General features: G+C 40.2%; 6 protein-coding genes and 2 long non-coding RNA genes across 24 annotated transcripts; 3 read left to right on the top strand and 5 right to left on the bottom strand.

Annotated features, from left to right (window-relative positions):
* Nucleotides 1-7,944: 7,944 nt before the first annotated feature.
* LOC309701673 (uncharacterized protein) lies at nucleotides 7,945-14,465 on the bottom strand. Its single transcript, XM_082525821.1, has 4 exons — nucleotides 14,312-14,465; nucleotides 13,915-14,074; nucleotides 8,115-8,181; nucleotides 7,945-8,031 (listed from the first exon to the last, which is right to left on the bottom strand). Exons 1-4 carry the CDS (start codon nucleotides 14,456-14,458, stop codon nucleotides 8,007-8,009), a joined length of 399 nt encoding a protein of 132 aa, XP_082381947.1. The 5' UTR covers nucleotides 14,459-14,465; the 3' UTR covers nucleotides 7,945-8,006.
* A 3,010-nt stretch (nucleotides 14,466-17,475) lies between these two features.
* LOC309702001 (tripartite motif-containing protein 16-like) lies at nucleotides 17,476-22,175 on the bottom strand. Its single transcript, XM_082526373.1, has 2 exons — nucleotides 22,124-22,175; nucleotides 17,476-20,434 (listed from the first exon to the last, which is right to left on the bottom strand). The coding sequence occupies exon 2, from the start codon at nucleotides 20,399-20,401 to the stop codon at nucleotides 18,725-18,727; it is 1,677 nt and encodes a 558-aa protein (XP_082382499.1). The 5' UTR covers nucleotides 20,402-20,434; nucleotides 22,124-22,175; the 3' UTR covers nucleotides 17,476-18,724.
* A 2,042-nt stretch (nucleotides 22,176-24,217) lies between these two features.
* LOC309703765 (tripartite motif-containing protein 16-like) lies at nucleotides 24,218-26,715 on the bottom strand. Its single transcript, XM_082528658.1, has one exon. The coding sequence runs from the start codon at nucleotides 26,646-26,648 to the stop codon at nucleotides 24,987-24,989; it is 1,662 nt and encodes a 553-aa protein (XP_082384784.1). The 5' UTR covers nucleotides 26,649-26,715; the 3' UTR covers nucleotides 24,218-24,986.
* A 1,582-nt stretch (nucleotides 26,716-28,297) lies between these two features.
* On the top strand, nucleotides 28,298-59,440 carry phka1a (phosphorylase kinase, alpha 1a (muscle)). 17 transcript variants are annotated; one of them, XM_082525917.1, is made up of 36 exons: nucleotides 28,298-28,608; nucleotides 33,793-33,951; nucleotides 34,095-34,142; nucleotides 34,628-34,796; nucleotides 36,559-36,641; nucleotides 36,728-36,808; nucleotides 39,303-39,401; nucleotides 39,482-39,628; nucleotides 40,133-40,186; nucleotides 41,797-41,919; nucleotides 42,018-42,113; nucleotides 43,043-43,150; nucleotides 43,262-43,340; nucleotides 43,543-43,677; nucleotides 44,411-44,520; nucleotides 45,453-45,597; nucleotides 45,777-45,855; nucleotides 46,112-46,281; nucleotides 48,562-48,723; nucleotides 48,811-48,905; nucleotides 48,995-49,140; nucleotides 50,009-50,162; nucleotides 50,639-50,797; nucleotides 50,878-51,007; nucleotides 51,684-51,785; nucleotides 52,240-52,355; nucleotides 52,580-52,615; nucleotides 52,836-52,871; nucleotides 53,893-53,928; nucleotides 54,056-54,091; nucleotides 54,601-54,630; nucleotides 55,268-55,306; nucleotides 55,532-55,693; nucleotides 55,946-55,999; nucleotides 57,220-57,420; nucleotides 57,502-59,440. In XM_082525917.1, the coding sequence occupies exons 1-36, from the start codon at nucleotides 28,531-28,533 to the stop codon at nucleotides 57,673-57,675; spliced, it is 3,831 nt and encodes a 1,276-aa protein (XP_082382043.1). In that variant the 5' UTR covers nucleotides 28,298-28,530; the 3' UTR covers nucleotides 57,676-59,440. The 17 variants fall into 17 exon arrangements, with proteins under 17 accessions (XP_082382043.1, XP_082382050.1, XP_082382035.1 ...); XM_082525924.1 differs by lacking the exon at nucleotides 54,601-54,630 and having other exon boundaries at nucleotides 46,112-46,179; XM_082525909.1 differs by lacking the exon at nucleotides 54,601-54,630.
* A 3,738-nt stretch (nucleotides 59,441-63,178) lies between these two features.
* leap2 (liver-expressed antimicrobial peptide 2) lies at nucleotides 63,179-66,284 on the bottom strand. Its single transcript, XM_082525993.1, has 3 exons — nucleotides 65,904-66,284; nucleotides 65,007-65,194; nucleotides 63,179-64,730 (listed from the first exon to the last, which is right to left on the bottom strand). The coding sequence occupies exons 1-3, from the start codon at nucleotides 65,979-65,981 to the stop codon at nucleotides 64,676-64,678; spliced, it is 321 nt and encodes a 106-aa protein (XP_082382119.1). The 5' UTR covers nucleotides 65,982-66,284; the 3' UTR covers nucleotides 63,179-64,675.
* An 11,063-nt stretch (nucleotides 66,285-77,347) lies between these two features.
* bmp15 (bone morphogenetic protein 15) lies at nucleotides 77,348-81,996 on the bottom strand. The gene is made up of 2 exons (XM_082526004.1): nucleotides 80,327-81,996; nucleotides 77,348-79,180 (listed from the first exon to the last, which is right to left on the bottom strand). The coding sequence occupies exons 1-2, from the start codon at nucleotides 80,676-80,678 to the stop codon at nucleotides 78,177-78,179; spliced, it is 1,356 nt and encodes a 451-aa protein (XP_082382130.1). The 5' UTR covers nucleotides 80,679-81,996; the 3' UTR covers nucleotides 77,348-78,176.
* Nucleotides 81,997-82,908: 912 nt separating this feature from the next.
* Nucleotides 82,909-85,929, top strand: LOC309701785. The gene is made up of 3 exons (XR_014275246.1): nucleotides 82,909-83,634; nucleotides 83,803-83,858; nucleotides 84,230-85,929. It is a non-coding gene; the product is annotated as an uncharacterized lncRNA (long non-coding RNA).
* Nucleotides 85,930-108,612: 22,683 nt separating this feature from the next.
* Nucleotides 108,613-111,543, top strand: LOC309703335. The gene is made up of 2 exons (XR_014275858.1): nucleotides 108,613-108,879; nucleotides 111,407-111,543. It is a non-coding gene; the product is annotated as an uncharacterized lncRNA (long non-coding RNA).
* Nucleotides 111,544-116,468: the final 4,925 nt, after the last annotated feature.

Genomic DNA, 116,468 nt, shown 5'->3' with positions numbered 1-116,468 from the left:
TTTCCAAACTCATTTAGAGGAAATGTAAGCAGCACACACTGGGACCACCTATGCTCACGCTGACTCTTTTTAAATCATTGTTTTCAAACAAGAAATTGATTCAACTGTCATATTTTAAAAAGTATTTAATCCTTTGTGTGTCAGGGTTAGGCTTCTTTTATTACTGGGAGATTCCGGGATAAGTCGCATCATTCAGTTCAATTTAATTTTATTAACACGGCGCATAAATCATAACAACAGCCGCCTCAGAGCACTACAAGATCCTACAATAATACAAAGAAAACAGAAAACCCCAACAATCATATGACTCCCTATGAGCAAAGTTCTTTGGGGAAGTGGGAAACAAAAACTCCCTTTTAACAGGAAGAAACCTCCAGAAGAACAAGGCTCAGGGACGGCGGCCATCTGCCATGACTGATTTGGGGTTAGGAGAGTCATACGGGACAAAAGACATGCTGTGGAAGAGATTGATAATAACAATTAAAACATTGTGAGTGAAAAAAAAGGTAACTGACGGGAAAACTCATTCATCATGGGCATAATGGCCTAGATAGTAAACTACTGCTGTATGTGTAGCATGTCTGGGTTGACACTTGGGCTGCCACAATGTCTGCGTTGTGCTGTGCAGGGTCAATGAAGAAATGAGCAGGTCCTCTAACATACTGATAAGCCGTCTGCTGTTACAACAAATTTCATCAAGTTTCAGAAATGCAGAGAAATACTTAAAAAACAAACTTAATTCGATTCAGTTTTATTTATATAGCGCCAAATCACAACAGTTCCCTCAAGGAGCTTTGTATTGTAAGACAAAGACCCTATAATAATATAAGGAAAACAAAGAAAACCCCAATAATCATATTAACCCACTCCCACCCCATGAGCAAGGGCCCTTATAACTAAGGGAGGATTCAGGGTCACCTGATCCAACTATTTGCTTTAGCAAAAAGGAAAGTTTTAATCCTAATTTTAAAAGTAGAGATAGTGTCTGTCTCCTGAATCCAAACTGGAAGCTGGTTCCACAGAAGAGGGGCCTGAAAACTGAAAAAATACTCTAGGAACAACAAGTAGGCCTGCAGTGGGAGGTATAATGCCTCCCACAAGCTGACCCCCCCACCAGACAGTAACTTCAGTGTGTTAAATGAAAGCATGCTTAAATGTGATGAGAGACAAGTGTCAGTAACTGACTGTTCCCTTTTTTTGTAAAGTAAATTATAGGGACATGCCATCTCCTGCCAAAATAAAACCGAACAGGCTACGAAACTGCAATCGGTCCCAAGACCTGGTAAATGGGCTGGTTCTTATGAAGGGTGGGTCTACTCTACTGGAGCAGTCAAACCGCTTTATACAGATTGCCTCATTCACACAAGCACTTTTTCCCTTGTCTTGCCTAGGAATACTTTGGCATGCAGACTGGAGCAGCTAGGGATTGAATCACCAACCTTCCAATTAGTAGATTACCTGCTTTACTTCCTGAGCTGTGTAATCCAGACCCTGGAAGGGAGTAGGAAAATTTCTTCATGAACCAAACTTATTTGATCAGTGTGCTACATCTAAACTAACATGTGGACACGGACACCAATGTTATTTGTTCACTTCATTTCTTTTTTTGCTGATCCGAAAATTGATCCGATCCAAACCGTGAGAATTTTGATCCGTGGCACCACTACCAGACAGTAAAGCTAGTTCTCAGCTACGAGCCCGACATGGAACACGACATATTAGCCAGAGGCTACTACGGCTCGGAGCCGCAGAGCTGGCCGAGGTAACAAGAGAATACAAATAAAAAGAAAACAATTTTCGCTAGCAGTCAAAAACTAATGTGTACTCTCACGTCTGCATTTTTATTTCCTAAATACAAATGAAATTATAGCAAAAGTGGTGCTACATGTCTGGCCAGAAAGAGCGGACCAATGTGTTTATATGGTAGTTCAATGCAAGGCTTCAGTTAGTTAAGAGTGAGAAAAAATTGCGTTCACGTTTGCAGTTTTGTGTTGTTATGCAATATTTGAAATTTTAAAAAACAAACAAAACACAACATTTTAGGAAATATTAGTGGGTGTTTTCTGGTTTGTTTTTTTGTACTACTTGAACACTAAAGTGTCCCTCCAATGTGGCCTGCGGCTCATTTGAGTTTGAGACCCCTGGTGTCAAATCCCAGTGAATACAGCATGCAACATTAATAAAAGTTAATATTTCAAGCAGGCATATATATTTGAGTCAACAATAAGAAAGTTGTACGCAGTATTTTTCTGTAGGTATTCAGCGAAATAATTCAAACCATCATAGAGCAGATATGTACATTTCTACTGTGAGCGTAACTTCCACGGTACCCCTGTTAGGCAGTGTGGAAAAAAACTGGCCTGTGGCTGAACCTGGTTACTGACCCCTGCAATGTGTGCTCTGCAGTTCCTTTATCTTCCCTAACCAACTTTTCACGTTTACTCAAAGCACTTCCCAAACTTTACAGGATGGTTAATTTGTCACAAACATACCAAAAACCCTGCAAGCAGCTGGCAACCTTTTAAACAGTTCAAGACTTACAATCATTTGTACCTTTTTTGTGTGTAGAATGAGCTTTGGTTAATCTCAGTCATCGCCCACATGGTCTCTTGGTAATATGGTGATATAATTGTTTTAGTGTCCTGCCATAAACTCAAATCTCTCTGTCTTTATTGTTGGGGAATACAGATTAAACCTTGTCATAAAATAGTTGCTGATTGTGTTTTGAATGAATGAATGCATACACACATTCATGCTGCTATTGAGCCATGTGACTGCAGAGGTGTTGTTTTTCTCACCGCAGCATACAGCTCCATAATCATTGACCCTTCACCCCATTAAACTCTGTTTTAAAAAGATAGGTGTCAACAAGAAAACAAGCGTCTGTTTCCTCATTCCTGAAGCTTTTGTTGCAGATGAGAGGTTTTCAAAGGATGACAAGCGCTTTTTTCAAACTGAGGTGTCCGCCCCAACAACACAAAGTCCAACTGTCAAAACAAACCAAAGTCCACTTTGGTCATAAGGTTTGGTCAGCTGAGTTTTGATCCACTGGTTTACGTTTTGTAAGTCAATTAGCTAACGAAGATGAATTCTTTTGAATGGCACTGACTCATTATGAATCAAATTAGGGAAAAAGAATATTGTTTATATGTCTGACAAAGCCTTTTAGGATACCAAGATGACAACAATTACTTTTGTAATAAAAGATCACTTTTGTAGCAGAAGTGTAGCTAGAAGGGTATCTGGGGTGCTACTGCCCTTCCTGAAATTAGTTTTCATTCGTTAATTCCCAAAATTGTCATATCAGTGCAACCAAGGATGGAGCCAATATTTTCTGTGAAACTATAAAACAATATGCACTCAAATCTTTTGTGATTATTGTGCAAAATATACTTTTTAAATGTTTTTAAAAGTGGACATAGTGTGCCTCACAGTGGTTTGGTCCAATACCTTCTACTTTATTTTGCAAAAGTGAAACGTAATGGATGTGTAAAACATTTTTTTTAAACTAGAAGTAAGTAATTAAGTAAGCAAAGAGCTTTACAAATCTGTTAGACCACCACCAGGTGTAAGGATTAGGCCACAGCTGCCCTAAATTAACTGTATTGGTAATTTTCCAAAAGTTAAACAATGCTAAAATATGATTTCTAAATGTAAGGTTTTATTTTAAAAATACCAAAGAAACAACATCCCCCCACATACCAGTCTCTTAACCCTCTAGGACCTGGTATCCACATATGTGGACATCACATTTTAGTTTGTCTAGACCACAATACAACGTTTTGCCCAATTAGGCCAAATAGCAAAGAAAAATTAAAAATACATGCCATAAAAAAAAAGGGTCTCAGGAGGTAAAAGTAAATTCAGTTTGTCTTAAAGTTTGTCTTCAGTGAGTCTTAAATTTAAATTTTATTTTGTGTTTTTATGACAGGTGGTCTAATTAATTTGTTAGACGGTGTAAGTAAAATGTTTAGTTCTATAGCACCTTTTAAATAAATAACACAAAGTGCTTCAGAACAAAGATACTAGAACATGAAGACGAAATGTTCTACAGAAGCCATTTTTAAAGGTTTTTAGCTACTTTTTCAAATTGACCACCAAGTCCATTGATATAAGGCTGTTGCAATACTGTCTCCTTTAGTTATTTTATTCATTTATTTATTTTTACCTTGTATGATACACAGCCAGAAGGCCCTGAATAAAGTGTATTTGATCATAAGACTGCATTATTTTTCTCAGCTTCGTTACCTTGAGGCTGAATCTATTCTTGTTGCCACTGTATTGTTAAAGGGCAGCTGCGCCTCCTGATTTATATGTAAGAAGACAGGTTTGCCCAGTGTTGAACTCATTATGAATTGTTAAATTTATTATCTTACAGTCATTTTTTATGAAAAAAAAAATGTTAAAGGTGCAATATGTTGAGTACTTCATTCTAGAAGAGGTTTACCTTTTCTCCCAATTCTAGGTGGTGATGCTCATGCTTTTTTTTATGTTCTTATATTTCTGTAATAATTGGACATTGGATCAACGAGCCTTTGCATCCACCACTGCCTGATAAACATGTAGCAGAGGTCCTACAAGATCTTGCTTTGCTGCATGGGCCTGGCTTTAAATCCTCTGGGAAATCCTAAGTGGTTTGCCGGGAATGCAGCAAATGTGGCAGTGCTAGGCTAAAAACAAACAATATCCTGCTCACTCTTCTGTTAATCTTCTTCTCCACTGATGCCTTACAAAAGCCGAAGCTATTGTTGCCTGTCTGTACTTCAACATCATTAGTGAAAGGTCAAAATGACTGACCATGAGAGACGTGAGACCGTCTCTGGAAGGCTCTGATTCTTCTATTGAAGTTGGACTTGAAGTGGATTGGACTTGAGAGTTTTATTTCTTGAACATCTGTAAATTGTATTCAACAGATATTAACTGAAATGGAACTAGGGCAAGAGCATAGTCTCATGTAACACACACTCGTGTTACATTTGTACCACAAGGTAACCAAGTAAGTTATTACAAAGATATTCCTATTTACAACGATGGGCTAGGGAAAGGTAGAAATGAGAGTATTTAAAAAGAAGTATCAAAAGTTAACCCTGTATTCCTGAGAATTCTTTTAGAATGTTTCGAATTCACAAGAGCTATTTTAGGATTTTTGAGAGTTCTATTAGAATGTTCCAGATTCCTGAGAATCCTTTTAGGATGTTCCAAATTCCTCCAAATAATTCTCAATGACACATTGCAACACCAAGTTTTATTATAGTCACACATTGCAATAGAGTTTTCTGGGTAATTGACCAAGTCTGGTGGCATTACCTCCAAAGCTTATAGAAGTTTCTGCTAACAGCAGCTACATTGTCAGGAACAGCACCTACCAACAGATATCCTCAACAGCTCACCTCACTATCATAACCGAGCAATATTATTGTCAAATGTTGATGTTATTCACCTACAAAAACTCCTGGCTGTCCGTTGCTGTCATGGGGTGCGGAGGGTTAAATAGCAGCGCACATCTGAAAACAGCTTAACATACTCATGGTCCCTTTGTGGTTAAAGGCTAATTACATAAAGCACTTTTATACTGTTAATAAAATCCTGATCTCACATTAAGTACCTTAGAAGGGTTTTTAATAACTTTCAAAAGTGTCATTAGTTTGTTGTTGACTTCACAGTGACGGTTGCAGTAAAGACGCGCAAAATGTGTTCGTATTTCTCATCCCTGTCTTTAAAACACAGTAAACAAGTAACATTGCATTATCTTGAACAGTGATCTCAGTTTTATCTCTTAAAAATAAATCAATAGTTAGAAAATTTCTGTCTTGAACTGAGTCTGAGAAATTTGTCGATGAATCATACCACAAAGATTAGATTATTGTAATGCTCGGTTTGCTGGATTATCAAAGTCATCACAACACCAGCTCTGAAATTTGACTGTATCACCTCAGTACCGAAGGCACTTCACTGGATCTCAGGTCAACACCTTTAACATCCTTCTATTAGTTTATAGAACCTATCAGGGCATCGGCGGCAGGTCTTTCAGTTACTGTGGTCCCCTTCTTTGGAACAATTACATCTGTACATACACTCACTATAGTGTATGGGTGTGTGTACTTTGTCTTTGACGTGTAATTTTGCTGTTTTTACTGCCTTAAGGCATCGTAAACCTACAGTTTTTTATGGTTTTATTTTCTGTGTTAAGGACATCGAATTTGCCGTCTAAGTCTAATTGTCATTACCATTCAGTAGCATCGAAAGCACACTGTGTCAAGTTCAAACAGTTCATTGGGTGCACTTGATAGCGATTTCCAGCGATAAACTCCAACTGACTGACATCATGTAATAAGAAGAGAAAAGAAGTCAATAGTCTGTCTGCTGTTATTTCATAACTTGATGGGTGCATCCAGTTTGGCGGGTTATAAATAGGCATCTAATGTTAATATTCAGCAGTTAAAGTGCTTAAATGCAATGCCCCAAGCCTCTTGGATGAAATTAAAACTGTCATAGAGTCACCTACGAGTCGAACTGTTACTGACCCTTGCTTGCCTCTCAAAGATTTCAGCTAGATGGTGATAGCCTCTGGGTCTGTTTATGTTATTTAAAGACATGCTGCCAAAACGGTCTGAATTGCACTTTGGCAAAATAATGACTTAAGTGTCAAATTGTGCTGGGAATTTCCCCCTAAACTTGTTTTCTGCACCCTGTTGAAGTGCCGAGGTTCAGCCTAAGGGTGCACAATACTGATCAGCGGCAATCAGTTAATCTAATATGATTATGTCTGACTAACAACCTTCAAGAAACTGCAGGCTTTTGTGGCCACGAAGGTCAGGAGGCAGTCAAACTCAAAGGACTTCTATGAAGTTATTAGTTTAAAATGCTACATTTGATTCCTACACATATAATCAGAGATCAGTTACATTAGTTTAAAAAAAATAAAACTGTATGGCTCGGACTTCAATATGTTTTGTACAGCTCCCCTCTGATTGCACTAAGATTGTTAAATTAGTAAGTTTTTGTGGCGACATTTAACTACGTCAGCTGAGTGTTTTGGGATATCGAGCCTTTCTCATAAATGTGGTCATTTTAGGCATTTTAGACACTGTGAACAACTTACAGTAAACTCTGCTTTTTTTAATACTCCAAATATGTAATACGTAAAATTAAAAATGCCCGAACAGCTGTGCTGGAGCTCAGGATATACACTTATGGCCACTTTATTAGGGAGAAGCAATTCAATGCATTTAGGCATGTAAATATGGTTGAGATGACCTGCCAGAGGTCAAACTGAGCATCGGAATTGGGATGAAAGGTGATTTAAGTCAATGTGGCATGGTTGTTGGAGCCAGACAGGCTGGTCTGAGTATTTCAAAAAATGCTGATCTGCTTGGATTTTCCCACACAATCAACTCTGAGGTTTACCAAGGAGAAACTATCCAGTGAGCACCACTTCTCTGGGTGAAAATACCTTGCTGATACCAGCGTTGTTTTGAAAACTAGTTAATGCATTTACTATTTTTATTGTTATTTATTTATGACTACTGTAATACACAGACACTCTCTGTGGGCTTGTAATGATGCAGTGAGTTTTCTTCTTCACTCACTATGTGTTTATATAGCTCATCATCAGGCATGTGGAGGAGTGCGGGGTGCGGAAGGGGTTTGGGCATCTTGGGCATTTTTTGCTGCCTTGGATGAGTGACAAAACGTTTCTCCCACTGAAAACGCTACGACCAGATGAACCTTTTGGGGTATATAGGCACATAGGACAGTCTGTTAAAAACAGCTTATCTTTTTTGAACCCATGAGGTCGTTGTGGCATTTATGGATCAGTGTTGGTGCTGAAATGGGGAGAAGGTTTGATGTTCAGACTTTGTTTTTGTGGGGAAATTTTTACAAGGAATTACCTTAAGGGGGACTCATCACCCTGAAACATGCAGATGTATGCAGCAGGTTTGGGTTTAGACCGTCTTACAGCCTGCTTTACGTGGCCTTATATCTCAAGATGCAGGAAGGTTCCATTAGCTTGTATTATGGGTGCTCTTCCTACAGGAGAATAGCAAAGAAAGTGAACTGCAATTAGCTATCCATACATACATACATACATCGATACATACATTTTCTTATACCTGGTCAAAGCTGGATTGTGGTGGCAGCCATTCTTTCCAGTTCCTCCTGTGGGATCCCAAGGCCCTCCTAAGCCAGATGAGATGAAAGTTGGTTCTGGATCTACCTCGGTGTTCCCTGAAAACCTCAAAAGGAAGACACCAGTTTGCAATACCAAGGGTCAAAATGCCCAGGCCCCTCTTTTTGCCTTACATCCAGCCCACCCCAGTGCCTGCTCCTATGGGCGATGGGCCCACAAAGTGGCAGATGTTATTTTTCTGGCTTATTTCAAGCTGCATGTGTCAAGGCACAGCCACCAGACTTTTGCTGATGAGCTCCCTTCTTAGGACTGATTTACCTTAGTCCCCTTGCCCCCTAGCAGGGACTATTGTTTGGTAGGGTGCTGTACTACAGTACATCCAAAAAGTGTTGAACCTGCCACTGAAATACAATTTACGACTTTATTAACTCACTTATAATGCAAACTCACGTGCAACCATAGCTGTTCTCCTCTTGTAGCGGTCTACTAAAAGCACCACTGCAGGAGTACGTGACTGTTAAAAAACCACTTTTGTTCATCATTAAATTGCAGAAGATAAGCTGCAAGATAAGTAGGTAAAACTCCTTTGACACATGCTGACTATATTGAGCAGCTGCATCAAAGCTGCTCAATATGGCTATGACAGTTAAGTTGCCTAATTCACAAGGGGCATAAAGCCCTTCACGTCATTCGGCGAGAATGTGAGAAAAGGTTCAGGAGTTGATGGAGCGGGTTTAGCTGTTACACCATGAAACTGTGACATTTAGGTGATGGGACGCTTCCTACTGCAGCCTGTAATTCTACACAAGCCCTGGATGTTTGGGGAGGAACGGCCACTAATTCCCCGCTGACTGACAACGCCTCCACAGTGAGGCCTGGAGGAGCAGAGAGGTATGATGTGTGTATGTGGATGATGAGAGTCAGGCCAGTGGACCAAGCAGGGGGTATTTCAACACCAGCATGTGACCCGCTAAGGTTTCATCACAGATGGACGACGCTTTGGGCTCACTGGGGATGTAGACGGGTGCTAAAGTTTCAAAACAACCCAGTGTGTGTGTGCGTTTCAGTGCATATGCACCTATGAGAATGATATAGAGCAAAGTTTTGGAGTTCACTTGAGCCCGACTGGATCCTATGTCTCATGTACACGGCTTTAAAGCTATTAGAGAAGCTATTAGCATCAGTCAGTTTACCAAAAGCCCTTGGAATCCCAACTGCTAACCCCTCACACAAGTGACGCAAGTACACTCAAACACACACACAGATACTTTCTCTAATGAGAGACGATGCGTCAGAGCTTCATTTAAATGCACCTCATTTCTGTGTCACTTGGCGAGACCTCGGTGGGATGCCTGACCTCGTTGACGCTCAACAACAGCATTCATCTTTAAAGGTGGCTCCATCGACAGCCTCGGCTTTCCCTCCTCTTCATGTCCTCAAATGTTTCCTATTTAGGCAGCAGTAAGAAGGCTTTCCAGGTATCCATGTAATTACAAAGGATATTATCTTACCACGTGCAGTTCTCAGGAATTTCACTAATGGCTCCACTTGCAAACATCAGCGTTGCCATCTTTTATGAATGAACTTAGTCGCTGCCTGAGAAACTGACATTTTGGTTTTCAGTCTTGAAGCTAATCTAATATTTTGCTTCTGCACATGAGCTCAGTGTTAGAAGAGTCTGGCCTTTCTCACATGATGCATTCATACTACTAGATATACTCGATACTTGGTGGTTTAGGCGAGAGAGCTGCATGGGTAGAACATGACGTCCACTCACTAGCTGTGAATTCAGCAAATTGTTCGCTGGTACTTTTCTTACATGATCTCAGTCACAAGGACTTCGGACCATGGAGCTGACGGGTTAAAGAGCTGAGTCAGACTATTCTCAATCTATGAAACAAATGTTTTCTGATTTTTTTTTTTTAAGAAGAAGAGGATGATATCAAGACTTTTTTCTCTATTTCTATAACAAAACTACAATAAACAGGCTATAAAACAAAACCTATACACAACATAAGATAGAGAAAAGCAAAGGAATATGGAAACTCAGCCAACAGGGATCACCTGAATACAGGATTTCAATAATTTCAGCAAAATTCAAACAGGCTTGCATGCAAAGTAATAATAAATAACAACGACGCTGACAGCCTCATACACCAAAGAGACGAATAACAAAACCTAAACATAAAACATTCTTACGATACAGAAGAAACAGCAGCCAGTGAAACCTCAAAACACAGGGCCCATGACAGGAAGACCTGGGACCAACAATCTTGAACACACGCACACACACGCACGCACACACACGCACACACACGCACACACACGCACACGTATTTAGCGTATGTATCTTTTAAGCTAGTCTTCTTTTCTCAGCAGTAGCTGAAAGGCTTCCTTTGTGTAGCATGTCTAGAGGAAATCTGTAAATTGTAGTTGGAAAAAAAACACAACCTCACTCACACTTTCTCAAAACGGGCACTTCTCTGTTACAATTCGATCGTATTAACAGCTTGTTTTGTTCTTTGTTTTGTCAGCTGTTACCATTCACACTAATCACAAAACATCAGACGTGCTGCACTTTTACCCGGAGTGTGGATTTAGTTCACTGAAGTAATTAATACAGGACATTAAACCTGAATTCGTGGTTGTTAAGATTGTTGTTAAGATCGTCACATTCTGTGAATATAAACTGTGAGCTTACATTGATGTAATGTGTAAATCCTGTAGGTGAGCACGTTTAGCTGCTGCACTTGTCCTGAGAGAAGCGCTGTCTGAGCAGAGCTTCAGCCTCCTGCTTTAAGGCCACTTTGGCAGGACACCTCAGCCTTTGAGAGCAGGGAACTTTTAATCGGTTTTTTGGTAATGGGATGGCCTCTCAAAGCACCAGGGAGTCTCCCAGCTACCACCAGGCGTTTGACACAGCAGTGCTTTGTCTTTGATTGTGCGTCCCAAACCTGCCTTTGTAAAAAGATAAAAAGATCAGTGTGCGTTTCCGAGAAGCAGCAGTGGCTCTAAAAGGCTTAGGGAGCTGAGACACACAGATCACCTCAACTCACCTCCGATCCTCTCTCGTTCTATAGCTCAGCCAGAGAGAATCAGGAAGTAGATTAGTCATGACAGCTTAAAGCCTAAAATGGCTTATGAAAACAAAACAATAGCTGGAGTTACCGCTTGGAAAAAAAAGAAGAGAAGAAGAAACCCTCTGAGTTATTTATCAGCTTAATTTACATATAGTAATATTCTGTTTGCACAGATATAAGTCAGAGAATTATTTAATGTGTTTTCTCTTTGAGTGCACACCTGTAAATCTGCATTATTATCACAGAAACTGCTTAATGATGTGAGTACTTGAAGTAATGTGTTGGTGGGATTTTATCATATTTATCTATTCATGTGTTTTGTCTTTCAAGACATGTCTGATTCAGTTAATACAGCTTAATGCACATGACTGAAACACATTGCATTTAATATACATATATGAATCATCATACTCAGGTTTCAGAGCCCATCACAGCACAGAAACAGCTTATTTTTCTTATGGCCTCTGACAGTGGACTCATCTCTGTGCTTGTCCTGCTAGACCTCAGTGCAGCATTCGATACTGTCGACCATAATATCCTATAAGAGCGATCAGAGCATGCTGTAGGCATCACAGGTACTGCGCTGCAGTGGTTTGTATCATATCTATCTAACAGACTACAATTTGTTCATGTAAATGGAGAGTCTTGTTCACACACTAATTCAAGGTCTTAAATAATCAGGCCCCATCTTATCTTAATGACCTTGTAGTACCATATCACCCTATTAGAGCGCTTCGCTCTCGCTCTGCAGGCCTACTTGTTGTTCCTAGAGTATTTAAAAGTAGAATGGGAGGGAAAGCCTTCAGTTTTCAGGCCCCTCTTCTGTGGAACCAGCTTCCAGTTTGGATTCAGGAGACAGACACTATCTCTACTTTCAAGATTAAAACTTTCCTTTTTGCTAAAGCATATAGTTAGGGCTGGACCAGGTGACCCTGAATCCTCCCTTAGTTATGCTGCAATAGGTGTAGGCTGCCGGGGGATTCCCATGATGCCTTGGGTGTTTTTTCTTCAGTCGCCTTTCTCACTCACTATGTCCTAATACAGCTCTCTGCTTTTATTATTATTATTAATCTCTGGCTCTCTTTCACAGCATGTCTTTTATCCTTCCTCCCCCAACCCCCAACCGGTGTTGGTAGATGGCTGCCCCTCCCTGAGCCTGGTTCTGCTGGAGGTTTCTTTTCTTCCTGTTAAAAGAGAGTTTTTCTTACCCACTTTTGTTTTTTAATGTTTTTTATGTATGTCTCTGCATTTCTGAAACTTGACGAGATTTGTTTTAACAGCAGACACCTTGTGTGTAGGTTAGAGGACCTGCTCATTTCTTCATTGACATTACACAGCATAACGCAGACATTGTGGCAGCCGAGGTGCACATACAGCAGTAGTTTACACAAGTCTGTCTGTAAGTTAATGCTGCCATCTGCTGCTCATATATGGAAACTCTTACGTTTCAGCTGCCACATACTGTACCTTGACTTAACACTATTAACATTAATTCATTTTTGAAACGGCCACTCACCAAACACTATAACAGTGATTTTGACAGTCCAGTGGAATTTGAATAGGAAATAACTGTAGGCAGAGGCCACACTTAGCAATGTTTATTTTCTGAGTTAGGGCAAACTGTAATATGACAAATGGATTATTTTACATAGTCGAGTGGCAGCTGAAGTCATGTTATTATGGAGGTATTCCACCCAAGACAACTGGGAACTCCAGAAAGAGGGGTTAGTTAGAGCAGCTTCAAGATCCTGGTTAAACCTGTTTGATCATTAGATTACAGATGGAAGCCTGAGTCAAGGTTTACTTCAGCTCCTAAAGCTGAGCAGAGCGCATCAGAAAAAGAGTCCTTTGACATAGACTATATTATTTTGAAGACCATGGAGACAAAACACCTGTACTACCACTGCTTCTTCTACTGCTTCAGAGGCATTGGAAATTTTTTTCCTTGGTTAATTATGTGGCCTGACCTACAGAACCCATCTATGATGGTGTGAACGACTTTTTACGCTGGAATGGACAGTAACAAGAGTTATATGTGAGAATAGTTCATTAGGAACCAACAAGGGCTGGAGGAGTTCTGCGAGGGGTCGGAGCTGCTGTTGCTTCTGGCGCAGAATAAACAGACTGCGATATATTCCTTTGCATCTTTGCCTGAGAAGACAAACAACCTAAAGCTGACCCAGCTACCAAGTATACATTGCAAATTTGCGCTAACCGTCACTCTATAGCCAGCTTTGCTTTGTATTCAGGGATTTTCAAAGTGACCTACACAAACTATAGCAACTAGCTGTAAAGGAAATATAATTTCTCTGTGTTGTCCACTATTTAAGAACAGTGATTAACAGCACATTCTTCTTTTGTGGCTTCTGTAAAACTCTTTAACGGATTCTGGCAGAATCATTCATTGTATGCATCAATATATTGTAGTATGAGGAGGAGAATTTCCAGGTCTGTGCAGTAATGCTTCCATCTGCAGGTCACATCCAGAAGCTCTTAGGATCAGCTGGGAGTTAAGATCAGCTCTCAGCTCTCAAATCCACACATAGATTAAGCGTATTCCCACATCTAAAAGAAACTACTGTGTCAAAACACTTTTTAGTCTAAGGCTAGGCCAAACAGAGTCCTAAACTTCAAAGTGAAATTAGGCGAGATCTTGTATTTCTCTAAATGTCAGAGTCACTTTTTCCTTTACTTTAAAATTACCATGATATGAGTAGATTTTGGGTGGCATGGTAGTTGGCACTGCTGCCTCACAGCAAGAAGGTCTTGAGCTCAATTCCACTATCAGGCCCGGGTCTTTCTGTATGGAATTTGCATGTTCTCCCGGAGTTTGTGGAGTCTCTCGGGGTACTCTGGCTTCCTCCTGCAGTCCAAGGACATGAAGTTGGTGGGGATTGGTTAACCTGGCAACCTGTACAGGGTGTACCCTGCCACTCACCCTAAGACATCTGTGACAGACGTCAGATATATATATTATATATAGATATATATATAATATATATATAGATATATTGCCGACATGTGGCCAACAGTAATGTTTTAATGTTCTTCATTATTAAACATTCGCACATAAATAAGTGACGTCATATTCAGTACTTACTTTTGACAGGTCACTCTTCGGCCACTCCTTTCTGCCATATTTTGCAGCAAAATTATCCACACCCACCGCACTATGAATTGTGGGATATATGGGACCACGAAGCGTGCACCGGACCATGCTTGATATTTGGGGAAATCGAAGGCGCATTTGGAGTATGCATCGAATTGGGACAGCCGTCGTCGCGTGGTGGTGACGTAATCGCACTCAAAATGCGTACTTCAAACGTGCGGTCTCTTAATTGGGACACAGCCATAATGTCAGAGAACAGTGGTTGGCAACTCCAGGCCTCAAGGGCCAGTGTCCTGCAGGTTTTATATATCACCCTGGGTCAGCACACCTGAATCAAATGATTAGTTCATTACCAGGCCTCTGGAGAACTTCAAGACATGTTGAGGAGGTAATATAGCCATTTGAATCAGCTGTGTTGGATCAAGGACACATCTAAGGCTACGTTCACACTGCAGGTGAAAGCGCATGAAATACGATTTTTTTTTTTTACCCTATTTGACCCATATCCGATCATGGTATGGCAGTGCCCTCGAGGCCTGGAGTTGCTCACCCCTGCTATCCGGTCATTAAGTCTGACGTCACTAGCCGTGTCTGGCCCTAAACTCCGCTGCAGGTCCATATATCAAACGATCACTATGGCATTACTGAGAGTTGAAAAACTGTCTAAAGTCTTTCATCTTTAATAAAATGATCAGCGTTCTGCTCTACCAGGTGTAACAATTGAGTTTAGCATCCAGGCATCCATGAAAACGGAATTTATGACATTTAACGGAGTTAGAAGTTAGCAGGAAGTTAGCTCGCTAGCTTCTATCTAAATACAATATAGCATGTCCTGACTGCGGGGTTTTGGAAACAAATTAAAACGTACAGCTCTGTTATCACTTCCAACATAAATGAAGACAGAAAACTAAACAGCAGTGACGTTTGTAGGGTTACTGAAGTTGGGCTAGCTGGTATATAATGATGTGCTACGTGACCGCTAGCGACACAGCTATGTTAGCATAATATAAACAAGCTAACTTTTTTTCCACTCGATAAAAGTTAACGTGAGTGTTCTCGGTGGTCAGGAACAAATGTAATCGCATGGCAGGATGCTGTAAAAGGACCAAACTTCAGCCAGGAGAACAACTGAGATAATCCATCCACAATACGAGGTTAGTCATTCATATACTGCTGCATGGGCTGGGCTGTAGTTACAGCCTAAGGTTTTAAAAACTGAGCTTAAATAAATGATTAGCGGTAATAAAAGCCGAGGGAGGTCAACAGTGATCACTGACTGTTTTAGGAGCTTTTTGAGATCAAATAGAAGAAAATACAAAACATTAAACATGTTAACAACACAAAAGCCATATTAAACGCAGACTACTTTAGGCCTGGAAGTAGGATTCGTCGCGTCATCACTGAACAACCGGATAGAAGGACAGGACACCTGCCCTGGGATCCACATATACTCCTATGCAGCAGATTTAACAGACACACTGCTGTTTGTAGATTACAGCTCAGCATTCAATACCATCGTTCCCTCGAAGCTGGACAGGAAACTGCAGGATCTAGGACTGAGCAGCTCCCTCTGCAGCTGGATCCTTAGCTTCCTGTCTGACAGACGCCAAGTGGTCAGACTGGGCAGCATCACCTCATCCCCCGTCACACTGAACACTGGTGCTCCACAGGGGTGTGTACTGAGCCCTCTCCTATACTCACTCTACACCTACGACTGCACGGCCACTAACAACTCCAACATCATTGTGAAGTTTGCGGACGACACTACAGTGGTGGGTCTTATCACCAATGGTGATGAGACGGCTTACAGGGAGGAGGTCAGCGCCCTGACCCACTGGTGTCAAGACAACCATCTCACCCTCAACATCGCAAAGACAAAGGAGTTGATAGTGGACTTCCGGAGGTGCAGAGAAGTACACACCCCCATCACCATCAACGGCGCTGCTGTGGAGAGAGTGAGCAGCTTCCACTTCCTTGGCGTACACCTGGCTGAGGATCTTACGTGGTCAGTACACACAAACAAAACAGTGAAGAAGGCGCAGCAGCGCCTCTTCTTTCTCAGGAGATTGAAAAGATTTGGCATGAGCCCCCGCATCCTCAGGACCTTCTATCGCTGTGCCATTGAGAGCATCCTCACTGGATGCATCACCACCTGGTACGGCAACAGCACCGCCTACAACTGCAAAGCTCTACAGAGAGTAGTGCGGTGCTCTGAACGGATAATTGGAGGTGAGCTTCCCTCCCTCCAAGACATCTACAGGAAGCGCTGCCTGAGGAAAGCGGGGAGGATCATCAAGGACTCCAGTCACCCCAGCCATAAACTGTTCAGACTACTTCCATCAGGAAGGAGGTTCTGCAGCATCCGGTCCCGTACCAGCAGACTGAGAGACAGCTTCTTCCATCAGGCCATCAGACTGCTGAACACGTCATAGACACCTCAGCTTCACTACTGGAACTTCAACATTATGCACTCCATACTGTACAGTAACGCCACTGTTTTGCACATGTCTCAACTCTGTATATTTTTATATATTTTATTTATTGTTTACTCTATTTAATTTGTAAAATATGTATACACACACACACACACACACACGCAGAAAAACATATTTAGTATACACATCCAGAAATGCATATACTGTATGCATATATATATATTGTACATATATTTATTAGTTTCAAATTTAGCCATTCTTGTATTTTGCTTGTTTACATTATTGTATTTTGCACAACTCTGTTGCTTGTGAAGCTTGCACACAAGAATTTCAATCACATGTGCTGTACCAATGTACCTGCACATGTGATGTGACAATAAAAGTGATTTGATTTGATTTGATTTAGTACTGTGTGTAAAATGCCATCAAAAAGTCAATTAAGTTTTCTTTCTCACCTGTCTTTCTATCTCCTTTCACTTTTTAAAGGTTGCCATGTTAGAAAAAATATCTTGCCCTGCCATGCTGTTTATTGATGTGGCAAATGAATGGTTTATGAAAATATATCTAAATCTGTCATCAGTAATCAGTAATGATCATGTCTCACCTCTAGTCTTCTCTGTCTTAATTTCAGGTTTTCACCATGTGTTGTAGATGGTTCAGGAGGTTAACTTAACCAAGCAGTCTACTTTCGGGTACTGTTTAGAATACCAGAATTGGGAGGATGGTGTAGGTTTAAGTTTATTAGACTGATACTGTGAAATGCACTTCACACACGCACAGTTCTTTGTCGCCAGAGCGCAGACATAACGGCCCGTTATTAACGGGCTGGGGAAACGTGGAATAAAACACGAGGGGAAACAAGGCACAGGAACTCAGATCTATATGACTACAGATACACAGAGGGAGACACAGGAGCAAAGACACAGGAAATCTAACAACCAAAAAATAAACATAAAAACCTAGTGATTCAGACTAAACTTTAAAGTAACAAGGTGGACTCAAACCATAATACAAAAGGACAAAACACAAGAAACTGAAACCGCTGGGTCATAAGACCCAGGATCATGACACATGTCATATCTGTGGTCATCACAAGTGTTACAAACACAATAACGAATCAATAAAATGTGGCATGTCCTGATTTAATACATGGATGGCCTGACTGAGGGTAGAAGCTCCTCTTCAGCCTCTCTGTTCTTGCCCAGATGGTGGGGAACCTTCTGCAGATGGTGTAGAAACTGGACCGGTTTATTGCTGGGGTGGAAAGGGTCCTTTAGTATCTGAGCTGCTCTGGTCCTGCATCTTTTGGTGTAAATGTCCGGTAGGGAGGGGAGAGCAGCCCTGCAGCAGCGTTCTGCTGTACAGATCACTCTCTGAAGAGCTTTTTTGTCCTAGACACAGCTGTTCCCAAACCAGGATGCGACGTTCTGTGTGAGGATGCTCTCTACAGTGCCTGTATAGAAAGTCCTGAGGATCACTGGAGAGACCCTGAACTTCCTCAGTTGTCATAGGTGGTATAAGCACTGCCACAAATTCCTTTTTAACATTCAATAATTATTGTTAAACATGATTTTTTTCTAAGAATGTACAACTGATTTTATATTATTATGGGTGTACTGAACGCATCATTACAGTTTTCTTAAAATGCTTAAAAAGTGAAAGGAAGAAGTAAAAAATGATTGAGAAAAGAAATGATTGAGAAAGTTCATGAATGATTCATACAGTGCGACAGAAAACCTCACAGTATAAACCGTACAAAACTAATCTCACATTTTGATTAATGATACATGTGCAAACACTGGCATTCATTATGACTGATGCTACTGATTTCTAGTTCCTGTGCACAAAGAAATCTATCAGATTTTAATCAATATTTCATGTTTCCCCGTGACACTTGGCTTAAGATGATGGCATTTGATCAGTGAGTAAAGGAAAGAACAAGATGGGTTCACAAACCAATGAAGACGGTCTACTTTATCTCATTAAATGTAGCAGTGTTGTCAGCCCAAAAACTCTTCCAAATCCACAGTCCAGCATAGAGCGGCTTAGTGAATGTGGTCTGGACTCTGTGGAGGAGGGCCATGGTGTCAGAGACGCTGTAGAAAGAAAGAACACCTGCTCTGGGATCCACGTACACTCCTACTTTGGAGGACAGAGGGCCTGAGAGGGGAGTTGTGATTTTATTGTATCTGAATTTGTAGCAGTCACCGTAACACTCTAATGCCCAGGATTTATTGTTACTTCCAAAATCACTTTGATCCAGTTTATTTTTATTCTTGTACGTCACGGCTACTGAAAGGCCTTTCCCTTTCATCTCCACTTCCCAGTAACAAGGTCCAATCAGACTCTCCTTACTCAGGACCTGCTGGTAGTTGGAAAACCTGTCCCTTTTTTTATATCCAGGATAGATATTTGGATTATGAGCACTGTCTGATACGGTTCTGTTCTGATTAGACAGGAAGAGATTTTTGTGGACTGTATCTGGGTCGATCGTCAGTTGACATGAATGTTTTAAAAAGTCATCTCTGGTCTTAGGTTCAATTTGTGGCAATAAAACATCCACTGATCTCACTGTCAGAGTGATCTTCCTCCATTCCTCACTTAGAAATGCTTTGAGATTTTCTCTGGCTTCTAACATTGCTGTTTGCAGATCCTCAAAGTACTTAACTTGACACATTTTAAAGCTTGGTGAATCTGTATATTCACTGAGTTTTGACATCATGGAGTAACTTAGTAGAAATTCGGTGTGGTCCTCTGTGCCTGAAAGCTGCTTCAGCTCCTCTTCTTTCCTCCTCAGCTCAGTGATCTCCTGCTCCAGATTATTCTGAAGCTCCATGACTCGACTCTCTTCAGTTTCCTGCTGGGATTTGATCTGCTGCTTTAGATTTGAGCCTTTTTCTTTAATGTAACTCAACAGCTCATCGATGATGGCATCACTGTCTTCAATTGTTTTATCAGCAGACAGTTTGATCCCCTCCATCTCTTTCTCAAGCACTTCACCTTCCTCCATTCTGGTCTGAATTTTCTTCTGGACTTCCTGCAGATTCATCTTAAGGTCTTTCTCTTTGTCTGCCCTTTCAACTTCAACTGGAACTGTTACATGGCGTTTATGTTTGTCCAGGCAGCAGACATAACAGATACACTGCTGATCAGTAATGCAGAACATCTTCATCACCTCATTATGAGTTGAACAGATGTTCCCTTTCAGCCTGTTCGATGGTTTGACCAGCTTGTGTTTGTCAAAGGCAGAGGAGTCATAGTGAGGCTGGAGGTGTTGCTCACAGTAAGAAACCAAACATACCAGACAGGACTTCACTGCTTTCAGCTTCTCTTCAGTGCAGACATCACAGGAAACATCTTCAGGTCCAGCATAGCAGAGATCAGCTGAAGCAGCTTGGTGTCCAGATATCTTCAAGTCCTCTACTAACTCTGCTAACATGCTGTTTTTCTCCAGCTCAGGCCTCGATATGAAACTCTTTGTGCACTGAGGACAGCTGTAGGCTCCTTTTGGATCCTCATTATTCCATTGTCCTTTAATACAGCTCATACAGTAGTTGTGTCCACAGGGAATAGTCACCGGCTCCTTCAGTAGATCCCGACAGACTGAACAGTGGAATTTTACTGACTTGCTTCCTTGTTGTGCCATTCTGTGTGATGAGGTGAATGCCAAATAGTTTCACTGTGAAAAGAAGACGGATGTATCAGGTCATTCCAGAAAGGCATACGTCACACTCTTAATTATCCACCCACTATCTTCTGGTTATTCAAAGTTGGTCCACAGTGACATCAGGCTATTCCAGGTTTTCGGGTCCAACTGAGGGATCTCAAAGTATTCTCAGACCACACAAGACATATAATCTCTGCAGCAGGTTCTGGCTCTACTCCAGAAAGCCCTCAAAACCATACAGCATACTTTGCAAGTTTGAACAAACTGCCTTCCCACAGGTCTGCTTCATATTCTGGGATATGCAGAGTAAGCTACACAAACTACAGCAACTAGCTGTAAAATGAATATAAACTCTCATTGTTATTCACACATTAAAAACAGAACAGCTCATTTTTTGTTGCTCCTGCTAAACTCATTAACTGATTCAAACCAGAGTGTGAAAACACTGCCAGTCATTGAGAAAACCGAGAAAAACTCTTTACCTGATTCACTTTATATTTTGCAGGTGTTTTGTTGGGCACCTCAGTAAAAGCGCAGCACCAATTTTAGAATGAACAATTCTCATATTATTCTTATATTTTTTTCCTTAGTGTGAATACTACCCGCTCCATTCTCTATGGGGGCTGAGGTCACATGAATATTAAAAAAACAGAAAATTATGGGTTTGGTACATCACCCTGAGCTACGCCTAGTGAGACCCCCAACTCTCTGTGAATGGTACTCATGGCCATTGATCAGTGGTTGTTGATCAATGGTCATGAGAATTTGCATAATTATGATTAAGGAACTGAGCTCCCAGCCCATTGTTCCTATAGTGGGCTGGTTTCAGTCATTATGCAAATGTACTGTTTATAAGATTTGGGGAAACCTGCAGTCAGCTGAGACTGAAGAAGTCACTTGGATGAGTGACGAAACGTTTCTCCCACAAAACGCTACGTCCAGATGAACAGAATCAACTTTTGGAGGTTTACTTTCCTGGATGATTGAGAATGCATCAAGATATTTGATTTCATGCAGAAATTAAAGCAGAGTGAAGTGATGAGTGATGGACTGCTTGTTGTAATTAAAAACAAAACAAAACACACATTTCAAAGTAAAAAAGTAGTAGCTCTTCATGGGTCTCTGATGCCAATATTTATCAAGTTAAACATAATTAAAACATTAAAAGCTTTGCATTGTCACATGATGGCCTGTGGTGGAATAAAATCAATAATTTTCAGTCCACATAAAAAGAAGAGACCATTTTTTTCAGTTTGTATAATAAATAAATGTCTCAACCTTAATGTTTCTTCTAAGTGGTGTTTTACACATTTGCCACATAAGCAGGAAGTCAGGAAGGACACCAGTGTAAAAATCAGTTAAATGAAAAATGTGGACCGACCTGTTGTGGCCACTCCTGTGACAAAGGGAGCACGCAGAAGAAGCTATCATAGATCATCTACTTGTTGCATTGACAGAAGAATCATTGAGTGTCCAAAACATTGATTTATTTATGACCGGTTACAACTTTCATTATTATCATTATGTAATAATATCATATATTATTACAAATATTTAGAAGAAACAAAAATGCTTAATAAGTGCTGTTAATCAAGTATTGCTGGCTGTTTGTCTCTGAAACAAAGGTTAGATCTGTACATTGGACCTGTGGATTAAACTTGTTTGAAATAAATAAACAACTACATAGAAGTATTTACTTACCAGAAATCATGCGTCCTGCTTTCTTCACAGGTCAGATGGGACTGACTGTGTCTGACAAATACATTCCTCGAGACTCCTCCTTTGAGACGCAGGAGTTGCCAGATTGGGCCCAGTGAAGGAAATGAACTTTAAACGCTGTTGTGTATGAGCAACAAGTATGGTACTGCATATGCAGCATTTAAACAGATTCAATACCAAAATTACACAAATAAACATTACAAACCTGAATTTACACTAAACTGATTTCTTTTGTTTCTCATATTCAGAGTAGTTGGATATTTATGTCTTGATTCAGCAACCTGTCAAACTTAGTGGTTGATTTTTATTTTGTATGGCCAGGCTGAGAGGGCGGGCAACTGTCTTATTGGTGAGCCCATCAGAGGTGTCTAGAACATGTAACATTAAACTATTAACCAGCGTTAGTCACCTGTTGTTATCGGTATAGGGTCAGAATAAATGGCCAAATATGGTGAAACCTGCTAATGTGCCATTTTAGAGATCAATCATATTCTTACAACTGTTGTCAGGGTACCTGTGCCTGCCCGGCCAGCCCAGTGTGGCTACAAATGTTTTTGTTATTGCTTTGTCTTTTCTTTCTCTCTCTCTCTCTCGCTCTGCCTGGGTGGAGCTGAGCTCCCGCCCTTGGGCCATGCACCTGCAGCTGATCACCTGTGATTCTGAATTTCTTTGCTGGCTCTTCTTAAGGCAGGGGGGCTGAGCTACTCGTCGCTGGAATATTGAGTAACTTTAGTTAGTAATACCCGACTCTGCAGAATTCAGTCGTTTCTCATGCTCGCTTCGGAGTAACCCTCGTTTCTGTGAGTAGTCCATGACCATGGACTACTGAGTGTGATTATGTGGAGGAGGAGCGGAGCGAGTGTGAAGGCTTTGTGTTTTCCAGACCCTGTGGACCCTCAAAACCCTGGTGTGTCCCCCCCCCCCCCCCCCCCCTCCCCCCGTGCATATAGTGCACCCGGTGTGGATAAATAAAGAACTGTTTAAATCCCATCTCTCAGTCTGTGCCTCAGTCCGCTCCATCCCCATGACAGCTGTCCTCTTTTTCAAAACAGTAACGTAATCAGTTTGGTTGTCTCACATTTAAATGGCCATCTTTTACTTAATTATATCCTCCACAAAGGATATCACCTAGCTGGTTATCTACGACTTCATCTCCCAGGGCTGCTTTTTGTCTAAAGCTGAGCAGGAGGCTTTACAGACGTGTGCAGGAGCACTCTGTCAGAGAGTTTCTCTTTCTTTTACTGGGAATACCATGAGACCGAATGTATGTTCTACTCTTAAATCTGCTTCAGAGGCTGTGAGACGCTTTTCTACGGCAATGAGGTGGTATGACTAACAGAATGACTGCTTTTGGAGTGAGCCAGGCCAGTAAGAACAGTCATATGCAACCAGGACCTACAGGAAGTGGTAAAGCCTGGAGAAAACCCACAGTCTGCTTTGAGCTGCTCTTGCTTCTGAAACAGATTAAACAAGCTCCAACATGCTAATTTGCATCTTTACCTGAGGAAGGACACGAGACATGTAGTTTACAAAGCAAATACTCTGACTTACCATGAGGTGGCAGCGCGGGCCCAATGGATCACCCACAAGCACACAATAAAGGACACAAAACATCTTATGAGGCTAAGTGGACTATATCTTTGGTTTTCCACATCAGACTTCTGAAAGTTCAGATGTGTAGCAAGATGGTTTTGGTTCATCCTCAGGGGAGAACTGCTGAGAAACCCCATTTGGTTTAGTGCTGTGAGAACCAAAGCGATAGATTATGGAGAAAACAAAGACCGTCTTGCTGTCCGGGAATTTAATTCCTTTGGGGGGGCTGAACACAGAAGTTCCTGGGTCTATTGCTTAAGACTGAAAAAAGGAAAACATGATACTTTCTAGGAAGAACTCTACATGCATCACATTGGGGTGATGAACTGTCTTTATTATTTTGTACTGCTTGACACTTCTGTTTGAATTCAAATCATCTGAATGTTAATGGGAATTATAAAGCCTGTCTTGTCGTATATATTTCAACAGTTTCAAAACCTAAGCTGGTATTTTGATGAAAAAAATGACATATAATCAGCTGTTTAAAAGGATACTTTAAAAGTACATTAAAAAAAAAACTAACTCAACATTTGTATTCAGTTTTTGTGTGGATAGAGAAAATCCTGCATTATACTCCAAGATGCTCACTATACGAAATCTACTGAATTATATAAATATTCAAGGTGTGAAAAGTTGTTGGAATAAAACTAAACTCATCTTTATTAGACAACTATGTCATATAGGTCATCACAAATGTTACAAACATGATAACGGGTCAATAACAGTGAACAAATTCAAAACTAATGACATCATGTAACAGCTGGACTGATACAATAAATACTGCAGACACTATTAAAAATAGTCAGCCTGTTTAACCTACTGCCCTCACTAGTTCATTTTTAACAATCAATAATTATTGTTAAACATTATTTTTTAAGAATGTACAACTGATTTTATATTATTATGGGTGTACTGAACGCATCATTACAGTTATTTTCTTAAAATGCAAAAGATGTAAAAGGAAGAAAAATGATTGAGAAAGTTCATGAATGATTCATACAGTGAGACAGAAAACCTCACAGCAACAGTATAAACCGTACAAAATAATTCTCACATTTTGATTAATGATACATGTGCAGACACTGGCACTCATCATACCTAGCTGCTACTGAGTTCATGTTCCTGCACAAAGAAATCTATCAGATTTTAATCAATATTTCATGTTTCCCCGTGACACCTGGCTTAAGATGATGGCATTTGATCAGTGAGTAAAGGAAAGAACAAGATGGGTTCACAAACCAATGAAGACGGTCTATTTTATCTCATTAAATGTAGCAGTGTTGTCAGCCCAAAAACTCTTCCAAATCCACAGTCCAGCATAGAGCGGCTTAGTGAATGTGGTCTGGACTCTGTGGAGGAGGGCCATGGTGTCAGAGACGCTGTAGAAAGAAAGAACACCTGCTCTGGGATCCACGTACACTCCTACTTTGGAGGACAGAGGGCCTGAGATGGAAGTTGTGATTTTATTGTGTCTGAATTTGTAGCAGTCACCGTAACACTCTAATGCCCAGGAATTATTATTGCTTCCAAATTCACTTTGATCCAGGTTATTTTTATTCTTGTATGTCACAGCAACTGAAAGACCTTTCCCTTTCATCTCCACCTCCCAGTAACAAGGTCCAATCAGACTCTCCTTACTCAGGACCTGCTGCTGGTTGGAAAACCTGTCCTTTCTTTGAAAAGAAAAGTCATTAGTTGGATGTTGAACAGTGTTTGACACAGATTTGTTCTGATTAGACAGAAATATTTTAGGGTGCACTGTATCTGAATCCATTGTCAGTTGGTACGAATGTTTTAAAAACTCATCTCTGGTCTTAGGCTTGCTTTGTGGCAATAAAACATCCACTGATCTCACTGTCAGAGTGATCTTCCTCCATTCTTCAGCGAGAAAAGCTTTGATTTTATCTCTGACTTCTAACACTGCTGTTTGCAGATCCTCAAAGTACTTAACTGGACACATTTTGAAGCTTGGTGAGTCTGTATAATCGTTGAGTTTGAAAGGCAGGGAGTAGCTGAGTAGAAACTCTGTGTTGTCCTCTGTGTGTAAAAGCTGCTTCAGCTCCTCGTCCATCTTCTTCAGCTCAGTGATCTCCTGCCCCAGCTTCTTCTGAAGCATTACAACTCGACTCTCTTCCTCTTTCTGCTGGAGTTGTATCTGCTGCTTTAGACTTTTTCCCTTTTCTTTAATGTAACTCACCAGCTCATTGATGATGGTCTCACTGTCCTTCATTGCTTCATCAGACGACACTTTAATCCCCTCTACCTCTTTATCAAGCACTTTCACTTCCTCCTGTCTTCTCTGAATCCTCTGCTGGATTTTTTGCAGAATCAGCTTGAGATCTTTCTGCCTGTGTTTCCTTTCTTCTTCAACTTGAACCGTGTTATGGTGATTATGTTCATTCACACAGCAGACATAACAGATACACTTTTGATCAGTACGGCAGAACATCTTCATCACCTCATTATGAGTTGAACAGATGTTCCCTTTCAGCCAGTTGGATGGTTTGACCAGCTTGTGTTTGTCAAAGGCAGAGGAGTCATAGTGAGGCTGGAGGTGTTGCTCACAGTAAGAAACCAAACATACCAGACAGGACTTCACTGCTTTCAGCTTCTTTTCAGTGCAGACATCACAGGAAACATCTTCAGGTCCAGCATAGCAGAGATCAGCTGAAGCAGGTCGGATTGCAGGTGTCTTCAAGTCCTCTACTAACTCTGCTAACATAGTGTTTTTCACCAGCTCAGGCCTCGGTGCAAAGACTTTTCTGCACTGAGGACAGCTGTAGGCTCCTTTTGGTTCCTCTTTATCCCAGTGTCTTTTAATGCAGCTCATACAGTAGTTGTGTCCACAGGGAATAGTCACCGGCTTCTTCAGTAGATCCAGACAGACTGAACAGCAGAGTTTTTCCTGATCCATTGTCTGTCCTGTGTGAATGTCCCGTGTGAATCTTTGTATGTGAAGGTTAATGTCAACCAGTTTTACTGTGGAGGGAAAAGTGGTGTGTATCGGATTACACTCTGTTTCAGGAAATCACGAGGGAAGTCACACTTGACAGTAGGGTGTTTCAGTAGACAAATGTCATTCAGTGGAATTATTTCACAGTTCCCTTTTCCCCCCTTACTTGATTATGTATTTCTGTGTTTTTTTCATTGTCCATGCTTTTATTTTGCATTTCTTTCAGTAAGCTTTACTTCTCTCAATTACCCACTCCTGGTTGAATCCACTATACTGGTGTTATGTATAACCAATTAGGACTAAGCATTGCTCAGGTGGGACCAATGGCATGTGTGGGGGTGGGACAGATGGTCTGTTGACAGAGAGAAGAGCAGGTAAAACAAGATAGGGCAACAAAGAGCCAATCAAGTTCAAAGTTCAGAAGTAATGTGATTTCTTTTTACAGTTTTCCAACTTTCTAATTTTGGTATTGTTTGATACCAAGTAAATACAGGGCCAGTAACACCGTTACCAAGTACTGATACTGACACTTTTAAGAAGTGAGTCACATGACAACAACAAAACACAGTAGAGCACAGGAGGAGCAAGCTGTGCATGTAAGTTGGGAGAACAGTAATGTTTGCAGAGACATGCAAAGACATGTCTGCTTACTGATGAAATGGGAGGAATGTACAGAGCATAGGAGAGAGAATCTAAAACTGAAGTATCAGTACCCACACTAGTATGGTATCAATATGACTGATATTTAGATTGGTCCACCTATTACTAAATTCTGGTAATCAAGAAGTTATTGAGTGATTTGTATTACAACTTTATTTTTACTTCATCTGCATCTGTATCATCTGCAAATGTAATTATAATATTGGTAACATAAGCAAGAGTGCAGTACATCCTAATTGTTGTTCTTAAAGCAACAATAGCTAATTTCATGGTAGGAGGACAGGACCATTCAGCAGAGGGCAGAACCGTACACATTGCATCTCTAAGGCAAGTATAGCAAATTCCAGATCAGTAGCATTAGCTCGCAAAAATAATACGCAGTTTTTAATCCTACTTTGCACAACATTTCTATGAGCATTCAAACTGCATATAGTTAACAGAGATGTCACCTAACTATTACACCAACTAATTCCTCTGATGACGCTGATAGGAGAGTGTCTTAGTTTTACAGCTTTTCCTACTAATAAAACCTGCCCTAAGGTCATTCATACTAAACAAAAATAATTAAGTAAGAGAAGAAGACACAAGTGACCTGTTTTTTTATTCACTACTACAGAATTAAAACTTTTTTTTAAAAATAAAAACCTGTTTTATAATTACAGGACATTCTTTTCTATAGTTTTACACAATTATTTCTTGCATTTTAAGCCCAAAGAGTCTTGCTGACAGATTTCTTTAATTTACTACAGGAGCATTTATTTATTATGTAAAGGTAAAGACTGATTTTGAAATTGCACTTCTTTTTTTCTAATATTAAGATATCTCCAGGACTAAAAGTGTAGTTAAACTTTTTGTTGGACATCTTTGAGCTATAGGATAACAGTGCAGAGCCCTTTCCCCCTTTCTACGCTTTTATTTTGAAGTCTCCACAATTCCGGTGTCTTCCTGGTACTGGTACTTCCGGGAACCAGCTTATCGCAGCCAGCTTTGGGTTCAGGTTACAGCTCCAGGCTGCCGCCGAGCTGTTTTTATGACAGCCGGGCAGAAGCTCCTCCGGTCACCGTAATAGCGGGCCTCTTCCGGCTTGTTGGACCCCAGAGAGGGGAAGAGGAAATGACTTTTCTGGGGAGCTTTTAGAGAGTTTTCCTTCTGCCCTCCTGAAGTGAACCGTTGACTTGTCACCATGAGAAGTCGGAGCAACTCGGGCGTTAAATTGGACAACTATGCCCGGATAGTGCAGCAGACTATCCTGCGGCACCAAGTGAGTGTGAAGCGTTGTTGTTTCACAGCTGTTTAGCGACCGTTAGCTTTAAAATACACACTTAGGCGGTGTCATGTGTGCAGGCAGTGTTAGCTGGTCCGCTGCGAGATAAACTCAGATGTTTTCATGCATGCAGGAGGTGAGGCAGGGCGATATTTCGCAAGGCTGCAGAGCTCTTTGAATCACACACACTTTCCCTGAAGTGTGTGTGTAGCTGTGAGTGTAGCTGTGAGTGTAATGGAGGTCTTTGATGCACTGGGGAAGTTTTTGCCATTTTATGTCAACTTGTTCTGAAGAGGCCAAAACTATGCGGACATGTTAAGTTTTACATCCTCTTGCAGGGGCGGTTTCAGAGTGTTTTAAATGGGGTGGCCCACGGGACATTACAGTGTTTGATTAGAAATAAAGACAAATGTTTACATTTGTATCAATATTATATAAAAACTCTGGGCGTGATAGTCCAGTCTTAAATGCAAAAGAAACTTTAAGTATTTAATGTAAAAGTACCCATGTAAGTGCTTCATTAAGGCAAATGGGGGTAGAGGGGGTCGATTTCATAACTCCTCCAGTATGCATGTCCAAGTATCCTCCTGCAAGGTGCCGAACCCCTAATCAGAGTGAGCATGAATGTTAGACAAGGCCCTTAGATACAGAGAAAAGCACTTTCAATTCAATTTATTCAATTTTATTTATATAGCGCCAAATCACAACAAAAGTCGCCTCAAGGCGCTTCATACGCTCACTTGTATGAATGTGTGTGTGATTGAGTCAAAAGTGTTCAGATTGCTCAGTTACAGTAAAGTAGTGCTACACAAGTACCATTTTATTCATCAAAAGCTTACCAACAAGTGTTGTGGTGCAACAAATACTTAAAGTACATTCATGAAGTACTTGAGTGGTCCTAGCCATGCTTTCCATTCAATGGGGGTTGTTAGAGTAATATTTCTCATATGGTTGGTGGCCAGCCATATTTTACAGGGGGTAGTGGCACCCCAGCCATTCAACAATGAACACCCCTGTAATATGGCTGTTTGAATAACTGCTGCTGCAGTCTCTGATGTAATATTTTATAACTGGGCTGCAGGTGTTGCCCATAATTAATCAGAAGGTCGGTGGTTCGATCCCTGGCTGCCTCCTGGCTGCATGCCAAATATCCTTGGGCAAGATACTAACCCCATGTTTGCCTACTGGTGGTGGTCAGAGGGCCCGGTGGTGCCAGTGTCCGTCAGCCTCGCCTCTGTCAGTGCGCCCCAGGGTGGCTGTGGCTACAGTGTGGCTTGCCATCACCAGTGTGTGAATGACTGAATGTAGTGTAAAGCGCTTTGGGGTCCTTAGGGACTAAGTAAAACGCTATACAAATGCAGGCCATTTACCATAATTAGAACGAGTCCTGATTACTGACATTAAGAGACCCCTCTATCATCCTGCATCGAGGAAACTAGTATTGTTGGTATTATTTTGTTTTTAAGGTTTTTGTAGTCATAACTGCTTGAGTTTATTGTCTTTTCCCCTCTCTTCAGTCATTCATTTTTATTTACTTTACTTAATTTGATCAACTTACAAGCAGTACATTAAAAATGGGGGGGGGGGGGGGCAGTGTGTTTTCCCTGTGTCGCATACACTGGGAGAGAGTCGACCTTCAGCAGCGGTGTCATATTCACTTTCACTAAAGGTCACCCCGGTCAAGTTCAGACTTGTTGTTTATTAACATGCTTTTAATTTAATGAATGAAGCATATCTCATTAAGCTGTTTCATGTTCAGTTTGGTCAGTTTATTAGTTTCCTTCACTCATTCAAGCAAAACGATGTTCTCATCATATTTCTATTCAGAGGCTTTAAAACAAACAGCCACCTCAAATTAGCCTGTTTCACAAACCTGAATGTGAGAGCCGCTGGTAGTTTGGGCCATTTAAGGCAACCAAATTAATCCTCATGTTAACGGAAAGTAACAAGCCTTTGTCGCCGTGCACAGGAGTCATACAGCCCGATCTGCTTCCATGAATCTGGCTGCACATAAACATGAAATGTGCCTTTGACTTTTGGCTCAGAGAGACATTTTCCTGTGGCTGCAGCCTGCATTCAGTTCAGAGATGCTCTGAAGCCCAAATATCTCTGCTGGTGTGTGCATGAAAACATCAGCGTTCCTCTAAAACAGAAATTTGTGGGCCTCATTTTAGACTATGTAAAATATTAGACTCTGAGGTGATCAGACATCTCCCACACTTTGTTTCTTTGAGTTATCCAGCTTATTAATTTGCAGTTACGGTGCTAGTGTACCTGTCTATGTGCTTTGTGCTATGTGCTCAGATTTGTGTATGCCATCCCTCCACTACAATGATAACTTCAAATCTATGGCCTGGACACCTCTGATGTTGTACGATACCTCCGGCTCACAGAAAGTGTTGAATTTAGTCCTTTGCACAGCCAAAAACAGCACAAATAATCTCGATACCCCTGACTTTGTGCACTGCAGTGTTGCTACGTCAGTACAGGGAACATGAGCTGCAGCAACAAAGCTCAAATCATATTATTGCTTAAAATATCCCAGCGTGCTTCAGGATTAACATTTTCCTTCATCTGGGTAAAGAGTAAAGCAAAGAGCAGGGAGAATAACAGCAGATAACCCCACACATCTACCCTTGTATCGGCTGGTGTGTCTTCGTCCTGTCACAGTTTAAATAGAAGCTACAGAGATTAGCGAGTCCTGTTTACAGAAGAGCACGTTGATAAGATCGGTGACGCTTTGGAGACAAAAACAGAGCAAAGGAATTAAAATGGTAAAAGAGAGGCTGAGGTTATAGTAAAGCAAACACAACAACTCCACCCAGAAAGGACAGAGGACAGTTCACCTTCTTAAAGAGGAAATCGCCCTCTAAAAGAGAGGAAAACACCTGGAAAAGCTTCTGGTAATAGCACTGTTTTGGATTTTGGAGTTTATAGAGTTTATAAGTTGGAGGAAGAGCGTAAGAAGCCTGGGGAGGGGTGATCCTGGACTGTCTCACTGCCGAGTTTGTAGTCCAGTAGACAAATTCAGTGTGAGGTCACTTTTTGAACAAGTCCCAAGTGGCTGCTTAGCCAGCCCGCAGTTGTATACAGTTCACTGCTCAGATGGATCAGTGCACTAAGGACCGCAGTTACTCAGTGAGAGCTGAGGCCCTTGCTGCAGCTGCAAGCTCAGAGACTCTGATATATGTGAGTGAAAAAGATCTGCAGCAGTTTGTCCTGTTATAAAAGCAACTAAACACAAGCTGTTCCACACACGAATCACTCGAACCATTCTCACTTTTAGAGCTTGACAACACCTCGCTGTGTTTCTGCAACATATTCACAAAACACTTTGAGTGTCATTTCTGTTGGTGATGAAACCTGTGTTGATGCTGAAAGCTCTGACAGCCGTACTATGTCTTGTGCATGTGATAAAATGACATTTGGACATTCTTTAGGCAGCAGGTAGCAAGACAGACAGCAGCGATTCACATTTGCTGATCTGAAAAGTGCATTTTGCTGTCAAACAACCTCGCTATAACAGGAAGAAAGAGTTCTCTACTCGTAGAAAGGGACTTTGCAATTATCCGGTTTTATTAGCAAACACCGACCTTAGGGGAAATGAAGAGAAGCATGCACAGTTACAGCTATGCTGCTCGTGCAGTAAGGGGAAATGCATGCTTAGTCTTCAAATTCCCCTCGTCGATTACATTGACAAAAATGACTCAACATTTTCTATAATGGTCTTTTTTTTCAGAATGGAGGGAGTGTGTAATTGGTTCAGTCTGTCTGTCAGTCTGTTTGTTATCAGTTTAGCATCCACAGTTTTCAGTCCATCTTTTTTTCAATTTTGTGTGACGGCAGATGTCGATAACAACTCGAGCTGCTTTAATTTTATTCAAAATCAGATCAAGGCCACACCAAATGGCCTTGATCAAAAACAAACCAAAAACTTTGTTACCCACAAGTTTTTATAGATTGTCTTCAGACTTCACAACAATATACTAGGCTCCGGGGGACATGAGTACCAGGGTTGGCTAAGCCTTTGGACTTGACCTTCACTGTTAGTACTCAAGGTCAAAGTTGACCATGAGAAAGAAATGTGAAGAAACCATATCCAGTAATATGTCATATGAAAGTGCATCGTGAGAGCTGTAGCACACACTTTTTATTTTTTCAGTACGTTACACTATGACAGAGGTCTCCAACTCCAGGCCTTGAGGGCCGCTGTCCTGCAGGTATTAGATATAACCGTGGGTCAACACACCTGAGTCACATGATTAGTTCATTACCAGACCTCTGGAGAACTTCAGGACATGTTGAGGAGGTTATTTAGCCATTTAAATCAGCTGTGTTGGACCAAGGACACATCTGAAACCTGCAGGACACCGGCCCTCGAGGCCTGGAGTTGGAGACCCCTGCCCTACAACATCACAATGACGCTGTAATGGGCTGACGTCAGCATGTTGTCATAAAAGCATTATAAAACATCAAAGTTGTAGTATAAGCTGTGCTGTCTGCTGTTGTTGTGTCTGTATTTCTGTGCATTTTCTCATTGGATGCAATATTTAAAACCAACAACTTCTGCTTTTACCACTGAACTTGTTTCAGCTGTGGATCATCTGCCTCCGTCTTGCAACTCCAGCCATCCTGTTCTGTCACACCAACACTCTGCATGTCCTCCTCCATTGCAACCATTAACCTCCTATGAGTTCTTCTTCTATTCCTCAACAAGCTCCATCGTCAACATCCTTTGTCCAATATATCCTCCATCTCTCATCATGTCCAAACCATCTCAGCCCCACCTCTCCAACCTTGTCTCCAGACTGCTCAGCCTGAGCTGTCCCTCTGATTTTAGTCATTCCCAATGAAACAGGTGGGGGGGAGAAAGATTTAAAAAAAAAAAAAGAAGTACAATAAATTGGTTGCACAAGTGTACGCACTCGGGTAAGAGTTTATCAGCATAGCTATCTTGACTTTGCAATATTTGCCCCGTCTTTCTTGCCTTTCTCGCTCCGAATCTGTCCGATTGTGTTGGCAGCCCTTTGCAGGTTACAAAGGGCTGCACAGAAAACACGTTTTATCCTCTGCATGTCCAATAATCTTGACTTCTCTCGCAAAGTTTACCTCTACATTGCCTACAGTGCCTATCAAAGGTTACAGTGCCTGTGACCTTTGACCTCTGCCTGTGTCCCATAGGATCCGGTCACAGGCCTTCTCCCAGCAAGCCCAGATCAGCCTGACGCCTGGGTCCGTGACAATGTTTACAGCATCGTGTCCGTGTGGGCGCTCAGTCTGGCCTACAGGAAGAACGCCGACCGGGACGAAGACAAAGCGAAGGCCTACGAGCTGGAGCAGGTAGGTGTGCGCCTGTGGGTGGAGAGCGTTGAGGTCAAGAGGTTGTGTTTTTATTCTCTGACTTGGCTGGTTGGGTTGTTTATTTAAAGATGTGCAGGCTGAGGTGTAAATGTTGACATTTAAGCGTCTCTCTGCGTTTCTAGAGTGTGGTGAAGCTAATGAGAGGCGTCCTGCAGTGCATAATGAGGCAGGTAGGATATCTCCATTCTGTTTGTCTTTTAACTTCTCTGTTAGATACACGTCACTTCCCCTCTCTCTCTCTTTAAAAAAAAAAAAAATTCTCTAACCCTGTCAGCTGTTTCCCTACCAGCTTCTCGTTGCTCACATTGTGATGTTTATTACTTTTATTAAACTTGAACGTGCCGTCGTCAGATTGGATTATTATTATTATGATTTTACTTTAACTGCGCTCGCTGTGAGTCTGAGAGCGGGGGCGGCTGACTCTAAGTGTGACTGTGAATTTCCACAGTTTATATATAAATGTGAACATTATTGTTGCCATTTTAAATAACATTGATTCCATATTTATAACCTCTGCATTCATTTGTGCAGTTCTGTGATTACATTTGTTGGATATTTTAATCATTGTTAACGTTTAGGAATCATTGCACATTCTTTGGACCTGCTCTTTTCACACGCTTTAAAAGAAAAATCTCTCCACCCTTATTGTTCTCAGCTGGATAAGGTGGAGAAGTTTAAATACAGCCGTAGTACCTCAGACTCGCTCCACGCCAAGTACAACACCAAGACCTGCGCGACAGTGGTCGGGGACGATCAGTGGGGTCACCTGCAGGTCGACGCCACCTCGCTTTTCCTGCTGTTCCTCGCTCAGATGACTGCGTCTGGTAGGAGGGAACCTATAACATCCCCTGTAAAACAGATGAAACTAAACTAAAAAGCATTATAGGAAAACCAGAACCAGTGTTAATAGATGTTGTCGTTACCTTGAGTCTGTCTACATCAGACTTTGTTGCTGAAGAATCATTAATATTTTTTTTCCCATTTTGTGTTGATTTAGCTGAAGGAGTTGTTAAGTGAATTTTAAACCATGTTGGTCAGACTTAGGCCTCAGTTGCACAGGTCTAGATAGCCGTTAGTGCCGTACAGGGAAAAATCCCTGACTGGCTGTAGGTTTCTGCCGGTCACTAGGTGAAATTGGTCATAGAGAGAGCCCTGCACCAAAAACTTTGTCATAATTGCTTTGATCAAGTCGAGTAGCGTTTTATTGTCACCCCAACAATATGCACTCAAGTATACAGTGGGACGAGATATCAGATCAAAGGTGCAAACTGTAAAAATAAAGACGAAAAAATTCAAATATACAACTATACAGAAATGAGATAAAGTAGCAGATTGTCCTGATTGCCAGCAGTTTGCATGGAAAGGCCTCTTGCCAGCCTGTCGCAAATTGTACACATTTTCTTAGCAACCAGTGGTTGCTGGGGCTGACTGAGGCTACGTCCACACTCGCCCGGATAGATCTGAAAATGGCGTTTTCGTCTGAAAACGCTCCGCGTCCTCACTAATGTTTTCAGTCGTTTTCACAGAGTTGTGCATCCACATTGAAACAGACAAAAACGCTTATGTTCCAGTACTGCGCATGCGTGAAACGCAAGACGATTCAACCTGCCTCATTTCTGTCTGCCCTTTATTTACTTTCCAGCTGTTTGAAACGTTGCGGCGAGTTTTTAAATGGACTAACAGTGAGGTGGAGTTGCTGCTGCGAGTAACACAAAAGTACAAAGTTGCAAAAGCGAGTGAGAGTTAAAGAATTTGAAGAAAAGCTATCTGGAGCATGTACAGACTGAGATTAATCTTTAATAGGGCTGTCAAAACTGAGAGGAAACAAAACAACTGCTCCGCTATCTTAGTTTAATTGGTCACATGACTGGATCACATGACTGTCATTGCTTTCAAAAAGTCTCAGTTTTCGCTGTCCACACTGCGACACGAAAGCACCGTTTTCAAATGTGTGCGTTTTTGAGAGTGTTTTCAAAACGCCACGTTTTCCTTGAGCCAAAATGCTGTCTCAGTGTGGATGGGAGGCTAAAATGGAGAGAAAACGATGTTTTCAAAAGGAAACGCATTAGTGTGGACGTAGCCTGAGACCTTCAGAACGTGGCCGAACATCAGACCTGGAGTAAGTCTTATCACATCTAGATGTGAACTTGGGCAGATGTAAGGTTTTGAGATGCGTTCTTTCTTTTGGGTGGGGAGTTAAATTTAAAACGTCTTACATCAATCAGTGTATTTGTTTCCTTTCTTTTTGGGTTGTATTTCTTTGAAAAGATCAAAATGGGGCAAGGAAGGGAAGCACAACAGGTAACAAGTAACTAAACTCAGTGAAAATATAAACACTATACAATTTAAAGGGAAAAACACCTTTTTCATGCTCCCCTTTTCACAAGGGAAAGCCAAAACTAGAACAAAATCAATCCAAAATTTCAACATATATGCTGTCAGTGTTATTTTCTGTGTGTGGTATCATTTTGTCTTCCAGAATCTAGAAAAATAATTTGTATGTGTGTGATTTGCATCCAAACAAAATGATTGTGATACATTTTTAAATGAAGGTTCCTGTCTTCATTGTTTACGTCTGTGTCCCAGGTCTTCATATCATCTACACCCAGGACGAAGTGGACGTAGTTCAGAATCTCATGTTCTACATTGAGGCGGCTTACAAAGTGGCTGTAAGTCAACTTTATTCTTCTCCAGCTCCACAGAAAATGACTGCTTCTTGTTTTATTCATTCTGTCTTGTTTCTATTTCCCCTCAGGATTATGGGATGTGGGAAAGAGGAGACAAAACCAACCAGGGCATCACTGAGCTGAACGCCAGCTCTATCGGCATGGCCAAGGTTGGCACAGACTCGGGGGGACAAAATAAGTGAGAGCAGAGCTTCCAACGCACAGGGGGAACAGGTGCTCCAGTAAAAATGTCTGGCACTGTCAAAGGTGCACAGCGGCCTTTACGCTGACCTTTAGAAGACCCTGACTCCACAGAGCTAAGTCTGGATCACATTCTGTACTGAAAGTATCTTCTCAGCCGCAGCATGTCAGTAAATGTTCAGATAAACTGTGAAGTCAAATCTGTTCCAGAACAAGGGTGACAGTCTTGCTTTTTTTTTTTTTTTTTTTAATTCCAACATGTTTTAATTTTATTGAATTCTCTGCAGCACATTTGACCTCAGTCGGTAAAAATCTGCAGTGAGAGTGAAACTTTCAGGTTACTGGTAAACATTACTGTGAGATTTTTCACGCAGCAGCAGCCGGGCATGTTCTCTGTGCGTCCGGCTCTGTCCTCAGTTGGCATTAAAAGAGGGCTATCATGTTCTCTGTGGTCTTCCAAGAATGGCTTCTCACTCAGAAATAACATAATACTCAGCACACACACACACACACACACACACATTTAATTTAAGACTTTGAAAACAAGCACCACTACAGGACCTTCTCTGCTCTGTTAATTATGTAAAGTTAATCTTATTTATAACAGCAGACCTGAGCTGAGCAGCTTTAACATGATTTGCTCCTTAACGCATTGAACCACAAGGTTTAAAATTAGAGATGGCATGATACCACTTTTTTATGTCCGATACCGGTATCATAAATTTGGATATCTGCCGATACCGATATGAATAAACAAAATAAAGTATTTCTTTGTGCCCCCTTTTCCCTGTTAATGCCCTATCGGCCCCCCTGGCAAAACTTTGCTAGACCCGCCCCTGCACAGTTACCAGCTGTCAGCTAGTAAAAAAAGGATCCTGGTGTTATTTGTCTCTCAGAAACAGTTCATAACTTCCCTTCAACTCATTCATGTCACCTAAAGGGTAAACCTGTTTCTCCATCACCTGTTCAGCTCTGATGATCCAGTAAGGACATCTCCTGGTTTCATCTTCATGTTTCCCTCTCACCAGATAACCAAACCGACATCATGACCAGCAGCTTTTACAGCTGTGGCTCCAGCAAACATCAGCTGATACTAGAAATTAATATTAAATAAATTCTAACAACAGCTGATCAAGCTTAAACGTGCTGGTTTCCTCTTTCTGGCTCAAAGTGGGCGATAAACAAGAGAGACGGGACTTGCGTCAGAAAAGCCGATCAGCTGATCATTGATCAGTTTCATGATTAAAGTAGCAGCAGGAGGGGGAGAGGATGAGAGAAGAAGAGGCAGCTGTGCAGCAAAGACAGAAGAAGTCCAGCTTTGTGGGGTTTTTTTGTTTGTTTTTTCATTCTAGCTGAATTACGGGACAAATCGCTTCCTTTTCACTGCAATATAGAACTCCGATGGCCAGTCCAGCTGTGGCTCCATATATCAGTTTAGCTTAACGTGGAAATACTATGCAAACATTTAGCGATGAACTTACACACTTGCTTTACTTCTCTGGGATAGTTTTCTCTGAGATTAAATGCCGCGGTTTGGAAGTTTAGCTCTACCAGACCGCCGACAGGTCTCGCAGACAACAGCCGCTCTATCACACATACCGCTCCGATGCGCTCAGCTGGGTTACGCCAAGTAACGCGTTTTGTGAGGTGATTTTGTGATACTTCGGATCGGATTACATTTTTTATTTCTCTCCGATATCCGATCCAGCAATTTAGGTCCGATACGTAATATCGGATCGGTCCATCTCCAGTTTAAATTGACCCATAATTTTAAAAATGTAAATAAGTGCCTCACATTTCCAGTGCAAATAAGCTGCTGTTTACCAAACCAGAGTGTATTTATCCCCAAACTGTGTTTTAATCCTCTGTTTTTACTAGTGAATCTGCAGTAGCAAAGCCTCTGCAGCGCTTTATTTGCACTGTTCTCATTTCTTTGAGCTAAAACGTAATATTTGATGGCTTCACACAGCCGCACATCAGACTAACCTCGTGTTGTGGGTCCCAAATGCTCTTTTGTCTGATGTTTTTGCAATTTAACCCTTATCCTCCATCTCTGTGCTAATTAGTTTGTATTACCCTAACAATAGCTGTGCAGCTACAGTCACCTGGTAGCAGATGGAGCCCGACTTCACTGAGCCTCCAGACTTTGCTGGTATTTAGCATTTAGTCTTTATTTACAACCAGAGTTTTAGATTTTTTTAGAAATACTTCAGTCATATCACGGTATAACCTATTTACATGTTATCTGGATTGATAACCAAACTCCAGATTTGGTTTTAAAGCTTTATTGTAGCGCCTGATAAACAGCAGAAATAACTGTAAGGCTCTAAACTGTCAGCGGTGCCTTGTTGTTTGTTTTTGGGAAGTAAAAGAGTGTTTGAATGTAGTCAGACTTGAGTAGTGGACAGTTGCCCTCTTTTCATTGACTGTTATTAATGAGTGTGTTTGCTTTGTGTCCTTCAGGCAGCTCTGGAGGCGCTGGATGAACTCAACCTGTTTGGAGCAAAGGGAGGACCGGGCTCTTTGGTCCACGCTCTGGCTGATGACATACAGCAGTGCCAGGTACATGCACACAGTTAAATATCAGGATAGGAAGCTCATCGGCTTCCTTTGATTTTAATATATGTCTGTATTCCCATCAGTCCATCCTGACGTCCATGTTACCCAGAGCGTCCATCTCTAAAGAAGTGGATGCCGGAGTGCTGGCCATCATCTCGTACCCCGCCTTTGCCGTTGAGGACATAAGTATAGTCAACGCGACCAAGGAGGAGATCATCTCCAAACTGCAGGTGCAGACAAGTTCACAGAGGCAGGGTCAACATGGCAGAAGTTTAGGGTTCAAGTTATAATTTTCGGTATATCAAGGACAATTTATTTTCTAAACTTTGGCTGATTTGTGCAGAACATTGATTTAATGTAAGTTTCCCAAAAGAAGAAAACGGCAACAAGAAAGCAGGAAAACGTTCATATGGCTGGATGTGTTGTTTGATTTTCTGTGGACTTCATTCAAACAGTCTGTCACATTTAAAGAAGACACTTTAAAAAAAAAAGTACTGGACTTTTTTTGATTATGTGTGATTTCTGAATCAGCTGGTTGTTTTAGCAGTAAATGAAAGTTTGGGTCATAAGCCAGGACACAGAGGAAGGTTAGACTGGGCAAAAAGTAGTTTTCAAATCCAACCAGCTTAAAAGAAACAACTTGTAGCTAAAATTGAGCTTGTTTTATAAGAATATGCCTCGTGTATTTATGCTGCGGCATGTTTGAGGTGCTGATTTCCTCTGTCTCTGTTCAGGGTCGATACGGTTGCTGCAGGTTTCTCAGAGATGGACACAGAACCCCCAAAGAGGTAAACAACCTGTAAAGGTCAATGCTCCCTCTAATTCGTCCTGTCGGATAATCTATTTATATCTATTTGTTTGGATTAGAAGAAGAAAAAACATTCGACTGAATCTATGTAGCATTTTTTTCTGTTTTGTCTCCTGCAGTCAGTAAATGCACAGCTGTCTGATCTGTTTGTTGCTTTATTAATGTGGTCAAACTTTGTGGCTTAAACTCTGTTCACTGTTATGAAGCTTGGTGGCACGTCTGAGGCGAACACCAGGCTTGTGCTGCTTTGTTGTTACATATGGGATTGTGAAAAGAGCATGTTTGGTTAAAGGAGTGTGTCAAATGTCTGCAGCTTTACAGTTTATCTTGTAGCACTGAATCATCTGTGAGTGTTACTCTTTAATATCTGTCGGGGTCATTTTTCCTCAGATTTGATTTGGAATCTGAGGAGAAAAATCCAAACCAAAGATGTAAGTTATGGGAAAACTCAAACATTTGTGACAGGACAAAGTGAAATTCCTTGCATGGGTATAGATTTCAGGGGGATACAGGGGAACAGACATGGATTTGTCAGGGAAGTAGAGACAGGGAAGCACTGGCATCATACATTTATTTATTTATTTATTTTTTTTAAGGAAAGGAACAAAAGTACAAAAGACCCAAGACACTCTTACTTTATACAATTTTCTATATTAATCTTCTTAATCTTACTTAGGGCTGTTCGATATAACGATATATATCGGATGACGATATAAAAACATCTATACGCTATCGTTTGTTTTGTGGTGTTGCAAAATAAACTGTTTACGGCAACATTTTTTTTCATGGTTTTGATGGACACTGTAGTGGCTATATTAATTTCTTAAAGTTCTCTCTTTCTCTTATATTTAATATAACCACACTACGGACGGACAAGCGCCTGTTTTTATGCGTTGTTGTTAGCATCAAGCAAAACCATCACGTGTCTGCTTGTTTATTTTCCACATAAACCTTTCACAATAAATCTCAAGATCCTGTTGAGACTTTTCAAAATAAACTGAATCACGTAAAAGAGGATGCAGAGTATTTACGGATGAGAAGCAAAAAAGAGCCGTCAGGTGCTAAAAAATAAACCTTAAACTCAAATGTTAGAACAGGCTTTTCCCCGCAGCACGCCGTGTAATAAATACTCACAAAGAGAACTGCGTCCATTACAACTTATGACTAAAAATGTATTGTTTCATGCATCGGTTAAAACACTCGACTCCAGGTACGCGACACGCAGCTGGAAACACGTCACACGAGGCGAGCTGCCCGAGATTCACAGAATTTACAGAAAATGTTAAATGTTTGTGATTTATATCGTTAGATGTCTTGTATGGGGATATGAGATTTTGGTCATATCGCACAGCCCTAATCTTACTTATATGTATGTTTGTTGTGCATGATCATAAAAGTTCACTCACATGGTTACAGCCTGCAAACAGTTCCTGAGAGAAGTGGACATATTTAGGATCTCTGTTTAAGTATCGGGTTCATGTTGAGAAACTCAGATTTTTGAGACAGTTTGACTCTCACAGAGGAAAGAAGTCAGATCTGGATCTGATTTTGCAAGTACTGCAGCTGAAGGTTTGTACTGTCTCCATAAAGGATCCAAACAGACTGTATTACGAGTCCGCAGAGCTGAAGCTGTTTGAGAACATCGAGTGCGAGTGGCCTCTGTTCTGGACCTACCTCATACTGGATGGCATCTTTATCAACAGCCCTGAACAGGTAATTTAAATCTCAGAGACTCTGCCTGTGTGTGTGCATCAGTGTTTGACGGTATTTACCTCCTTTATTAACAAAGGAAGTGTTTTGATGTGATCCAGGTGCAGGAGTACCAGGAGGCTCTGGAGGGAATCCTGATCAAACAGAAGGATGGGGTACGACTGCTGCCGGAGCTCTACAGCGTCCCCGCAGACAAGGTCAGACATCTTGATGATTTAGAAGCTGATTTTAACTCATTTTAATGTGTGAGCTACAAGATTCTTAGTTTTGACCCTGCAGCCGTAAAAGGCCGATGGGGTATTGTCTTCACCCTGCCAGGCAGATGGGCAACATGGACTCATGTTTGTTAATGCAATATCTCGGGAGCATCCAGACAGGCTTTTCAGATTGATAACATAGAGATACTATTCAGTTGCCAGTTTATTATTTCTGCAGGCTTAAAACAGTTTGCATTAAATGAAGTTTTCATCACTGACAACCTGAAGGCTGTTCATCTTTAAACGCTGGTTGTTATTTAAGCTAACAATAAACTGTGTCTAACTTTGTCAGCTCTTAGTAGCTTTGGAATTATGTGGTCGCAAATGCTTTCCTGATTGGCTTGTAAATGATGTTGTCACATAGATGTACTGGTTATACTGGCATCAAGCCCTCAGGAAGTCCTTCCAGTGTTTCCTCGTATATGTACATTTATTGTTACACACCCTTTGTGATATTGATCATATGCTGATTACATGTACACAGCTGTCAGCACCGAGGCCGTTGTGTCACACGTCAGTTTGCCACAATCTTGACTCGGGGTCTTTAACACAAATACAAAAAGTGGGAATATCCATGTAAGTGTGGAGGGTAGCCTCAGTTTCAAGTCCACTTGTTTCAACCTGTTCTCTGTTCTCATCTTCAGGTGTTTTAGTTCCTCTGTAGAAAAAAACAGAAACTGTAATCTGCTTCTCTTTACTCACAGCAGAAGTGATTTAAGTGTTTTCTTAAATGCAATACGCCCGTGCCCATTAAAACGATAAATGAGGAGAAACGACCTCATGACCTCTGACTTTTAATGCCCCATATTTAAACTCGTTCAGACCTTTCAAACGTCTTTATCCTGTCTCGTTTTTGCTTATTCAAACAGGTGGAGGAGGAGTACATAAACCCTCACACCGTGGAGAGGATCCCGATGGGAAAATTACCCCTGAGGTGGGGGCAGAGTCTGTACATCCTGGGAAACCTGTTAGCTGAGGTGAGCTGCTACATAAACAAATGACCAGCTGTAGCTCTGCAGCTCAGATAAGTGTTAATAACAAAGTTATACCGTAAGAGTCGAAGAAAACTTGGTGGGGTTTTTTTTCAGGGTTTTCTGGCGCCTGGAGAAATTGACCCTCTTAACCGGCATTTCTCCACCATCCCCAAGCCTGACGTGGTCGTACAGGGTGAGTTAACCGCCCAGGTCCCAGTACGACGTTTTGAGCTCCAGATTAGTGTTAATTATTTTAAATGGACTACTTAAGTTCTTTTAACCACCTCATCACACACTCACATTTTGCCCAAGGATAATTCAATATGCAGGCTGGGCAGTAGATGTGAGTGATGTCAGTGATCTGTATGGTTTCATGTGCGTCTCTCCCCCTTCAGTGTCGATTCTGGCCGAGACGGAGGAGATCAAAGAGCTGCTGTTTAAGCAAGGGATAGAGGTGGAGACGGTGGCGGACATCCACCCCATCCACGTGCAGCCCTCCAGAGTCCTCAGCCATATCTACGCCAGACTTGGTACAAACGCCCTGCTGTAGCCTGATCTGTCCCATCAAGATTTTATGCATCAGGCACAAATGTTATGGACTAGAGCCTGCTACAGATTCATGACCTCAGTAAACACTTATGATAATGATAATATTATAGTCTTAGTCACATGATTTTTTTTTTTCTTTTACAACATGTTAGTTTTATACATAATGGTCCGTTTTACAGTCAAATAAACCATTAAAAAAAGAGAGAGATACTTTAGGACAAGCATACCTTATGATTGAGCCGTCGTTACCGTGTGAATGTGAGGCATTGCCTGCTTATCGCTTATGATTTAAAAACCACCAACAACAAAAAACGATGTTGGCGGCCAAAACGCTGAGCTCAAGGCTTCAAAGTTAATCACAAACCAGCGGGTGATGTCACGATGACGACATTTATCGTTCATAGACTGTCTGTGATCTGAACCCGGGATTTTTCTTGACTATTTGAATCTTTTAAATCAAATTAATTCAAATTCAGCATTATTTTGTCTGGGATGGAAGTGTTTGCTGTTCAGGGTTGATGCTTTTTAGTCCAGCAGCGTCTGCAGTAAAGTTATGACGGCACTTCCTAAATTAGATGAGACTGACTAACTTCACAAAACATCATATCTGAAGGACACAAAAAAAGCCAAAGAGTAGAGCGTAGATTTTTATCAGGGGGGGGGTTCATGAAATCAAAAGTTTAACTGCTTATTTTTTATTTTTTTTTGTTTCAGGTCGTAACCCGAGGCTGGGGCTGACAGGACGCCCCTACAGGAGGATAGGAGTGCTGGGAACCTCCAAGTTCTACATCATCAGGAACACCATGTTCACATTCACACCTCAGGTTAGAAAAAACTACAGAAAACATCAGAATAACACGCAGCTCACTTTTTATTTTAATGGTGGCACGCATGAAGGTCCTGGGTTTGAATCCACCATCTGGTTGGAGCCTGTCCCCCGTTCTCTCTCCAGGTATTCCGACTTCCTCCCACAGTCCACAGACATGCAGTTAGTGGGGTTAGATTAATTAACGATGTCCATAGGTGTGAATGTCCTGAGACAGTCTGGCAGCCTGTCCTGGGTGCACCCGGCCACCGTAGGACACCATATTGGATCAGACTGTTTTACTGTCTCATGAATAATATTGGCTTGTTCACAGTGCAAAAAAAGCTTATAGGAGCGACACAAGGCTGGAAAAGTGAAAAGAAACAGCTGGAGGAACATTTTGCAACTAATGAGGTTCATTGGCCACAAGTTAGTAACATGAGTGGGTTTAAAAAGAGCGTCTTAGAGAGGCAAAGATGTGCAGAAGTTCATCACTGTCTACTGAAGCTGTTCCACATTTGTAATGTTTCCCGCCATTAAATTATGAAGGCTTTGAATGTCTTATCATCTTCAGTACTGAATATCCTAAAAGAATTCAGGTAATCTGGAGAGATCTCTGTGTGCAGCAGACAAAGGCCAACAGTCAATACTGGAGGTCCTTCATCTTCACTGTTTCATCCACACGTGCAGGTTAAAGCTCCATCAGGGAAGGCGAAACCATCTGTGCCAAAACATGGGGACAGTATTCCTCTCCCAAAAGTCCAGCAGCTCCCAGACATTTACACACCATTGTTGTTCTTTTTGATCATATACTGTGAATAAAATCTGTGTCAAAATGAGAAATGAGATTGATGATAAAATGAGATTTGCAGACCACCCAAATTCCCTTCTGGTGAAGGGAAATCTGGTGACTTAAATAAACTTAAGTAAACATATTTTCCTCTGTTTCAGTTCATTGACCATCAGCAGTTCTATTTGGCTCTGGATAATAAAATGATCGTGGAGATGCTGAGGACAGAAATCGCCTACCTCTCATGCAGATGGAGGATGACGGGAAGACCGACTGTCACTTTTCCCATTTCACAGACGATGCTGAGTGAGTGAGAAGACCTTTTCTGCTAAATGTCCAAATACATCTTATTTATTAAATGAAGCACCTGCATTATTAATGGTGGAGAGAGTTTGAAAGGAAATCTTTAAATATTGAAAAAAAAAGTATTTTCTGTTTTTACATTTTCTGTGCTTGCATGTTTTCATCTTATGTTTGTGCTTCAGCTGAAGATCACTCAGACCTGGACCCTGCAGTTCTGGCAACACTCAAGAAATTACAGGACGGATATTACGGAGGAGCAAGGTCAATTTCTTTTTTGCATTAAATTTGAATTCTTACATCTGACAACTTGTAATAAGTTCTGTTTTGTTTTATTTATTTTGTCTTTCTTTGCGTGTCCAATTAAAGACTTTATTAGTTTTTCCTGCACTGTAGAGACAATTTAAAATCCTCTTTTATTGATTAATTGCCAAGATTTGTCATTAAAATGCATCAAACTGCTTATTAATGTTTCCCAGTTCTCATAATCATCCCCTCCTCTTCTGTTCTTCGTCTTTAGGATCCAGACGGGGAAGCTGTCGGAGTTCCTGACCACTTCCTGTTGTGCTCACCTCAGCTTCCTGGACGGTAAGGCTTCTGGCAGCATGGGCCGCCATGACGAAGAGTATGATGGTGATGATGATGAGCGTTACGGCGATGGATACGTGCATGAGTTGCATTATGATGCTGGTAAGAAAAACACAGCGTGGATGGAGGGTGGAGAAGGAATGGTGACACCAGGATTCACGTTTTTAAAGCCGGAGCTCACACTGACAGCTCATTTTTCTTTTCCTGGGTTGGTTTGATCATTCCTGAAAATACTCACACAGTCACAGACCCCAGCAGCTGTTAGCAGACTTACAGTTTCTTTAAGTTGACAGTTTTTCTTTTAACATTGGCTGATTTTTGAGTTGCATCTGTGCATCTACATTTTATTTCTTTTTTCCCCTCATGCCATCTCATTGTGAAATCTAAAATCAAATACCCATGACTTCATTAATCAACACTTCCTGTTTCATCCTATCATCATCACCCATCATCCCTGTGTATCAGAGTTCTTCCACTCGGGGCTTTGGGTGCCTTGTTGGGCAACTTGGAATATTTTTCTTCTTTTGCTCTAAATTATTACATAAAATAACTCAAAACTTGAATTGTAATGGACCGTAAAGTGGACCTCTAATGCTTTTCCTTATTTTATGTCATATACTTGATGTACAGTCAGTTTGTTGATGCTCATATTTAACACAGGAAAGCTTGGTAATGAGGTCTGCAAATATACAAGTAATTAAAATGTTTTGTTTTTCTTTTACTGCACTTTTTAAACATTGCTGCCAATCGTCTGACCAATCACAGACATGGATAAATGCAATGTTACAAAGGAAGGGCAAATATGAAAGTAGTGCTGAACAGTAGTCGAGTAAAAGCACTGAATAAATGAATGTATGCATGCGGGGTAAAAGCTACTATATCAGTAAAGTTTAGCCTTTTTGAAGGCTGGAAAGAAAGCCTATCCTCCTGTGTCTATCATTGGGACAGAGGAGGATCTAATGGCTCAGTGTGAGTCGATAACTGGTGTTTATTGGTTTGAAAGAGGGAAAATAAAAACCAGATTTAACTGTACTCTATATTCAGATTTAGTATAAATCCTCAAGTAAAATCATTAGCTCTGTTTTAGAACCGGATATTAATGCTTGTAAAACAATAAAATTGTAAAATCATTTGCAGTCAACAAGAAAAAAAGACGCTCAGATTTAACGATCCTTTCAAGCCAGAGTTCAATCTGAACACTCAATTTAAAACTTTAAAAATATTTAAAACAAAGCATTTTCAGGCAGTTTTTCTTTATTTTTCTGCTCTGCTTGGCTATGCATTAAGTGAGAAAATAAAAAAATATATACCTATATGGGAATTACAGCACAGAAGCTCCGCCCACTGGCAGATGGGATCTTCCTGGGTCCTGCAGGTTTTAGATGTGTCCTTGATCCAAAGCAGCTGATTTAAATGGCTAAATGACCTCCTCAACATGTCTTGAAGTTCTCCAGATGCCTAGTAATGAACTAATCATTTGATTCAGGTGTGCTGACCCAGGATGAGATCTAAAACCTGCAGGACACCGGCCCTTGAGGCCTGGAGTTCCCCACGCTTGGTTTAAGCGTTGCAGCCAATCAGACGAAAGTTAGGAAGGAGCTAAAATGACTTGCTTCAGAACTGCTGCTGTAGAGAGTCCATGATTGAAAAATGACAATATGGAAATAAAGATAATGGGTCCTCTTTAAAAAATAAAAAGTGTATTTTTGACTGTGGTGCATTTAAAACGCCTCAAAATCTTAACACGAGTGGAAGAATGAAAACATTCTCAGTTTCTGGTTGTGTTGTTTGTGTTCACGCACAGCTGGTTAGATTTGCCTTAAACGCCTGTTTTGTTGGTCCCTAAATGCATCACAATTTGCTAGCATGGCTGTGACCAATAAAGTCTTCAGTTTAAAGGGTCAGTTCACCCCAAAGCCTCACCCACAAAAGCCATTATAATTATTACACACAATTGTCACGTTTAATGGTGTTTATGAATATTTGCAATTTGTTCCTCGGAAAAACAGAAATTTCTGTAAAGCAATATTAATTTTGTTGTAAACCACCTGAAATGAACGAAGATCTTTTTTTCTCAGATACTCAATAATAAGTTTTGTTTTTGTGAGATTTGAGTGAGCAAACCCTTTAAAAGCTGCAAGTTCAAAGTTTATAAATTAGCATAAAATGAAAAATGGTTTTCAGATCTTATTTCTTTTTAGTACTTTATGAAGTTTAGAAGGAAACTCAGTTTTAACACTTGTCTGTACAAAAAAGAGCGGTGAGTAAATGATCTCTTTCTGCGTGTTCATTTTTCCTCCTTTCCCTCTCCACATTTCTGTTCTTCTCCTCATCCCACCCTCCTTCATCGCTTTGTTTTGTTCTCTTGGTCCCTCCCTACAGAGGATGACGACCTCGCGCAGTACCTTGACCACCTGTTGGCCCACTCTGCCCCCAAGAAGCCCAAGCGTCCGGTGGGAGGTCTCAGCAGATTCAAGGCTGCGGCCACCAAAACCAAAGAGATGGTGACTCTGATGAACAAAGCTCAGGACCTCAACATACAAAGTGAGTCGGCGCTTCGTCTCCGACTGACAAACTCGACTAAATCACAAATTTAATAATAAAACGTTGTTTTCTATTTTTCCCCCTCAGATGTCAACATGTACCTGCCGAGCAAATTGTTTCGTTCTCCTCAGCCGACGCTCAACCTGAATCTTACAGACTCTCCTGCATCACCAGACGTTCAGGTTCTTCTTCCTTTCTTTCTTTTCTCTCCTCTGATGTCAGCTCTTTGCTCACTTGCAGACTCCTCGGTCTCTCTGTGTTTTCACTCCAGGGTCCTGAGGCAGGGGTCACAACACAGAGTGGCATTCCCAGAGATGCCAGCGGAGCCATCGACTACAACGCTTTGGCCCAGCTGCTGAAAGACACACAGTCTCTGCAGGACCAGGCTGATATACTTTACATCCTCTACAAAGACAAGTGAGAAACATGAGGCTGGGTGTGTTTGACATCACCATGATTTTTATTAAAACAGATATGAAACACAACGAAGGTGATGCGAAAAAGCAGGAACTGCAGCAAACTTAATTTTGGTATTAAAATATTAAAGCCTCAGTCACAAAAGCCTAGAGACTCGTCAGCTACCCCCGGCAACCACTGGTTGCTAGGGAAGCGTGTATTCCCAGACACCGGCAGCCCAGCAGTTGATGGATGTTTACAGAATAGAAGGATTAAAACAAAACTGTCTATTTCAATATCTCCTCGTAAATGTGAAAAACCAGGTTAAAGCCCAACATTTACATTTTTTCCTTTTGAATGATTGTGATTTAGTAATGGTGACACGCTCACTTACAGCTCATTGGAAGACTCTAAAGATTTACAAGAAACAACGAACTAAAGTCTAAAGGTCATCGGCTGACTGGCCAACTTGTAGCGCTCTGTATTTTTAGCTGTGCTGAGCGGAGGTCGCCGCCTTGACGTGGAAGCAAAATAGTGCAGTTTGTTTACTTTTTGTTTTCTTTGTGTTTTACACATAAAAAAACTGTTTAATAAATAATTTTTAGTCATAGTTTTGACAGATATTTACAGACAGTGAAGTCTTGTTGTTGCTTGGCTGGCTTGTTTCTGTGTACGGCTGCGTCTTTGGCTGGCTTATTTTGTGCTGCATCATGCAAACAGTCAACCAATCAAGCTAGCTCATCAGTGTGAGTCTCAGGATCTGGAAGAAGTATCTGAACTTGACTCCACAGTTGAGTCATTAAGCGCTCCTGATTCAGACTGTGCTGCTGTGACATGTCAAAACGGCGTTGAAAAGAATGAAAAGCCCTTGCTGTCTTTCCTTTGTCAGGGGTATGGACTGGGACACGGGTGTGCATGGTAAAGGCTCCACTGTGAGGTCTCTGCTGACTGATCTTTATGAGAAGGCAGGTGAACTGAAACACTGGGGTCTCATCAGGATGATCTCTGGCATGCTGAGGAAGAAGGTGGAGGAGCTCGACTCGGTACGGTGCAGCTATAGATAACAGGGCAGCGTACAGAAGCTGTGTGGTCAGGTGTGACGTTACTAGTGAATCTTCTGTTTTAGCCATGATTATGAAAAAAGTCCTGAAGCTACAGTTTTAAGTAAAGTAAAAAATAATGTAAAACTAAAATCTATATGAACAACTGGTGGGTTCATTGTTCATTATTGGCACAGATTTGAACTCTACGTGTGCCTTTAAATCTTCAGTCATTCATCTCTTACCTTCACATGCAGCGAGTCACAGAGTCCGAAAAGCTTGAAATGAGTTGACCACAGTTTGTGGTTAAATTAAAAACTTCTAAGAAGGTTTAAAGAAAAGCTCCTGAAGTTGGAGTGAAATACCTCTGAAATGCCAACCCTCTGCTATCAGTTGACTCCATGCTGCATTAGATCTCCCACCAGCAAGCCCTTAACTTTTCCTGCTCTTTCCTAATTGGTTGTGGTCTCTCTCGGTAGGCCTGCTCTGATTTGCTGGCCCACCAGAAGCACCTGACGATCGGACTCCCTCCTGAGCCGAGAGAGAAAACCATCACGGCTCCGATACCGCCGGACCAGCTGGCGAATCTTATCGACGAGGCCAGTGAAAACAACATCAGTGTTGCCATTCTCACACAGGTGAGTTACCTCCTCCACAATCATGTGTTTAAAACCTTCTCCTCTCTCTGTCCTTCATCCTTTAAATGTCTTTCCACCAGGAGATCATGGTGTACCTGGCTATGAGCATCAGGACTCAGCCCGGGCTGTTCAGCGAGATGTTCAGGCTGAGAATCGGTCTCATCATCCAGGTGATGGCCACCGAGCTGGCTCAGTCACTCGGCTGCTCAGGTAAGACGGGAAGGTGGTTTAAAGCTGGGCTTTAAGAAGTAAATTACTCAAGTTTGTTACTAAAAATCCATGTCTCTCATTGTGACTTTATGCCTATAGTGGAGTAACAAACCAAAGATCACATTCAGCCTAAATGTTACAAACCATGTATTTGTAAATTGAACAAGGATGAACTACGTGTTGGCTTTTAACAGAACTGCTAATTTACAACTGTTGCCCCGGGACATAAAAGCACATATATACAACAAAACACCCCAAACGTATCCAAGCAGTGCATCATCAACATTCTGTAAACACAGTCACAGATCTTATTAAACTGATTAATTTGTTGATGCGAGTTAAATGTGAAATATTGCCTCCAATCGTAAAATGTTTTCCTTGGCTTTCCCTCCAAATAGTTTCTTTGGCCTCTTTGGCTTGATGTAAGGCTAAGAAAAGAAATGTGTGGGAAATGAAATCTTAATGAAGTCTTCTTTCACTCTTGTAAACTTTATCTTCAAGGTTTTTGTTGTAATGTATTAACCAAGTTATGTGTTCAGCATAAGTTACCATGGTGATTTAGCCAGATAAGAGTCTGTTTCATGGGAAGAGAAACTCTGACTTAAAGCTCCACAGTAATCTTTCTTCATAGTACGGGCTTCAGGTGTCATGTTTGTCTTTGCGTTTGTGAAAACAGGAGAGGAGGCCACAGAGACCCTGATGAGTCTGAGTCCGTCTGAACTGAAGAACTTGCTCCATCACATCCTCAGCGGGAAGGAGTTTGGAGTGGAGCGCAGTGGTGAGACCTCTTACCTCATGTAACACAAGAACCAGTCATATGCTGCAACTCTGACGCAGTCACTGCTGCTTCATCTGCAATGACGGTGAAGCTTTCTGATTGGGTGGGGCAGTCGTCACATGAAAAGAGAAATCTTTTGACAAGAGTGTAGCCAAAGTAATCTGTTTCAATATGCTGTGGAAGAAGGGTGGGCAACAGTTTTTAATAAGTAAGCCACTGACAGGCCTCATATTTCCACAGAGAAACTGTAACATTGCACGCATGACGTTCCACTAACTGCTAGAGAAGACCTCTCTAGATTGTTTATTCTTGTTATTGATATCATTGTCCTAATCTGTTTTCCCAGACTTGATTTTAAACAAAAATCCACACGTTCACCGTTTGACCTTTACTCCCATTTATTTTCTCTCTGTGCCTGTGCTGTTTGTTTCTTCTTCCTCAACCCTCCACACAGTTCGGGAGATGGATGCCGGCGTCAGTCCTGCCATCTCGATCCATCATCTCGGGAATGTGGGAGCCACTAAAAGCGAGAGAGCCGGCATCAGCAAACTGAAGAGCGACATGAAAATGGTAGGATGCCATGACTGTGAGGTTACAGTTACCTTGCTCCACATAGGAAGCTCATCTTAAAGCGCTTCTTCAGACACACACACTGTGTCAACTTTAACATTTGACTGTCATGAAACGAGTAAACTCAGCAGCCCATTAAACAGAGATGGAGATGGAGGCAGGAGAGGCTCTTATTTTGAAATTGTTGAGCTTTTTTGGCAAACTCGACTTTTGTGTTTTTGCAGCTGGAGCACAGGTTGTCTTTGACGGATCTGAACAAGGTGATGTTAATGATTTAAATGAGGTGCTAATTCACCTGGAAGAGGGTGCTGGTGGGACATGAAGTAATTCATAGAGAGCTGAAAGCATGTGCTGAAGGAGAGCGGTGGCTCGTTGATGGGAAATTGTCGGCTTTAAGATCGAGACTATTGATCGATTTGAATCATTATGTCTGTTAGAACAGCTCAGTCGTTCATTCACGACCTGGTCCTTGTGTTGCAGGTGGATCGCAGGTTATCCATGATGGACACACTTAAGGTGATGATCACATGAAAGAATATTACCTATTACAGTGATGACATCTGTTCATTTGTTGTTGTTGTTTTATTTTTGTTTTTTTACCTGTAGCTGTTAATTCACCTTCTGTGTAAACCTCACCGATCGATCAGATCAACAGATCGATCATTAGGGAGGCTGTTCATTTGTAAAACTCAAGGCCTGCTTATTTGCTCCAGAGCTTTCAGCTGCGTTCCTCAGACTTCATCATGATGAAGGTTTTAGATGAGTTTTGTCAACATTTTGGAGAGTAGCTAACAAAACATCCTTAAGTCAAAAGAAACTTATGGCTATTTTGTTTTGTTTTTTTGGGTTAGACAAAAATTATATTATTTTTTTTACCATGATTCTTAAATTGTAGTGTACACATAATGACACCAGTCTTGATGAATGTTATTTTATTTTTTGAACATGCATTATTTTCCTTAAGATAAACTAAAATACATCAGTCATTTAACTCTAAACCTTATAGGCTATGAGATAAGTACTCAGTGTGTGTGTGTGTGTGTGTGTGTGTGTGTGTCTTTATATCGAGAGGGAGAGAGATATCGAGAGATATTGATATATATCGAGAGAGAGAGATTTTTTTATTTCCCACTATAGAGCATCTCATAAAACAAAAAATGAATCATGGGGACCCCATAGTAGAAATAAACTTTAAATAGACTTTGAAATGAAATGGTTTCAGTGGTTGGGCTGCGCATGAGTTCAGATGGGGCTGCAGTTAACCCATGAGGGGAGATGAGTTTGATATCACTATTCTTTAATGTAGATGCTTTAAAACTGAGGGTGTGTACTGCAAACTTGTTACACCAGAACTTATGGGTAATAAAATGATTCAAACTATTGATCTGTGGATCGGGTCCCCTGAGTCACCTGCTATAATTGTGTCCATTTTGGGTGACTTCTTCCTGCCGTTATTTGTGTATCTGTTAAACCACCAGCAGGTGTTAACCTCACAGAATGACAGAATTCTGCTCGTATGTTTTTATCTTTAACCCAGGAACCCGGGCTGTCTTTGACAGATCCAGTTGAGGAGGTGATGATGATTTCATGGGTATTGAGGAGGAAGATTTGAATGTGCTTTTGGCTTTGCTGTGGAAGAGCAAGCTGGGGTTGCAGATTTAAAAACTGGCCTTTGTTTAATGTGTTTTTGTCTATTACAGACAGACCGCAGCGTGTCTTTGACCGACTCAGTTGAGGTGACGATGATAAAGAAAGTGTGAGGAAGATTTAGAAATTGTAATTTTCCGTTCACACTTCATTCAAATGAAGTGGAGCTGTAGGTCGTTTCTGATCAAACTGAATCAAACCTTGGCTGGTTATTATCATTGTCGTCATGTTGACTACAAACCTGAACTTCCGTGGCTGTATCGCTCACAGCTGTGTGAGTCTGTTATATTGAATCCTTTACTCTGATCAGGCCACGCCCATCTTAAAACTCAACCTTTACTTTGAGCTCAACTACACCTGGAATTATACTATGATACAAAGTTAGCAACCTCTGTCCCCGTGTGATCAAGTCAATTCCTACCGTAATGCTTAAAAACCAAATCAGACTCACAGGGTGAAAACGATACCAGCCACACTCTTATGAGGGGTAATGATGGTGGTGTGGGTGATTCGACCCGTCTCTCATGGAATCTGAATGGAAAACGTTTCGGCAGAAGTTAAATTAAAGCCTCCATCTGTGATCTTCTCTTCCTTTCAGCTCGACCAATCTGTGACGTCCACCCTGAAGGTGACGGTGATAACGACATTAAAGTCTGATAACTGAGCATTCAGGGTGGTTTGAGTGATTAACACTCTAATGTGTGGCTGCTCAACAAGTAAACTGCATTGCAATTGTAATCATCTAAGCAGCTAACCACAGCTTCAGATACTGATTTGCCAATAATTGTTAATCAGTAATAATTATTGTTGATTAATCAATAATTGTGATTATTATTATTATTAACCAATGCTTCTCTGACCAATCAGAGTTGACTGTAAATTTAATTTTACTCCATTTAAAACAAGAAAAAGAAAAGTTATGTTAATTAAGCTGAATTATTTATAGTAAGCTTTGTAGGAAAATGTCACAGTTGTCGATTCTGTAAAACCTCAAATATTTGGAGCCCACAGGTCCGTCTCGTGAGTAAGATCTCGCCGATCTTTAACCAGCTGTTACAGTATGATGCAGATTGGGTGGAGCTGTGCTGTGATTCGTGGTTTTCTAACAGAATTTCTCCCACTTGACGCCCTGGTTTTATTCATGCTTGCTGGCTTTTACCGATCCTTAATTCTTCAGTTATTTTCAAGTCAGTTTTTTTTGTTTGTTTGTTTGTTTGCTTTCTTTTTCCTTTCTCCTCTTTTATGTTTTATTCTCTGCCTCTCAGGGCATGCAGTCACCGGACGTAGAAAGCATCGAGTCTGGGGTAAAGTTTAGCCTTATTCTCCCGCTTTTTGTTTTTACTTAGTGTTTTTGTTTGTTTGTTTTCTTCTGTTTTCCTGTAGTGGCCCTCTAACATGAGCCACTGCATCAGATGTGGATTAGCAGTCAGCTGGTGTCACTGTGCCTCAAAACAAGAAGAGGGCGCTGTTCTTCCAGAATAGACGCAGTTACAGCGAGTGACTCCGCTTTTCTCTTCCCATCTGTTCAGAGGTTCCGGCTGCCGTCCATGGAATCCTTCGACATCCCGGACAAGATTCCGGTTGCTAAGGATACCAGACACGGCCAGTGGCTGCGTAGGAGGCGTCTGGACGGGGCGCTGAACCGAGTGCCCGTCGGCTTTTACCAGAAAGTCTGGAAGATCCTGCAGAAGGTGAGTTATGACTCAGATGCATATTTACTCATGAGTGTGTTTTTTAATGTTATTCACTTCTTGGATTAATTGGTAAACATTTGCATTCCACATTTTAAACCTGTCGTATAATTATTGTTTCCTGTTGTGAGCCTTCATGTGGTTAAATTTAAAACATCTTTAACGTAAAGTGACAAGACGAGATGAACCAAAAGTTTCTGTCACACTTGGACTTGTGTGGTAGTTGTGGTGATACTGATGTGCTTCTTGCAGTGCCACGGTCTGTCCATAGAGGGCTTTGTTCTTCCATCTTCAACCACCAGAGAGGTGATGTCTGATTACACACTTCACATGAAACTGAGAGAGAAATTTTACTGCTTTAGTATTTTCTATTTTTTTTTTTTTTTTTTAAACCTGTCTTCTTATCATTTAAATGCTACGTTGGGTATTTGGGAAAAATCTGGGATATTTGCCAAATTACATCAAAATCCTAAAAATCCTTCATTTTTTTTACTGCTACTACACTTTGCATGAAAAACCTTGACTCTATTTAATCCTGATTTTTACCGATACTGAGTAATATATTGTGTCGTTTTGTTAAGACACTAATACTTTGATCGGCAAACATTTGAATGATGTTGCACAATGAATCCTCTTGAAATCTGGAAACGACAGTTAAAAAAGGTGATATTTTTTTTTGCATTTACACTTTAGTTTAAAACCTTCATAAAGCTGTGAATAGAACAAAACAAACAAACTATAACTTTGAATGATAAACTTAAAACAACATAAAAAATAGTATTTAATAATAAAAATCAGTGAGGAGAAGCTGCATTTAGTGCTTTGTATATTTGCATCAGGGTTATCGCTCCTGTATATTGTGACCACTTACGAAAGCCAAAAATATATGTTGAAATATTTTTTCACTTGTTTAAGTTTGAATATATTTAGTTTTAGCTTATTTTTGGTTCATTTTACTTGTACATGTGAGTCTCATTGTAGTTAGCCTACTTATCTCTTCTTCTGCTTACTTCCCCCTCAAAATGTAAGTAAAACTTTCATCAGTCTGCAGTGTTGTCGGTCAGGTCAGCCACAGTCAAACAGCCAAAAGCAAAAACCTCTGTTCTGTTATTTGCTAGTAATTAAGATTGTTTCTACAATTTTATCATTTAAAGTTGTAATTTTTTGTTCCATTGATAGCTATTTAGAGGTTTTAAACTATGCATAAATGCAAGAAAATCACCTTTTTTATCTGTAAAGTTTAAAGAAACTCTCTTTACAGACATATCTATTGTTCATCTGCTCACCAAGATCATTAAAATTAAATTCAAAACTAAAACTAGGTGTGAAAAAACATCCTGGTTAACCAGGAATAAAAACGAAACATTTGATCCAATATTTTACAGTAATAAAAAATAAAATAAAAAACAAAAAGAACTGAAATTATCCAACTAACTGAAACCAAACTTAAAAACTAAACAGAAAAACCTTAAAACTAAATAATTTTACAAACTACGCATAAAATAAAAACTATAACTTTCCACCAGATGACCCCAGGGGAGATAAAGTTCTCTGTCCATGTGGAGACTGTCCTGAACAGAGTCCCTCAGCCCGAGTACCGACAGCTGCTGGTGGAGGCCATCTTGGTCCTCACCATGTTGGCTGACGTGGACATCCAGAGCATCGGCTCTATAATCCACGTGGAGAAGATCGTCCACCTGGCCAACGACATGTTCGACAAGGACCAGGTCAGCAGTCGCTCTAAACTTCCAGCGTCCGTATCCCTGTCATCAGCTAAAGCAGGTTGTTCTTCTTCCATTGTTCTGCAGAGGGACCTTGGTGCAGAGGAGCACATCCTGGAGAGGGATCCGTCCACAGGAATATGCAGGCTGCTGTATGACAGCGCCCCCAGCGGACGCTTCGGGAGCATGACCTACCTCACAAAGGCTGTGGCGGTGTACGTGCAGGACTTCCTGCCCAGCGGCTCGTGTGCCGTACAGTGAGAAGACGAGATGGTGCAACAGTTAGTTGTTATTTTTTTTGGTTTTTTTGTTTGTTTTTTTACTACATAAACTAACGTAACAGCCTCGCTTCGTGTTGTCACCACGTGTGTTAATGCAGATGATAGATCAAGTTTTACGTGAATATTCGTCGTCTTCAACCATTGCTCGTACCGAAGCAACAGAATGCTGCACAAACTGTAGCAGCCACGTTAGCTAGCCTCGTCTGTTCCTCTTTTCAGGGTGCTGACTTCCTGTGTTTCTTTTATTCTCAGTAATCACCAGCAGTTCCCTACTTTAAGTCTGGCAGTGCGTTCAAATGCCTCGTGTTACTCACCTGAAAAAAGCTGTGATGGAAATCCACAGATATTCACTTCTAATGGCACACGTTAGGAGGAGGAAGCGTAAATGTGAAATTTGAAATCAGCAATTTTGATTAACCCCTTGCCAGAGCTGAAGTATTTTAACTAGTATAAATTCACATCATCCACTAGTTCAAAATTTCTTGTTTCATAAGCTTAAAATTTGTGCACCGTACTTAAACTTTCAGTGTTAATGCAAAATAAACATTGGCCAGATATTTAAATACATTTCCTAAAATATCATAGTTATAGTTATTAGCAAATGTTACTAAAACTGTGGTAAATAATGCATCTTTTTGTTGGGAACGATTTTCAGCTGCGGATTAATGCACATTTGGTTTTCCAGAGGTAGCTCTAGTAAGCTACCCATACCTTCTGATGCACACCCAGTCATTTTGTTCTGAAGGAAATATGACAGAAACTAAGTTTAGACAAGAGAAACGAGGGTCATCCGTAGTAGTTCTCAAAGGGGGGATGAGTTAAAGCAGTTAATTTCCATCCCCTGCTCATTTTTTCATCTATTTATGGGGAAAATGAGCCAAATATACTAATTCACTCTGTGGAAATGAATGTAAATGTATCCCAGCTATAATCAACATGGCCAGAAAATACAGTTTTCCCTTTTTTTTTTCTTGCGCTCATCACTACCTTAAACATTTTCACCTCCAACCACTGTTACCTGCGTAACTTAAACATGAAGTTCGTAAATTTCAAATTAATCTTCTAACGTTTCCTAATTTATTACCTCACCTGGTCGCTCAACCTCTAAGACTCACCCGTCTTCGTATACCTCCAGTCCTGTGTGCTTGTACGGTGTATTACAAATGGAAAGCAAACAAAAAAGTAGTATTTATTTTTTTAGGTCTAAACCGTTAATTGAAGTCAGCTCCTGTAGGTAGGTGTCTTAAAGAGGCCATGATGCCTTAACATGGTTGTATTTTGAGTCTAGAAGTTTGTGTGACTGAAACTTCAGGAGTGCTGTTTTATTTAAAGCTATAAATGAACTGAATTAATTTCTCAGAACGTTTTCTTCAGCATGTAGTGTATTAATGCGTTTCTTTGCCTTAATCTTCTCATCTGATTGCTGAAACTGTAATTTTGTTTCTGTTTTTAGATTAATTGCAGTTAAACTTGAACACATTTTGTCTGTTGGCTCTTCGATGGTTCATTGTTTACAATATTGACGGCAAATTTGGAATAAATTATTAAGGTTATTGAAGAACATGCCTGATCGTGCCTCCTGTTTAAATGTCCAGTAATCAGCTGACGTCAGTCATTTTGTGGCGTTCCAGCACACTCCACGTGAACTACAGCCGATCGTATCAGAACGAGTATCGATGAGCAAGCCGGTGGTTGACTGTTTTTTTGTTTTTGAAACTAATTCTGTAATAAAATAATCAAAATCAGTTATGAGTGTTTTTAATCAGTCATGTTACTGAGTAGGTCTTTTTAAACTTTTCAAAGTGCTCTCTCCATCTTACAGTTGCCTGAACTTTCAGACCTGTTACATGTGCTTTGTTGGTTTAACTTCATATATATGAATATGCTGCTCAAACCAAAAAATAAAGGAACAGGGAAGCAGTAAGGAAGTGTTGAAATTGAAAGGATGCCAAGAAGTTTAGTGGCAATTAAATAACCAAACTGTGAGGGCTGAATTCAAAGACACCTCAAAAAATCAAAGTGTATAAATAACGAGGCAGGCTTAGTCCATTCTTATTAAATGTAATTAGGGGTACTCAGTAGCTTGTATGGTCAACATGCCTATTTGCACCCCTGACAATGTCAGGGAATGCTCCTGAGATGACAGCTGGTGTCATGGAGGATTCTCCCAGATCTGGACCAGGACATCACCGAGCTCCTGGACAGTCTGAGGTGCAACCTGGCACCGTCGGATGGACTAAAACGTAATGTACTGAGTGGCAGATCGAACTCCACGTTGACCGGCAGTGAGGTCAGGGCCCGCAAGAGGACACCGAGCCCTCAGGCCACCCTCATGAACTCGTGTTTCTGACCAATCAAAATCATTCACACGCGTGTCCTGCTGGAGGTCATTTTGTAGCTCTGGCAGTACTTACCCTGTTCCTCCTTGCACAATGGAGCAGATACCGGTCCTGCTGATGGGTTAAGTACTTTCTTTGACATTGTCCAGCTCTCCTAGAGTACCTGTCTGTCTCCTGGAATGTCCTCCATGCTCCTCAGAGTTTGCTTGGAGACACTGGCAAAGGCATGTGTTGATGTGCCATCGTCAAGGAGTTGGACTATCTGTGCACCCACTGTAGGGTCCATATATCGCCTCATGCTACCAGTAGTGACACTGACCCTAGCCAAATGCAGAACTGCTTGTGGTGGTGTGGAATATTTATGGCTCCTTAGCATCTTTTCAACACCATAGCCCAAGTATTGTTGCTGACCATGTCCATGACCACCTCCTGATAGATGCTTCCAGCAGGATAACACAGTGTCACAAAACTCAGATAATCTCAAGCTAGTTTCAAGTTCTGTACTCAAATGGCCTCCACAGTTACCGGGCACATTTGGGATGTGGTGAGACCAAAGATTCACATCGTGGATGTCCAGCCAGTATCTGTGCGATACTGTCCTTTCAATATGGACCAAAATCTCTGAGGAGTTTCAGTACCTTAATGAATCGGTGTCACCAAGAATTAAAGCAAAAAGGGGCATCCAACCAAAAACTAATAAGGTATACCAAAAAAGGTATCAGGTGAGTGAATGTAGTGAATTAGAAACCACAGACATAACCATAACATCACTGATGTAAGTTCTTCAAATTCTGCTGAAAGGTTTAGTTAATTTGAGAAGAGTTATAAATGGTTTAAGCACAGGATCTTGTTTTGGGTTTTTTTTGTTTGTTTGTTTTTTACCTGAAATAAAACGGCCTCAAAAGAGAAAATATTCAATCAGATAAATTAAGTATGTTAAGTGCTGCTGAACTTTAAAAAAACAAAACAAAAACAGTTCAAAGTGTGGCTGGTTACATGTATGTGGAAAGCAAACGTACAAGGATAAACAGGGACTGCATTTGGCAGGCCTGAACATGCAGACCAATGATTACTTGTCCAATGCCAGGCATGAATCTGTCTCTGTGGTTAAGCAAATTATGGTCAGTGAAAGTTTCTATTTCACATAAACCACTTTTTTTTTTCTTTTCTCCATCTTAGTCATCTGTTCAGCTTGCTCACTGAATTATGTGATTAATTAAACACAGCGAAACCAGATGTGATTTGAAAAAACTTGATGCCAATACTTAGTGATAAATTCTCTTGTTCTTCATTGTTTGCCAAAAACATGAATACATTTCAGCTGTAAGTGTTACACTCATGTGCCAGCAATCTGTTTGATGGAGTCTGTTTCTAAAACAACTCAGATGTCGTATTCTGGCAGTATCAACAAACATACCCAGTTATAGGATTTAATCACACAAATTTACCCCAGTGAGCACAATTTTATGGCTCATACTGCACTCTATATGGCCAACACTCCAACACTGCACCAATGAACATCAGTCATGGACAAAGATGGACAAAGTCAACGCTGGGTTTCCACTCTCCACACTTTTTTTGTAAGCGTCTTGGTTGCTGACCCTGAGTAGACCTCTGCCTGGTTGATTTATTCACTTATTTCACGACGTTCTCAAAGCATGAAGTCCATTTTGTAAATTTTGGTTGTTTTTAAGAGTTTAATAGGAGGATTATCCAGGATAAAAACTTGTGACTGACAAATTACTTTTCTTCAGTTTCAGACTTCCCAACCCAGTGGATGATGTCACGATACCTACATCCATCTTTTATACAGTCCTGTGACAAAAGCTGAATATGCCGCTTTATTCAGTAGCTTGTAGAACCGCTTTTTGGCATTGCCATCGTTTTCTGCATGACTTCTTCAGTCTCTCACCTTTGGAGAAGTTTTGTCTCACTCTTCTTTACAGCATTGCTTCTGCACATTGAGGTGTGTGGACATTTGTTAATGCACAGGTTGGTGTCTGGACTTTGCACCACTGTCTTTTCTTTTTCAGCCATCCTGTTGTAGATTTGCTTGGGACGTTGTCAGACAGATGGCCTCACATTTGACTCTAGAATACTTTGGTATCATGGTTCTTATATGGTGCTTTTCTACTCTGAGCAGTCAAGTCGGTTTACACAGATTTCACCCATTTATATTCCAATGGATGAATCGGAGAGTAACTTGAGGTTAGTATCTTGCCCAAGGATATTTGGCTTGCAGACGGGAGCAGACAAGGATCAAACCACCAACCTTCCGATTAGTAGGCAACCTGTTCCACCACCTGGGCTACAGCTATCATCATTCAAATGACATTGTTTCAGAAGTCTTCTGATTTGTTCAGATGCGGTTTTGTAAACTTGAACCTTGCTGCCTTGTTTAGAGAGAAGAGGCTTTCTCCTCGCAACCCTTCTACACAAATCATACTTATTCAATCTTTTTCTAACATTACTGTCATGAACTTTAACTTTTAACTAACTGAAGCCTGTAGAGTCCGAGATGTTGCACAGTTTGTGAAATTGCATCATGGTGTTAAAACACACTTGAATGTTCCAGGCGAGGAAACTTCCAGAAGTTCTGATTTTTATAGCGGTGCTCAGACTTTCTGACAAATGCTTAATCAAGTGTATTATCACCACTTAGTTGCTCCTTCCCTTCTTAACTCCTATCGAAACAGTAAAGGTCAAACAAAATGTCTGAAAAGGTAAGGTAATCCTTGTTAAAGGACTTGGATCCAGTACCTGTACTTGCACTTTTTACAAAGACAAATAAGAGTTTGGATTACCATCTATTCTGTTTTCTTGTCAGTGAATTCAGCAGGAATGTGCAGACAAACATGCAAACAGACATTTCTTAAGATGTGGAAAACTCCTTCAGGAGGCGTCATTCCTCTTAAATGAACACGACTTATCTCCTGCACCCACTCACACGCTTGGCTGGCTTCTCTCGTTGTGAAAGACTGAATATCTGTGCACCAGCAGCTGTTTGACTTTTGAACGCTGGCAGCAGATTCATTTGTTTACCTTGGATTCAAATGTCAGCTTTGTCCACATTATGTCCCAGGTGAAAGGTATATGAGAAGACACGAAGCAACGGCGTACAAAAGTCCACGTTTGAGTCACTGATTCTTTTGTCCGATGCTTTTATTTCACTTCATCTCCGGCCCTTCAGATGCAAGTAAAACAGTACAGTAAGCAATACACAGTACAAAGATAATTTGGGTTTAAAAGTGCAACCTGAGTGTACAAAATATCAGCAAGCACCTGCTGTGTGCATGAAGTAAACTGCAGGTGAGTTGAAGCCAAAGCTGCAACCTCCTCTTAAATTTCAGGATTTCATAGATGTGCAAATAAAAAACAAGGCTGTGCAGCTCATAGTGAGGAATCTGTTCCCAGTATTTGTACACTCAGCCCATCAGGTAGCTCGACTTTGAGACTTTGCAGATTTAAGATTGTTTGAGCATGTAGATGTCATAACGTTCCTGCTTTAAATCCTTTTTTTTAAAAACAACAAAACAAAAAACCCAAACGGTTATGGGACAAAACAAAAAAGTGAAATATCCTAAACTGAGTTTAAAATAGTAAATGAAAATGGGCACATTTTGACATTTAAAAAAAAGATAAAATAAATAAAATACCAGAATCAGCATTACAGATACTGTTAGTTAATCCAACTGTGTTTGAACCTTTTGTCAAGAACCTGAGTGTACTTTAAATAACTTTTATCTTAAATCCATAACAACATTGCTCCACCTCTTCTCAGTTTTTATACCATCACCTTTTATGTCATTTCCGCAACTTCATTCATATTCATATTCATTCATATTTTTAAGATTTCTAAAACTTTGCTTTATGTAAAATGCCCAACAGTAAGAAGTGATCAAAGGTCAGCTCCATGTCATTTGTTCTCTCTTGGTTTATCCTTCATTTACATTTTACCTTTTAATTTAACCTTGGACTAAACTAGGCTGGTCCAATTATTAAGGGGACAGAAATTATGACTGCGAGTATTAAAAAAAAAAAAAGTAAGGGTGAGGAGTTTGTAGAAGGCACAGCTAGTTGTTACATTTACTTCTGATAAAGTTGTATCATTAAAAATCTGAGTTTATCACACCCTAGAAAACACGACCAATTACATCTCAGTCATAAAAATGTGGAGACTACGCATCTGCTCAGTTACAGAATTACAAATGTCCTTTAAAAATGTTTCACTGTTTTATGATATTTCTGAAGGAACGGGTTTTAAATGAAACGCTGTTATCGAGCGCCGTTATATCAGCTGTGGGATAAGTTCAAAGCCAGGGTAACTAGTAGGACACAGAGATAATAACAAAAAAAAAAAGCTCAATAGTTGCAGAAATACAACTTTCTGTGTGGTTAAACTGTCATCAAATGCTTAAGGTTTGAAAGGCCTGACAATTCCCAATTAGAAATGCATCAGGTGGGGCAGTAGCTGCCTGACAGGTGCATTTAAAAAATTGTTTAGATATAATTTTACTGGAAAATAAATACAAATTCTGATTTAAAATGAAGAAGTAAAAGAAGAAGAAGAAGCCTGGGTAAGCTGATCTCCCAGTTATCAGAACCCGTCAGGATGAACATGCTGGTTGTGTCCTCGGACGTCTAATAGTTCACCGGCTGCGATGCCGAATGGTTCATCGTGGAGCAGTGTCCTGCCCTAAAACAAAACACAAGCAGATGTTAACAAAGTATCAAAGCTTATTTCTGCCAAAATTTCCAATCAGGTGTATTTAAGTGTTCGTGTTATTAAAAATAACATTTTGAAATTTTGAGGGAAAAAATACAAATATATTGAGTGGCAGATACAAGCTGCCATAGAAAAGATCTGTTTCATTTTGCAGGATTTACCAGCCCAGTGGATTTTCTGAACTTAACAAAAATCTCCACATTTCCTTTTTTCTTTCTACATTAACAATTCTGCCAGCACAGTTACCTGCAGAGGCCTGTGGAGCATTCATAGTTGTTTTGGCAGTATGCTCCGAAGGGTTTACTGTTCATGATCCGCCACAGTGGGGTCATCCGGGCTATCCTCCTCGGAGCGTGGACGACATCTGACCCCCTTAGATCTGCACTCTGGAGGAAGCTGGACTGATCCTGTGAAACCAAAGGACCTGCACACACCTGGAATACAGATGGGACAGAAAGGTATGCACATCTTCGTTAAAAGGAACCACACTGATGACTGATGCTGATGTAGTCCAGTGTATTCTGACTCAAAGCACTGGGAAGATATAAGCTTCATCAACTATTTAGTGACTCAGTGACTTCATATGAACACTGAAGACATTGGTGTTGGTGACCGTGGGGAGGAAAAACTCTTTTTTTTTTTCTGACAGGAAGTCAAATAAGGCAGAAGCAAGAGAAAGAGAGGATCAAACACAACCAGCAGGAGAGAAAACCCTTTCAGTTACACTTTAGTTCTTAACTATGGACACTCCACAGAGGAAAATATGAGTTTATGCCTGATGTGAAAAGTGGGAAAATTCAAAGCAGGCTTTCACAAAAAGGGTTTAGATCCAAAACTAATGGAAGTGAAAGATGCTGCTGGTAGACTTATAAGAGATGAATACATTAGAGGGTTATTAATGTAACCATAGTCTAACAAACTTATCACTCTATCCTTTAAAGAAAGGCAAATTGGACTTTAAGCTGATTTGTTTTTCCTCACTTGGAAAAACAATTGAATAGAAACAAAAGTTACATGTTCTAATTGCCCAGGATTACAATTATAGTCATAATCAGGTTATGGGTGTTTCCTGATGACAGGGCAGAATGAACAGGGTAAATTTAACACCACATCTGTGGTTATTACTAAATTTACTCCACTCACCTGTTGAGCCACCATTAACAGGACAATGCACAGTGCTGCTGCTGCTTTCTTTTGGGTGAAGAAGCCTGTCTTCTGCATCTTTCCAGTGGACCGGGGTGTTTGCTGGTAAGTCTACGGAGATTCTTTGCTTTTATCGTCCTTTCTTTCTCTTTGGCTACGTTGCTCAGCCTCAACCTGGAGGCTTCCCTGATTTCCAAGACTTTGTGGAGGTCTCAAGCACCCCTGCCAACTTCCAGAAGTGAGAAGAAGTGAATCTGGAACCTATAAGTCTTTTCAAGTGAGCCTGACTTAGGGGATTTCAGGAGGGCTCGTCTCTCTGTTATATAGTCAGGGCCTGATCCCTGGAGAGGGAGAGCAGTGAGGGCGGGAGAGGGAGTCACAGTCCATGCAGCGTCCACCCCATTTGCTTCATCTCACCCTCTTTGCCTCTCTTATCCAGTCTAAATGTCACATGATGTGTCCAGTATGTTCAGAGAAAGTCCTTTCTTATTACAAAGACAAACACTTTTTTTTTCCTTCTGTGTCTAATGTGAGCACAGAGGCGCCATACACGGCCCACGTGACGGTAACACAAGGACAGCTGGGTCAAACTCGTTTGAGAGAGGTTGCTAAATTTATGTGTTTCTATTTCAATGCATGTGAATGAACTTTGAGGATGATAAGGTTTTTATCAATCTGTGTTCTGCAATACATATTTGAATACCAGGGACACTGACATCATGCACTTATATAATGTAGCTGGTGCAAATTTATGAGGGTAGGGTTTACATAAGCAAACATAAGCAGGGATGTGGTATGTGTGACAGATGTGTGCAGATGTTCTCAGTCACTCCAAACAGACTAAGATTAAAATAACACCAAAATTAAAATTTCATTTTCTTAAAACTACAAAAAGAGAACGTTTTATTCATCATTATATGACAAAAGATCAGACTTAAAGACAAAGTGTAAACGGTCTCGCTGTTTATCTTTTATAGGTTTAAGCTCAGAATAAAGAACAGCTATCTAAAAAAAAAAAAACATCACCTGGTTTATCCATCTTTCTGGCTGTAAAAATGATAGAAGCTTTCAAAAGATTCATTTATTCAGTTCAGTTCAATTCAATTCAATTTTATTTATATAGCGCCAAATCATAACAACATTCGCCTCAAGGCGCTTTATATTGTAAGGTAACAATAAAACATACAGAGAAAAAACCCCCCAACAATCATATGACCCCCTATGAGCAAGCAATTTGGCGACAGTGGGAAGGAAAAACTCCCTTTTAACAGGAAGAAACCTCCGGCAGAACCAGGCTCAGGGAGGGGCGGGGCCATCTGCTGCGACCGGTTGGGGTGAGAGAAGGAAGACAGGATTAAGGACTACTCAAGTGGATGTGCATGATTCTCACACAGTTCTTCTGTCTAAAACAAGATGTTTTAGCGCCTCTCCTCTCTCTAAACAAACGTTCCCCTGATTGGCTGAAGACAGAAGGTTTATCCACCAGGTGGGTGGGGCTTCTGTGCTATACACCTAAGCTAACTGTATTAGGAACGTACGCTCTCACTGACATAATAAAATCCAATTTAAAAAAAAATTAAAAAGACTAAAACTGAGCATTTAGAGGAGTCTGAGCTTCTGGCTCACAGAGATAAAAAGTAAATAAATGCCTGATAAGTAAATGTGGGAAAGTTCAGCAGTGCCAAAGCTTATCACTTATCAGTAACATAAAAAAAAAATCAGAAGAAGGTTTAAATAGAGTTAAAATAAATTTTATCAGAAGTGTTTTAAATTTAATTGTTTAATGATAAATATCTGAAATTTAAATTGAAAGTATAAATGTGACGTTCTGTTCCTCTTAGTATTTTTTTTTTTACATGTTTTACTTTCATTTTTGTCTCTTTGCTTACCATGTAGACAGCTTTACAGCATGTGCTTATGCTTTTATAACCATGTGTGACATGGCATGTGGAGGCGCTGCAGATGAACTCCATCGTACTGAACTACATGTTGAAAATGACACTACAGTTTGATCTAGTGTGTTACAATGTGGAGTCCAAACCAAGTGTCAGTATATGATCACTTGGATGTAAAAAAAATTTTTTTTTAAATAAATAAATAAAAAAGTAAGTTTAATGTTTGTGATCACCACCTTCTAAAGTGCAGCCAGTGAAGCTAATATCAGTCTGTAGTTTGTATTTTCACTGAATTAGTGTTAACACAGGTACAGAGTAACAGGAGCGTCTCTACCTGTGTGTCGAAAGCAACCCTTGGACTACTTATCTTATGGGATATACTGCACCAACACAGAAGTAAGAGACGTACGTCTGCCAAGGCTGAAAATCCCTGCATAAACAATGAGAAAATATCACACAATTGTAAAGAGTCCATCTAACATCTAATTCCTTGATCTACATCTGGATGTGGATTCAAATAATCACTGGTAAACTGCACTAAGCCTGACCTTTGGAAACATTTTCATGTAAATCAATCCTGAGTATGTTTCACAGCAGAAACAGGATTAAAATACTTGGAAATGAAACAAAAAGAGAACAAGTGGAGGTGGATTTCATAAAGAGGATCTGAGGTTGGATGTAGTGGAAAGTTACTGTGCAGATTCCTGTAATGTTGTTCACCATTAAGCCCACAAGACTGACAGGAATCAGCGCGACATAAACTCAGAACATCTGCGTCGTGATTTATCGCCAAGCGTGACTTATCGTGTTGACAGCAGAGAAACTTCAGGGACAGATGACGCTGTTGGGGGCTTTGGAGGAGAACAGCAAAGACTGTTATTCCACGCCGGCTCTGTGTCGGCTGTGCTGCGCTGATGCAGGACCAGTGCCAAGAGTTGGTTATCTGCAACTGGTTTAAATATTTAAAGGAACAAGTTAAAGAGACATGCATATTTCTCCTCCTAAGCATGGCAGATAAAAACTGTATTTAAAGTCGTGTCCTTTGTCTTCTGATTATATTACAGCTATTAATAATACATCACTAAACTGTTTCCAGCTGCATTACACTTTGCAAATATGTATACATGCTACCAGGGGGATTTTTACATTTTTACTTGACAAGAATTTCCTCTACATGTATATACGGTAGTGCAAATATATTAATATTACGTTCCTGATCCTCATAGTGTAACTCTGTTGCGCACTACAAGCCAGTCATAACTCTATAAGGGAGTGAGGATGTGCCGAAGGTTAAAGGTATTTTTCAGTCTAGATAAATTATTTGAATTGAATTTGAATTGTAAAGACAAAAAAAAAAGAAAAAAGAATACAGACACTCTGGCAACCCGTCGAGAGTTTACCCCACCTCTCTCTGCAAAACAGCCGGCTCTAGTCCCTCTACAACTCTGGATTGGAGATATAGTTAACAAAATGCATGGACTGAATGGGTTAAAACACTGTTGCTTGCTTACAGGCAGCCTACACGAGAAGACTTCTGTGCCTTTAAATGAACTGGAAAAACCGAGAAAAGCTGTCAAGCTTTGCTTGTTTTCCTTTAAAGACATGTCTCCAGCTGTACTTTGACATTCCTGCTCTATGGTAGGATCAGTTCTTCTGAATCAATCATTAGAACTTACCTGCAATTTTGAATGATGCAACTCCACCTCAGTGTACCTTGCCTCCATCATGCAATCAGACACTTTCACACAACCTAACAAACACTGCAGCTGCTTCAGGGGCGTTTTGTTGCAACTTCACCTGTGGTTTCCTCAAGTTTGTAATTCTTTTTTCTAAAGAGTTTGTTAGGTGAAATAAGCAGGTGTTGATGGTAGTGATACAGCAAATTTCTATTGACTATATTTTAAATGTACTGAATATTACAAATAAAATGTACTGCACCAGATCATAGACAGAGTACGTATGTGTACTCTGGAGCATAAAGTAATTTAAGATATTTGTTGTACAACAATCTCACCCTCAAAAACTCATTAAAAGCTCAAAATTACCATGACATCCATGTCTACGAATGTAAACTTCTAATCAAAGCTAAACATCGATTTCTTTTCTGACTGTGATAGTTTCCATTTTCATTGTGTCCTGTGCTCATGTGAAACAGTTTCCATCTTTACCGTCACTGAAAAACCCTGAAACACTCTCTTTAAGCTACACAAGAAGAGAAGCTATAATCGGCTTTTGTTGGCAGGTCAGGTCCTTCCTGATCAGCAGCATCAACAATACAATGAGTGCTGTAACTGATGTGTTTGTTTGGCTTTTTTGTCTCATGTTCATTGCCAAAAAAAGTTTCCACATTACAAAGGGAAAGCAAATCCAGTGAACTTTAATCATCATGTCAGGGTCTTTCTGTGGGAGGCTGCAGCGTGGCCTGTGCTGCAGACTGAAGCAGCATTGGCTGGCTTCAGCCTTCATGGTGTGACTGTGCCAGTTTTTCTTCCAGCACAGGCAGGCCACTGTCATCAGCTCTGGAAAAAAAAAAGCCTGACTAGGCAATGATACTTGAACTCTCAACTTGAATTCCACTGGACGGCCTGATCGAAGGGTTGCAGACATGACCTCATCTGACCAGCATTCAGTCCTCGTGTGGACTGTGCAGGCTGGTGTTCACAGAAATGGGTTACCCAGAAGGTAATATAAATGTGGGAAGGCCTTGAGTGGAAGTCAATAAATGCTTGATAAGTAAATATGGTGAAGGTTCAGCAGTGGCAGCGCTTATCACTTATCTCTCTCTTTAAAAGTAATCAGAAGTAGAATGAGCCAGAGTTATGATAATTTAGAAAAAAATCAGGCTCTTTCTTAAGCCTACCTGCCACATCGACAACTCATATATATATACATATTTAAATATAGTTTTTATAATTCTTGCCCAAGTGGAGTATTAAACCTTTACTTAATTTAAAATTCAAAGCATTTAAAGGACAAAAAAGCCTGTTTTCTGAATTCACAAGTTTATATTACAAAAATATAAAGTAGTTTAAGAACTGCTCATCAGTAAAAATCACAGTTGCCACACAAAAGCTCCTCAAGGGGGAACTCTTAGTATCATTCCCAGCTCCATACTTTCATTCTAGACTCTAATAGAGGATCTTTGCATGATTCACAGTTTTAACTGGTTAGGTTCTCAATGGCTTTGATGGAGCCTCTAAGTTTGCGCTTATCTCCCTTTAACACCACTCTCTGTTCAAGCCAACTGTCTTCTAATTGGCTCCCTGGATTTCTCCTCTGCATGACTTTATACTGATGCAATCAGCAACTAGAAAAACAGACTAACCTAAGTTGCTAACAGAACAATAATTGTCAATCGTTAATAATTGAACAATAACTTTTTCATCCATTGGGTTTGACTTAGTTCAGATTAATGTTTCTACCTGTCAAATAGACAAACATCTTTATCCATAAGTTTGACATTTTTAAAGGTGAACCCAAATGCTAAACACCGAATGCAGATTTATTGAATTATTTGTTTTTAATTCAGTGCAGTCCCACATTATTACGTTCAACGATATCAGAACAAGATCTGAGATCAGAAGGTGGACAGTACTCTTATAAACACACACACAATCGCAACTGTAACTAGTCCACATAAAATTATATGTGTATATGTCATATACATGACAATGTAACATGTCTCAAAACAAACATAAATACGATGCTTTTTGCTAAAGTGACTAAGACTTTGCATAAGATTGTGGTTACTTTGTTACCAAATGAAATATTTTTAATAACATAAATTTAACATGTTCATAATATTCTTTGTAACTTTGCTGTTACAGGGCCCCGGTCGTATGTTTTTGTGTCGGTATTAGAATATGAACGAGACCATTATGTTCAAACAAACTCAAACAAAGGTTATTTATTTATTGAGTTATGCAACAAAAGCTAAATGTCACGAATTTAAAACGCTTTTGTACAAACTATAAATTTTGAATTTAAGTTCATCACTTCCAGCTGTAACCTAGTTTTGCTTTATGCACCAGAGTTACAGAGAAATTATAATCACATGTCGCTGACTTGGATATCTGTGAGAAAGTCTCACATTAAAGCAGATACAATATTTCTCTGATGTTCCTACAGCACATATAAATCAGCTTTTGCAGCAGTTTAATTTCACGGCTGGAGGTGCTAATGAAAAATCTTGTCTGCCTCTTCCAGCTGTGCTTTCTTTTTTTCTACTTCAGCAATGGCTTTTATAAAACCCAGTTTTTTGGGGGGTTTTCACCCTGCATCTTTAAACACGTTTATTTTTAGCTTATCGGTAATGTGCTACAGGAACACTATTGACTCTCGTGCTTTGTTTGTCTAACGTGGCACACCATCTACCATTAGTGTATTGATTAGAGATTCGGTGGCACAAATCCAGACAGATAGTTCTCGTTTGTATTCAGGCTATCTCTAAATTTCATTTCTAAATGTGCTTCTATGTTCAGATTCATTCAGTGAGCCTCGCTGATTCGACCAGAGTGCAAAAACTACACAGACAGAGAGAAACACGTTTTAAGTTATTGAGGGATATTTGTGACATTTGGCACTAGCATTTAAAACATCAAAATGACAAATCCTGCTGACTGCAGTGACGCCCTGACATTTAATTTCACAACAAACAAATAACATCAATGTTTTAGTTCAAGAGCAACAAGCCCTAACTTAAAAGAAAGACTGAAGAGCATTTAGTTTAAGCCAAAAAATTAGTCAGTGAAGTCAGAAACTACAACGAGTATAGTTGTAACTAAAAAAAAGAATCTTTATTTGTTCATAGTTCATAGCTGTTCTCTCAGACACTTTCTGTCCACTTCACATCTTTGACCTTAACCAAGCGGAGAACTTAAAAGTGAAGCCAAAGCTTACGTGTCAGATCTTCTCTGAGCAAGTCAGTTCTGTTAAAATTTCCAGCTTCAGCAATAAAATAAAGATATTTACAGCCAGGTTTTTAGACTTTGTAGCTAGTTTGACCCTTCAAAATAACTGTAACTCCCCCCCCCCCTTAGATTTGCCTCTACAGTTTACAATTAGTGCACCTTGTTAAGCAAGTCTGTTATGATTAGCTGTAATTTGGTTCTCCGCCCTATAGAAGTCTGATAGGAGGTGAAAGCTAACAAGTACAGACCGTTCTCTCATGTTGTTGCTGTGAGCGTGCGGTGTGTCACCAATTTTATGTACAATGTAAGAACACATGACACACAGTAAACACACAATATGACTACCTTGCTGACACACTTCATCCCCTACCGCACTCACAAACACACACAATAACTCATCAACTTTACCTCAAAGCCTTTTAGAGCTTTACAGGTTTATTTGTTCTCCGTATGTGTGTGCGCAGTGTTTATGGGAATCACAGTGGATGTCTTCGTGCGTGTGTGCAACATCTGTCAGAGGAGGTTAAGATGAGAAGGACAAAACTGCACACACACACGAAATCCCCCAAAGTAGTTCACAGGGAGGCCTTGTAAAACTGAATATTTCCCGTCAGTGAGTCATAAAATATTTCCGTAACAGGCCAACGCTGCAGGTCCTCGGGCAAAATAACAACTATAGACATGAGTGTAAATAAATTACACATGCCTTACATTTTACAATTCTCCTTGTATTTTATTTTATGTAACCATGATGGTTTACATTAAATAACACTATATTCACAAATGAGATTCAAAATGTATAATGTTTGTACTGTTACTATGTACAAGATACATAGTAACAGTACTGTGGGTTGGTGGGTAAACATGCATGATCATGTGTGTTTGTGTAAGTAAATGAGAATGAAATCAGTAAAGACTGACATTATCATCAATAAATAAAGAAATAATAATAATAATAAAAATACAAGGCTCCATTCATTACATATACTGAGTCATTAGCTAAACAAGTCAATAAATTATTTGCAAGAGGCGAGCGCATCTAGACATACACTGGACAAGTAAAGGAAAAGGGGAGCAATTTATAATAATAATAATAATTATTATTATTATTATTGTTATTATTATTATTATTATTATTATTATTATCTATATTTTATTAGTGAATTATTATTATTACTGTTGTTGTTGTATTTGCTTGCATTTTAATATACTGTTTTTAGATCTTCTTAAATATTTGTCATTTTTGTTTGCTAATGTGTCACATAAATTCAGTCCCACCAGCACTAATCTTTCTTCACACACACACAGGGTCTGTATGTGTGTGTGTGTATTTTTAATAAATACACACAAATAAATAAATAATATATATTAGGTAAATTATTCTATATTTTATTAGTGAATTTTGATTGACTGTTAGTGATGCAAAGACAGTGTGTACATGTGTCTAAATTACAACAATGCAACAATGAAGAAATCTGATCATTACTACTGCCTGAAAATTTTGATTAAATTACATTTAAATGTAATTACATTTGGTAATTGAAGTATCACTGCTTACTGCTACAGATTAAATAATCTTCTGCCTTTTAAATGACGAGTTTTAACCCACCAGTCAGACTTTTGTTTTGTTTTGTTTTTTTAAATAAAAAAATGATTTTTTTTATATCTCTATTTTCTTATTTATGGCTTTAAAACACTCATGAGGGTGTAAATTAAATTATTTAAATGCTTAAATGATTTCTCTGTCTACAAATATTTTGTTTAATAAAAAAAATTATGAAAACAGAGGAATTCATAGTTATCAAGTTAGATGTGAGGAAGTGAATAATTTTACTGTCAATTATACTCATTACATACAATAACACGGTTATAATAACAAGGTTCAAAGATGCATTGTTTTCATCTAAAACTCCTGGACGTGACACGAAGTTTAAAAAGATGGAAAATTCTGAATGTGACAAAGAGTCAGTGGCACAGCTCCATGAAGATATTATTAATAAAGTGAACCTCCTTATGGATTAATAAAGTATTCTGATTCTGAAAGAAGTAAAAATTTCAGCTGTTCAAAAAGAAACACCCTCTGCATGAGAGTGTGTAATACACGGGGGAAAGGTGCAGCGCTCGTGAGCCTAAAGGACTGCAGAGCTAAATCTACTTGATCTAAATGCATGTGCGCGTTTGGAGACTGTAAAGTGAAACTGATGCACAGTTTAGGAAAGTTTATTTTATGTATTATCTTCCAAGAAAGATTATAAGAAACAAAATAACAGGCATGAGAACATAAAATACAATAAAATGAGAGTTTTTTTCTAAAAGGGGTCATTTGTGTGTGTGGTGTGTGCGTCACTCAACCTACATAGATATCCACGTTGAGGTGGGTGTGTGAGTGTCGGTAAACAGTGATGACAGCTTTTCTGTGACCCACTTACAGACACGGACGAACAGAAATGTTTGTGTACACTTAACAGGATGTTTAAAATAAAATTATTGCTCCTTCTTAAAATCCATCACCTCACCGATGGCCTGTTTAGGATTAGATTTATATTATATTATATTATATTATATTATATTATATTATACATGACTTTTGTATGGAAATATGTCATGAAAATCTTATTAGATACATGTAATAGTCATAGTAATAATGATGAAAATAATAATATTCTTACATTTGAATATGATTTCATTCTACAGTTATAAAAGCTTGTAGTCCATAAACCTATATTTAAAAATAAAGTTTTAATCTTAACACTACCTGCCACCTCATCCTCTCTCGTGGCCGGTGTGGATGAATTTGCCTCTAAAAAGCTCAAGAGTCACCTTATAAACTCCATATCTGTAAACAGAAAAGCCACAGGGGGAAACAGTGAATTTAAGAGCGGATAGATTTATTTTACTGCCAAAGTTCCAGTGACTTCAGTCAAAACTAAATTGAAACTTTTTACTGTTAATACTTTGAAAGCTATAGGACTGCTAAAAGATTTACTTATTACCAAAGAAGGCTCCTTTTAATTTAATAGCAAAAACACGGATCACAGCCAATGAAGGAGGCCTTTATTGACATCTTTCTCCTCTAATTCTCAGTTGTTCTGCTTTACAAAAGAAATACGAAACAATTATATATAACAATTTTCAATATACAGGGGCTGATGAGGCTGAACTCATTTCTGGGAAGAGGACTTGAAACGAGGTCCTGTATTACCAGATCCAAGGCATTAAAAATCAAAAAAAGATTTATATCAGGTACCAAGACTTCGACTTTATAGCAGTTTTATTGTGTTATCTGGTACTCCCAAAAGGCCTTCAACTTTAATAAAGATGTAGAAAAAAAGTTCATTATTTAACTTTACATCATAAGGATTTTTTTTCTCATCACACTAAATGAACAAATGGTGCAAATTAAAACATAATAAAATATTTAAAACAGAGCATCATTATCCTGGGTTTATTTTTATTCATTAAAGCAGGCTAATGGGCTACATGTGTTTTCCTCTTGATGTGATCTTCCGATTGTGACTCTTAGTAAAACTGAGTTTGAGCCCTTTACCTGTGTGCTTGTTGTGAGTGTGACCTCTGCTGATCTTTAAACCCACATTAAAGGTCATTTACATCCATGAGTGGATGCTTTCAGGCCAAGACATCAACTGGTCATTGATGTGGAAATATATATAAAGTGAACTTTTGGGTGTTTTTGGACAACTATCATAAGGTCTGAATTTTGGTTTCACAATTTTTGTTGGCATTAATAGAGTTTATTAATTCAATTGTAGTCTTTGTAGTTCAGTCACAGACATTACAAGTAACAAAGAAAAATAAGTTGAATATAAATGTGACAATGAGCACTAAATGCCAACAATGAAGAAAATAGACCTCCAATGTCCTCAACTCTGTCATGAGGTGATCTGTATGTGTAGTACAGGGCATGCTGTGATTGGTTGACCTGCTTGGCTTCATGCAAATTTCAAAACCTTCCTCAGAGGAATTCCCTCGGAGTGAAGTCAAGGAAAACTTAACCTGGACGCCCCAAAGATCACTGCACGCAAAGCAAATAGAATTAAACCTGCTTACACCCCTGCTTATGTGCTGTGTGCATATTTATAGAGATACGTTTGTTAACTTTACTGTGGGCAATACAAACAAAGAATCATGTCAGAATTTCTGCCCATTCCTGTAAACTTCATGCATTTGGGAGAAAAAAAGGGATAACAGCTCCATCTGTTGGACTCAGTGGGTTAATGCACTTCAACAGCTTAGGAACATCATTCAAATTTAGGACATGATTAAAATGTCAACATCAGCAGATAAAAGCACATTTTTAAAAAGTAGCAGCCGCAGTTTAAGGTTTTAAGGAGTTTTGTAAGGAAACATTAATACTAACAGTTAGCGTTCGGCTCCAAAAGGTCTGTTTTCAGAGCTTTTGGAAAGAACACCACTAGGTTTTTATTTTTTTTAGGTTTTTTTTTTTTTAGGTTAATCATCTGCTAGCACAAAATGACCAAATCCAGTTGTCTTTGCAGGTCTGTAGGTCTTTTGGAGCTTTTGAACTTTTTAAAAAAAACAAACAAACAAATTCTTCAAAGTTGTTACTTAACAACTTACTTTTAAAAACACCAAAACTAGCAATAAATAACACTACACAAAATATGCATTTTACTTTATTATTCATTTTCACTTATATAAAATGACACTTTTCCATTACAACACTTTTTCTTTCACACTCAACATCAAGAACGTAACGTCACAACACCTCTACAGTTACATCCAACAAGGTCAACCCCTTTGTCCATTAAAATTGTTTTTTTATTTACCTTTTTTTTTTTTTTTTTTTTTTAAACAAGCATCTAATTTCCTGCTGAAGAATGCAGCCCGGCATAGTGCCGTCACATTATCCAGATTTTTTTTTTTTTTTTAATGCCGTGAAACAGATTTACACAAAGAACAACACACAGACAGACACACACAGGAAGAAAAAGTCCTGTAGATTAAGGTTGAATACTGAGATTTTACATTTATTCTGTTTAAATCTTATACGTAGACTGGTGTTTACCCAAAGTTAGTTTATGTATTTGTACATTTGTTATATTTTTGGGACGTTTGGGATAATAATCATTCAGGGTGACCTAACCTGCTTTTTAGTGATCCATAATTTCATCAGCAGTATATTCACCTACAAAGTGCTTTTAGCCACAGAGGGTTTACAGTACAGTCATTGCACACTGGAAAGTAAGGGCTTTCTTCTGTCTGCAGATCCCGCATTCACATTCAGCATCCACCTTGCTTCAACAGGGACCATGAAACCACACGGAAACCACAACAGCAGCTTCCTCCCTCCAGCATAAAGCTCGTTGTGGTTAGCTGCCAAGCTGAAGCTCAAAACAGTGTCCCATCAGAAATTCTATTTAAGTCTCTTTTTCCTCCCCCACAGTGCAAAGCATATTTAAATCACTTAGACGTGCTCCTCCAAGTCTCTAGCGACACGTGCAGGACTCTGCCACCATGTCGTCCAGCTCCTTGTACTCCACCTTCTTCTTTTGCACGACCAGCACGCTCATGGGCATGTACTTGTAGGGCACGCAGGACGGAGGAGGGACGTCCCCGACGCCCAGGTCATTGATGAGTGTCTGGATTATGGCATGGTTGGGGGAATGGTAGCCATAGTGGAGCACCCTCGGGCAGTCGCCCTGGCAGAACCGAGGGTTGTAGACGGGCGGGGCGATAAAGTAGTGGCCCCAGCCGAGTTCATCGAAAGACAGGCGGAAAGAGTGGAGCTTGCATCGGTTTTTGGGTGTGTTGGTTTTGTGTTTGTAGCTGGGGATATCAGAGACGATCAAGGATGAGGTGGGGGTGGAGAAAGATGAAGAGGAAGTGGGGGCATTCTTTAGTGCGTCAAGTGAAGGATCCTGAGGCTCTGAAGAATCTTTGGAGCGACGGCGGCGGTGAAGCGAAAAATGCCACTGCCCAATTTGCCTCATGATGCCTTCCCCTTCCGTGCCAAGCAGTTCTCCCATCCAGTCCTTCACCTCCCTCTCCTCCTCCAGGTACAGAAGAAGAGAGGGAACTTCGAGGTGAGGTTCACCGATCCAGCGTGTCCTCCCTCGAGACAGAATCCTCCACCACCGCAGGAGGCCGTTGCTCTCTTCAGCTAGCTCAGGTTCTGTGCACCAGTACTGGGCAGTGAGGGTCAAGTGCCTCCCCCGGCCTCGATCCTTCCCACGCAGGACGTGGCTGCTGATGTGTGCAGTGATGTCCGTCTCCGTCCACCGCTCGTGAGGCTCCAAGGTGACCAGACTCTCTGCACCCAGCGCGGTGATCTGAGCCCTGCAGCGGGGCGGCTGGACGGCCTGTTCGCTGCTCAAGTTTGTGGAGGAAGAAGAGGGCGGAGAAGAGCGAAGGTGAACAAAAGAAGCTCTCACCAGTCGCTCTGAGGGGAGAGTGTCGAGGTTGTACTGCACCGTGAAGGTGTAGCAGTGGTCTGAAGAGGAGGAGACAAAGTCAATAAATCAGCATCAATCATATCGATCCCTCACTGACTGCTTCAAGTCCTTTGAGCAAAGCAGAGCCAACATTAATATATGTAAAAGCTGTTGTGCAGTACAAAATAATGTAGCGTTTAAGTCTGAGTTTCAGGTTCACAAGTTCTTAAAGAGATTTTTACAAAATGTACTTAAATGCATCCTGAAGATGTTCCAGCTGCTGAAACAGCTTAAATATCACTTAAATATTTTTATAGTAAAAATGTCTGTCCGACAAATGTGAGCCCCCCCACCCCTTAATCATTGAACCCAATTAACTCTGCTTTATATAAAACATGGGTGTAGTGACAATTCTGTTCAGTCAAACTACTTTTTTGCAGCCCCTGCTGACCACTAGGAAGATTTAAGACTCTTCTGTAGTCCAGTTCACCCTGGACTGATCACCAAGCTTTCATAGCCTAACCTAACACACAGACAACTGCTCATATTTAGATTCACCAGTTAACCTGACCTGTGTTTGGACTGTGGGAGAAAGCTGGAGTAAAAGGTGAGAACCTACACAGACACACAGGACTCACAACAGATGCACTGCATGAAAAGTGGGCAGTCTTATTTACTTACTGCAGCACCTGTGGACACGCTACACTTTGTATGACGTTTGGCTGTTTTGTATTAATGGTATATTTTTATTAATATTTCCCAAACAAACCTCTTCAGTTATCCGAGTAAGTTATCTGACTAGTTTTAGTTCTATGTGGCAGCTGTTTGCCAAAGGTAGCTTTGTTTTAACTGCTTCCTGTGAGGTCGCTGGAAGGTCACACGTGGTTACCACAATACTGAAAAATACATCAAAATCCTTTTTCAGTCACACAGAAACACGAACTAAACTTAAACGAATATCATGGGGAGGCTGGTGTTAAAATAAGCACATGAGTATTACACATCATCTGAGCTCCGATTGACCGGAGACAGAGGTAAAAATCTAATTAACTAAAGGGCAGTTTATTTGGCACGATTTCTTTTCTTTATTTAAATTTAGTCACTGTATGAAACTAATCCTCGGATTCTGTAAATCTGCGGCCACATAAAAACCCCTCCAGCCATTAGTTCGATACTTTTAACAAGATTAGTCAGCTGTTCTTCACCTCCAGACGCGGGCAGGTAGTGCACCGATGACGCCGTGGGCCTCAGCAGGCGCACCGTGTTGGAGCCGAACTTCCGGTGCTGTTTGGGCCTGCCGTCCGGTTCGGCTGCGCTGTGGTACAAACTGAGCATGAACTGCAGGTTCTGGTCCGCTTTCTGCTCGTCGGTCAGCGGCCTGTGGTGGTGCGCTCCTCTGTCCTTCGCGCTTTGGTGACTCCGACGACTGCGCCTCAGCGTGGGCTGGTGAGAGGCCATGTTCTGCCCACCGCAAGTGGAACAGAGCAGGAAGACGAAGCAGGACAGGGCGCAGACACGAAGGAAGCCTAAGCCGCGTTTGGCACAGGTCGCCCTCATGTTGGATATAAAACCTCTGGCGCTAGCGAGCTCCACCAACGAGGCTAGAGTTGGCAAACATCGTCCGCGCGGCCTAAAGGCGTCATTTACAGGCTCACCTGTTCGCTCGCCATTTTAGACCTTACAAACAACTTCCTGAAATTGGCGGTGACCCCAATTAAACCTTCGGACGTGCATGAAAGGAAGCCACGTGAGTGTGCGTAAAAATGATGTGACGAGATCCTTTTATGATTTTTATAGCACAATTTAAAAATATTCAGACTCAGAGTCAGATGTGTTAAAGGGCTCCAATCAGAATTTGATTTGGGACCCACAGCTACACCCACATATCTCTCTATCCACTTCAGCACCCCGGCAGTATTAACTTTATATTGATCATGTTTGATCGTTGGCATCGATGCCACTGTCAGGGCTGACCGGTGTGTTGGGAAGCAATTAAATAAACATGCAAAAACAAAATTAGGTGTTTTAATTGCTTTTCAAATGAGCAGCAAATGATTTAAGACAAATCTAAATATGATTTTCTTACATAAATCGCAAATGCAAAAACAGACGTTATGCGTTAAAAGGAATTTAAATAGGTAAACCCAGCACAATCATTAAAATACAAAATATTTAAGTAGACATGCTTGTTTTATGATGATTATTATGATTAAGATTATTAAGATTATTATGTTGGCCCTGCGACAGACTGGCGACCTGTCCAGGGTGTACCCCGCCTTTCGCCCTATGACAGCTGGGATAGGCTCCAGCGCCCCCCGCGACCCTGAAAAGGATAAGCGGAAGCGAATGGATGGATGAGCGAATGGAAGATTATTATGATTATTATGATGTAAAGTGTCGTAACGATATTGTTCAAGAGTATTTTTGTACAGTTACTACAACAATTTCACCGCTTCACTTGCAGCCTCCCGTTTTCATTTTTTAATTCACAGAAATAAGTTTGACTGTATTTATTTCAAAAGCATTGAGGCTGCAGGCCTGTGTCACTAGTTGCCAACTAGGATCTAGTTCCTTCAGCCTTTGAATCTTTTAAGCCAAGATGCGACAGAAAGTTTGTTTTTGTTTTTATTGTGGATAGGACATAAAAAGAATTAGAAGTACAAACGTAGTGTGAAATGACGCACTTAGCAAGATTGAACAAAGTGTCTAGAAGGTGCATGAAAATAAAAAATCCTCCTTAGTGGGTGAAAAAAGCAAATAACTATTACGTGAATTTCGATGTTTTCATTTTATAATGTAATCAAAAGCAAACCAGTAAAACCATTAGACTGTTTATGATCTGTTGTAATACACATGGCTATATTTGATATCCGTATTACTGCTCTACCCAGCAGTCATTTGTGTATGTGGTTTTCTTTTCCATGTATTTTAAAATGACACATGTCAAGTCATTAATTATTTTTTTTTTTGTGTGTCTATATTTTTTCAACAGGTAATCCAAGAATATTTTTTTAGTTCTTTTCCAGATGTACAATTACAGTGCCCATTGTAAAAGTTCATGAAGCCATATTTTATTTACAATAGAACACAGAAGAAATATCAAATGTTTAAACTGGGAAAATGTATTTTTTAAGAAAAAAAGGGTAATTTTTTAATTTGATGGCAGAAACATATTTCAAAAACTTAGGACGGGGTCATGTTTACCACATATTCAGCTGCTCAACACTCCTGGGTTTTCTCAAGGAAGCTCCAATTCCATAGGCACTAATGCAACCACATATTATTAGAGATGGAGGCTTTTGCATTGAGTGCTGATACCAAACTGGATGGTTCTTCTCCTCTTATCTAGAGGATGTGACATCCATGTTTTCCTAAAGAATTTCCCTTTTTGTTTTCTGGAAGTGCTCCCGTGCCCATGCAGTGATTTTCAGGCTAGAATCATGAGGGCCTGAAGATCACGGACATCTCATATTGACTTAGATATACACACAGATTTCTCAAAACAACATAAGTTTAGTTTAGCACCAGGTTTATAATCTTGCTAGCTAGTTAGTGTTAGCCTAGCTTGCTGCTGCCACTGGGCTCATGTTATTTAAAAATTAACACCACAGCCTTAAAAACCTTACATAAAACTATGTCGGTGAAATTTTCTGTTGATTGTTTGAAATAAAAAAGTGAGATAAGAACCCAGACAAAATTCTTCGGGAGGTGCAGCCGTTAGGGGTGGGGTGTGGGGGGTATTTTCAATCCATAGCCATAACTAACTAACTAACTAACTAACTAACTAACTAACTAACTAATTATATATATCATGTTTAACCTGAGTAGCAAAAGACCGCAGGGGATTGAAAACAATAAGCCAGGAGTTAGCTGTGCTCGCGGACTCTTATCAAGCCTTGACCTCCTGGTCAGCTATCGCGCTGGTGGATAACAGAGGTCTCCAAAAACGTGGAAGCACTTTTGCAAATATGTGATATTTTGATAAATTAAGTAGATATTTGAGCATTACACAGCTACATTCTCACCTGAAAATATCTTAAAAGGTTATTTTGTGACCCAGAAAGGGTAATCTGGGGAAAAGGAGGATCGCATTTGTGGCGGTTGTCGGAGCCGTGCATACTTGTAAGCGCGGCAATGGCGTAGGAGCGCGGCTAAAAAAACGTATTACTTTTTCTGGGTCACAAAATAAGCTTTTAAGATATTTTCAGGCGAGAATGTAGCTGTGTAAAGTTCAAGTATCTGCTCGATTTATCAAGACATCACATATTTGCAAAAATGCTCCGACGTTTTCGGAGACGTCCATTTTTTCATGCTTTGTGGCAGCTTTTGAACATCTGTGACATCTATTAATGGCAAATCTAGCCTTTATTTAACAACATAAGCAAACTCTATGTTGCAATGATTGCATAGCCATTAAGGATCAAATCAGTTTCTGTTTTTTCTCCCTCTGCTTGCTTCTTACTGTCTTTGAGGCTCGGGACCAGCACTCCTACTGTTGGACAGAAAGACATCAGTAAGTATTTTGGTTTTCCAATATATTAGCAACTGTCAGTGACATTTATATTAATCAGGCTGAACTTTAATCATACTTTAGATCAGCCTGTTTTCCTTATTGTTTTATTTGTGCTTTGGTTTGGGGAAGTTGTTTCTTTACTGATCTTTTTCTGTCTTCTGTTATTAGACTTGAGATATGACTGCACTAGGCTGTTGCTGGTGACTCCAGTTAAGACATGCTGTGTAAGTAAACAAACAACAACAGTTTGGTCTGCATTTCTTGAAAGATCACATCCCCCAAACTTAGTTATAGTGAAGTCTGCAAGTTTTCTAACAGCAAAATTTGTTTTGTGCCCAAATCATTTTGCACATCATTAGAATGAAAGTCATTGGCCATGTTTGCATAGCCCTTTTTAAAATGATGCTTTCATGACATTATTGTGTGGTGGTCACGGCTGTCCAGACTGACAAGTGGGACATTGAATGTCACCTCTCTGGTGGGGAGGGAGCCTGAGATTGTCTAAATTGGAGTCTGTTTTATACCAAATGCAGAAAAAATGTTTTAAGAAAGCAATTAAGTTCATGTTCCAAAAAATATGATTGTTTGCTTGCAGGACACCAGGAGAGATGAGTCCTCCGTCACAGATGGTGTGGTCAGTGAAGATGGTCGCCTGCAGGTTCAAGCTCATTGCATCTCCAACCCACATCCACTGCCGCTGTACTTAAGGGAAGTTAAAGACTTTCTTCTGCACCTACATTTGGATCACCTCGATCCATGATAGTCATTCAGGCAGTAATGCCTGGACTGGAAACAAGCCATGCTTAAAACATTCCAACATTCCAGCTCATGTGTTGGAATGAAAAACAAATGTGTTGTTTAAATTAGAGACTGCACTTGTGACAGAACAATAAATATATTTTATTTTGATTATATAAGTAAGTATAAAACAAACTTGTGGTGGGCCTAAACTTATTTTCAGAATAATTACATCTGAGACTTTTTTTTATTGTAAGATTATAACAGTGATGGCAATATAATTGTTTGTTGTTCAGCAGAACAGTGTCCAGTATGTTGGCTGTTATACTTTGTTGTCTTTGAAAATAAAAGTTGGGCTCATTTTAACATCATTACAAAAAGTGTTGTTAATTATTTTTAATCATATTCAGGTTACCACAAATTGTTTTTTCATTTAGTTGAACTTGTTTGTCAGTATAAACAATTAATATTGTACAGTTAGAAATATCAAGTTATTCTTAATACTGCAGACTTACAATGAATAAGTTGTTCTAACAGTCATCTTAAGTAAGCTTTACTTAGTTTTTTTGAGACAACGAGTTTGCATATTTTTTTGAGTTCTGGAAACTATATAGGTTTTTACTCTGTTCTCTAAGTGAATAAGTTGCCTTAATTTAGTCATCTTAAGTAAACTTTACTCAATTTTTTTGAGGCAAAATATGGTTTATGAGGTTTGCATATAATTGTATGCTGTTTCATTTGCATTTTACAAAGTGTCACAACTTATTTGGAATCGAAAAATCAGTAAACTATATATTTACTGGTCATGCTGAACCTCAGTAGCACAATATTAAACAGCATAGATAAAGGATGTAGTATAAATAGGAAGGCAGGCATGGCTTTTCTCACTGTTTGGTTTAGTTTTTCACTAGCTGTTTAGTGTTATTTTTCTATATGAAAAGCTTTTTACTTTCACATTTCTGACAAATTGCTACAGTCTAGTCAGCAATTCTAGAAGCTAAATGAAATAATTACCTACAATAGAGTATGTCTAACTTTAATTTTCATAAATGAAAAATGTTCTTTTATTCATTTTGCAGTTTTCAGACAGTTATTCACAGCAACATGGTAAGCATCCAAGAAAAAGTTCTTCAAGTTTTAAGTTAACCCTGTTGGTTTCCTCCTCTCAGCTATAAGGTAAATACACATAACAGACAGCACTGCCCTCATTTTTTTCAACAACAAACATTCATTTTTGCTTTAAACCAGTTGTCTGCACCATTAGATGTGCCCTGAGTTGGACATCTGCCAAGGTCATCTTTTGAAATAATTGCAGTACCTAAAAAGAAAACACAACAAAAAAATAATACAGAATACAAATTTTAGGATTGTCCAAAATATTCTTGTTTTTGGAAATATTTTGTTTTTTTCATGTTGCCAGTAGATTAGCAGAGTGGTGACCTATATTGGGTCGTTCATGCCACATTAGGGTTAGGGTTAGACACTTCACCCGTTGGTGGGCATGCAATTGAATTCACAACTTTATGTTACTTTCAATAAAGTATTTTCCAATGTCTATAGTCTAGCTCTCTTTTGATGAAAATTCTATTTACTGAATAATGAAGACATAAGAAGGATTTTATATATTAAAGAAATTAATGGCCCAATTACCTCAGTCGGATTCGTTTTAGACCCACAGAAAAAATGAAAATAACAACAATAAAAAAACTTAAATGATTCTTCACCCTCAATAAAAATGAAGAAATAATTCTGAGTAAAATTCAAATCAAATAAATTCAATCACATGTTTATTTATATAAATAATGATTCATTAATGAAAATGTGCTGGTATTATTATGTATACCACTCAAGTACATTTCATTTGAAAAGATTCCATTAAATTTACTATTTTAAATTGCACTTGGAAAAATGTACCTGTACATTACATTTGCATAAATCTTTTATTTTGAATGTCGACTACTAAAAAAATGTTATTTGAGAACCTTAAAAAGTACTTTGGCAAAACTTGTTTTTATTTAGTTATCTCAATTCTGACTTGGGGATCAGAGTTTTTCATTTAGTCCAATACAAAAAGTTTAATTCAGTATTTATATTGCCTAAAGTGACAAAAAGTGAGCTTTATACAGTAGGGTAAAAAAAACCCAAGTGAAACCCCTAACTATAAGAGCACCAATTTGTGAAAGTGGGAAGGAAGAACTCTTGTTTATCAAGAAGAGACCTTCAGGAGAATCATGCTTATGTTCTGTTGTGACGAAATACAAACTACAGTGAGAATGGATAAATGTACATGACATGTAGTAGTAGTATGAGGGATAAATGAAGTGTAAGAAAAATGCCTGGTGCACCATGGGAAGTCCTCCAGCAGCCTGAACTGGTGTAACTGAGGGAGGATTCAGGGTTACCTGATCCAGCCCTAACTGTATGCTTTATCAAAAAGGTTTAAAACTTAAAGTAGAGATACTGTCTGACTTACAAATCCAAACTGGGAGCTGGTTCCATAGAAGAGGGACCTGAAAGCTGAAGTCTCGCCCTCTCATTGTACTTTTAAATATTCTAGAAACAACAAGTAAGCTTGCAGTCTGAGAGCAAAGTGCTCTAATACAATAACATCGTAGTACAAGGTTTATAAGATATAATGGAACCGATTACTCGGTACTTAGCATGTAAGTAGAAGGAATTTAAATAAAAGTCTGGATTTAACTGTGAACTAATGAAAAGAAGCTAATCTGAGATAAGAATGATCAGTACTCTCATTGTTCTATATCAACTGTAAATTTTATGCTGACACACACATCTGTAAAGAGTTGCTGTTGCTGTTACGCTTTGGCTCCATCTGTTGGTACACAAATACAAAACAAAAACTTGCATCACATTTTTATTGGGATCTTTTCTTATTCTATGATAACACATAAATATAATCTGAAAGAGCAACTGTTACATAAAAAAATTAAAGATAGAATAGAATAAACTTTTATCATCCTACAGATGAGAATATATTTGTATAAATTAGTGCTGTCAGCGTTAATCTCGTTAAAATGACGTTAACACCATAACCGCATTAACGCAGCAAATCTCCGTTAGTAAGTTATCGCAGATCGTCCCCATGTGTTAACAAGCTAACCATGCTCATTGGTTGCCAGTAAATTTTAGGGTTCGTTTTAAAATTTTAGTTGTAACCTTCAGAACTCTGTGCGGTGAAGCTCCCCAGTATATCTCTGACCTGTTGAAACCTTATGCTTCATCCCGAGTACTTAGGTCGTCAGGTCAGAGGTTACTGGTGGTCCCACTAGGTTTTAAAAACGTGGGGATCAGGCTTTTCAGGCACTGGCACCAAGGCTGTGGAACTCCCTGCCATTGTCTTTACGCTGTCTAGTCTCCATTGACTCCTTTAAAAAGCAGCTGAAGTAATTTTTATACAAACAAGCTCTTAATAATTTTTTTCACTGTTTTATATTATTTTATTTGTATTTCTGATTTTATTGTGAAGCACTTTGTTATTTTTATCTGTGAAATGTGCTATATAAATAAATTTTACTTACTTACTTACTTACTAACGCGTTGACGCCGTGCAGGCCCAGGCATGGGGCGATTCGCAATAAATCACTAACGGAGATGTCATTGTAACAAGATTAACCCTGACAGCACTAATAAAAATGTGAAAATATGATGTAAATATGAGTAAAAGGAAAAAGAAGATAAAATCCATTATTGAGGTGTTTGGCCAGCCACAATCCACTAGCACAAATCTAGGTTCCCCTGCGCGCTGAGGATGTCCCCAAAACCGCCGTCATTACACCTTTCGACCTTTTCGAGTTTCTGCGCATGCCTTTTGGCCTGCAAGGTGCCGCCCAAACCTTCCAGCGGTTGATGGACTCAGTCTTGCGTGGCCTGCCCTTTGTTTTTCTATATCTTGATGATATACTGGTGGCCAGCAGCTCGGAGGAGCAGCACATGTTCCATCTGCATCAGGTTTATCGGCGTTTGGCGGTGCATGTGTCACACAGTGGAAATTTGTATTTATCTTGTATATTGTTTTTATTCTGATTTTTAGTGTTTATTTATGAGTGTTGTTTTATTTGCATGGTTTTATTGTGTTTCTATTGCATGGTTTTTAGTGTTTTATGTGACATAGTTTTTAATCCACTGTGGACTGGCTAAAAATGGGACAAATTAGCTGATAGGGACCCCCTGCTGAGGCATGGGTGTGTCCAGAGGTGGCCTCTCAGCTGTGTAAAGACCTTTTAAAAGCAGGCTAGCTGATCACTGAGGAAAAAAAGGCCCCAGACTGGAAGGTGAATGCTAGATGGCCAGCGTGACACGATGACCCAGTCCTGACCTCATGGAATGGCAACAGTAGGAGACAACGCGTGTGATTGGCAGCACTCACTGCATTTGTGAGTAGGGTCTCTACTGTTGTTTACTGGGTGCAGCTGGATTGGGAGAGGGTCGCCATGGCCATGAGACAGGGCCGCTTCTGGGACCATTGTTCTGGCCCCTATTTGTTTTTTTGCAGGACACCGACGCAAGGGGAGCTGTGGCGGTGGTCGCATGAGGGATTCGGGTGCAGAACGCAAGCTAGGCTGGGATATGATGGGCCCGTGGAAGGACAAGAAAATGGGAGGCTCTTCCTTGTCTGCCGAAGACGGGGCTGGCATGGACTCTGCTCTAAAGCCGGAAATGCTGGCCTGACCCATAATGAACATGTGGCATAATTATAGCAGGGGGTTTTTAGTGAATGTAGAAAATGGTCGTTTTACGGGTTTTAGAATTGATTTATTTAGTTTTAGTAGATTGACAACATTTTATTACGTACATTTTAAGGGTGTTTTTTTTATTTGTGCTCCCTGGCCTAGTAATAAACTGTTTCTGATCAGACCTTCTTCATCTCTGTGCCCTGGGTATCTGACTTGCTTGCTCCCCCTTGTATTTTAAAGAATCTTTCTTTTTAGCATGACATTCTTGCGCGACTGCTTTAGTGTCCCCATGTGTTACACATGGACTGATCATTAATCTGTCTAAATGCCAGTTTGGGTTGCCAGTTCTTGATTTCCTGGGACACTGGATTTCCGCCGAGGGCGCGGTTCTGTTGCCTGACAAATCCGAGCTGTTTCAGATTTTCCGCATCCCACGTCTGTTAAGGCACTGCAGGAAGTTTTGGAGATGGTGAATTTTTACAACCGTTTTTTCCCCCCAGAGCAGCTCATCTGCTGCAGCCCCTTTATGGGGCGTTAAAAGGTAAGAAGGCTAACGACTCCGTTGACTGGTTTCCGGAATGCATCAAAGCATTTTCTGATGCTAAGTCGATGTTAGCTAATGCCACCCTTCTGACCCACCCATCCTCGTGACGCAGATTGCGTTGACCACCAATGCGTCGGACATAGCAGTGGGTGCGGTGCTGGAACAGCAAATCTCGGGTGTCTGGCAACTGCTCGCCTTTTTCAGCTGTACACTATGAGACAGCGAGCGCAATTACAGCGTTTTTGACAGGGAGCTACTAGCTCTCCACCTGGCGACCCGTCATTTCCGTTTTTTTCTTGAGGGTCGTCTGTGACCCAGATATCCTCGCGCTTAAATCCGCGCAGACGGGCCTCATACTGGAGGACAGACCTGTGCAGGACAGCGGCCCTCTCCTGGTCTGTAACGTTTCCACTGGCCGCCCTCACCCGGTAGTTCCCGTTTCATGGTATCGTGTTTTTGACTTGGTACATGCTCCTTCTCATCCGGGGGTTCGGGCCTCTGTTAACCTGTTCAGCTCTAAGTTTGTTTGGCCGGGTCTTCGCAAATCGGTGAAGGAATGGGTGGCGGCGTGCATTCCATGCCAGTGTGCGAAGGTTCATATACACACCAAGCCAACTGCCCCCGGAGCAGTTCTTGAACCCCGGCAAAAGTTTCGATCATGTGCATGTTGATCTGGTGGGTCTTCTGCCGCAGTCACAAGGTTTTATGCACCTTTTGACTATGTTGACCGCACCACACGGTGGCCGGAGGCAGTCCCCCTGGCGTCCACTACCGCAGCAGTGGTGGCCGAGGCGTTTTTATCAGCCTGGGTCTCGCGTTTCAGCACCCCCGCGGACATTACCTCAGACAGGAGCCCCCAGTTCGTTTCATAGCTTTGGTCGGCTATGGCTGATGGACTGGGGGCCAAGGTCCACCTCACAACCGCATAGCCCTCAAGCTAATGGGATGTGTGAACGGTTCCACAGGTTGCTTAAGGCTGCTTTTCGCGCTTCCTTAAAGGATGGCAATTGGGTTGACCACCTCCCGTGGGTTTTGCTTGGGCTGCGCTCTGCGGTTCAGGAGGATCTCGGCGCGTCCCCAGCGGAACTGGTGTTTGGTCAGCCCCTCCGCGTGCCTGGAGAATTCTTGCTCGAGAACCCTCCCCCCTGCTTCGATCCATCTGTGCTATCCTTCAACCCGCTTTTTGCACTCGCTTCGGGTTCCTAGTAGAGATGGCATACCACTTTTTTATGTCCGATACCGATATCATAAATTTGGATATGTGCCGATACCGATATGAATCCGATATAGTGTGTTTTTTAATCAATAAAATTGTTTTTTTTTAATATCTTGCTGCATTTTGTATAAGTTCAAACTCAAGTTAAAAAAAATACTAAAGCTATTCTGTTATACATGTATGTAAAAAATGCACAGGACCCAACATATTTCATAGTTCAACAATACTGATCAATCTAATAAACTTAAACCTGCACTATCCTCCCTATTCTGGTATTTTAAAGAGTAAGCAACCTAACTAATAGGGTTGCAAAAAAAATAGGGAACCACCCTCCACCTCATGATGCTTAATCGACGTAATCAACTTTAATTTGATGCAGTGTGAAAAAAAATGGACAGAAATAAATTATTTTTCAAGAATAATTAAATAGATTCAACATCTTTCTTCTACAGAATTGCAGACTGCACAGATGGTATCTTCCCAAAGGAAAAAGTACTATAGCTTACTAGGGTATATTAGACTTAACAGTTACTATATACAGTAATGGACTTCTATACATTTTAGGTCAGATTAAAACTTTGGGTGTAAGATTCAGATAATTATTTATTAAAAGCTAGACATTTTAAATGAGAATAAGAAAGAAAAGTATGTCTTTGTGCCCCCTTTTCCCTATTAATGCCCTATCGGCCCCCCTGGCTAAACTTTGCTAGATCCGCCCCTGCACAGTTACAGCCGTCAGCTACGTAAAAAAGATCCTGGTGTAGAAAGTAATATTAAATAAATTTTAACAACAGCTTATCAAGCTTAAACGTGCTGCTGTTGTTCAGCCGCTGGTTTCCTCTTTCTGACGCGAAGTGGGCAAAAAACAAACAAGAGAGACGGACTCGCGACAGAAAAGCCGATCAGCTGATCATTAAGCAGTTTCATGATTGAAGTAGCAACAGGAGAGAGAGGCAGTCGCTCCATTTATCGGTTGTTAAGCTTAACGCTGGAATGCTTTACAAACATTCAGAGATGAACTTACACACTTGCTTTACTTCTCTCTGGGATAACTTCCTCGGAGATGAAATGCTGGTTTGGTAGCGAGGCTACAAATACTCAACCAGACCACCGACACCACCACAGCTGCTCTATCAGGTGACGCATGCTGCTCCGCCATGATAAGGTTATGGCCGAGTTTTGCCATGTCGCAAGTTTTGTGAGGTGCTTTTTTGATATTTAATGGATCGAATTTCATTTTTTTATTTCTCTCCGATATCCGATCCAGTAATTTAGCTCAGTATCGGACTGATACCGATACGTAATATTGGATCGGTCCATCTCTAGTTCCTGGTCTGGTGCACCATTGCCTGACTGACACTTTTGTTCCAAAGACTTTAGAGACTGCTAAGTTTGTTTTTGTTGTTGTCTTTGTTTGTTGTTTTTGTTTTTGTCACAGGACAACGCTGCAACCGCTGTACAACGGCCCATTTAGGGTTATCGAACCAGGCCAGAAACATTTTGTTTTGGATTTTTTGGGGGTCTTAGGGAGATTGTGTGTGTTGACAGACTTAAACCTGCACATATTCTTCCGGACAGTCATGTAGTGCCGGCCCAGGTCCCGCGCCATGGCCGCCCTCCTTCCACGGGGTTACCAGACTCTGGTTTTACCCCCAGGACTACCCCCCCAACCACCGGCGTTTGAACTTCCTCCTACCTTTCCTGCTCACCTTCACCAGCGTCGTTCACAGGATGGACCTTCCTCTGCCAGTTCTCTCAGTTCTGGTGAGTCAGTTAATAAAGTTGGAGTGAGACACTGAGACCTCTCCTGCCGTCTTTATATACCTCCACAACAGCATGATTTTGTCATTTTTCATTCAGTGATCTTATGTCCCATTAGATTAGGAGACTTTGAATTTGAATACATCTTTATTTATAGTAACACTTTCCCTTGAATGTTAAATGAGTGAAGTAAGACACACATCTGTAAGCAAGACACTTCACCCGTCGCCTACTGGTGGTGGTCAGAGGGCCCAGTGACGCAGCCTCGCCTCTGTCAGTGCGCCCCAGGGCAGCTATGGCTACAATGTAGCTTGCCATCACCAGTGTGTGAATGTGTGTGTGAATGGGTGGATGTAGTGTAAAGCGCTTTTGGGTTCCTTCGGGACCAACTAAAGCGCTATACAAATACAGGCCATTTTCCATTTACAAACAAAACAAATAAGCACGTGAAAGCAACGTGAACAAATAAGATAAGATAAGATAAGATAACCTTTATTAGTCCCACACGTGGGAAATTTGTTTTTGTTTTTGCCACACCTCCCTCCAAATGTGAACTATGACTGGTATCCAGAATTAACTATGGCCACAAAGATGCCTTGTTCACAGAGATAAGAAAATAGATGATTATTTTGCATAGAGCTAATCTAGGAAATGCCAGGGGCATTTGAGACGGCAGCTCCATTTGAGGCTCTCTGTAAACTGGATCCAGGAGTGTATATTTAAAATTTTATGGTACAATCTAAACTATGATCTTTATGTTGTGTTACATTTTTTGTCAACTTTTGAATTCCTTATGGAAACGTTTTGTGGGGGCAACACAACATATATAGCAACATTTCTACCATTACCTCAAGCTTTTCTATAGTTTCATTTGAAGATGTTTACATAGATAAGAAACAAGATTGTAATCTGGCTGTTATTTTGCTTGCTTACCAGGGAAAAATGCAAATTAATGAAAGATGACAACTTCATCTGCAGACATCATCTGCCAAATACAGTACAGTACAAACATTAGGTCTCTCTCCTCCAAGTCTCTGTTAGTACATGACTTAATAATTGATCAACAAATTGATTTACTCTGCCTTACAGAAACCTGGTTGCAGCAGGATGATTCTGTTAGTTTAAATGAATAAACACCCCCGAGCCATTCTAACTACCAGAAATCTCGAAGCACAGGCCGAGGGGGCGGTGTGGCAGCAATTTTTCACACCAGCATATTAATCAACGAAAGACCCTGACAGACTTTGAATTCATTTGAAAGCCTGATGCTTAGCCTCGTCCACCCCAGCTGTAAAACTCAGAAACCAGTCTTACTTGTTATCATCTATCACCTGGGCCTTACACAGAGTTTCTGTCTGATTTCTCAGACTTTCTATCTGATTTAGTTCTGAGCTCAGATAAAATAATTATTGTGGGTGATTTTAACATCCATGTAGATGCTAAAAATGACAGCCTCAACATGGCATTTAATCTGTTATTAGACTCAATTGGTTTCTCTCAAAATGTAAAAGAACCCACCCACCACTTTAATCACACTCTAGATCTTGTTTTAACATATGGCATAGAAACTGAACATTTAACAGTGTTTCCTGAAAACCCTCTCCTGTCTGATCATTTCCTGATAACATTTACATTTACAATAATTGATTACACAGCAGTGGAGAGTAGACTTTATCAAAGTAGATGTCTTTCTGAAAGCGCTGTAACTAAGTTTAACAATATAATCCACCCACTGTTATCATCTTCAATGCCCTGTACCAACACAGAGCAGAGCAGCTATCTGAACGCTACCCCAACAGAGGTCGATTATCTTGTTAATAATTTCACCTTCTCACTACGTACGACTCTGGATACTGTAGCTCCTGTGAAAACTAAGGCCTCAAATCAGAAGTACCTGACTCCGTGGTATAATTCTCAAACACGTACCCTAAAGCAGATGACTCGTAATCTGGAGAGGAAATGGCGTGTCACAAATCTAGAGGATCATCATTTAGCCTGGAGAAATAGTTTGCTGCTTTATAAGAAAGCCCTCCGCAAAGCCAGAACATCTTACTATTCGTCACTGATTGAAGAAAATAAGAACAACCCCAATGTTCTCTTCAGCACTGTAGCCAGGCTGACAAAAAGTCAGAGCTCTTTTGAGCCAACCATCCCTTTAAAGTTAACTAGTAATGACTTCATGAACTTCTTCACAAATAAAATTTTTATCATTAGAGAAAAAATTACCAATAATCATCCCACAGATGTAATATCATCTCCAGCTACTCTTAGTACCATTGATGTTAAGTTAGACTCTTTTTCTCCAATTGATCTTTCTAGAATAGAATAGAATAGAATTCAACTTTATTGTCATTGCACATGCACAGGTACAGGGCAACGAAATGCAGTTTGCATCCATCCAGAAGTGCTTTAGTGATATAGATATATTACAATATATATTAGCAATAGTATAGATATGAAAGTATATTACAGAAATGGGTCTATTATAGTATGTTATAATGTACACGGTATGAAGTATGTTGTGAATATTCTATAACTATAAGTATGTACAGGCTGTAGTGAGTACAAGCTATGTACAGGCTATGAACAGGATATAAATATGAAAAACTATACAGAATATGAAATAAATAACTTTACAGAATCTGAGATATACAGCTATACAGAAATGGGAACTATGCAAGTTGTAAACAGTTGTAGGATTAAAGATTATCGAATGTACAGAATGATTATTTACACAGAACTATACAGTAGTGCAGTTAAGATAAGTGAGGGTGTAGATAGTTTCTACAGAGGCTATATAAAGTGCTAGTGGTTGTGAGTGGTGGTTCAGTCCATGTTATTATTGTGTGTTTCAGGGTACAGTTGTTCATTGTGTGTGTGTGTAGGTGGTTGTGGGTGTGTGTATGTTCAGTCCATGAGTTTAACGTGGGTCAGATGTCAGGAGGTAGAGTTCAGGAGTCTGACAGCTGTGGGGAAGAAGCTGTTCCGGTACCTGGTGGTCTTAGTCCGGAGGCTAAGTTATTGAGTTAACTTCAATAATTACTTCCTCCAAACCATCAACGTGTCTTTTAGACCCCATTCCTACAAAACTGCTCAAAGAAGTCCTGCCATTAATTAATTCTTCGATCTTAAATATGATCAACCTATCTCTAATAATCGGCTATGTACCACAGGCCTTCAAGCTGGCTGTAGTTAAACCTTTACTCAAAAAGCATCTCTAGACCCAGCAGTCTTAGCTAATTATAGGCCAATCTCCAACCTTCCTTTCATATCAAAAATACTTGAAAGAGTAGTTGTCAAACAGCTAACAGATCATCTGCAGAGGAATGGTTTATTTGAAGAGTTTCAGTCAGGTTTCAGAGCTCAGCACAGCACAGAAACAGCTTTAGTGAAGGTTACAAATGATCTTCTTATGGCCTCTGACAGTGGACTCATCTCTGTGCTTGTCCTGCTAGACCTCAGTGCAGCATTCGATACTGTTGACCATAATATCCTATTAGAGCGATTAGAACATGCAGATGACACCCAGCTCTATCTATCCAGATAACACACACCAATTAGTTAAACTGCAGGAATGTCTTTAAGACATAAAGACCTGGATGGCCGCTAACTTTCTGCTTCTTAATTCAGATAAAACTGAGGTTATTGTACTCGACCCTGAAAATCTTAGAAAAATGGTATCTAACCAGATTCTTACTCAGGATGGCATTACCTTCGCCTCCAGTAACACTGTGAGGAACCTTGGAGTCATTTTTGACCAGGATATGTCCTTCAATGTATTTACACATCCGTATGTGATTTCAGCACACGTCCCTGTGAATTTAATTGGCAGAGACTTGCTGATTAAAAAAAGACTATCATTTGAAGGTTTGAGTTCTCAGACTCAGAAATAAAAACAATTTCTTCAAGCATGTTTTTACGGAGCCCTGCAAGGGTCATTGGAGAAAAAAAAAGAAGAGACCACTATTATCACAAATGGCAGTGGCCACGAGGCTGCCTTGTTCACTGGAAAGAAACCAGATCATAATCTTGCTTTGTGCTTATCTGGACCATGCCGGGGGCATCAGAGAGGATGGTAGTACATCAGATGTTTATTTGCAAACTAACATGCAAATTAACGAAATGTATCAACTCTGTTACATCATCTGTTGCAAAATACAGTACACAGCCCAAGGCTGGAGACCCATAATCCAAAGGTTATGAAAGTGCTCTATGTGAGCTTAAAATTACCCACTGTTTTTTTCTTTCAAAGTAATTTTTGACAAGTGTCAGAGTTTCAATGTACATGCTCAATTTTTTTGTGCAATATTGTATCTCAAAACTTGCTGTGCAACACAAGGTGAAATTATAATTCTTCAAAGTGATCAAAATGTTTGTCACTTTCCATCAATGCAAGGGAAAAAATATATCATGAATCAAAGTACAGCTGAACTGAGTTTCAGTTCCAGGACAAATGTGTAAATCACAAATTTTACTGTGTGACAGAAAAAAGACAAGAGGTGGTAAAACCACGAGGATAAAGATTCAGTTCTTGAATGGTTTATACTACATGCCACTAAAATTTATTTCCAAATCTCACACACACACACACATATATGGAGAAAAACATTCCCATTCATCACTCTTTGTCAGTCACTATTCTTTCTCTATCCCAGTATATTTGATTGAGAGGGATGAGTCATCTGAGTTGCTACTAAATTCACAAACCATTATTTTCCCTCTTTTATCATCAGTACATTTGTCCACATTTGCAAAACAGAATCACTCACATGCTCCTCCAACACTCTACTAAATAAACGACTAAATAATAAAACATTTCTTTTTATTTTCAAAATTAATAGTTTTGAAACTGTTTATATAGAGATGCTAATCTTACATTATTATTTTGTGCTCTTAACAGAGAACCATGTAAACTAATGAAAGCTGTCAACCTGTGACATCTGCTCTCAAATATAGTACAGAGCCCAAGGCACCTTCTTAAAACTCTTTCAAACCTGTAACCCACTGGACACAAAGGATCCACTGATGTCCCATAGCCACTTGCCATTTGACATCTCCACTGGGTTCTCAAAGGCTCCTGCATCCTTGCTTCTATGGGTCTGACATGTTGTGGAAGCAAAACAACATATTTCTCAGTGTTTTTAGTTTTTCACATTTAACACAAAGAATATAAAGAATGTGCTCTTGGAGTGTTTGATGATTTGCAGTAGTGTTGATCTGCCATGGAGGCAGATCAAAAGAGGGGATGTTAGAATGGTATTATCTGAAGTGCTTTAATACTGTACCTTACATTAATCTCATATTAATCAAAACGGCCATATAATCATATAGTGTAGTATTAAGTGGACAAAGCCCTAAATAATAAAGGCATTAGACATTAGAATATGTGGCCTTCACTTGTAGACTCTCGCCCTACAGAGCAGTAAATAACAGGGAACTAACCATCTTGTAGTGGAAACTTACTGAAATGCTGTTGTTTAGACTAGAACAGGGTGCCCGGTAATAAAACTGTCAAGGGCCGTCTCCATTTTGAGATCTGCAGCAACGTGTCATGCAGGACGCATCTCCCTTTTAGAAGCAATTGTGTAAGAGAACAAAGTGCTAAATGGTCAACTGAGCAGTGTTGTGTCTTCCCTCGGATGCCTCTGAGGAATCAAAAGAATTCGGCCAAGTGTTGATATTTAACAATCTCCAGCTTAAATTACTGAATCTATTTCTGTTCGGTTTTTGTGTGTGTGTGTGAATTCTTTTAATACTTTGCTTTGTTACTTCCAAAAAAAAGACTATCATTTGAAGGTTTGAGTTCTCAGACTCAGAAATAAAAACAATTTCTTCAAGCATGTTTTTACGGAGCCCTGCAAGGGTCATTGGAGAAAAAAAAAGAAGAGACCACTATTATCACAAATGGCAGTGGCCACGAGGCTGCCTTGTTCACAGGAAAGAAACCAGATTATAATCTTGCTTTGTGCTTATCTGGACCATGCCGGGGGCATCAGAGAGGATGGTAGTACATCAGATGTTTATTTGCAAACTAACATGCAAATTAACGAAATGTATCAACTCTGTTACATCATCTGTTGCAAAATACAGTACACAGCCCAAGGCTGGAGACCCATAATCCAAAGGTTATGAAAGTGCTCTATGTGAGCTTAAAATTACCCACTGTTTTTTTCTTTCAAAGTAATTTTTGACAAGTGTCAGAGTTTCAATGTACATGCTCAATTTTTTTGTGCAATATTGTATCTCAAAACTTGCTGTGCAACACAAGGTGAAATTATAATTCTTCAAAGTTGGTATGATTTGTCACTTTCCATCAATGCAAGGGAAAAAATATATCATGAATCAAAGTACAGCTGAACTGAGTTTCAGTTCCAGGACAAATGTGTAAATCACAAATTTTACTGTGTGACAGAAAAAAGACAAGAGGTGGTAAAACCACGAGGATAAAGATTCAGTTCTTGAATGGTTTATACTACATGCCACTAAAATTTATTTCCAAATCTCACACACACACACATATATGGAGAAAAACGTTCCCATTCATCACTCTTTGTCAGTCACTATTCTTTCTCTATCCCAGTATATTTGATTGAGAAGGATGAGTCATCTGAGTTCTACTAAAAGTCTGAGTACTGCATATTCTTCTAGAATCAGCCTCACATAATTATCATCATAGCCTCCTGCTGTAAGTCAGTTTTCACCATAAATTCACAAACCATTATTTTCCCTCTTTTATCATCAGTACATTTGTCCACATTTGCAAAACAGAATCACTCACATGCTCCTCCAACACTCTACTAAATAAACGATTAAATAATAAAACATTTCTTTTAATTTTCAAAATTAATAGTTTTGAAACTGTTTATATAGAGATGCTAATCTTACATTATTATTTTGTGCTCTTAACAGAGAAACATGTAAACTAATGAAAGCTGTCAACCTGTGACATCTGCTCTCAAATATAGTATAGAGCCCAAGGCACCTTCTTAAAACTCTTTCAAACCTGTAACCCACTGGACACAAAGGATCCACTGATGTCCCATAGCCACTTGCCATTTGACATCTCCACTGGGTTCTCAAAGGCTCCTGCATCCATGCTTCTATGGGTCTGACATGTTGTGGAAGCAAAACAACATATTTCCCAGTTGTTTTTAGTTTTTCACATTTAACACAAAGAATATAAAGAATTGTGCTCTTGGAGTGTATGAACACGGGCCTCAAGACTTTTGACCTGTCGGCATTTTTTGGAACGTGGGTGGGTGGGGGTGGGGGTGGGGGGGTGGGGGGTGGAGCTGAGCAAGTTTGCAGTGTTTAATACCTGTAGTCAAATGGAAACAGGGGTAGTTAGCGATGGCTCTTCAGTGGTTTGTGTGCTGTTTCTCTGTGATGATCATTTTCTTTTGCAAAGGTGAGAAAGAAATGTAAATATTATTAAACATTTGTCTTATTACTTAGCCTAAGAATGGAGAGAGTACAATGTTATTTGGAAGTTTATATTCATCTCTTTAAGCACTATGAATACTTAAAAATGTAATATTTGTAAATATAATATCTTGGTACTGTCGCATGATGACGCGCAAGATGAGTTTTGTAGAATGTGACACTCAATATAAAATGAGTTACCATTCCTGTATCAGGATAAGACATGTTTTTTTTTTAATTTTATATTTGTCACCTAAAGCAAATATGTTAACTTGCCTGGATTGCTTGCAACCTATTATTTGAAACACCCTACATATTTTCGAATCTAACAAGCAAGTAATTGGAATCTCTTTTCTTTTCATTTTTAATTTTAGTTATTATAACTTTGTTTATTATAACTGGTTTGTAAATCAGTAATGTTATCTGAATGATTGCTGTAAAGTTGGAATACCAAAAGTTTTCTCAATTAAGACTTGTTTAGACTTGTCATCTAAAATATTTCAATAGATATTATAATGCTGAAATTGGTATTATAGTAGTAATTTTAATAGAGTTTGTAAAATATTAATTAAAAAAAGGTTGCACTTTCTATTACAGCTCTGTAATAAAGAGGTAACAAAAAAATCCCATAAAGTAATAACCACTTAATATCCAAGTAATATCATGGTAGCAACACTGGTTACAGTTGAGTGATATTACCCTGAAATTTATGAAATAGGATAATAAGAACCTAAAAACTGGTGGTTATAGTATAGGAATACAGCTCGGTAATAAAGTGATAATAGTTGGGTAACAAGGAAGAAAGAAAAACATCATAATATGGTAATTTTTAAAATGTTATTACCACTCAATTACCTTCTGTAACTTCTGTGTGATCAGCAGGAAAGTGCACTGCAAAGTACAAAACCGCCTGTTTCCATTTAATAACATATTAATTACCCATTAATGCTAACTTAAAGAAGTGTGGTTATTACCTGAAAATATTTCTAGTAGTTTCTGTGTAATAACCAGGAAACAGCTCTGCAAAATGCAAAAACGCCGGTTACGGCCCTTGCCGTAATTTGAGTCCTGTCTCAAGGGCAGATCTAGACAAATTTTCTTAGGGTGGCAAGGAAATCAAATGGAGTGGCAAAATCCAAGCCTTTTTTTATTTTAAACATACACAGGTGGTTTCATATGGTTAAAATGATTCAAATACAGTAAGTATACATGTTTTTCATATAAATATAGTCTATAAGTAATTATTTTGTGTAGCCAACATCATTAAACACTAGTTACATAAAACATGCAAATTCTGATTTTATGTACTGTATAGCCGATATAATAAATAAATATGTCGCCCAATAAGTCTAAAATCTAGAAAGCTACACAACATGGGGTGGTTACTTAACAAAAACAAGTCTAATTGAAGTTTCACACTTTTGTTGTTAGAAGAAAAGTGTAAAATGCTTAAATTTACACAAAATGTCAGAAATCTTCACTGTCATAAACAAAAATTTAAACCTAATTTTTCACGATTTCTTTGCTTAACCCTCTGAGGTCCAAAATATAACTGGCTATTTTTGATTCCTTTTGATTGTACATTTGCATTTCACCTTCAAATTGTTTTATTTTATTTTATTTTTCCTTGCCTTGTTTGGTATCCTTCTTCAGCTCAGCCTCACGTGTCTTAATTTAGCTGTTTTCATTGACATACTGTGTTAACAAAACTGATCTGAAATCACACAAAAAACATAAAATCATAAAAGTATTTTTTTTGAGTAAAGACCCACAGACATGGTGAGTAAATCATTTTTATTACTTGAAATGCAAATATAAATTTTACATTTTGAAATCGTATGCACACATTTAGTAAACATATACAACTATGTATCTAAAAATGATGCCAGTACACGTGACATTTGTTTTGTTTTTTTTAAATTTGGTACAGAAGAGAACAATCAGGTGTCACAATAAGATGCCCCACAAAATATTTGTGCCATTAAAAGGAGGTGTATCAGTCCTCTTATCCACCTAGAGAAAGTGTTTGCACTGCAATCTGCCTTTCTGACATTCATTAGTGCCCTCACCAACACACAAAACAAAACAACAACTACACAACACACTAACTACACAAGACAACACAACACACTAACTATACACTCCACGCTAAACGTCACAAATCTCCCACATCTCAAAACTCTCTCTCACTCGCTTGCTCTGTCTCACTGCTGTTATTGTCACTCCCAAAACCTTCCCCTCATCCTAAACAACCGAATCCCACATGCTGACTTTTTTAAAAATTGGTTGACATGGTACATTTTTCAACCAATAGGAAAGAGGTGGCTTTTTTTCTTTCTTTACTGTTTTCGCACTGTGCTTAAAAAATGCTTTCAAAACAAAACAAAGACAAAACAATAGTATTTAGAAAAATCCATGGCTTATGTATAAAAAAAAATATCAGAACTCTGTCATTAAAATTTAAAAACTGATGTATACTGTGAAGTCTGAACTTTCAACAGGGGCTGAACAACGGCCAAGTTAAATTAAATGTTATTATATAAACAGGGAGTTTTTCATTTTGCTGAGCTGTTGTTATCAAATTACATACATTTCAGCCTAATATTACTCAACTGTTACCAGTGTTGCTATAATGATATAAGTTGGATATTAAGTGGTTATTACTTTGGCAGTTGTAATAACTTAGAAATTACCACATTATTACATTCTTCCTTATTACCCTACAATTACCCCTTTATTAGTACCAAGCTCTAATCGAAAGTGCTCACAACAACAACAACAACAACAAAATCACTTTTGACAAGAGAGAAGGTCCAAGTTGAATTTTCACATATCTTTTTAAATATACTGGTTTATCATGTTTATCTTTGTGTTCCATTTTTCAGATGGTCATTCACAGAGCTCTGGTAAGCATCCAAGAACTATTTTGCAAGACTATGCTAAATCTTGTTTGTTTCGTCTTGTATCTGTATCCGTTTTTCTTTAAATTGCCTTTCTACACTAGTGGGAGTGCTTATTCCTGCCTCAGTTAGACATCTCTTATTTGTTGGAATACAATTAATGAGTAAAACAACTTGCAAAAAAATTATCACAGTGAATTGTTAGATTTGTTACAAATATAATGTTTGTTGGAGTAAAATAAGAGCCAGAATGTACTTGAAAAACCATTACACCTAGCCAATGTATCTGTCTAATGATCCAACTCTACAGTGTAAACAGACGTAATGTAGAGTTGTAAATTTGATTAATGACTTACTGATAGCTGCTGCATGCTTACTGCTGTTATGCAGCAGTAAGCATGCTGTTTACTGCTCTTTACTGCTGTTTTTACAGTAACTTTGTTTTTACAGTAACCTTTTTACAGCTTTTTCCCCCCAACGTCTACAGTAGCAAGATATTTAGTATTTTTCATTTACTGTATTTTCATTTACAGAATTTTGAGTTTGTTAAAATACAGGGGTTTTTTTTATTTTATTTTTTTCTGGCATACTGGGCATGTACCTGGTAGTAACGAGCACTGACATGAGCCAATTCGTTAATTTTTATTACTGAGACTGGAATTCCCTCTTAATGGAACCGGCCTCTACCTTACCTTTGCTGTGCAATTAGGGTGCTCAGAAAATAGATGACGACATAAGAAAGGAAGAGATTCCATTAAAATAAATGACTACTTTGACTATGAGCTACTATTCCACCCAATGATCACTGATGAGTGGTCTTTGATAAATTAATTGTGATCAATGCTCATGGTCTCGCAGGCGATTGTTCGTCAGTGGTGCAAGTTTCAGTAATTGTACAAGGGTACTGTTTACAAGGTTGGGAAACCTGCTGTCGTGTAAAATCTCATATAAAATTGCACCACCAGGTGAGCATGTCTTCTGAAGTTAGGTTAAAAAGAAAAGAAAAACACTGCAGTGGAGAAAAAGGTTCAGATCAAACCAGTTTTTCTGAGGAAAGACACTACCCTGAACCCTTTTACACCTCTTCAGTCTCTTCAGTCCAGCTCATCCTTGACCCTGTCCTAGTCTAAGACAGATCAACTGTCACCAACTGTCACCTCCTTTAGAACAGGATGTCTGGAGACCCTTAAGTCTTCAATGGGTTCGCTGTGAGAAGGCAATAAACCTTGTGGCCCACCCAATAACATTTTACATGCATACAACTGGTGTCAAGAGTGATTATTCTACATTGAGTTGAGAAAGCATTACTACTATTACTAAAGTGATGCGATTAATACATAAAATAAAGAGATTTCCAGTACAATTCCCCCCTTTGTGATAACAACCCCATCAAATCACAATATTAATCAAACATAGGAATTTCTTTCCCAACTTCTGTACATAACATCAACACGATTGTACTCTCAAAAGAGATTTCACAATGTGCATCATTCTATAGGTCAGGAAGGAAGAAAAAGACCCCCCCCCCCCCCCCCCCCCCCCACAAAAGCACAGATCAATTTCACACCTTAATGCTCATCTTCACTCTCACTAACCTCATCACTGTCCCTATCTTCAGCCTGAAATTTAGGAGTCTCATCCTCTTTTGTCAGCACAGTTGTGATCAACTTATGCACTATAGGGTGTGAAGGCACGGGATGAAACAACAGCCACAACATGTAAGTATGGCAGAAAATGTGGCTATGGACATCAACAAAGACACCACTATGGCTTTATACTTACCAAAATAATTGCAAAAAAAACCAAAAAAACAACAGTCATCCAAGGGATTATTTATACCAGAGTCCTCTATCATTTGGGTGGACAGTGTCCTCAACCCTTCCAGTGCCCTGGTTACAGAGCCATCTGGAGCTGTGTTATTAGGGATGAAAGTACAACACAGAGGACCTGCCATAGTACAAACACCCTCCCTCTCAGCCAAAAGCATATATAAGGCCATCCTATTTTGCTGGGCCATTAGGGAAGTGGCGGCCAGCTGTTCAGATAGGTCCGCCACTGCATCCCGTGTCAAATTAGCCAGTCGCTGAATATTATAATGAACATATTTAATCCATCTACATTCTTATTTGGGGTTATCCATAGAAAGATGGACTCAAACCCTTCTGCGACCTGGTTGGCCAATTTATACTCATCAGGAACACCTCTAGGAACACCTATAGCATCTATGTAAGTTGGGGAGTTTTTAGTTAAATCTAAATATTTTGACGTGGCTCAGCGGGTCCTACCCATATGGGTCTCTGCAGTAGCATGAGATCACTATAGGGAGTGCCAATCTTACAATAGTACAAGCTCCTGACCAGCCACGTGGTAGGGTGTCCCTCAGAATCTTGTCACCACACCACCAGAACAGGTCACCACGAGCAACATTAATGCTGCTCATATTTGCCCATTCAGTAACATTTGTCACCTTATCACACCATGACTCACCTGAATGCCTATTAGGGTAACACTTACCCTGGTCAAACATGTAGTTTCCAGCCCTAGGAGAAAACACAGGGGAAGTAACACCCTTCTTAACTACTGGGAAGAGGGTACTGAGACTACGTCCACACTAGCCTCCCTCCTGCTGTGTGCCCAGCCTGGAGGCTGCGGTCTGTGACCGGCTCCCGGTGCAGACGGCTCCCTGTTATAGTGTTTCCTCACTTGGCTCATGCGAGCCCAGCCCAATTTTTACTCTTTAAGTGTGCGCGTGTGTGTATGTGTGTGTGGGTGGGGGTGGGGGGATATATGTGTATTGAGAGTGTGGGGAGTGAGTTGGAGGGTGGGGTGGGCTGCTTTTAACTATGTAAAGCACTTTGTGCTACATTTTTTCTGTATGAAAAGTGCTTTATAAATAAAGATTGATTGATTGATTGATAGCCCGGATAGATTTTCGTCTGAAAACGCTCCGCATACACACTATCGTTTTCAGTTGTTTTCACAGAGTTGTGTGTCCACATTGACACGCTTACGTTCCAGTACTGCACATGCGTGAAGCATACGAAGATTTGACCTGCCCCATTTCTGTCAGCCATTTATTTATTTTCCGGCTCATTGAAACATCGCGGCAAAAGATCAAGGAAAAGTTTTTTAAATGGACTAACAATGAGATGGAGTTGTTGCTGCGAGTAACACAAAAGTACAAAGTTGCAAAAGTGAGTGAGAATTAAATAATTAAAGAAAAGCTATCTTGAGCATGTAAAGACTATTCTTAATCTTTAATAGGGCTGTCAAAATTGAGAGCAAAAAAAACAACTGCTGTATAATGCCCTCCAGCTATGTAAGTTATCCAATCCAACATTCTTAGCTACATAACCTGTCTCTTTTTGCACCACGTCCTCAGGTCCAGTTATGTTTAAATAAGTTACTAACTGATGTCCTGACAGCTCCACAGGTGCATGTGCTGAGGTTGCATTCTTGGTTACCTTTGCATTTGGTGTGGCCATCCCAAATTTCACACTGAACAACCCCAGTGGATCTGCACCCCTGACATCTACTGCCAAGTTGAAATAAGTCCATCCGCTGCTTTCACAACTTATGTCAAAACAAAGTTTTGTTGTGTTTTTTATTGTTAAAATCAATGGTTTCACCTTTCCTATGGCTGCGTCTCCTCCCACCTCAGCCCTAGTCAGTGAGAAATACATCTACGCCCGTGCATTGAAACTACCTACCCTGGGGGTCGCTGTCCAACCACCTGGTCCCATGCTCCAAAGAACCCGATACCAGGTCGGAAACCAGTAATCAGAATTGCTAATCCTATGCTGCGGTATATGCCCGGTATTACACATATACACATTGTGGCCTCGCCAAACACATTGGCGCTACCATAATATCCTATTACATCACACAAATCAAACTCTGCAACTGTCAATTGTTCTTTTACTGCGGTGACCACCACTTTGGTATGAGGTCCGCCGTTTCCTGCCGCTTGCGCTTGTCTGGGTTGAGAAGTCGCCTCCAGCTGCGGATCACCCCAGAGGCTCCACAACAGGGCAATCATCAGCCCAGTGAAGAGCAGCAGGGCCACTCCAATGATGAGCTGCTTCTCAGTATGACGCATTGTTGCAATTAGAGGCTGGACTGCGTACTGCCTGGATGAGGTGCGGGGATCATTCTGCCCCGTATGTTTCACCTGGTTGCTTTCCCGCCTCCCAAGGCGATTCCTCTGGAAACAGCTTACAGTGACTGGCGTGGATCCAGGTAACTTGTTCCCCAACCTTTACCGCTGTCTGCATGGTCAGCAGAACTTGGAATGGACTGAGCCACCACCTTGCCTTCCAGTGCTTTCTCTTGAAATCTTTCACCAGCATCCAGTCGCCTGGCTTAAATGGGTGCAATGGTCCTTCTGCTGGTTTAGACATGGCTGTCTTCATGTTTTGGTGTATCTGCGAGAGAGTCTTAGAGAGATTTTGACAATACACAATCATTTCACTGTCACACAGTTCTGTGGACATGGCTCACCACTTTGGAGGCTCTGCCCCCACTATAGCAGGGCACCCATACAACACCTCATAAGGGCTGAGATGTGTTGGAGGTCTGGCCCGCATGCGTATGTGCATTAACACAAGGGGGAGTGCTTTTGGCCATGAAAGTCCAGTTTCTTCACAGCACTTTGCCAATTTTGTTTTCAAAGAGCCATTCACTCTTTCCACGGCACCTCCGTATTGTGGGTGATATGCACAATGTGTTCGCAACCTAAACCTAAACTTGGAAAACATGTCCACCACCACTAAACAATACTTCTTTCCCTCTGATGGTGTTAGTTCAATAAAATCCATGTCTACATGGATGTCTACATGAGCTGTACGTCCCACATTATTGGTCAGGCAAATGAGACACTTTATACAAAAAAAGTGTCCAGCTGCTGCAGAAAAACCTTTTGTGAACCACAGCTTTGTTACTGCCTGTAGCATCCCCCCTTTGGATACATGGTCCAACCCGTGTGCCCACTTAAGAAACCAAGGGAAAAAATGCTTAGGCAGGCATGGGTGGCTGTCAGAAAAATGCCAAACAGATAGCATCAGTGTGCAGCCAAATCTACACCAGAGATCTTTCTCTGCCTGAGAGGCAAAAGACTGCACTGCAGAAAGGTCAGTAAGGTCAGGAGTGGGCAATGAAGCTAAAACAAGCTGAAAAGACAGTCATGCACCACACCAAACGCATAGCGAGAATCAGTGTAGATAGTGATAGAATGACCCTCAGCAAGTTTACAGGCTTCTGTCAATGCCACAAGTTGCACAGTCTGTGCAGAGAAATGCTTGGGCAGCGAGCCTGACACAAGAATGTCATGATCAGAACACATAGCAAAACCCACCCAATTGGTTCCTCCTGAATCACGTGAGGAGGAGCTATCCATATACAACACCATTTCTGAATTGCCAAGAGGAGCATATAGTAAGTCAACGCGAGGTGTGCAGGTTTCGGCCAACACAGCAATGCAGCCGTGTGGCTCACCACCCGCTTGTGTAGGAAGGAGAGTGGCAGGGTTCAGTGTTGTGCAGCTCTTCAATGTGATGTTAGGCATATCAAGCAACATAGAAGAATACCTGAGCCAGCAAGCCTTAGACAAGTGTGAGGTTCTTAGCGCTAGCAAAATAACAGAAACTGTGTGGGGTACCTGCACGGTCAAAGGGGAATACTCAACAATGTCGCAGGAGGCAAGTAGAGGTCTGCATTCCCGCGGCTGTCCCGCGGGAGCCGCGGGACCCGACCAGATTTCTTGCGGCGCGGGAATAAATTTCCAAATAAAATGCGGTAGCGGTCGGTAACTCTGGTGTAATTTGAACGGGAGCGGGCGGTCTGAAAATATAGCGTGCCCGACATTTTTTCGGAACAGCATATCTGTGATTTCCTCATTCTAATTGAGCACTGGTACAGCCAGTGCTCACGCCTGTTACACGCACTGAGCGCATGGATCAGTGCTTTTTGCACGTGCATTTTACTTGCACAGTCTGTGACTCTGTGCGCGCATCACCTGCATCAGAGCGCGCTTTACCAACATGGCAGAGCAAACTGAAGATGCAATTTCCTTGAAGGACGTTCAGCTGGGATTAGACAACGGTCAGTTTACTTTAAGGAAACCCACATCAGGCAAGTCTGATGTATGGGAGTCTTTTTCATGCGTCATAGACGCAAATGGAAAAAAATTACCCTTTGTACAATGCGATAAATGCCTCAAAGTTTTACCCTTTTGCAGTCACAAGACTGGAACCTCAGGTTTAAGGCGGCACTCATGTCCCATCACAAAGGGGCAAACAAAACTGGCATTTACTAAATCTTTGCTGGTGCCAGAGAAGTTTAAAAAAGAAACCAGAGACAAATGTGTTCAGTTTGTTTGCCAAGACATTTGACCGTATGATACCATCTCTGGAAAAGGCTTCACACAGCTGGCCCAACATTTGGTCGACACAGCAGCAAGAATAGGAAAATTCGATGTCTGTGAGATACTACCACACCCCACAACGGTGTCAAGAAATGTTGAAATGAGGGCTCAGAGTCTACGTAAACATGTTGTGGAGGAAATCACTGCAACAATATCGAAGTTTGGATGCGCTGTTACAGCAGACATATGGACAGAAACATATCGAAAAACGTCCTTTTTGTCTGCAACCATCCATTACGTTAATGAGCAATCTGAGCTACATTCAAGAGTGCTTTTTGCTGCCCCTTTTGACCCAAGCACCTCAAAGACAGGTGAAAACATTCGAAGGCACCTGCTGCAGAATCTCAGAGTGTTTGGCATTGATGCGACAGACATGGGCAAAAAGATTATTTTTGTCACAGATCGTGGAGCCAACATGATCAGTGCCTTATGAGAATACACGAGGCTAAACTGCACAGCGCACATACTAAACGTGACTCTCTCCAGTGCGTTTGGTACTGCCATAATCGAAAAGTCTCCAGAGATCGCTAGCCTTCTGACTGATGTTAAAAAGTTGGTTACATAGTTCAAACACTCAGGACAGCAGGGCAAGCTTAAAAAGTCACTGAAACAATCCATAGAGACACGATGGAACTCTAACTTTGACATGTTAAATTCTGTCTTGGAACAGTACGAAGACATTGCATCTGTGCTGACTGAGAGCAATAATTATGACAAGATCGGACGCATTAGCATCAGTACTCTTAAGTTACTAGTATCATTCCTAAAACCCTTCAAAGAGGCAACTGACGACTTGGAAACTGATAACACAGCTCCCAGTGCCTCACTTGTTCTTCCGTGGTCTGTGCGATTAATTGAGCACTGTACATCAGCCACAAAAGACCCTCTGCTCTCTGAAATTGCAACCGTCTGTGTAACACGGCTGAAAGAATTACTGTCAGCAGACAGCACTTCATCCCATTCTGTTCACATGCTTTATAAAATAGCAACCTTTCTGACACCAAATCTGCGAGGTCTGAGAATGTTAGATGAAAGAGGGCGACAGAATGTGATACAGGGAGTCAAGGAGATGATCGAAGATTTAAAGTTTGATCATGCACATGATGAGGATGTTGAACCAACACCTGCCAAAAGGCCTACTGTTCTTCATAAATTTTCAGATTGGGAGGAAGAGGAAGAATCATGTGGATCAAAATCACTAGATGTTCAGATTCAGGAGTACAGGACCATGAAACTTGAATTATCAAGTCAACAAAACATTTTGCAGTGGTGGAATTCCAACAGTTCCCAGTTCCCTGCCCTGAGCAACCTTGCAAGATTTGTCCTCTGCATCCCGGCAACGAGTGCACCTTCCGAGAGAGCATTCAGCCTTTGTGGTCGGATTTTGGAGGAGAGACGTTCAGTACTGAAACCCTCATCAGTCAGTGACATTCTTTTCCTGCATGGAAATTTAAAATAATTTGGATTTTTTAAGTAAGTTTCGTTCATTTGATTAATAGTTTATAATTTTGAGATGTCGTTTATTGTTGTATTTATATATGCATATTTTCTTTTGTAGGAGAGACCTTGAATTCGACATTGGGACATTTTTTCGTTAAACTGATAGTTTAAACAACCATTTAATTTCGCAGTGGCCAACTATTTTGTTCACAATTTTAAGTAAATGGCCTGCATTTGTATAGCGCTTTTCTAGTCCATAGGACCCCAAAGCGCTTTACACTACATTCAGTCATCCACCCATTCACACACACATTCACACACTGGCGATAGCAAGCTACATTGTAGCCACAGTTGCCCTGGGGCGCACTGACAGAGGCGAGGCTGCCGGACACTGGCGCCACCGGGCCCTCTGACCACCACCAGTAGGCAAACACGGGGTTAGTATCGTGCCCAAGGATATTTGGCATGCAGCCAGGGTGCAGCCTGGGATCGAACTACCAACCTTCTGATTAGTGGCTGACCTGCTCTGCCACCTGAGCTACAGCCACCCAAGTGACTTTTTTTTTTTTTCGCGACACTTTCCCTACTGTGTTGACAGAAAAATGTTACGTTTGTATTTTACATAAAAATAACAAGTAGGCCACAATGCTGTATTCGTTTTTATTTATTTTATTTTTGCAACACGTTTTCCATGTTAAAAGATAAATGTTGCATGTTGACAGATAAATGCATCTTGTTTAAGAAAAATAAATACAATCATTGCACAACCTGCAGTTTTATCTGTTATCTCTATTTTTTGGTGGTACCCCATTTAAATGTGGGATTTTGGAAACCAGATCTAAATTTAGCGGGAACGGTCGGGTCGGGTAGAAAATTATTCTAAGCGGGCAGCGGGTGAACAAAGACTGAATATACAGCGGGAGCGGTCGGGTGCGGTACAAAACCTTGCGGGAGCGGGCGGGAGCGGGACTAAAAAAACATTCCCGCGCAGACCTCTAGAGGCAAGCATAACCTTTTCACATGAGGTGACTGCACGGAAGGCCTGCAGCCACTGGGTCAAAGTTAGAAGAATAGTAGGCGATGGGAAGAAGCAAATCACTGTGTTTGCGCAGGAGGGTGTCCAGCAAAATCTTGAAGTGTCTGACTGTTTCTCACATTCTTATAGCTTCAGCCCCCCTCCAAACTAAGCATTCACATTTTTTCTCTCTCTCAGTGAGCCTAAGTTATGACCTTGGCTTCCTGTGCAGTATGCTTTGCTCTTTCTAATCAGACAAATAAGGCCATGATTCTCTGCAAACAGCATTTCTTATAAATCAGCAGTATAATGCATCATAAAAAAGTGTTATATTCAATTCAATTCCTGTTTAATTAAATAAACAATCAATTACTACTTCGAGATTTTTACAGCATCCAACATCAAAATCCACTGGGGCAATTCCAGCAGCATAGAATGACACAGAAATAAACAACCTTTGTCTCTCCAATCTAGGGGCCTGCTGGTCTCTCTCTATCTCCGGCCTCCCTATCTCGTGCCCTTGCAGCCCACTTCTCCGCACACAGTGTTCTCCTTGCTTTGGCTTACCAAATCCTCATCCCACTAACGGCAGCTGTGTCGTCTCTGCTTCTTACATACACCTCTGACCTATTCTCCCAGTTCTATGTACTATGTGTGAATGTTTAGCAGCTCGACCTATGACCTACTTAATGAATAATGAATATAATGCTTTACTATCGTTAATACAACTAAATACTACAATAGTCTATTCTTACAATGTCTTGGAGGTTTTTGAAGAGAGCTTTGCTGAAGGATCTTTACCTCAGAGCTGCAGGAGAGCAGTTCTAACACTGTGACCAAAGAAAGGTGATCTTCAAGATATTAAGAACTGGAGGCCTGTCTCTTTATTGTGCACTGATGATAAAATACTGTCAAAAGGGCTGGTAAACAGGCTGAAGAAGGTGATGGATCAGGTATCCACCAAGCACAAACCTATTGCGTTTGGTACTTTGTATTCTTTTGGCAGCGAAGAAAGACAAACAGCTCAAAGTGGTCTAACTCAAAAAATGATCTTTATTTTTACATTCCCGGAAATGGAGACTGAGCACACACAGAAACGCCAGCTCAAGTCTGAGGCAGCAGCAGCCAATCTCGTTATATATTTTTGCAGCACGTTACACACACACACACACACACACACACACACACACACACACACACACACACACACACACACACACACTCCGTTTACTCAGTTCCTCTTTTCTTTGTGTCAAATTTCTGGTGCAGCTTTGCACTTCCTCTTTCTAAATTCTGTTGCCAGGGCAATTTGTCACTCTTAACCTAGTTCTGGTCTCATCTGGGTCTGGTTTATAAAGGCACACATAAAACAATATAATCAGACAATAGGCACTAAGAATATATATATTAAATACATGACACCAGGCAGGTCTATTGTTAGTAATGTGTCACTAGTCAGAAATATTTTGGAGGTCTCCAGTTCATTGGGATGTACGGGACCAAGAAAAGGCTTTTGACAGAGTTGAGCACCGTAACCTCTGGATTTAATTGCCAAGATTATGGTGTTGTACAAAGACATTGAAAGTGTACTCAAAATAAACAGTTATTTGCGTAAACCTTTTAACGTAACCAGAGGTATTAGACAAGGTTCTTCCTTGTCTGGTATGTTATATGCTCTGTGTATTGAACCAATGTTAAATGTTAGGTGTTCTATTGCTGGGATGTCTTTAGCAGGTTTTAAGATGTTGTTTAGCTTATCTGATATTATTGTTGTTTTTGTTAGCAGTCAGCAAGATGTCAATAAGTTAGGAGATTTATTTGCTGAGCTCCCGCAGCTTCCAGGTGGTTTAAAGTGGAAAATAGGTAGTTTGAAGTATCTGGGTGTGTACTTGGGGGGTGAAGATATGGAAAATAAGACATGTATGTACAGACATACAACTGTAAACTTCAGTAGCAAAGCAAACATTGGTCACAAGGCATGGGGACAGGAAAGAAAGAATAACTTTGGATGAGAAGATTTTCCAAGCTTCGACAGTTGTGGATTGAGCTTTATTTAATTTTGCGGTGGTATGTTCAAGATTAATGATACGGATAAGACATTTTATCCAGAATGATTCCATACAAACGTCAAGACTAAATTGCTTTGTAATTGTCCTGTTTGGGGATGTGAACCCGGTGAACATTTTGCATTTTATTTGTTTTAAGGAGATTTCAGAAGTATCATTAAGGAGACAAAGACCAGGATTGGGAATATAAAAAACTTCCAGCACCTCAAATAACACAGAGTTCATAAAGACCCCAAAATTGGATATAACTGGACAGTCTCAAAACATGTGTAAGAACGTGCCTGGTGACAAATCATTGCATATGTGACAGTGATATGTAGCCCGTAGTTTCATCTGGAGTCTCTTATAGGGTGTAATGTATGTTCTGTGTATGGTTTTGAAATGAATTAGTTGATGTGCCAGGTTCCTAGAAGTCAAACTCAGATTAGACCACACTGTATCCCAGTCTATATTAACCTGTAGTTCTCCCATTTCCTTGACCCAAATAGATTCAATGGGCAGGGGCTTTATACCATGTTCGGCTAATTTGTTGTAGATTTTGGAAACAGAGGGTCTGCCAGAGTTAGGCAAGATCCATTCCAGCATGGGATGAGAAGGGAGAGGAGAGTCCCAGGGGATACCATATGTTGTTAAAGCTGATCTGAGCTGCAGATACACAAAGTAAGAAGATGCAGGAAGGAAAAACGTGTCCTTAAGTCCTGAAATGAACGAAGGCCTTGGGCATTGAATAGATCATCAAAAAAGTATATCCTGAGTGAAAACCAAGAGGGTTGAACAAATGGTTGGCTGCCACATAGTAAATTCATATTATGCCAGTATGGTGAACCTTTACAAAAATTTCACTGGAGCACCTAACCGTCATTCTATTTTCCTCCATACCTGTATAGAATTGGCAATAACAAGTCCAAATTTATTGTGGTTGCAGAGCATTTTGGCAGGTATATTAGAAAACAGGAGATCTTGTAGTCTATGCGGTGCTGCCTTGGCAGATTCGATCATTTTCCATGCAGTAGTAGCCTCTGGTTTGACCCACGTACTAAGCGCTCTGATTTGGAATGACCAGTAATAAAACTCAAAGTTTGGTACTGCCAGGCCACCAAACAATTTGGGACTCTGCAATGTTGACAAACGTATCCTAGGCCTTTTGCCATTCCAAATAAATTTAGACACCGCAGAGTTTATGTCTTTAAAGTAAGTTGGAGGAGGAGAGAGTGGCAACATAAAAAAAGGGGAAATTAAGCCATGGTAGTATGTTCATCTTTACTGCGTTGATTCTACCCTGAAGTGAAGTTTTTAAATTGTCCCATCTTTGAAAGTCAGATTTGATCTTATTTAGCATAGTAGTAAAATTGTCCTTGTTTATCTTTGGAATACTATTATGAATTGAAATACCCAAATAAGTAAAAGTGCTTTTGATCTGAACACACCCGGGTAAGGAAATTTTTGTAGCTTTAACATTCAAAATCATCAAGGCAGATTTTGACCAGTTTATTTTGTAGCCAGATAGAGAACTGAAATGGTCAAAGTTTTTAATTAATGGATGGATGGATGTCTCATAGTTGTCTAAAAACAGAATAATATCATCTGCATACAGAGATATGATATGATTTTGACCACCAATTCTGATGGGAGAAATTGTGGACTGTCTAATGGCTTGCACTAGGGGCTCTAGAGAGAGGGAGAACAGGAGAGGAGAGAGAGGGCAACCCTGCCTCTGCAATGTGAACGGGGGAGAAATCAGGCCCCCTGTTAAGACACTAGCAAGGGATGAGTGATATAGTGTCTTAATCATAGCAACAAATTTCTGCTTAAACCCAAAGTGTTTTAATACCATCCACATATAATCCCACTCTAGCCTATCAAAGGCATTTTCTGCATCAAGTGAGAATACTGCACATGGATTTTGATAGCCGTTAGCGGCATCTATGATATGTAACAGCCGTCTTATGTTATCAGATGCAAGCTGCCCTCAGATAAATCCTGTCTGGTCTGCATTGACTAAAACGTGGATAACTCTTTCCAAGCGCAATGCGAGGGCTTTTGGGAATACTTTGAGATCAGTTGTGAGCAGAGATATTGGTCTGAAACCAGAGCACTCAAGAGGGTGTTCAAATAGCGCACAACTTCAGGTTTTTTATTTCTATATGATTATTCTGCATGATTAAGCAATAAGAACAAGTAGTCTGATGTCCTGTAATCATTGTGAAGCTATATTATTATATTATTATTACAATTACAAAATGCAATTCTATATTGTATTATGAAAGACAATGAAACATTAAGTTTTTGTACAGAGTATCGGTATCGCATCAGTATCGTTGATACCACCCTGGATTTTACTTGGTATCGGATCGGAAAGGAAATCAGTGGTATCGCGCATCACTAATTTGAAGTTTACACAGCTACATTCTCGCCTGAAAATATGTTAAAAGTTTTTTTGTGACCGAGAAAGAGAAATAAGAGTAATATTAAAACTAAGTCACTGCCGTCATTGTTGGAGACTGGAATTGGCTGGGCCGCGCTAGGAATTCTGCGATATGGTTTTTCAATTTTGTTGTCTGAGTGGAAAATCGGGAGAAATTCAGGAGAATGGTGGCTCCGGGAGATTTTCGGGAGG

This window comes from Aulonocara stuartgranti, assembly GCF_965226115.1.
Source record: "Aulonocara stuartgranti genome assembly, chromosome: 3".
Taxonomy (NCBI): Eukaryota; Metazoa; Chordata; class Actinopteri; order Cichliformes; family Cichlidae; genus Aulonocara; species Aulonocara stuartgranti.
Note: the sequence above shows the minus strand (reverse complement) of the source record. Positions and strands in the feature narration are given on the sequence as shown.

Coding starts and splice junctions, on each gene's coding strand:
- LOC309701673 (XM_082525821.1), bottom strand. CDS start 14,458: ATGCGCCTTCGATTTCCCCAAATATCAAGCATGGTCCGGTGCACGCTT. Junction 14,075..14,311: donor CGAAGAGTGACCTGTCAAAA/GTAAGTACTGAA, acceptor CTTGGACTGCAG/GAGGAAGCCAGAGTACCCCG. Junction 8,182..13,914: donor CAAAATCTACTCATATCATG/GTAATTTTAAAG, acceptor CATCTGGCTTAG/GAGGGCCTTGGGATCCCACA.
- LOC309702001 (XM_082526373.1), bottom strand. CDS start 20,401: ATGGCACAACAAGGAAGCAAGTCAGTAAAATTCCACTGTTCAGTCTGT.
- LOC309703765 (XM_082528658.1), bottom strand. CDS start 26,648: ATGGATCAGGAAAAACTCTGCTGTTCAGTCTGTCTGGATCTACTGAAG.
- phka1a (XM_082525917.1), top strand. CDS start 28,531: ATGAGAAGTCGGAGCAACTCGGGCGTTAAATTGGACAACTATGCCCGG. Junction 34,143..34,627: donor TGCAGTGCATAATGAGGCAG/GTAGGATATCTC, acceptor TATTGTTCTCAG/CTGGATAAGGTGGAGAAGTT. Junction 40,187..41,796: donor GACACAGAACCCCCAAAGAG/GTAAACAACCTG, acceptor GTCTCCATAAAG/GATCCAAACAGACTGTATTA.
- leap2 (XM_082525993.1), bottom strand. CDS start 65,981: ATGCAGAAGACAGGCTTCTTCACCCAAAAGAAAGCAGCAGCAGCACTG. Junction 65,195..65,903: donor TGTTAATGGTGGCTCAACAG/GTGAGTGGAGTA, acceptor TCTGTATTCCAG/GTGTGTGCAGGTCCTTTGGT. Junction 64,731..65,006: donor TGCTCCACAGGCCTCTGCAG/GTAACTGTGCTG, acceptor GTTTTGTTTTAG/GGCAGGACACTGCTCCACGA.
- bmp15 (XM_082526004.1), bottom strand. CDS start 80,678: ATGAGGGCGACCTGTGCCAAACGCGGCTTAGGCTTCCTTCGTGTCTGC. Junction 79,181..80,326: donor CTACCTGCCCGCGTCTGGAG/GTGAAGAACAGC, acceptor CCTCCTCTTCAG/ACCACTGCTACACCTTCACG.